The sequence below is a fragment of the Brienomyrus brachyistius genome, chromosome 4 (assembly GCF_023856365.1).
Source record: "Brienomyrus brachyistius isolate T26 chromosome 4, BBRACH_0.4, whole genome shotgun sequence".
In the NCBI taxonomy this organism is placed as follows: Eukaryota; Metazoa; Chordata; class Actinopteri; order Osteoglossiformes; family Mormyridae; genus Brienomyrus; species Brienomyrus brachyistius.
In genome coordinates, this window is record NC_064536.1 from 21257347 (window position 1) to 21401525 (window position 144179).

At 43.6% G+C, this 144179-nt stretch overlaps 3 protein-coding genes and 1 long non-coding RNA gene across 10 annotated transcripts; 3 read left to right on the forward strand and 1 right to left on the reverse strand.

Annotated features, from left to right (window-relative positions):
- Nucleotides 1-8537: 8537 nt before the first annotated feature.
- Nucleotides 8538-15224, forward strand: LOC125740060 (insulin-induced gene 1 protein-like). 2 transcript variants are annotated; one of them, XM_049010765.1, is made up of 6 exons: nucleotides 8538-8782; nucleotides 8869-9182; nucleotides 9848-9972; nucleotides 10382-10548; nucleotides 11125-11224; nucleotides 13683-15224. In XM_049010765.1, the coding sequence occupies exons 2-6, from the start codon at nucleotides 8891-8893 to the stop codon at nucleotides 13710-13712; spliced, it is 714 nt and encodes a 237-aa protein (XP_048866722.1). In that variant the 5' UTR covers nucleotides 8538-8782; nucleotides 8869-8890; the 3' UTR covers nucleotides 13713-15224. The 2 variants fall into 2 exon arrangements, with proteins under 2 accessions (XP_048866722.1, XP_048866721.1); XM_049010764.1 differs by having other exon boundaries at nucleotides 8539-8747.
- Nucleotides 15225-15326: 102 nt separating this feature from the next.
- LOC125740063 (uncharacterized) lies at nucleotides 15327-82077 on the reverse strand. 2 transcript variants are annotated; one of them, XR_007397433.1, is made up of 4 exons: nucleotides 81817-82077; nucleotides 79637-79713; nucleotides 59742-59838; nucleotides 15327-15462 (listed from the first exon to the last, which is right to left on the reverse strand). It is a non-coding gene; the product is annotated as an uncharacterized LOC125740063 (long non-coding RNA). The 2 variants fall into 2 exon arrangements; XR_007397434.1 differs by lacking the exon at nucleotides 15327-15462 and having other exon boundaries at nucleotides 59668-59838.
- Nucleotides 45906-51265, forward strand: LOC125740058 (homeobox protein engrailed-2b-like). Its single transcript, XM_049010762.1, has 2 exons — nucleotides 45906-46762; nucleotides 49065-51265. Exons 1-2 carry the CDS (start codon nucleotides 46291-46293, stop codon nucleotides 49379-49381), a joined length of 789 nt encoding a protein of 262 aa, XP_048866719.1. The 5' UTR covers nucleotides 45906-46290; the 3' UTR covers nucleotides 49382-51265.
- Nucleotides 82078-101117: 19040 nt separating the features above from the next.
- Nucleotides 101118-136152, forward strand: LOC125740050 (RNA-binding protein 33-like). Of its 5 annotated transcripts, none has more exons than XM_049010749.1 (19): nucleotides 101118-101304; nucleotides 102030-102105; nucleotides 102441-102489; nucleotides 106148-106221; nucleotides 109419-109731; nucleotides 111439-111549; nucleotides 111951-112119; nucleotides 113026-113252; nucleotides 113867-114185; nucleotides 115118-115176; nucleotides 120890-121010; nucleotides 124726-125102; nucleotides 126086-126334; nucleotides 127603-127890; nucleotides 128202-128864; nucleotides 130104-130307; nucleotides 130660-130842; nucleotides 130964-131052; nucleotides 131165-136152. In XM_049010749.1, exons 1-19 carry the CDS (start codon nucleotides 101286-101288, stop codon nucleotides 131211-131213), a joined length of 3639 nt encoding a protein of 1212 aa, XP_048866706.1. In that variant the 5' UTR covers nucleotides 101118-101285; the 3' UTR covers nucleotides 131214-136152. The 5 variants fall into 5 exon arrangements, with proteins under 5 accessions (XP_048866706.1, XP_048866707.1, XP_048866709.1 ...); XM_049010750.1 differs by having other exon boundaries at nucleotides 130671-130842; XM_049010752.1 differs by having other exon boundaries at nucleotides 127642-127890.
- Nucleotides 136153-144179: the final 8027 nt, after the last annotated feature.

Consider the following 144179-nt stretch of genomic DNA (forward strand, 5'->3'; position numbering starts at 1 on the left):
AATTACATCAGATCAGACCATTCCTCGATTAGGTCAGCAGTGTCCACATCTGTTTCTGATCAGGTTTGTCATTAAATACAGCTGTAACTCTCAGTAAAGGGATGATGTGAGTGTGGTTGTTGGTTGTGTGCTGCTAGTTAGAGATTTTGCTTTAGAATATGAGTGAGAGTATGATGTGTGGTTGGTCTCAGGCTTCACAGAAAGCACGGCTGTAATGGGAGTTTCAAATATTATACATGTCCACATAAACTGATTAGAAAAAAGGAGGGAACTGACATTAGCAGGGTCCTGTATCTGCTGACCTGAATGTAGGGTTCATATTAAAAGGTGGCCAAGCAAAGTGTTATATCTGGAAAGCCAGGGCAGATTTAGCACTGAGGCTAACAGCTGAACATTGCCCATGCTAGTGGCTGAACAGTGCCGAAACTGACCTGCTGTTGAGAAGGTAAAAATGCTATAGATGTGATATGCTGTGAGAATGAGAACCAATGGCAAAGTTTCTGACAGTAGGGGAAGGGACGTGGAATCCATGTCACTGGTTTGAGAAGAGTGGGGGACAGAGACAGAGGAAAGGGAGTCGGTGAGGATAAGAGCAAGATGTCGGGGTTATGAGAGTGTAGTTTGAGGTGACGTGGAGCTGTAGCGTTAGATGAACAAACAGGGGCATCGAAACTGCCCTGAGGGGCTTAGATGTGGCTTTTTGGGTAATAGGTGTCTCAGGGATGATCCTTCCACAGTCCTGCCAATGACAGCAGTGACTGAAACGTGTTTGAGGGCTGGAAGTTCTATATTGTGCTTTTCAGTGAAAGCCTGTGACCCATTTGTTTTCACAGACGTATCAAAATACTGGGCAAGCATTAACAAGACGGTGCATTAACAGGGGACGGAGCATTGACAGGGGGTGGTGCATTAACAGAGGACAGTGCATTAACAGGGGACGGTGCATTAACAGGGGACGGAGCATTAACAGGGGACGGTGCATTAACAGGGAACGGTGCATTAACAGGGGACGGAGCATTAACAGGGGACGGTGCATTAACAGGGGACGGAGCATTGACAGGGGATGGAGCATTGACAGGGGACGAAGCATTGACAGGGGATGGTGCATTAACAGAGGACAGTGCATTAACAGGGGACGGTGCATTAACAGGGGACGGTGCATTAACAGGGGATGGTGCATTGACAGGGGACGGTGCATTGACAGGGGACGGTGCATTAACAGGGGACGGTGCATTAACAGGGGACGGTGCATTAACAGGGGACGGAGCATTAACAGGGGACGGTGCATTAACAGGGGACGGTGCATTAACAGGGGACGGTGCATTAACAGAGGACGGTGCATTAACAGGGGACGGAGCATTAACAGAGGACGGTGCATTAACAGAGGACGGTGCATTAACAGGGGACGGTGCATTGACAGGGGACGGAGCATTGACAGAGGACGGTGCATTAACACCCTCCTGGAGCCGACACCTTATCGTGGTGGAGGGGTTTGCGTGTTACAATGATCCCAGGAGCTATGTTGTCTGGGGCTTTATGCCCCTGGTAGGGTCACCCAAGGCAAACAGGTCCTGGGTGAGGAACCAGACGAAGTACGGCTCAAAAACCCCTTTATGATGAGAAAAATCTTGGATTCACGGTTTCCCTTGCCCGGACGCGGGTCACCGGGGCCCCCCCCTGGAGCCAGGCCTGGGGGTGGGGCTCGATGGCGAACGCCTGGCGGCCAGGCCTACACCCATGGGGCCTGGTCAGGCGCAGCCCGAACAAGGCACGTGGGTCCCCCCTCCAATGGGCTCACCACCCATGGGAGGGGCCATAGGGGTCGGGTGCGAAGTGATCTGGGCGGCGGCCAAAGGCGGGGACCTTGGCGGTCTGATCCTCGGCTGCAGAAGCTAGCTCTAGGGACATGGAATGTCACCTCTCTGATGGGGAAAGAGCCTGAGCTGGTGCGCGAGGTTGTGAAGTTCCGGCTAGATATAGTCGGACTCACCTCGACGCACGGCTTGGGCTCTGGAACCAGTCTCCTTGAGGGGGGTTGGACCCTTTTCCACTCTGGAGTTGCCCGCGGGGAGAGGCGCCGAGCGGGCGTGGGCATACTTATTGCCCCCAGGCTGGGCGCCTTTACATTGGGGTTTACCGCAGTGGACGAGAGGGTAGCCTCCCTCCGCCTTCGGGTGGGGGGACGGGTCCTGACTGTTGTTTGCGCTTATGCGCCAAACAGCAGTTCGGAATACCCACCCTTTTTGGAGTCCTTGGAAGGGGTGTTGGAGAGCGCTCCTCCTGGGGACTCCCTTGTTCTGCTGGGTGACTTCAATGCTCACGTGGGCAGCGACAGTGAGACCTGGAGGGGCGTGATTGGGAGGAACGGCCCCCCCGATCTGAACCCGAGCGGTGTTTTGTTATTGGACTTCTGTGCTCGTCACGGACTGTCCATAATGAACACCATGTTCAAGCATAAGGGTGTCCATATGTGCACTTGGCACCAGGACACCCTAGGCCGCAGTTCGATGATCGACTTTGTAGTCGTGTCGTCGGACTTGCGGCCGCATGTTTTGGACACTCGGGTGAAGAGAGGGGCGGAGCTGTCAACCGATCACTACCTGGTGGTGGGTTGGCTCCGCTGGTGGGGGAGGAAGCCGGCCAGGCCTGGCAGGCCCAAGCGTATAGTGAGGGTCTGTTGGGAACGCCTGGCGGAATCCCCTGTCAGGGAGAGTTTCAACTCCCACCTCCGGCAGAACTTCTCCCATATCCCAGGGGAGGCGGGGGACATTGAGTCCGAATGGGCCATGTTCCGTGCCTCCATTGTGGAGGCGGCTGACCGGAGCTGCGGCCGCAAGGTGGTCGGTGCCTGTCGCGGCGGTAATCCCCGAACCCGCTGGTGGACACCGGTGGTAAGGGGTGCCGTCAAGCTGAAGAAGGAGTCTTATCGGGCCTTTCTGGCCTGTGGGACTCCAGATGCAGCTGACGGCTACCGGCAGGCCAAGCGGAATGCGGCTTTGGCGGTCGCTAAGGCAAAAACTCGGGTGTGGGAGGAGTTTGGTGAGGCCATGGAGAACGACTTCCGGACGGCTTCGAGGAGATTCTGGTCCACCATCCGGCGGCTCCGGGCGGGAAAGCGGTGCAGCATCAACACTATTTATGGTGGGGATGGTGCGCTGCTGACCTCAGCTCGGGACGTTTTGGGTCGGTGGAGGGAGTACTTCGAAGACCTCCTCAATCCCACCGACACGCCTTCCGATATGGAAGCAGAGTGTGGGGACTTGGGGGTGGACTCGCCTATCTCGGGGGTGGAGGTCGCTGAGGTGGTCAAAAAGCTCCTCGGTGGCCGGGCCCCGGGGGTGGACGAGATTCGCCCAGAGTTCCTCAAGGCTCTGGATGCTGCGGGGCTGTCCTAGTTGACACGCATCTGCAGCATCGCGTGGACATCGGGGGCAGTACCTCTGGACTGGCAGACCGGGGTGGTGGTCCCCCTCTTTAAGAAGGGGGACCGGAGGGTGTGCTTCAACTACAGGGGGATCACACTCCTCAGCCTCCCTGGTAAGGTCTATTCGGGGGTCCTGGAAAGGAGGGTCCGCCGGATTGTCGAACCTCGGATTCAGGAGGAGCAGTGTGGTTTTCGCCCTGGCCGTGGAACAGTGGACCAGCTCTATACTCTCAGCAGGGTTCTGGAGGGTTCATGGGAGTTTGCCCGACCAGTCTACATGTGTTTTGTGGACTTGGAAAAGGCATTCGACCATGTCCCTCGTGGAGTCCTGTGGGGAGTGCTCCGGGAGTATGGGGTACCGGGCTCCCTTTTAAGGGCAGTTCGGTCCCTGTATGACCGGTGCCAGAGTTTGGTCCGCATGGGCGGCAATAAGTCGGACTCGTTTCCGGTGAGGGTTGGACTCCGTCAGGGCTGCCCTTTGTCACCGATTCTGTTCATAGTTTTTATGGACAGAATTTCTAGGCGCAGCCAGGGCGTTGAGGGCGTCCGGTTCGGTGACCTCAGGATTAGGTCTCTGCTTTTTGCGGATGATGTGGTTCTGTTGGCCTCATCGGACCGTGACCTTCAGCTCTCACTGGGACAGTTCGCAGCCGAGTGCGAAGCGGCTGGGATGAGAATCAGCACCTCCAAATCCGAGACCATGGTTCTCAGCCGGAAAAGGGTAGAGTGCTCTCTCCGGGTTGGGGATGGGGTCCTCCCCCAAGTGGAGGAGTTTAAGTATCTCGGGATCTTGTTCACGAGTGGGGGAACGATGGAGCGGGAGATCGACAGGCGGATCGGTGCGGCGTCGGCAGTCATGCGGGCGCTGCATCGGTCTGTCATGGTGAAGAGAGAGCTGAGCCAAAAGGCGAAGCTCTCGATTTACCAGTCGATCTACGTTCCTACCCTCACCTATGGTCATGAGCTTTGGGTAGTGACCGAAAGAACGAGATCGCGGGTACAAGCGGCCGAAATGAGTTTCCTCCGCAGGGTGGCTGGGCTCTCCCTTAGAGATAGGGTGAGGAGCTCAGTCATTCGGGAGGGACTCAGAGTAGAGCCGCTGCTCCTCCGCATCGAGAGGAGCCAGATGAGGTGGCTCGGGCATCTGATCAGGATGCCTCCGGGACGCCTCCCTGGGGAGGTATTCCGGGCATGTCCCACTGGGAGGAGGCCCCGGGGAAGACCCAGGACACGCTGGAGAGACTATGTCTCTCGGCTGGCCTGGGAACGCCTCGGGGTCCCCCCAGAGGAGCTGGACGAAGTGGCCGGGGAGAGGGAAGTCTGGGTCTCCCTGCTGAGGCTGCTGCCCCCGCGACCCGACTCCGGATTAAGCGGGAGATGATGGATGGATGGATGGATGGTGCATTAACAGAGGACCCTGACACCAAACTTAAGTTGAGCTATGTTGTCCATAATGCTATGTACAGTGTTGGGGAAGTTACTCACAAAACTAATCCATTACAGTTGGAGGTGAATAGTTCAGCTCCAGAAAGTACAAATCCAGACCAAGGTTTTGTTTCAACCAACCAGTTGAGTATACAAAGTCACAGTCGCAGAGTAACTTCCCCCACACTGGTAATGTGTTATGTGAGAGGATGAGCAAATATCCTTCTGGAAGATAAAAGTCTCAAACCAAAGCTTATGTTAAGTGCATAGAGAACCCCTACAGGCATTTAAAAATGATGGGGACGGGGTAAGGGTGCTGCAGACACTTTTGTTAAAGCAGTTTTTTTTGTATATGCAGTGTGTCTGTATAAAATACTGCAGCTGTCACCCATATGATAAAAGTAAACGTCACACTCCCCTAATGGCTGTGCTAATTAATTTGGTTTTGCAGCTTCTGCCACAGATATAGTTCTTAAATTAAATTTCAAATATTTTTTGGGACTCAGTGTTAGAAACACTGTTTTTAAAGCTTAAAAACATTATTATGGGAATGAAGCAACAGTTGAATTCCCACATTTTCATGAACAATAAACTTCCATTTGGTTCAGTTTGTGGTTAATCTGCATAATTGGGGACCAAAATATAGCCAGAGAATTTGTGGTGGAAACAATGAGTTGTGGGAGAAAGGAAAGCAAATGAGAAGTTTGAGATCCGTTTGAAATGGTCATATTGTCTCTGAAAGGATATCCACCAGCAGACCTGAATTTGAAGGCTTTCTGAATGGCTGTCAACTTCCACATTTTAGGCACATAAACAGCTGGTAATCAATATCACATGTATTTCAAAACATTAAAAACTATTTTAACTAATGACACTTAAATCGCCATCGGGATTTTATTTACGGGCTTTACAGAACCTGAGGATGAGGAATGAAGAAAAGAGCTGATGTTTCAGTCTCAGCGTAGATCTTCAAATAGATCAGGACGGCCAACAATTAGGTCAGGTGTGTTGGTCCAAAGAGGCAAAACAGAATTCTGTTTAATATGACTGAAAATTACAAGCACTGAATAGTTCAGTGGTTTGTTACCTGACAGACAACGCACAGCGTGAAACTTGTAAGTAGGGCAGTTTTTCGGAGGACAGTGAGTGATCTGCTATGTGCTTCCACCCTATGATCGGTGTATCCTGCTGGTGTTGAAAAAGTGTCCTGAAAAATGGTCAAACAATGGCCTTGTTTGTGGACAGATGGTGAGATGTTTCTAGTTTGAATACAAATGTGTGATGATTCCACAGTATAGGTATTTGACTTTCCCGCAGAATCTTAGTTTGTGCGTTATGTAATCCACCAACGCCGTTGAACTGGATCAAGGACATAGCGTGTTTACGGGTGCATTGCACCACACGAAGTTGTGAAATACGCTCTGAAGAACATGGCAAACAGGTTACGATCGGATCACTGCCCCATCTTTCAAATATTTTACAAGAATCCACTGAACATTGCCAACTAGACCACTGGGTGTGTCACGGGTGGTCAGTATCTTACTTGTAGTTGGTTGGGTTAAAAGTCGTCTGACATGAGTGTCTCTACCAAGGCTATAGATGAGTGTATGAGGAGACTGCCTGGATATATGACGTCCTACATGAGCCAGCTAATCATTTGAACATCTGAGTAGGTGAATGTCTAATAATCTGACCAATGTCTTTGAAAATCCCCACAACATAAAACTGCCAAGTTTATACTGGAGAAATCTCACAATGTACCTCATGGCCTTTCCACCTAATGCTCTGGTTACTATGCAGGTGCTATAGTCCATTCGTTTTTCTTGGGGTTAACCATTATGTCAGCATAACCATAACTGTAACATGCTGTGACTGTGGAAGGAAAATTGGACATTGGTAGCCTGAGAGGGGAGGCATATTGGGTCTGTTATGTCTTAGGCCTTAGGCAAGAAGAGATTGTTTTGAATACTGTGTGACCTCGCTTCGTGATAGCTGCCTGCAGTAAGTTCCGCAGACCCTGAAGAAAGCTCGGACCTTGGAGAGGCAGACAGCGGATCAAAAGGGCGGGGGGGGGGGGGGACCATCTGCAGGAAGAGATTTGAAGCTGCCCCTACTGGTGCACAGCCAGTTATAGCTTTATAAAATAGTCGCAGTAGACAATATATAGTATGTTACGTGGTAGTGCAAATGTATAAGTAATCATGTTAATCATATCTTAACCATGTATATGCAGTGATTCAATGACAATACGTCAATGTATTAATCATTAATCAATAGAACACCCAAACATTAACAGTGATTCAATGCCATATGATCAATATCTATATAGATATCTTAAGTAGAGTCTAGAAGCCGAGACAGATTCTGGTAAATTGAGCAAGATGAGTGGATTTTATCTTGCTACCAAGGTGAACCAATAGAGCAGGAGAATTGTGTTTGTTATACGTTTGAGCCTGGTTTGTTGGTATTTTGTGACCAATCAGAACTTAGAAGTCCTTATTGGGAATTGGGGGTTATGGTTTATCAACTGGTTGATCTGTGTGCTGGGGGTGACTTGGTACCAAGTGCCAGAATGTGATGGGAGCGATTTGCTGGATTGCTGGAATAAAAGAGATTTTCTTTACTCACCAAACTGAGAGCTCCAGACTTTTATTCTAAATGACTCTCTGTGTTATCAGAGAGGTTGATTTATAATTTTTCTACCACATGACAGGTGAGCTGGGATTGAGCTATGATTTGTGTTAGATATATAACATCTAAAGTCAGGTCCAAACCCATGAAGTTGGGTACATCGAGTCAAACAGCTACAGGGACTTTGCTGTTTTTCTGGCAGAGTCAATATTTTTTTTTTTTACTAGTTTACTCTACTGTTTACTTTGGATAATTGACTACGTGGCTGTGGTCAGGACAGTGATGTAACGTCTTGACATGACTGATAGCAGCTCCGTTTTGTATGGAGAGCATTTTGCTTTGATGAAAGCGTCCTTGAGATAGATCTCTCCTCTAATATCCATCTGGTATATGACCGCCGTGCTGTCCAGTCAATAGGTGTGGCCTTTGTCGCAGACAATTAAAACAGTTAAATATCAGGAGGGGAGCAACTACTGTATTCTTGGGTAAATAAACCGGGTAATTCCAGGAAATATCCAGCAGTGAGTAAATAATAAGTGTTACACAAAGAAACTTGGTGTGTTTCATGTTATACACCTGTAGCAATGACGCTGCATGAAACACCTAAGTGCAATGATTATGAGGTGTGTTCCAATACTTTTGTTCATACATTGTATGTGGGATCGCTGTTATTTCAGCTTTGACCCCACAGGTGAATGCCCCATTAAACTGTTATAACCCTAACAAATAATACATAAAACTGTAAACAAAAATATTAATAAGCAAGAACACTACCCAAATAATAATAATAATGTGGGAGTATATAATAAGAAACAGTCAAATCTAAATAATAATAATAACAACAACAACAACCACACATGCGCTTTAGTCCTTTCTGATTTATGCCTCAGTGTGTGTTTTTTGACCCCTACGTTTAAAACGCCACATTCTTATTTACACGACGTCACCAGCGACCGGACACCGACTCCGCTCCGGCTTCGGGGGGCCGCTGGCTCCCGGGGAGGGAGGTGGTGTGTGGTGGCGTCATGTGGGCCGGCGCGCTGCCATTGGCCGCCGCCTCTCACCAGACCGAACGCCGGCGGCCGAGAACGCCGCCCGTGCTGCGGTAGGAAGCCGCGGCTGCCGTCCCCCAGCCGCCCCGCCTCTCCCTCCTCAAAAAGAGGATGTGACCCGGCGACGTGACAGCCGACGAGAGGCAGCGTCGGGGCTGCTGCTTCAGCTCAGCTCATTATCGGGGTGCGAGCCAAAGTTTATACCGAGAGACGAGGTAAGCGGACCGGCTACAGCCTGCCGCCGCAACAGGTACCTAAAGCGCGCCGCCCGACCGTGTTCGGCAGGCCCGGTTCGTCTCCGGCTTTGATTTCGCTCCGCTTTATTTTGCTCTCTAGCCTTTCCGGCGTTTAGTGCCAAATGCCGAGCCTGGTCGGAGGCTGGCGAAGCTGCCCCTGTTCCGCGGCTGTCAAGCCTGAGAGCGTGTGCAGAGCGGCCGGGATGGCAGCCGCCGTGCCGGGGGTCCTGGGTCAACTGCGGGCGACCGGCCTCGTGAGACGTGGACTTGTCCTCTTCGCTGTCGGCGTCGTCCTGGCGCTAGTGCTCAACCTGCTACAGATCCAGCGGAACGTCGCGCTCTTCCCGGAGGAGGTGGTCGCCACGATCTTCTCCTCTGCCTGGTGGATCCCGCCGTGCTGCGGGACAGCAGCTGGTAAGCGGGCGACCACGCGCCACCGGCGCTGAAAACGGTACACTTTTGGCTGGAATAGCGGAACGGCTTATCAGTACAAGGGATATATCTTTAAACTTCTGTCAAAACCAGATCCCATTTCCTAACTGCGATTGTGTGAATGAGTAGTAATGTTATGTGAAACTTTATTCAGATTTAATTTCATTTATTGTGCGATTTGCACTTATTCATCTATTTAGTATCACTTTCATTATTAAGCCAATTCGCAGAACTAGCGATTGGCTGTTGTGGTTGTATCTCAGTGTGATTCTAATAGCGCTGCCTTGGAAACAGCCAGTCACGGGGGGGGGGGGAAGTCATGTGTGCTGCGTCGTCTTTATTCATTGGCTGGCAACATAACTGGTGAGCGGCCAAAGTCGCGTCTGATTGGCTGCCATCTAGAACATGCCACTTGTATAAAAACAGAAACACGGAAGTTGTCCGAGTTAAACAAACAAACGCTCCCCCATAATCTATATATAGCCATAAACTGAAAGTAATATGGCTGTAAGAATCAGTCATTGTTAATGTTATATTGTACTAATTTTAATGCTCAATAACTATTTAGCATTCATGTCTATGCAGAGGAAGCATAAAAACATGTATTTGTATGTGAATCTCAGAAGCTTGTGACTTGTGTTTTGCAGCCATCGTGGGCTTGTTGTACCCATGCATCGACAGTCACCTCGGGGAGCCGCACAAATTCAAAAGAGAGTGGGCCAGCGTCATGCGCTGCATTGCCGTGTTCGTGGGCATCAACCATGCAAGTGCTGTATCCTTCTCTGTTATGGGGTTCCAGCTTGACATTGCGGCGTCTGGATCCCTTGATGAGGAGTGCTGTTGGACATTTGTACGATTTCTTTAGGAAGAGCAATATAATTGGGTAAAAGGAGGGATTAGACTGTTGGCCTCCAGACATATTTTAATGAATAAACTTCAGCATTGAGAATAAACTGTGACAGACTTGGCATCCCATCCAGGGTCTATTGTGCTGGCTCACCACACCTCTGTCCTGGATAAGCAGTAATGGTTGGATGGATGACAGAATTAGTTTTTAAACTATCCACTAATGTTCCTAACAGTGCTGCTTATGGTAACAGAAAAACAGCTTCATGCTTGTTTTTGTATCATTTTATTATAATACTCCAGAGCTACTTTTTTCCTTAACCCTGGGAGGGCAGAAACTAGACTTTGCCAACAATGTGCAGCTATCCCTGACCCTGGCCACCCTCTCTCTGGGTCTGTGGTGGACCTTCGACAGGTCCCGGAGCGGCTTTGGCCTTGGAATCACCGTCGCCTTCCTCGCCACACTCATCGCGCAGCTCCTGGTCTACAACGGTGTCTATCAGTGAGTCCACGGCTAAGTCGCTCATCATTAGGGAAGAGAAATGGGGGGTATTGATTCGTCGTCCCTTTCATGTGACGCGTGCAGAAGAATCATCGCAGTAAAACGTCATGCATGGATGCAGTAATGGGGGGGGGGGGGGTTAGGAGAATGAAAATAAATGTTATTATTTAGTGCCAGGTCCCACGCACCTGTGCCCAGCCAATTACTGGTTTCTGCAACTCAGAGTGGTGGGGCGTCTTCAGAAATGTGCAATGGCGATTGGGAGAGGCGGACTTTTCGGAAGGGACCAGCTTGGAGGCGGCATTCAAAAGTCTTTTTTTTTTTTTTTCTTTTTTTTTCGCTGAGCCGCATCCCTCCGAAGAGGCCTGATTATTTTGTTTTTCGCCATGAAAGTTTAATGCCCCGTTCCTCCCGAGGCAGCTCGCAGGGAAGCTGTTTAAGTTGTCATGAATTTCAAAGAAGTGCCTCTGACACGTGTTGGTTTTATTTTTGTTGAGTTCCTTCCTTCGTAGTGCCATCTTATTTAATCAACCCTCTGCCCCCCCCCCCTCCCCCACCCCACTTATTCTTTTCAAGGTACACCTCCCCCGACTTTCTTTACATCCGCTCCTGGTTGCCGTGTATATTCTTCTCGGGCGGAGTCACCGTCGGGAATATTGGACGGCAGCTGGCGATGGTAAGGCCCTTGTCTCTCAGTTCGCCCTCCAATGCTGCCAGATTTCTGCGTTAGAACAGAGCAAATGACGTCCGGCCACTCTGTACTGATGTGGCTGCATGTATGGTCTGTTTAGAGGTATTAATTTGCTTAAACATTTTAGTTGTTCCATTTTTCTAAGATACACTTTTTTGGTCACCTTTTACCAAATGGAAAACCCTAGAAACTTTCCGGGCATTTCCAGTGCTATTGTTCGTCGATAAGCAATGCTGATCCTTGATAATCGGCTCCTGTGCTGTGGTTTCAATTTATAACCCTCTCCGTCTGGGTGTAAAGTGAGCGATTAAGCTTGCCTGTTAGTCCGTGATACCAGGCAGAGTCTGAGCTCTCTCCGTCCAGACACTGCTGTTGTCATTGCCCAAAGCTGAGGGTCATGTGCTGGGATGAATTGACCTTCTTAATGATCCGTGCGCTGAAAATGCGATGCAAGGGGGTGAAGTACTTGTGACGCCACCACTTAAACGTCCGGCAGGAAACTTATGACAGGGCAACTTCTCGCATCATTGCTCCTAAATCTTATAATTACAGCCCTATACTCCCAACAGCTCCAATTACATGATAATGGAACAAACTTTAAACTTAATATGATGAGGTGGAAATTTTATCCAGCTTCTAATACTGTTGTATCTCTGTTTTACTTTATTGGCCTCTGACAGTGTCATTGATCGCTGATCAGCGTGAACAGCAGTTTTAACACTAACCTGTCTGCTGTCTGTCCGTCTTTATGGAGGTGGCGGACCTCTCCGCCATGTCGCTGAATGCTTGGGATATTTAAGCTGCAATAACATTACATAAACACCCCCCCACCCCCCCCAAGGGGTCCAGTCGAGCCTGCTGTCCAGAAAGTGCTGTGCTTCAACGGTGCAGATGCCGTCTTGCCTTTTACAGAAGCTTCGGTTCGGTCGCGATCTTCCTGATCTGGCCCCCGTTCTGTTAAGGAGGGTGATAGATCTGGGATGAATTGTGTCTAGGGCTGCACTCAGAGTCACTTCTCCTGCCCACCCCCTAGTTTATGACTGCTTGTGGCCAGCAGGGGGGGCCCAAACCTCAGGGGCCCGGCACAAATGCGTGGTTTGAGTGGTAAACACTGGCAGTGCCCACGAGGCAGGCATCATGAAACTCCCATCTGTTATCTGTCAGCGTGCACTTGTTTACACACGCAGCTCTCTAAACTGCCTGAGAACATAGAGCCGTTCTGAGTAAAGAGGCAGATTTTATTTTATTTTCTGTTTTTAATTCATCTTCAGCCTTTTCGTCTTTCTCTTTTGCCATCCTTTAGCCATGTGCTTCATGGGGAATAGGCTGTCCTGCGCAGTAGGGTTTGGGCCCCTGATCACTTCTCGGGTCGAAATGAAGCGGGGAAAAGGCTGATCTTGCGAAAGCAGCGAACGCGGATGTTTAATGTGGGTCTGTGTTTCTCCTCTCGTGGATTTTTACAGCGGTGGGGGGGGGGGGGAGCAGAGGCCTCCCTATGGGCCGAAGAAGCGCTTTTTGGGCCGAGAGTGCAGAAATGTTAAGTGGACCGTCAGAATTGCACATAATCCCGTCGTGTGAGAAAGCCCTTGCTTCCGTTAAAGGGTGCTTGATTATCAGATGTCAAACGGGTTGCCGCAGCAACCTTCCTGTATCTGCGTTTTTTTTGTATCAGCACTATAAAAGAGCTTTGGGGGGGGGGGGGGGGGGGAATTTGTGCATTCAGAAACCTGGTGCATTCTGGGATGGTGAACCAGTACAACAACACGAACACAAAATCGAGCCGGTGAGGTGTCTTACTGGTTTGGAAGGGATTTCATTGATTTTGCTGGGTCACAGATTCGTTTTTTTTTTTTTTCTTTTGAAAGCTTTTCTCGGGGTGGTGGGGTCCCAGGCTTTGTGTGGGTGGTTGAGCGGTTTCCCCGGCGTGTGTTCTGTGTTTGAGGGGCTAGAGAGCGGGGGCGGCACCACCCCAAACACGCAGGCCTTAAGCGGCAGGTGTAGAGTCGCTGCTGACTTCAGCTCGTCTCTTTTTATAGGCGTCGCTGTCCGTGTCGGCCTTCGCGGTGTCGTAGTGCGCAGGTCTGCCCTGCACCATATTTGCTTTTACCCCGACTGCATGTCTTAAATCGCTGTGAGAGTCTTGTGTAATTAATGCTTTTCACAGTTCTAAGTGGCCCGGTCCGTTGACGGGTTGGGGAGGTGGGTGATTTTTTTTTTTCCAGCCACGCACCAGTAGGCTGTTGGTTTATGTCCTGAAACAGAGCTGGGTTGATGGTGAATATCATGTGAAGAGCTTCATAAGCAAAAGTAAACTGCAATAATAATAATAATAATAATGGTGATGATGATGATGATGATGATAATAAGCAGCTGTATATCACCAGCTTTAACACTTTGAGACATGAGATGGTATTTCTAAAGCTCCCCCTCCCCCTTTCCACAGGGCGGAGCAGAGAAGCCTCATAATGACTAGAGAGGAAGAGGAGGAGGATGCAATGCCAATGTCACATGGACGAATAGCACCCTGGGATTCCCCCCACGCCCCAGGTGCACGACTCGGGGGACGCCAGCGTGACCTTCGTCGTCAGTCTCCTGCGGAAGTGCCGGACCTGTGGAGTTTCCATGCAGCGTGCCAGTCGTTAAGGGGCGGGCCTAGTCTGTGCTGGTGGCCAAATGACCCCCCCCCCACCCCCAAATCTAAGCCTTCGCCCTGGCTTTTAGTAAACCATGGTTTGCTTGAGAGGGGAAACTTCAGTTTTACCGTGTGAGGAATGTTTTTTTTTTGGTGAGAAAAGGTGTTTAAGACACAGGTGCTAAAAGGTATGCTTTTATTTATGGTATTTTATTCTTATCTCATGAGTAAGGAAGCTTTGGAAGGGAAATGCTCCAGGCATGTGCAAAAAATGTTGCTGAGGTCCATGCTTCTGTTGGGGAATTTTACCAACTGGCTTTATTTTAGTATCTTTAGCTTTGATCCAAATATCGTACGTGCAAGCACAGTTTCCCAGACCCTTACCAGCAGGGGTGTAAACCGAGGTGTTACCGGGATCCCATATATTAACTACCAGTCAGAATTCAGCTGACCCTACAGACTGTCTGCACGTGAATGGGGTATTTTGATGGATAAAATCAGATGCTTTTAAAGAAAAAAAAAATCAGCTTTTCTTGGTGTGAGGTTTTCGGTCTTAATGTGGAAGTGTCCTCGGCACTGAGCTTTACCGTATTACCCGGTGTGTGTGACACTGGAGTTTTTAAATTTTTTATTTTTTTTGGGCGTTTTTTTTTCTTTGCAGAGCCTTGGAAAACCTGCAATCTGTGATTGCTTCTGTAATATTATACCAACGGAAGTGCTTTTGTCACTGTTGAAGTTATATCATATGTAAATAATTAAAATTTCTTCACTTTAATTGCCATGCTTGTTACAAAGTTGGAGTAAGACCGTTGACATGCAATCAGTTATATGCCTGAGCCTCGTGTCTTATATTTATTATTATTGGTATTTTTGCTGTTACTCAAGAAAGGAATTTACGGAATCGTATGCAGTATAGATGCAAACCAAGCAATAACAATACCTGTCCGGAAACTTCTGTGCTATCAGAACCACTTCCCGCCGCTGGTGGACAGCCACCTCACTGGGGGAAATGCCCTCTGCCATGTTCAGCTCCGGCGTTTCTCCGAAGCAGGCAGTTGGGGGTGCGGGTTTCTGGTTTTCGTATCGGAGTTGTAGCGCAACCGACAGGAGCCAGAGCGATCTGATGGCTGTCCTGTCTGCTTCTCGAACTGTCTGAAGCTCACGCCACCTGTACACTGTGGCTGGAACGAAGGAAGCTTCGTCATGTGACTGAAGATGAAGCAGTGATTGTCTCTGTCGATTTGATTTTTTTTTTTTAAATTGGCAGTGTCAAAGTGAGTGTGCATGTGGCTGCCTCACTTTTATACTGCCTTCTGGATGACTGACGCAGAAAGAATAAAAGCAGAAAACTCACCCTTTTCGGTTGTTTTTATTGGTGCGGAAGATGCGTCTTACAACGTAAAACGTGAGGGAAGGATTGGAAAGTGAAGTAAACTGAATGAAAATGAAAACGGCCAGAGACCAGAGGCGGCCATGTGGACACCCCCCCCCCGACACACACACACACACATTCTGGAAACTGACATCTTGCCCATGTTTGGGGGTCCAGCCCCTGAGGTTGTACAGGGTCCTCAGGGATCAGAGGTGAATTCTGGGAAGGGAGAAAAATAAATAGTTACACGATGATTATGTGCTCACACGCGTGATGTTTATATATTTATATGCCTCTGTATTCTGAAATCCTACCAAGGAAAGTATTTTATACTGTCAAAATATGTGCATTGTTACACAACAGATAATCAATAATTTACGTCAGCAAAATATTGGCAAATGTTACAGTTTGCTCCATCATTCTGAGGATAATATGGGCGATTTTAACCGCAAATGGATGGATGGTTTGATGGATGGATGGATAGATGGATGGTGGCTATACTATCAATCCCAGGGGGGAATTCGGTTGCATAAGTAGTGGCCACAGTTCTGTCCGGGTTACTGTGTTTTTTTTTTTTTAAGCTTTTCCAACTCGCCAGTTAGGAAGACGCACATCTGTCCCCCAGGCCCCTGGCACGTCTGTGCTCCTTGGCCAATCGCGGGCGGCCGTGGTAGCGGGCTGAGCCTCTCCCGCCGGATCAGGGCCTCGCTGTACCTAGCGGGGGACTGACAGCTAACCTTTGGGCGCTGAGAGCGCCGGGCACCCTGCCAATTTGGGCCGGGCCTCAGCATTGTGTGGAGGGGGGCCCGGTGCCAACAGGCAGCTGTACAGAGGACTCCCCCCTTGCCCCCCCCCCCCAACCCTGCATATGAGCAGGATAATTGGCTCAGACAACCACCCCCCAAAAAAAAAAAACCTCTCGTTTCCACACCAACAGACCAGCGCCTTCCCCAAGATGGCCTTCCTGCCATTTTCCGTGAGGAAATAGAAATACATATATACAGTTTCTGAAGACTGAGGAGGCCTATCTTTTAATGGGGGTGGGGGGAGGTTCATGTTTTAATGAGGAGAGGGGAGCCCTCTTGACCAGCCTCCCACAATTCTGGTGCAGGTGTCTCTCACCGATCTGGGACCAGGCCCTTGCCCAGAAATAAATTTCAGTGCGGGACTGGCCACCCTACCGATATTTTGGCAGCTGGGGCGGGTTCCCCTTGACTGCTTTTGCAGGTCGGGGGGTACCCTCGGTAGATTGTGTGCAGGTAAAATGGTGTAATTTTAATACATAACTGTTTACATCAGCCCTGGTCAGGAGCAAACAGATTTTGGGGGGTGGGGGGTTTGGATCCGTAATTTTACAGCACGGCTATCTGCCTGCCTGGACTCAAATCAAATGACTTTGCCCTACAAACCCAGTTATTAAACCCCCCCCCTGCCCGGACAGCCATAAGCCCCGCCTCCCGACGCCTGCCTTAGCCACCCGCCCCTCCCAAGGACGCAGACGTAACATTAACGCGATGCAGCTGTCGCATCGGGCGGCTTCTGAAAGCCCACAAGTCGTCATCCGATCAGGAATATTCATGGGTGGGGAGGTAGTGGCAGTCGGGGGGGGGGGGGGGGGCGAGGGGGTGGGGGGGTTTGTAAGCTAAGACCAGCTGAAAGCAGCGATGAAAGAGGTATTTCAGAGCCTGGGAGGGGCCAGAATGCACCATGACCCCCCTCCACCCCCTTACCATATGGGCTTGACCTAAAACCCAGAGAGGTAACGCTATCCCACCCCCAGTGGAAAAAGGTTAGCGACACCCCTGCTCCAGCCGTACTCCCCTCCCTGGGTCCTGCCACCTGTCATTTTTAATAAAACAAATGAGCACAGCAGCAGAATCACAATCAAGATTTTATTATTGCAATTATTCTTCAGCTCCACCATTCAGCGGGTCTCAAAAATGCTGTTTTATTTCCGTATTTTATATGCCATGCCTACTGGCGATGGACGCCCACCTGGCGCCCATCGCTTCCGATGCCCCGGCGAGACCTTCCTCATTGTTCTGTTGAGGGGGGTGCTGAAGACCCCCAGCTGCGACACTTCTGAAAACCATCACAGGAACTTTTGATCTCCGCTGGCAGTCACTATCCTAGCTGATAACAACCCGCCTGGCCAGGGGAACAATAAGGCTGCACAGTGTCACTGCCCCCCCTCCCCCCCCAGCCCTCGGCCCCTCCCTGCCCCATATCCCCCCCAGTGTCATGGTGCGCCCCTGCACGTCTGGCTGCCTTGCTAATGCACCTCATGCATCTCAGCCCTGATGATGTGGCTCAGCAGGAGCAAAGCCTCATGGGTAAAGCAGTCCACAGACCCTGGCAGTCCCCTTTGAAGCCATGACAGAAAATGTAATTACTGTTCCTCCTTTATTTTCCACCAAGCACGGCATAAATACTGATTCCGGCACCCGGCTCCGGCCCCCCGCCCATCCTGGGTGGCTGCAGTGACGGGAGCGATGGGAGACCCCCCCCCCCTTACACACACCCCATCATTTGATCCCTTAAAATGAACCGCATCTATATTAATAGCGTGATTTATGAAGACATTTTTGTCGTAGACTCCGTCGGGGAAAGGCGGGTAGGGAGAGATCATGGGGACTCATTTGCACGCGTGAATATTTCAGGACGGCCGCCCGTCAGATCCACGGCCGTCCCGGGGTCCTCGTGGCGGCCAGGGTGTCTGATCGCTGTCGTCCGTGGCCCCGTTTCACGGGGAGCTGTGTCCGCTGTGTTCTCCTAGATACCTCCATCGACCCCCACCCACTTCGGAATAGGGGCTTTGCCACTACCTGTGCCTCTGGTTGCTGATATGACCTCATTGCATTTAATTGCCTTAATAAATAAGAACAGAAAAATTCAAAGCAAACAATGCTTTGCCCATTCTGAAGGCAAATGCCAATCCTACTTTTGCAAATGTTTTCCATTTTCCTCATCCTGAAAACACACGGATACGGCGTAGGGGGGAGTCACACCCAAGCCTGCGTATATAATATTGCGTAAGAAGCGTGAGATGCGTAATATGCGTAAATTCCCACACGTGCTTCTGTAGCTTGTCAGCCGCCGCCTAAAAAAAGCCCCGTATTTCTGCATGCAGAGGGGCAACCATCCTGAGTGATCGGCGTAGCGGGGGGCCTGCTTAATCAGCACAGAAATTAGATGGCGGTGGGGGGGATGAGATAACGAATGGTAGCAGCCCGGGGAGGGAGGGGGAATTAGCTTGGCTGATGTCCCAAAAAAAGACAAAAAAACGCTTTTTTTCTAGGCGGCCCAATTCAGATTCCTTAAAGCTGACCGGCGATAGTAAATATATATCTGATTAAATTAGGCAAAGGTCATTTTCAAGTTTAGGGGTTAAGGACGCATACCCACAGCCCAAAGGTTCCAGGTCCACGTTCCCGGAGGAGCCTCGTAATTTACTAGCTATTAAGCTTACTGTTTTTCACTTAACGTGACTCACCCCGGAAGAATAAACAGTCAATAAGTAATATATATATATAATATAGTATATATAATATATATATATTTTTTTACTTTTGTTTTCTGATAAAAGTCTCAGATGAGCAAATAAGTACTTACTAAATGCAAAGCCTTTCAACGACGGACGATATAACAATGTACTAATGCTTATGTAAAGTGCTAGAGAATAAAGCCCACTATGGGAATCGTCTGTCTCATCTTCTAGCCAAGAGCTATGAACTACCAGGTCAGATTTAAACAGGACTTCAGACCATTTTCGGATATAGAAGGCTGGGTGGATGGACTCCAGCAGCGCACAGCACGCTGTTCACGGCGCGCCCACGGATCCTGCCACCAGGTGGCGGTATCTATCCTTTCAGCTTCGTCCGAGCTTTGGTGGGGCGGCCCAGCTCACACACAATGGACGACATGATTGACGTGGACCCCTGCAGGACCATCATCCTCTTCTTTGGCACCCCTCGTAATACTCAAACCACCTACAGGATGGCCATTCAAGGAAACCCTGTTTGTGCAGCTGCGCCATTTAGACGACGCCACTCATGGTTTCGATTGACGAAATAAGATACGCCGAATACTTATTTATTTTTTATTTATTGTCCTGTTTTCCCATGCATATTTATTAAAAGCTCATATTCGTATATGATTAAACGTATTGTATGAGTTATGCCAGGGAGCTGTGCACATGCTCTATTGAATAAGACACTTAACTTGCAAGCGAAGTATGGCTGGTTTCAATTCTATGGTTTAATTTTAGAGTTAAATTCTAGGCTTTTTAAGCAATTAGGAACATAATTTCTATATCGACTATAGTAAATATAGGCCTACGTGTAGGTCTGCCAGTAGTAAGACAATGTTAAATCGAGCTGCTTTTCGAATAAGGTAAGCAAGGATATTGGGGCTTATCTAGCGAATTCTCACTGTCTTATGACGTTGCAGTATTTCAGTTTCTACTCTATATTTTGGTCAATTATGATACGCCAGATATTTTACAAGGCAATAAAGTTTTATGTTAAAGTCACTGACAATACCCGAGTCACAAACTATACCTGATAGTCGTTAAACTGTCAAGCAATTTAACTGGCGAAATGTGCAGACAAAACGGTGAGTATTTATTACGCGGTCATACTTTCATAATACCGCGTTACCCCCCCCCCCCCCCCCCACTCCCCACCACCAGAAAAAGAAATTCAAACCACGTTGTCCAGAGATGTTACGCAAAATTAGACCCATGCATCCATAAAATCCCCACTTAAATTCATTCTGCTCGCATTATGAGGGAATTTTGGATGAAAACCACGAGTCCATTCCTGCCCTCGGCTCCTGGTCCGGCCTGTGCCCTACAAAACATTCCTGAATAACGTATCCTCACTTTCGCTGCTTAACAAATACTATAAATAAATGCACCCTGACGTTTTGGTGCATTTAAACCCTTAATTGTTGTACTAATTGTCGCATTTATAAACCGAGACAGAATTTCAGCCAAGATGGAAATGCATATTAACATTTTATTCCAAATCCTGCAAAATATTAGCAAAGTAACTTAAAGATTATGCATTTGCTTTTAGAGTGTACGAAGCGTCATTTGCTTTGCATATTTTGCACCTGCTTAATAAAGCTAATAAACCAGTTGTGACGCATAATAATTTTCCCGAAAGATTAATAGGACCAATCTTTCTTTGGGGAAGTATGACTCACCACTATATACCGCGGAACAAATTACGTACATTTGCTGTTATGCAACACAGAATTGCGTTTAGTACCTTAAAACAACTGCGATAGATCTTACTGATGCATAATTAAAAACACAAACAGCAGCCAGTAATGAGATAACGGCCTCTCTTTGTAAGGAATCGTGATTGTGCAGCTCGGAGATGTGTTAACCATGTAATTACAACACATGTAGCCCAGGGCCTGCTGACTTAACCTCTGATCATCGTAATCTTTAAATGGACACAATGCATAGGATCTCTGATTGGCGCCATAAATATTTGAACATATAGATTTGTTTATTATTTTGCACTTTATTCAAATGTGCTACTGGCACGAAGCAAATTATACGAGGAACAGGTTAAGTAACAACAAGCAACTTGTGATTTTCGATATATGATAACGTTTTTTTTTTTGGTGTCCTTATAAACAATCACAAAACATGGCAAATGCTAAAAAAATGGATTCAGAGATAGCGCTTGCATTCATGTCTGAGGCGCACATAAAGACGTATTGATTGAGAACTTTACTTATATATGCGTGTTCATAGCATAGTAATAATGATAATCAATTTCAATATTTTTGATATTAGACATTGTAGAACGTGATTCTGTCTATGGCATTTTACTAACTTCAAGTCACTAAGGTGAAACGACCAAAATCATAGTCGGATTAATGCGAGATACATGTCACCTTATAAGCAACTATCCGCTGCTAAAAACCTTGTCAGGATCAACTTTAGTATCTAAAGTTTACATAAAACAAAGTTTTAAAATGAAAGTCAGAGAATTTGGTGGGATGCTAGTAGATTTATTTCTAAGCGCAACAGCCCTGAAGTGTGTAAAAGGAATGTTTGCACTACCAAACATATATCAAACATTATTTTTCTTACTATTAAGAGCTTCAGGCTGCAAACGGTCCCAAGAGTAAATATACGGCACTTGCGCAAATAAAAACGTCTACTAAACTTAACTGGACGTCAGCAGGTGGTGAGCGGGACGGGGCATCGGAAACATCCCGATCGGCGGCACGATCTGACTTTTTATGACTATACTTTATCTTTGAGAGAAGCACTAGACTGCTAGTCGCAGAATTGGTAGAGCTATTATTTTTTCAGAAGTTGTTATTGGTTAACAGCTCAACACAAACGCGTATTTTGTATTTTATTTTTTATGTCTTCAGTGAGACCTAGAAAAACAAAACGATTTCCTTAATGGCCATCAATGCTTTAATTGCACCCCTTTCTCCGTGTTTAGGCGGTCGGCTTTGTATAAAGTCAATGAATTGTCAGATTAAGCGCAAGTCAATTTACTTGCACTAACTTCGTTTCAATGCCTTTTTCTGTGTCAAATCAACTAAGGAGGCTTGTGTGTGCGAAATTTAAAGAGGCTGGAGGTGGTAAACAGCCATTTTTAGGAATTAAGTGTTTTCTTTTTTGTTATTTCTTTCCTTATGATCTTCAGTTCTGAAGGGTCTTCTCCAGAATATCAAAAAGAACGCTCTTTAAGGTTCAGTGAAGCTTTCTTAATTATGAATTTGTATTTGTCGCTAATTATTTACTTCAAATAGGCAAATCCATACTTCGCTAACGCCACCAAGGATGGCGACACCGATTACTGAACATTTAGTTGACTTGTTGAATTATACGCCTATTGATATCAATGACGGCTGTACTGTCTATATTGAAGATAAAACCTCTTGACAGATATAAAACGTCCGTTGATCTATACACTGACCCAGAACTAGATATGGATGGATGGATGGATGGATAGATGGATCCGAAGGGTTGCATCCATTCATTTCAAAGTTTTGTGATGGAGATATACGTGTTCACTGTTTAACTGCGTTGACAGATACAGGGATAATACGGATCGAAATAGAAATAAATATGATCATATAGTCTAGGCAGCAAAGACTGTGTGACAGCGCCTTGTAAAGTCGTCCAGTCAGTTCATAAGACGGTACTACATCAATTACAATTTAACATACTACAGTGAACAAAATTATGTAGGCCTACACGAATACCTTAAATATTAAGTAATGCACGCGCATTTGAATTGCCGCATGCTAAACAACACCAGACGGATTTAGTAACTAAATATACTGTTTACGCCGATTTTTACTCAAGTCAGACTCATTTTCTTTGCAAATGTTTTGCAAACAAAAGCCTTCTGTGGGTGTGTACTTCGCGCTACTTCAAATTATGGCCTCTGACATTTCAAAGCACTCAATGGCAACAGGAAATATCTGGGAAAAAAGGCACGCAGGAAGGATTAGATATTGGCCGGCTATTCTCCGATGGCACACGCCAGCTCTGCCCGGGTACACCGGGACTCATCTGCTAGTCAGAGCAGAACATGTCAGTATGGATGATAATTACTGAGCCGATAAACCCGTTTGACTGCGATCTCTGGCGAGCGCCATGCTATCACCAGTACGGTTTGTCACCATTACACAGAAAGTCCCTATGTCTTTCTGGCCTGACCTCAGTAATAAATACGCTACCGTGATACACATACGATTCATTCTGCGCCAGCTGCAAATCTATGTACATAAACATACGAATAAATTCATAATAATAAACGAATGTTTTGGTTCCTCATGTTTGCCCAATAATATTTCAAGATCTAAGTCTGACACACGACCACCTTATCTCATCTAGACTGCCTTGTGCCCAAAGCTCCCAGAGATTGACTGGCGGGTTACCGCGCCCCCTGTAGACTATTAGATAAGCGTGATGAATAGATGGATGGATGGAGTCAGATATTCCAAAGGAGGTTTCCAGGTAATAATAAAGGAAGTGGTTAAAGCATTTTATGTTTTTTGTTTCCATGTATACAAGTAAAAATCATTAATACCTGCGCTACGTTTAAACTGTGCACAGGAATTTAATGTTATCTATCTGTAGTAAGAAAAAAACATCCGATGTTTACTGCCGAAAGAGACCTAAGAGACGTGCAAGGGAACAAGTTTGCACTTTAAAAGGACGTGGATATCAGACAGGCAATTATCCAAGAAGGACGGTAGATGGGGGATTGACGTGTGTCTGATCCATGCTTTAAAACCTGCGATTGCATACCTCGCTTCAGGATGCTGACAGCTCTGTTTCCGACCTCGACTTCGTGTGTTACATCTTAGTATACAACAATGAAGAGTATCCGGTCCGAAAATTACGTTACAACACAGGAAATAGCAGCCCGCAAGTAATATTATCACCATGGGCGTAGATTATGGGGGGATTGGGGGTTTCTAACCTCCCCCAATAATCAAAACCAGCCAATACAACTCCCTGAAAATGGGTGAAGACCTCAACCCCTCAATGCTCATTCCACAGATATGCAGCTATGCCTTTGATTATCTCGCTTATACCCGTTTCCAGACTTATTCGAAGATATGCTCATGTAAGAACCAATTTAGTTTCACAACATATGTGCGAATTGCAGGGATGCTCAGTCCTATACGCGACACAGGCGACCGTCTAGGACGCCTACTTCTGAGGGGGGGGGGGGGGGGGCAACTTGACAGCTAACTTCACTTTGCCTCGGACGGGGGCGCGGCCGGTGATGCTCGCCTAGGGCGCCACGTCGGTTAGGGCAGTTACTGAGGAGCTGCTTTTGTTTTCCACCACGTTCTTCAATAACAACGACAAGAAAATATTTACAGATCAAACAGATTAGATTTACATTTACAGCATTTAGCAGACGCTCTTCTCCAGAGCGACTTACAACAGTGCTTTGTAGTCCATGACTGTTCTTCGATCGATAAGCTAGACCTAAAATAAACAACTGTCATTAAAACCAAAGCTACCGCTAAGTACGTTGTATATAAAAACTTTGTTAAGAAAAAACAGTGAACAGACAAACATTGTTAGTGGGATTTTTTTTTTGATGGATGGAGAGGACAGTAAGGGGGTATTAGTCTCCTAGGTAGCCCTTGAAGAGGTCTTCAGATGACGTTTGAAGACAGCAAGGAACTCGGCCGTTCTTATGGCAAGAGGAAGTTCGTTCCACTACCATTGAGCCAACATTGCAAAAAGTCTTGATGCATGTCGTCCTCTTTGTGTTGTGTTGGCGGATTCCAGAAATACTTTAAATTCGGTAGGCCTAAATGGATATGGTGAGTAACGTGACTGGCAAAACCAAAACAAATATGGAAGGTCTGTCTATTTTATATCTGTATATGGTTATCTTACGTTTGATATAGGCCTTATTAATACTTTTATTATTTATTGGTGTTATTTTTTTGGAGATCTCTACACATGTTCAACTTGGAGTTTAACACAAAGAAGTTTTCAAATATGTAACACAAATTGATTCACGAAAGCCAAGGCATTTGAACTGAAATTAGACCCCCGCCCCTTAAAAACGAACTGCCAGTGACACGGACTGACTGACCATGGTCTCACGAAGCTTACCAGCTAACCCCACGACTCCCAATTACCTGGCCTCTGTTGTCTTCAGCCGACTCCCTCAGACGCGCAGTGCAAATGCCAGGAATGAGTTGTAAATCCAAGAAGAGCAACAGATGCGAACCGCCAGTAAATCACTGGGTTTCTGGTAACTTACAGCTCACAGTGATCCGATATTGTGTATAATCCCCCCATATTTTTGTGCAGAAGTGCCATGTTACCTAAATGCGATTTCGCACTATATATTAGCTTTATAATAACTATTACTTAATAAGCAAGAAATCAGCGGCAATATGCAACAGGGGATTGTATTTATTTTTGTTTTGTGTTCTGTTTTTAATGGAGCAGTACATTAAATCAACAATATGTAGTTTTAATGTCGTACTTATTTCTGTTTTAGCTGCTATTTAGCAATTATTCTAAACACGGCAAACAAAGCGTCCAATATGATCGTGGGCGAATTAACCATTCAGTTATGAGAACCTCGTGTTTTATTTAACATGGGAATCCCAGTGTTGCTTGTTGCTATAGTACCACACATCAAGAATCCCGTAACAAACTTCCCCGGTATTTTCCCACCCAAACTTATTACCTATTGCAGACTATTTGCAACTTCCTGGAAAATCGGTTAAAAAGTAAATAATAGACTCTAACGACTTTAGCTATAAATTCGAGAAGAATATATGTATGTATATTATATATTATATGAAAAAAGTCACTTAATTGAAAAAAACTTTGGTAGCCTTACGTAGGCCTATAGTTCATACATATGGTACTGCTGTAACTACTTTTTCAGTAGTTTCACAAAAAAGTTCTTCATTTTATTTATCATTATGCTATACCAAATTTTCATGCACTCGGAAAGCGGGTTCATATTCATTGAAACACCGACATTTTATTATTAATCACTCCATTATATTCGGAGTCAATATAGTACAACCTATGATTGGTCAATTTTTAAATGTGCATCACGTATTAAAAAAACAACAATGAAGACCTGAAACCGGCAAAATAGGCCAACATGCCTAACGAAGAATAATCGCAATTGCGGTGTCAAGACTGTACAGAAACAGTCGTTACTCTGGATTGAATGTATAGGAATGCTCTAGGTTAAAACTTTGACCAGCGTTATAATCCCGTATATGTAAATACACTGTCAGAAAAAAGTACCAATTTGTACATTTTTGGGTACAATCACACGTCACTGGGGCTGTATAACCCTCAAGGGTGACAAGGTTGTACCCTAGCTGTAGGTAAGTGTACCTTATAAGATACAAAAATGGATTCCAAGGAACATTTTGTTCCATCGTGCATGGTACAATAATGTTATTTGTACCTTTAGAAACCAACCTGTACCAGGGCTGTACCATTTTTTTCTGGCAGGGTGTTAGCTTTCAACAGCAGATAGGCTGCAGAATGACTTCAGCTGTGTCAACATAAGCAGGTCTAATGTGGAACTTAACTTGCTGTGCATTTTACATAAAGTATCTAAGAATAATAACAAATTTGCAATCAGGGTGGACAATTAAGTAATTGTAATTTCTACATATGTATGCGTGGGTGAGCTTAAATTTTGGACAAAATATATTTTTAAATTAATGAAGTATCCATTGTCATTACTGGTTTGCCGGTTTCCCATATTCTTGTAAAAAATCTAATGCAGTACAACCTCACACCAAGCAGAGTATTGTATCAGAAACTATTCCATTAAACATATTCACATTATCAGTGAATTACTAACTCTGATTCTGTACGTTAACAGTTCAGGGGTCAAAATTTTAGACTGCATTAAATCAGACCCCCGCCACCACCACCCCCACCCACCCCTCCCACACACACACACACACACACACACACACACACACACACACACACACACACACACACACACACACACACACACACACACCGAAATTCGCGCATGCGAACCAGGACAACCTGCAGGACAGGGTTTAGCGGCGCCGGCTCCAGGTCCAGCCAATCATTACCCGTTTACCTTAACATTAAATCATAGCCCAAGTTAAATACAGTTTCTGCAGATTTATACGCCTTTCTGAATATATATATTTTTTTATTTTCTGTCTGGATGTGGACGCCACATAACTGGCATATGGATAGATTTTAACGTTTGCAATACGTCGTCGTCGTAATCCATTCAAGTCTGATTTGATATTTTAAGGAGAAATCACCGTATGACAACAATTGGTCTGCTATTAGGCTAACACGCGGTGTACGACTTGGAGTTTGTTTCAGTGCATAGTTGAGATAGAATTCTCCATAGCATGAAATCCCGAATACTTGATAAACATTAAACGCAGGTCGCAAGTAACATTTTTATGAATTCGTTACAAAACCACGTTTGTGGTTTTTGTCTGGGAGGGGCGTTTGGGAGGGGCAAGGACTGTCGACAATGAGAGAGAATCCTTTAACCCCACCGGGACAGTGGGCTCCACCTAACACAGAAAACAGCGATCATGCAAATTTCATATTTCAGTCATTACGCCCGATCGCCAAAATTTAAATATTTTAGTATAAATTCAAACGAGAAGGTCAGATATAAAAAAAACGAACAAAACCACTATTCGGTTTTTCTGTTTACAAAACCGTTATCTGATCAAGGAGACGACAGTCTATCTCTCACTCTACCGTTTGGGTCAAAGGTGTATTTTACATGCCAATATATAACCACAACTAAATCATTTCACATGTATCTGCCAATCCTCACCAATTAGCTGCAGGAGCACGAGCACGTTTGACAAAGGAATGTAGTCCAGAATCCTTCATATATGGAGTCCTACGAATAATTGGTGGTATTATTGACTATACTAAAGGTCATAGAGACTATAGATCTAGGCTGTTCATGAAGAGCACTTTTAACTTTTTTTTTTTTTTACTATAAACGTTCTTTGGGTATGAATATTTACGTTCCACAAAAGCTTACTGGCGAATTTAATGGAAATAGCTATTATTTGTTGCTGGGAAGTAAGTTACGCCATTCTTCTTTTGCTGCCAAAAGGATGATTTGGGGAGTTTTATACATAACATACGTTGGAATTCTGGTAGTGAGGTCTTACGAAGCCAATGACAAAATGACCTTTGCTTCTGAGCCAGGAAGCGGATACCGGCCAGGTCTGACGACAAAATAAATATTATTTAAACTGAACAAATGTACGCCTGTGTGAAGCCTATTTCTTATGTACACACGCGCGACACGGTTAAATTGCAAATTTAACTACTTTTATATGCAAAAATTCAATGCTAGCCTTGGTTATTTATTAGTATTTAAAAATCCCACCAATTCAATATCCCTGGAATGTCTCGGTAAGATGGTAAAGGCGAAGACACGAATCACATAAAACTCAAACCATGTCATAAAGAAAGACTCATCACCCCAGGTGACACGAAAACTAATTAAAACCAGTAATAAATCCGAAAATTAATAATAAAGATTTAAAATGGGAGGGGTCCCGCTGCAGAAAACACCTTCATAAATTAAAATGTGTAGAGCGAACTGGTTGTTGGTAAAACTGTTGGCCCACGTGCAGAGCAAAAAAAAATGTAATAATAAGCAAGCATGAACACATCTAGCGAACATTTCTTCTCGCGCGCTTTAAAACTACTGCAGTTCAATATTGTCCTCCTTGGACATTTTTAAAAGACGGGGCATATTTAAGTACTATGATGTGTATTTGCGGTTCATTGGCCTATTGATAAATCACTGTATATCCGGAGAAGGAACCAGGTGAATTTCTCGGATTTTGTTCCTAGTGAACATGCAACTAATTAATCCGTACAATGTTGGTAGTTAGAGATCAAGTGGGAAACAGCGACTTCTCCTGCAGGTTTACAATTAAGAAACCAATCGACTTATCAGAGTCGTCCAGTTTCAAGCCCCCCTCAAAGAACAATCGCATGACGTTTCTCCACTATCTATCTATCTATCTATCTATCTATCTATCTATCTATCTATCTATCTATCTGTCTGTCTGTCTGTCTGTCTGTCTGTCTGTCTGTCTGTCTGTCTGTCTGTCTATCTCACGGTGCTATACATCTGCAAGTTCTCAGTTCGCCAGGCGGCAGTATTGAGTTTACCTTCCGGGCGCTGAAAATGTCCACGGGGACAACACCTACGAAATTTGGAATTTTGGTTTAAAAAAAAAAAACTGTACTACAATTCGCGTACATGATACCACTCAGCAACCACAGGCGTCCGATGCATTTCTGCCTTGTTTAAGCAAACATATAGCTGCTTTCCTGATAGCAAGTTAACTTGTCCAATCAGATCAGACGCTTCAACAACATTTAAATGCCTTCTCTGTGTTTAATAATTAAACGTTACAAATTCATAAAAGGAAACCAAATATTTTATTCCCTAGACTTACCCAGTTCACAAAAGTTCCTATTCCTCCAGGTATTAAATGTCGGTCCATTATAAGATTCGTTTGTTTATTTTATTTATATATTTTTTAATTTCTGTACATGGTTTAGATACAAAACCCAACACAGCCGCTCTGGCGCTTCTGCTGAGTAAAAAACTGGCAACACTGGCTTTTTATAATGACCAGCTAAGTTACATATGCTGAAAGTCTAGACGGGGACAAAACGAATTCACTCAAGGGAAACTTTAGGGAAAATGCCTGAGGGAGTAAAAGCACCCACCCCTCCCGTCTGCACGTGAATACTGATTCATGAGAGAAAAGGAAATAATTAATCCAAATAGTAAATTCCAAAGTGAAAATTTATTTGGGGAAAACTGATCAGATACCTATAAGATGGACCCTATGGAAGGACCAATATGTGTTTTTGTGCAACAAAAACTGCGTTAGGAAGTTGTAGGATTTGAGGCAAATGGCGTAAACTGGATTTGATTTTTTTCAAATTAAATTCATGCGGATGTCTTGCTATCTTTTATATGGGACACGCTATTGGAGTTATCAAATTGCTATATTTATTATTTAATTATTAGATTTGAGAAGTGGAAAAAAACATAGAAAATACACGTGGGAACTTGTTAGCTGAATGATAAAATAGCAGCCGTATAAATTACTGAACTCTCCATTGCTTTAAACTTGAACGTGCCTGAACAGGAAGCAAAGGACGAGAAAGAAACTTTGAATGGCAAGTCGCTACGCTTTTTTCGCTGTTCAGAAAAGCGTTACGGCCGTTGTTGGGGAGAAAAGGTGTTCTGGCTGACCTCATACACACAATGGGGCGACTTTAAGTTTAAGCATGACGGAAAAGCGGAAAGAGATGCCCCTACCGTACTTTTAAACGTATTTAAGTCTATGTCACTAATAACGGTTTAAGGCGCGTTTATCAGTTGTGTTTTCCCCCTGCTTTACTACAAAGCCGATTTCGAAGCATTGTTTATCATACAAATCTACAGATGTGCTTTGTTATTCATGATGGTTACAAGATGCATTTATTGCTGATGCTCAGTTCCTTGCCTTAATAAAACGTTGTTCTTTTAAAATGTGATAATTGTCCGAATCTTGCTGCATCTGAGACGCGTGTTTGTGTCCAGGTGTCCTACCTTTAAACTTTGTACTGACAGTTAAGTGTAACCTTTAACGCTGTGCGACATGCAAAATTAGGGTTTTGACTGAAATTACTCTGGACGCGCTTATGACATAAATCAATGGATCCAGCCGGCTGGGTCCGTCTTGTCAGAGCGCATTTCAGTCACTCAGGACAGAGGTAATGACAGAGACCGTCCCGCACAAGAATTTGCTGCTAAGATGAGCATGTGCATTCACCAAATTAAACTGCTTTAAACTTAACTGCAGCTGTCCCCCAGGACGAGCTTAGAAAGACGACCGACAACCGCAATAATAACTCATATAATAAAACACAGATTGTCACAACTTCACAGAATAACATCATAACAATATGAACTGTTAATACAGCATAAGAATTGTATGGGGCGTCCTGTCATATTTTTATGTTTCGCAGTTACAGAGTAAGCAGTTTTGCCAAATACAGATGACTAGACAAAATCCAGACGATCACTTTTAAATAAGGGGAACCCCGGACTGGAAACTTTAGTAAGTTTATACAAATGACCAGTGATGAATTCAACATTTAGAGAATAGCGTATTTCATATTAAATTGCCGATGAATTTCAGCCGACAGGTGAATTACTGTGTTCATTTGAGTTTAGCACCTGCTCGTGTTTCCACTTGTTGCGGTTCTGGGAAACAGGAGTTCAAGTGTTTGACAGATGCTAGTGGTATCTGAAGTATCCTAAAAACGTGAGACAATTAGGATAGCCAGGGATAAGAAGAGACGAGGTCACGCGAATCCTTAACTGGCATCAAACGCCAAAGGTTACCTAAGTAATATATATAGGCTACTTATTCACATTTAAATGGGAGGTTATAATGCGCATTTTGCGGTGTTTACGGAATAATTGGGATGCATCCTTTGGTTTGGCCAGATTTTGTCATTCGGATGTTTGATTTATTCTGCTACTCTCATTGTTAATTAACATTTATAAAATGCATCGTTCGAAGTCCATTAACACAACTGTTAATTTAAAATATAGAAATTACCTTCTTTCTTTGCGGAGAGGCACAAGTACAAACGTGTGAAAAACCTTTGCTGACATAGTTCAACGTAGTCGTATTTTGGGGAATCACTAACTTGCTAAACTTAGTAACTCCAAAGTTACTAAGTTACTGAAAAGAGCATCTCTACCGATAAAACATTATCAATACAGGTAAACAGATCGATCCTGTATCTGCAACGTCACTTGAAAATCGCTATCCGTTCAATAGACTACTTTTTGTATTAATCGCGTGCACAATGCGTAGACATTTGCTTTTTACATTTCTAATGATGTCATTAAAAGCCAACCACCCACTGAATTGAATTGTAATCATTTAAATTTATGAAGTAAGAAAGATTTCCTTGTTGGTTGATATTTTAAGGTTTACGGTAGACAGATTTCTGTAGCTCCACCTAAAGTCTATGTCTTTAAAATTGTCATTAAGAACATTTGAGAATGCAAATACTGCACCACAGTTGATTCCAGAACAATTACTAGTCCAAGTCTTTCTGCAATTCAATTCAATTATTAACTATGAATCGATAATATAGTGCTACTAATTGGGAGCAAAATTATAGTATAGAAAAATGACACAGAAAAACAAGCCACTGAGAAACATTACGGTAATAATAACGCAGAGAATCAGTGTCCACAGATCCAGTTGATCATAACCGGGAGAATGACAGGTCCCCTGATTTAGAATCTCCTGTACGACCAAACACATTAAAAAGCCGCCATTTCTCAACTTGGGGATAAAATGTCCATGGAACTTCAAACATATTCACACCCGAATTAAAATGGCATGAACATTAGGAACGATCCCGATTCCAGGGTCTTTAGAACAGAACATAAATCCTTCATAGTTTCCACTGTATTCAGACTGAAGGGAATGGATAGTTGCCTGGAACAACAGCAAGGAGTCAAATGGTTATATTAGTAAATTTGTCACCAGCTTCTCAGTGCAACTATGACATCTGTTTTGAACAAGATGCAGGCATCGATTAATGACCTAGATGGTTAAACCGGTGAACTATAAACTATACAAATGCAGAAGGTGCCCCGCACAAAACTTATTGCTGTATGATCATAGAAATACCATAACAGATCTGTGCTTCCGCACAGCAGCAACCCTTTAACATTAAACAGCAAATTCTCGCGATACTTACAGCGCTTAACAAAATGAGTTTGTCCACTATAGAAATGAAACAATAGCTAAAGAACAGGTGCAGATTGGCTTATTCTTCGCAGTGCCTAGTGTTAATTGTATAATTTATTTATTGTAACGGTCAAATAATGTTTAAATGTTTGTTTTGCCGTGTAAATTTGTGTTTGTTGTTTTGCTGTACACCTGGAATTTCTTTCATAATGATTGAAGTGTCAGCATCTATCTATCTATCTATCTATCTATCTATCTATCTATCTATCTATCTATCTATCTGCAGTCCTGCCTGCTTGTCAGTCTGTCTATCCTTCCGTTACTTGTTCCTTAGTGTTTTGTTCACAGCCACTGGATGGAACCAGGATGATAAATATTTTTAGAAAATAATAAGACTTGGGACTTGTAACACCTGCATCAGGCTTTGTAGTAAGTGAAAGGAGAGGTACCTGAAAACCGGTAGACCTATTTGATTACTTTTAAAAGATGAACACTCGAAAGAGTGTGTCTTATCAGGACGTTCCCCCCAGGGTCCTGAACCAAAGACCCACAAAACGGACCCCACAGGTGGGCTTTAGTGTGCTGCAGGATTATTATTTTCTGTTATCCTGCAATTCATTTGTTTTCACCCCCCTGGTCTATGTTTCCCGGTGTACACGACGACAGCGCGATTTGAAAAAGGACACGTATCACGCCGTGCCAAGGCCAGAAAAAGCACAGGGCGCCTTCACCTGCCTTCAATCCTTTAACCTTTCACGTCACATGGGCAAGAATCCGCGGATCTCGGCACCCGGATCTTGACAGCGAAAACCGCCGTTCTCCCGACTGTCACGTCGCAGCCTGTGGCTGGGACACGGCCTCCGATAGGGGGACAGGCAGCCTCAGCTTCCCAGATTTAGGTCCCGGGGGAGTTTGAATCCTTGTCACTGTTTGATGTGGGATCCGGCGTTGCTGCTCCACAGGCACTCTCGGCAAACAGAGTATCGTTTTAATTTATCTGCCGCTATCCCGAAGTCGTCTTTGAGCCGCCCCTCCTGCTGCACGTATGTTTGTTTTCCGACGAGTGGAGACACACGGGGGAGGGGGGGCAGAACAGGAACTGCCAGAGTGCGCGGCAAGGCCTTCCTAACCACCCGGTTGCTTAGTGATGGTCAAACAGCACCCGGAATCGCCGGGCTTCTCTAACGGAACTTTGAAAGAAACGGTCACATTCTTTACTTGGGTGAATTTAATTGCACGTCGGCTCTGTTATTTTCACCAATGAAAGCAATGTCTTTTTCTGTTACTTTCATTACCCATGGGCAGGGCCTGAGCACTCCCTGTTGTCTGCCTGACTTGTAGTGGGGCGGACACTGAAATGAAAGACAATTTAAGGAAACTAGCCACCCTTTTAAAAATTAAAACGGGCTCTCTTCTTAAGATGTGGTGGGTGGTATGTTGCCCTGCAGATTAGGACTCGGTGCCCTGTGATCGGAAGGTCGCAGGTTCAGATCCCAGGGTTCGCGGTGATTCCGGAGTCAGGGTCTTGAACGTGGCCATTAACCCCCGATTGCTCCAGGGATTGGCTAACCCTGTGATCTCAAATGTACATATGATATAAAAGCAACTGCTAAATAAATGTAACGAAATAGCAGAGTATCCTTCGTCAAATGAGTTTTTTTGGTAGACAAGAAATAGGTTTATTTGGCCCCGTAGCACATGGCACAAGTCTCAGTAATGGCAGCCATATTGTGAGTCAATGGCTACATCAGCACCTCAAAGCTCCTCAGAAGTGAAACTCCGTGGCTGTATTAATCATTAAATAAAGCTACTCTACAATAGGCAGCACCTGCCAATACATTGACAGCTTCAGTTCCATCCAGCAGAACATCACAGGTTGTAGGCTGGACCTGCTATTCATCAACAGTACATGTGACGTTAGATGGTTGAATCATTAGCAGTGATGGTGTATATATTTTTTAAAACGGAACCCCTAACTATTGACGTGATCCATCGTCTTTCCTGAATCAATCCTCGATTTTTATCCCCTATAAGAGTATTTTTGACCAATATGAATTGAATTGTTGCCTTTGGTTCTATGAGATTTGAAGTTAATTTGCCACAACTACAGCGACAATCTATAATAGCCGCCCTGTTTCTTTTCGGTTTCAAACATTTTATCAAACGAAAACGTCACTTATACGTTAAAAATTGCTTGTTCTGACTAACCTTCGAAATAAGATAATGCAGGGTCATCCGTCAACCAACATCAAAAATGGCGCGAATCCAAACTTCTCTAACAACCAAGAAACTGAGAAAAAACAAAGTAGTAGTAGTAATACTTTTGATTCTCTATATTACGGAAAAGACTAAAGCGATTCCAATTTCTATTAAAAATGGGCTTTCTATAGAAACAGTCATAGAAAGGCGAATGCCCAGACGGAACCCACTGTTCTAGAGGACAATTAGCAGTACAAGCAGGTTATCATTTATGTGACAAGTGATTGACAGCTACGCACGCGCACATCAATTAAAGAAAAAATGCGTTTAATGCGGGCTTCAAATGAAACGCAATTAAACGCGTCGTGGCCGAGACACAAACTAAACGTAATATTTCATGGTCGGAGATGACTGGAATTTGAATCAGCTGTGCTAATACACCCATTTTAATGAAAAGCGTGACATTTGGCATTTTGAACTGATCTTACATTTTCGAATTCGCAGAGAGCTGTAGCCGATAGGAAATGGGTAGTTCTAAGTTATTACATACATTTAAAATTTTATGCTTATCTTTTTCAATAATAGCATCTATTAAATGACTAAGTTAACCGGGGGCCTTACAAAAACCAAAATACCTTTTCAGGGATGGGGGACCCGGCGATGATTGACTTTTCTTAAGAAAGACAGAACTTTTCAACTTCTATATCTTCATACATTATTTGCCCTTTTATTACCGTATTAACATGAATTGTGTCTTTCTAATTGTAAAGCCATTCAGACTGCACGATTACTCGTCGAAACAACAGTGCTAGCGGTAATAAAGCTTAGGCTACAAAATTAAACTTTACAGAAGCTCCCTTGCTTTAATGAAATATATTAACGGTTTCCACCCACAATACGCTGTAGATGACTTCGCTCAACCTCGTTAACCTACCAGAAATCCAAAGAGATGTCTGAGCTAAAAATAAGAAACTAATAATGTCATATCGTTTTGTTTAAATATCTACAAATTGTTTCTTATCTGATTGTAGCCCATGGGGACTAAAAAACGAGTGCGATAAATGACCAAGATTTTACTGTCAATAACGGCGTTTTGCGAACCCTCGTGAAGGAAGACAGGGACAGCAATCAATTAAGTTTTATCTTAAGAGCCTTAATTGCTTTCCTATACAACAGCGTGTAAAACAGGGTTGCAAAAATGCACGATTAGACATTCTGTGGTGGTAGTCCCTGAGAACCTGCCCATTCTGTTGGGGTTTATTTACGCCAGGACGATCAGAAGGATTAAACAGTAATTAAAACCTATGAATTACACTCCGCCTACACTTAGCTCCATAAACTTCCACGCCCAACATTTCTCTAGCCTGGAAAACAAGATCCACGCGCTTAGACAAAAATCTTAAGTTAAAGATATGGCGCGTGGTTGCTTAAACTAACAGCCGAGTGCGTCTACTTTTGTTACAGTGTATACATTTATAAAGACAATTGCGCCATTGTACGATGTTGCCTTGGGGCATCTTCCAATCTAGCCAGTTGTTTTAATTTGGCATGATTTGCAGAGTTTCATTGTAATTTAAAGGTAGCAGACTTGCTTCAGGGAACTACGGAAAAACACGAAATAAATATGTATGAAATAAACGCATTAACATGACTGGTACACCCGGCTGTGTTTGTCCTTCGGCGATATTTGACCAAAGAGATGAACCTACTTAAACTTTTTCCTCGTTACCTTATACATGGGCGTTAATTTCAATGATCTTGCCAAACCCACAACCGAAACGAGCACCAAGCCTATCGCACAAAGCCGTAAAGCGATTGAACTGAACTGAATGGAAAAGTCCGCTACAGGTCCTTGCGTCACAAATTACATTTGAATGGGCGTCATTTATTAATCTAGACACCGCACAAAACCATCCTGGTTTCTGGACTTCACTACATTCCACCTTTTGCGGGGGGCAAAGACTGGGAGCTGGTCTATTTCCGGCATCAACAAAAAAAAGCCCACACTACTACTGTTCAGCGGGGCACATCTGTAGTGATCTCCAAACTCTATGATCTGTGAACTGGCAAAAGCTACGGCGTTCATTCACAAATCCTCTTCAGCGCGTAGCCCTTTGTTGCGAAACCTCTACACCCGGAGCGCTGAGTGATTGTGACGTTTGGAAAGATCCGTGCACGGCCCGGGAAGGGCTGAGAGGAGTCGGATCCTGCGCGTTCACGCCGATCCATTAAGCTTCCATATTGTTTTAATCATCTCACGGTATATTTCCCTACGAGGTCTGCGTTTTTTTTCTTTAGTCACTCCGATCTTATATTGAACAATAAGATATCACAATGAAACGTGTACAGGAAACGGATAGCGACCTGTTCTCTATTTCTAGAAAGATTGGCAAACTATTTAAAAACACTTCACAATAGATTGCCTTGTCAAATCAAGTGATCAATATACACTGTTCATACTGATCAGCTTCAATAAGAACTTCGGGACCAGACGGGCTTCCGTGAAAAATTGAAAAGCTAACTTTGGAAATGAACTAAATTTGGTGGAATATTCCACCAACTGATTAGAAAAACAAGCAGTTTATTTTTAGTTGATTCACATTTTTAAACGTAGCATTGCCATCTGATTCATTTCCCACGCATACTTTAAATACATACAGGGAGGGTTTGTGAGAAGGATTTTAGAAAAAGAAGCATGGTCGGACGGTAGACTTTTATCGGGTTTATAACTCACAGTAGAGAAGGTAAGCTATAAATTTGTCCATGTTCTTACCAGAAGTCGTATTTCACCTGCTGGTAGCCGGAATACACAAAGTAAACCTTGCCAGAATAATTATCGACTGTTTAAAACATATCATGCACATTAATAAAATTAGACTTTAGTATTTTAACCGAGATAGAATTACCAGTTAAAATGGAAATAATGGTATCAGATAGGCCCAATACTGGAACGTTCTTAAATGTACGTGTATAACACCGTATATAGTTTTATGGATAGAACCTAAATCCAGCCTAAAGACAAGTAAACGAATTATTTTCAATAACCTGTTACCAACAATTTGCGGTACAAGTGACGTTTAAAACGTTTTCAATAAAGAGGAACAGCCCATCCGTTTATTACTGATTAACTACTCTAACTTTGTTATGATAGTTTAACGTGTACATAGCTTGTCTTTTAGGGCCAATATGAGAAAGTATGGTATCGCCGCTTGGATTTGAACAGAATTTTCATTAGTTCACGAGTTAATTGGATTGATAGTATTCGTCTGATTAATTTTCATTTTAAAAGTGAAACTGCTACAAATTATGTGAAAGAGGACTACCACAGAGCTAGTCACGAAGAAGTCCTAATTGTTCTAAAAGTATCCTCCGTGTTTCGCATTACGGAAACAACAGGTCTGTAGGGCATTAGGCATAATTAAAACTGCCGATGTTGCGTTACCTAACTCTTCAGAGTTCATTAAAGTGCTTAGCTTTGACTTGTCCAAGATAGAGTGATTTAAAGGTGTAAATCCCTTGGTATTCCTTGGAAAAATATCTTATTTCCTACGCCAAGCCGGTGTCCATGCCGGTGGAGGTGTAGGATTCCGGTCATTTGGCACGTTGTTTTGTCTGAAGGGATAAAAAGTTCGGAAGTTCGAAAAACACTATTTTTGTAAGTGAAGTTACGAAAAATACCGCAGGTGGCAAACCAACACCAGACACCCTGCTTACAGGGTACCTCCAGTTAGCACCACTCACTACCGCCAGCAACACTGTAAGTTTGAACTTAATAACCACATACACGCAAGGATGGTATAACCAAGAAGTGCGGAGATGATGAATTATTCAGATCTTATTGCTCATGTGGCTGGTTTGCACATCGCTAAGGTTACGGATTTTATTGCTGGCAGTGCCTTTATGGGGGAGGGGTTACTTCGTATCTATAAATAGGACAAGGTTTGTTGAATAAACCGTCTATCTCAAAATTTAGGAAGGTCGTAGAAGCTGGTATAGGTTGAAGCATATAAGATACAACCCAGTTTTGATACAACAACGTACTCTTTGCGGAATCACAGAAAAAAACCAACGCGCTGGATATTTTCACACTTTTGTAGTGTGTATCAGGCGAACACACGCCTTTATTACCCAGGAACGAGGTCTATAAAGCTGTGCATTCACGTAGCTTTAAGGCAAATTACGAAGACCGTTCAGCTGTTAGTTTCGACGTTGAGTTGTGTGTTGCGAAGAATGCTACATAAAGACCTGTATATTTGAAAAAATTCTGCGACGCTAATGAGGTGGACAAACACAAAATATTTCGCCCGTAGCATATATTCATTTAAATTGTAAAATGCTACGCTTTGTCATGTTATGTCGGACTCGGATTTTGGGAGAAGACTGGTGCAGCATTTCTGGCCAAATTTTTGGCTGAATTGTTAATAGGCCTATTCTCATACGTAGGCCAGACTGGTTCTGATTTAACCCTTTACAGTATCAAGCTTTCAGAACTATGTCCTTGACCATTTCAATGTATTATATTCAAGGACAAAGTCAACCAGAAACCAATTTCTAATTAAAACAACGGTATTTTGCACTATATATAATATCCATTTACGCATTATTTAATTGACATTTCAATGGCCCAGAAACATGTAATTTGTTTTTAAGATAACGAATAGTGGACTGGAAGTAAAAAAATGTACATTCAGACAGTCTGACCAATCAAAATTACTGGAGAACAAAGAGCCACGAAAGGACGAAATACAAACGTAATAGCCACAGGTCTGCATTGAAAATTGGTATTAGAACTTGGCCATTACACTAATTCTAACAAAATGCATTTGTAACCAACTGCACCTACAATGTAGTTGATTTTTGACAAGGCATGCAGCCCTCGTGTGATACAGGCGGTTCCTGTCTATAACGTCGGATGTGTTAGATCGGGGCGGAGGGCAGGCCTCGGTAGTAGCTGTTTATCTTGCCTCCCATTGTTTTCGAGGGATTTGATATTGAAGATTATCATAGCATCAACCGGCAGGTCCGTAATTATCAGAGCATGAGGATTGCCTATTGAATTACTTTCGTTATTCTCACTGCCGGTAGGGCAGCAAGGCTAAGGTTCACATTTTCTATATTTCTTTCATGTACCGGCCAGGAATTTTAGCTTAAGTTAATAGCAGGGTGGCCACCTAGGAAACTTGTTATGAAAATTATACAGTTTTAAATAATTCTTTATAACATACTAATTGCTAAACGATACCTTAAACAGAAAAGACAAAAAAAAACTAAATTAGAACGACAAAAAACATACCCGCTATATAAATCTCCTAGTGTTCCAGTTTATTTATTTAAATAATAAATGGCACGTAGTCGTATAAATGGAAAAGGAATATGGGGTCATTTTTAATATTATTAATTGAACTGACCAATACGATACGCTTACGGATAGCTGACGTTATTGTGGTAACAATGACATGGTGTTTTAATCTAAAATGTATGGTAGCCTGCATCTGTTTTCCCGAATGCATCAATACACAGCTGGCTTGCAATATCCCTTAAGGAAAACTTTTGAATATGTGTTTAATGGAGGGTTTCACAGCAACTTAAGGAGGCTTAATTACAGTTTCCTGAGCGCCATTGGGCAGTTGTGTTTCCTAGAAGATGACATTTGGGAGTCACCTTAACAGTTCTTTCCTGTCTTTGAGTGGCAGCTACATTGCAGCTACACTGCTAAACATCTACATAAGTCATTCAAACTTTTGCAGGAGGATAGTTTCAAAACAGATGGCAGGAGCGCCGGCACGTTAACAAGCTCGTGCATCGTTTTCCACAGTACAATGCGTGTATCGCGCTACAGTATTCGTATACCCTTAATCTACAATGCCATTTGTCTACATTGTGTTTGATGAAAGATAAAACCGTAATATGTACAAACGTTAAATAACGAAGCTCTTGGATGTTTCAAAAACAGTTCATAATACTTATGGAGGTGTAGATTTATAGACTCCTGACATTTTAACAAGGGAAACACATCCTCTCCTACCAATCATTAATGTAAATGCTGTGCTGTAGCCATCATCAAATCCCCTTTACTTTTTGTGATCTCAACTGGAAGCAATTTTACATCACAATTGACAAATAACATGAATTAATGCGTGCACACATATAAAATTTGGTTATGCGCCTTGATAATTTCAAACGGCATGCTCAAGAATTTATTCATCATATGTTTTATGCGCCATTATCATTATCTGAAGGCAGATAAACGCTGGCGCTCAAACTCAAGTCCCCGTGTACTAGTTGCTGTTTGTTTTGTCTTTGGCGCTGCTCGGTACCATGTGTATCCGTAACACAACAGTTTGTTTGCATCACTGATTTCTTTTAAAGCGGCACCGGCCTCCTTTTTCCACGCCGACCCCCTCCTCACTATTAGATCAAGCAGCCCGAAGATTCCCCCTGCATTTGGGGAATGTCCTTCGCACTGCAAGGTGGCAGAGGAGAGAGAGACCACAGTCTGCCGAGTCGGAATTTGCTTATCCAACAATAGGTGAACTAAACGAGCATAGCTGAAGAAGCTTCAGCAATAGTCCATTAGATCGGCAGAAGACAGTTACGCTTTGCCTTATTATCTATATCCATATATACTAGGCGTGCCCCTTGCTAGCGTTGTTTGATAAAAAAAAAAGACTTGGGAGTAATCGGCTCCCCCGCAACGCTTCTGAAGCGTAGTATTTAAAACGTATAAATCTAGAATATTTTTTTCAGTGAATGAATTACCGAAGAACTGTGTCCAGCATATTCTGTCGTATCACAGTTTTCCCACAAACCTCCGCTCATGGCTTTCAACGGCCGCACGTTGCTGGAAATTTACGTAATTCGGGCGTACCTCTTGCCAGAAAACTCTGTGTACACTCTTGCGAAAATGCTGTATTTGGCTTTGAAAGAGCACATCAGAGCCAGCATTTTTTTACGCAAACGCGCCTGAGTGTCCTCACTCTCGTTCGGTTTCGCAAGGTGCTCCTCGCAATAAGCATTTCAGGGGTACGAAGTGATTTTTTTGGATATACAATACTTGTTTTTATTATCAAGTAGACCGATCAACATTTTGCAACTGGTATAAATATACCTGAAATACATTCCATGGCTCAGTTTCATAAACAAGCGCACACCACGCTTAAACGCCCGCTCCGTATCAAAAGAGCTCTGTCACTTTAACACTAGAACTGCCAAATCTACGCAAATTTGCGTAAATTCCCTGGGCCTAACACCTACTAGCATCCCTGCTGAGAGTTTCTTGGGCCATTGTCCTCCTGCTTTTGTTGTGCAAACACACCCATTACCTGTGAGGCCTGGCACATTTGCATTTTTTTACTCAGAGCAGCTAAAATCCAAGGCAGGCTAAACCTCTGTGTGTGACATGGAAACCTTCACAAAAGTCTGCCATATCTATACCAAATATCCCACACGCTGACTGACCTGCAAATATGAAAGACACACATTCACAAAATATATGGAAGCACAAGTCTGTTTTATTTATAAAAAAAATTGAGTGTTTCAAACTTTGCAGTGTTTGCAGACCCAGTGACCATAATCCCTGCATTTGGCGCAAGTGAATTTGTAACACTTTGCACTGGTAAACCTGCTGCGGTTTCTGTTGCAGTTCTCCTGTACCTGACACTGAGTTGTCCATACAAGTCCTGGCACAGCAGCAGCCTTCCTCTGTCCCCATAGCCTTTTGTGGCATAAATTGGCAATGGAGTTCCTTGGCTAGATGACTCAAAAATAATCTTCTTTTGCCTTCCCACCCTGTACATGCCTTGTACAGAACGTAGGAATTTGCCACCACCAGGTCCAGCATGTTGTAAAATACAGCTACTGGCTACCTGCATGTTGCTGCTCTTACGGAATACATGCGCGCCATTTGGTCCAACACATTTACACCACACTATAACAGCAGAGAGAGAGAGAGTCATGAGTGTATTTGCTTTTTTTCTACCTTCTTTCTATATAGGCCTGTATAGTACATATCAGAAAACATTGTAGCACTGATGTAAAATTATACACACATTCACATACCTTCATGTGGTTATAGTCTGTTATCGTGTTGGGTTTCCTCTTTCTGCCTTCACAGATCGCCACATCTTGGTCCAAGGAACTCAGAACACACACAATCTTGTTTTTTTAGGTGCATAAATTGTCAAGGAGACACTGCCACTTCTAAGCACTGACGCGGAGAATTCCTCTTGCTGTGCAGTGTCCTTTGAAATTGGAGGAAGTTCATACCAAACTTTATTCCTTGTGCTCAGTAGTGTTGTTTTGCGCTGAAGCAGTCTGTGTGACAGTGCCAGTGAGGTGAAGAAATTGTCCGTTGTGACATTTCTCCCGTCATCCAGAAATGGCTCCATCAGACTCATGACCATGTTCTCTGCCAGCCTCTCCCTTTTCTGGTGACTGGGGTCCTTTCCCAAGTTAGGGGACACGTTGCAGACGTATTTGGTCTCCAAATCCGTGGCCATCCAGAACTTGATCCCAAATTTGTCCGGCTTGGATGCGATATACCAAGTGACATGGAATGGATCCACATCTACTCCACGTTGTCTTTCCACCGGTGTCCCTCAGGGCTCGGTTCTTGGCCCTCTCCTATTCTCCCTCTACACTAAATCTCTTGGCGAAGTTATATCCTCACATGGCTTCTCCTACCACTGCTATGCCGATGACACTCAACTCATCCTCTCCTTCCCTCCCTCAGACACTCATGTCTCCACTAAGATCTCTACATGCTTGGCAGACATCTCATCTTGGATGACCACTCACCAGCTAAAACTCAACACTAGTAAAACTGAGTTGCTTTACATCCCGGCTGACTCATCCCCCCTCCAGGACCTTGCGATCTCCTTTGACAACTCCCTGATCCGTCCTTCGGTTTCTGCTAGAAACCTTGGAGTTACCATAGATGATCGGTTGTCATTTTCCTCACATATCGCCAGTCTTTCTCGCTCTTGTCGGTTTCTCCTCTTTAACATCAGGAGGATACGTCCATTTCTTTCCACCCAGGCTACCCAGATACTCGTCCAGTCCCTCGTCATCTCACGCCTTGACTACTGCAACTCGCTTCTAGCGGGTTTACCACTGAGCGCCATCCGTCCCCTCCAACTGATTCAGAATGCAGCTGCTCGTCTTGTTTTCAACCTTCCCAAGTTCTCCCACACCTCTCCTTTGCTGCGCTCCCTCCACTGGCTTCCTGTAGCTGCACGCATCAGATTCAAAACACTGATGCTCGCATACAAAGCCAAAAATTCTCTGGCACCATCCTACCTAAAGGACCTCATCACACCCCGCTCTGCACCACGATCTCTCCGATCCTCCAGCACTGCTCGACTGGTCCCACCTCCCCTCAAGGCACAAGGAAGACACGCATCTCGGCTCTTCTCTGTCCTGGCACCTAATTGGTGGAATGAACTCCCCCTAGATGTCCGAACAGCTGAATCCTTGAATGTCTTCAAGCGACGACTCAAAACTTTTCTTTTTCAGAAATACCTGACGTAGAACTTCTATATTCTTACTCGACTCTTTTTCTGGTGTGTGTTTTAAAAAAATAAAATAAAATAAAAATTCTGCACTACTCAATGGCGTTCTCAGAGATAGGATTCGTAGCTGGGGTCCTTATTGAGCTAGCATCGGAAATTCATTGCAGAGTCTCAAAGCACTTATGTAAGTCGCTCTGGCTAAGGGCGTCTGCCAAATCCTGTAAATGTAAATGTAAATATACTGCATGGACAATGAACCTTGGTCGAGAACAGCTGTACATCTATGTTCATGTGTTCTCCTGGAGTGAAACTTTCAGCACAGTTCTTGGTGAAGGCTGGCAGAGAACGTGGTCATGAGTCTGATGGAGTCATTTCTGGATGACGGGAGAAATGTCACAATGGACAATTTCTTCACCTCACTGTCACTGTCACACAGACTGCTTCACTTTACTGGGCATGGTGAATAACGTTTGCCGTGAACTTCCTCCATTGGCAAAGGACACTGCACAGGGAGAGGAATTCTCCACGTCAGTGTTTAGAATGGCGTGCATGTATTCAGTACGAGCAGCAACAAGCAAGTGGCCAGTAGCTGTGTTTTACAACATGCTGGACTTGGTGGCCGTGAATGCCTACGTTCTGTACAAAGCATCTACAGGGTGGAAAGGAAAAAGAAGATTGTTTCCGATTCTTCTAGCCAAGGAACTCCATTGCCAAATACAGGGATGATGGTCACTGGGTTTTCAAACGCTGCAAACACAGACTTTGAAAGATAGACAGACTGTGTGGGACAGTAACCACTGAGACAAAAGGCAGAAAGATGACAAAGAGATGAACCTGGAACTGAGGCACGGATACATCAATTTTTACATGAACAGCCAAACATGCAAAGCTGGAGAGATCACACAAAAACAAAATTCACTTTTGGTGTTATAATTCAGTGATGGCCAATGAAAATGAAATGACATTTTATTCTGTATGTGTATGAGCATGTCAAAAACCATGGACCATGACTTCACTCAGCTTATGACATTTATATACAAACATGCATTGGAGACTGAAGTGTTAGCATGTTTTCATTTTATTCATTTCATTCTATTAGCAACTTTTCATTCTATTTTCACTCAATTTGTTTTATAAATAACACAGACTTGTGTTTCCATATATTTTGTGAATGTGCGTCTTTCATATTTGCAGGTCAGTCAGCGTGTGGGATATTTGGTATAGATATGGCAGACTTTTGTGAAGGTTTCCATGTCACACACAGAGGTTTAGCCTGCCTTGGATTTGAGCTACTCTGAGTAAAAAATGCAAATGCGCCAGGCCTCACAGGTAATGGGTGTGTTTGCACAACAAAAGCAGGAGGAGGATGGGGCTGAAGACCTGCGAAAATCACAGCAGGGGTGACAAACACCTTGGGACTCTCAGCAGAGAATAAAAACTCGGTAAATCTAGTGTTAAAAGAGTAGTACAGGCGAGGCTGAGTGCTGTCATTTACTCGCGAGCTAGTGTCATGTGGTAAAAACCCTCCCTTCCCATTGGTCAAAGGCACGTGTCTAGGATACCGGACTGCAACGTCACCCGAGGGACTCGTATTAAAAATAAGAACAAAAATCCAGAGTGAAAGTATTTCAGGATCACTTAGCGCGTCTTTATTTATCCTTAGTCTAGTAATTGAAGCACCACTGGTGGACTGACTCCGAAACGGATCATGCTAAATTGGCTCCCCAAATGGTATTTATAAAGCAGAAAAATAGAGGATAGCCCAGCTGGAATTGATGAACAAAACTATGATTTTTCTTTGTGAACACAAGAAAGGGGCACCCGGTGTTTAAAAGCGTTCAGAATTTGAAGGATACTTCTCCCCTTTAAATTTCATTATACTGTTTTACGGAAGCAAGAAAAAATAAAAATAAAACTTAACGGAGGCACCATAAATTTGGAATTTGAACACTTTGGTCTGGAAAAGCAATAAAGGGGTTAAAGAAAGAAAATTGGAAAGTGTATCAGTATGGAAGAAAATGATCATAGCAACAGAGAAGAGGAGCGTCAAGAGTCGGGTGATGAGTCCAACAGAGCTATTATCCCCCTTTTACAGGCACCGGGGAACCTGCAGCTGCCGCACCGAATCACAAACTTTTTCATTGATAACATTTTACGGCCGGACTTCGGGCGCAGAAAAGAAGGCGCGTTGGACGAGAGCAATGTTTCGCGAAGAGAGGATAACAGCCCCTCGGCCCCCGGAACGGGCCAGGTAGGAGGGACTATAGCGGGAGAAGGGACCTCCAACTCTCCTCCGGTTGGAGGGGCAAAGAAGGCTGACATTGCCGTCGACCAGAACGCGAAACCTCGCGTAGGTAGTGGGGACCAGTGCCTAAGCTCGGACTCGGATAGTTCCCAAGCCAGCTCCACACCTTCCAGCCAGCCCATGCTGTGGCCAGCCTGGGTGTACTGTACTAGATATTCCGACAGGCCTTCGTCAGGTAAGATTTTCTTTAAAACTAGTACAAAAACCGTTACTGACCTTAAACGCCTTTTTTGAAGAATGAAGGCAAAATTTGTATTAACGTGAATCAATGATTACCAGTGATTACCTGGGAAGTTACGTTGATTTCTTTTTCAACTCTACTTCGATATAGATATTGTGGTTGGCTGACGTAGGGAGCTGAATGAAACAACCTTAACATAGGAACTCGGTTACATTAAAACAGAGAAGTATGATCAGAACGCGTCGATTTCCTTCCAAGCCGACCCACACGCCCACCTCCTAAAATCTACACTGCTAAATGATACCAACAATTATGACAATAATGCCAGTAAGAAAAAAGAATAAACAGAAAGTTCGTGGTAATATAGTGAGCACGTTTGATGAAATAATAATTAACCTTAAAATCAGTTCATAGAGTGTTGTACCGTAAAATGCCAACATTATGAAATCAAAGCAGTTAAATACAATCGAATAGATTAAAAGTCATTCAAACAAATTTTATTTTTCAACCGACATATGAAGCCCACAAATCTTCTTAAAAAGATTTTTTAAATATTTAAATTTTAATTTGACAGCCACTTCCTATCGATTTTTTTGTAACGAACGGTTATTTTATTTTAATATATTTGTCCTTATAATAAATAATTAACTCCATGGAGTATGATAATAATATCTGTTAACCCTTCGTATAAGTACGGTGTAAGGTTGAGTAGCACATTGCTACGAAGGGGTGCAAGTCGTAAATATTTAGACGACTGTACTTTCCAATAGCCTATTGTAAAATGGTAAGAAGATTCCCCATAGCTATAAGCTAGTTTCGTGTTCTGATTACACGTTCAGCATTTTAACAACAGTGTTAACTATCCGCATTAGTTACTTAAAATATATTATATGGGTGGGAAAATCTAGTTTGCGCACAATGCAAGGAAATAAAATTCTTTCGGTGCTAGGACACGAAAAGGTAGATTTGCGCCATTGTTACGCCGTCTTTGTTAATATATAATTTGCATATTTTTGAAAATGTGGTAGGCCCCGGATAGCACATATTTTCGTATACATGAAAATGCAGCCAATAAAACACTTTAGTGTGCCGTTTTGTAATATATAAATAAATTGTACATTATGTTAAATGCATAGATATCTTACGTAGCGAACGGATCCGTACGCAGAGGATATTTTCTTGCGGCGGTATTGTAAACATGGTTCTTCTTCGTAATTTTCAGTGTTGGCAAATTAATTATTTATTTACACTTCGTTTGCCTTAAAGTTAGACGATACACCAGCTCACGTCTCTCCAAATTCCAGTTTCGTCCCACTGTCTAAACTCCGTGCCATGACTCCACGGCGATATTAACTGTGACGCTTTCCATGAAAACATACGACAGCAAAAATGGAAAAGACCGATGTGCAGGTTCCTATTCTAACACGTAAAAACACCTAAAAGAATTCACTGTCTTGGATGAAACCCGTCTCATCTAGTTTACATTGGTTATTCTTTCTTGAAGCCCTTTCTGCAAATATGGTCTGTTATTTTGTCCAAGTGTAATGACTAATTGTATCCAGAACCAGAACAGAGTACGATGCTGCCCGGTATGTCGATGTGAATTTGAGTATAATATATATTCAGCGGTTCCCTAGAACAGTCAGCACTCAACGTGCCCCGCGATTTCCCGTTCATTTATGTATCTTATGTCTGGATTTAGCAGTAAATCAAGCATTCCGGATAAGACGATTAATCAATTTCTTCGTAATGATTTGTCTAGACATATTTTACTCTGTACTTTTTTTCGGTGCAGTCTCTTAAAAACAGTTAGAAGCTGTTGTTTCAGAGATGCAGTGTTTAGTAGATATTGGTGAATCGACTATATTGGATTAATCGAATAAATAACCCCGAAATCCGTAAGAAGTTTCATATGGAACGAACGCTTATGAATTCTGTTCCTATGGTTACAGAATGAGAAAAGGAGCGCCTCAACCCCTCCCCCCAAACGTACTCATACATACCACCCTCCCTTGCTGGAACACATGACCTCTCTGGAAATAACTCCTCATCTCCATGTGTTTATTACTATATTACTACAACAACTTCATATCGCCGTGATTCTCAAAGTGAAACTGGAAATCGCGACATTGTATTTAAAATAAACACAGAGACGTAAACGACATTACTACCTTTTAGTTTATTCATTAATATCTGTTTATTTATGGTGTTTAGTTATAGCATGACTGTGTGGAGGGCTATCCGTTTTTCCCCCTCCGGCAACTAATCAATCCGTTTGTTCGTTATCATACTACAGGACCCCGGTCTCGTAAACCAAAGAAGAAAGGCACCAGCAAGGAAGACAAACGACCGAGAACAGCCTTTACAGCAGAGCAGCTCCAGCGGCTCAAGGCTGAGTTCCAGACCAACCGATACCTGACCGAGCAGAGGAGGCAGAGTCTGGCGCAGGAACTGAATCTTAACGAATCTCAAATCAAAATCTGGTTTCAGAACAAAAGGGCCAAAATTAAGAAAGCGACCGGGGGCAAAAACTCGCTGGCTTTGCACTTGATGGCGCAGGGACTGTACAATCACTCCACAACATCAAAAGGGGACAAATCAGACAGCGATTGACATTTGAAGAGTACAGAGTATATAAAATGCAATAATTTCACAAGGGCCAGTGTATAAATATACCAGCAGTAATGGTTTTAAATATATGTATTATTAAATATACGTCTGCAATATCATGTATATATAATTTACGCAAACAGTGTTGTACAAAGCTCGGTTTTAAATATATTATCGATCTTGTTATTTTCTTCTTGAAAAAAAATTAGATGCTTCTTCTAAAGAAAAGAAAAAAAACAATTAAGTTCCTGTCCTTTTCTAACGAAACACCAAGCGCTTTTGATTGGCACTTGATACACAGACACATCTGACTATGAAGAAAGAAACGTCTTGCTGAAGCCCAAAGATTTTTTGATGCATTCAGGCAACTGTGAATCGAAATAAATTTGATTGCTAAGCTATATTTTATTTCTATGTTTGTTTGTTTGATTTACTAGGATCGTTTTTTTTATCGTTTTATGTAATTATATCACTAAACCGGACATACGCAAGCGTTGGGTAATCATATGGAGGTCAGGCTGCGTGTATCCATGAAATATATCATCATTTTGTAAAGATCGTACACGCTAATATAGTCATACTGATAACTTAAAAGTATATTAAACTATATAAATGCATATATATATCAAAGAAACTAGAAACACCGGAGTGCCAGACCTCCGATCGCAGGTTGTCTTTAGCTACCAAATTTGGTTAGCTTCGAGGTGGCTATATTTATCAGGTTAAGCTCACAGACTAGAAGACTAACTTAAAGGAGAAAAGATAGATAATACGGTTGCAAAATTAGCATTTTTATGTAATTCAAATGTACTAAGGCCTCTAAATGAAAATGATATAGTTTTTATGAAAGAGCAATATAATATTCTTTTTTGTTTTGTAGCACGAGTTTAATTTCATATGATGATGCCTGTGAACCAGAGGTAGACAACTTTGTAGCATAGAAACAATGTTTAAATACTCTTCAGCACACCATTTTGGACAATAGCAGTAAATCAGTGCCGGCATAAAAGATGATGATATGCGTCATTTATAAATAAATATATACAGAGATACATAGAAGTATACATTCAGACACATATACATAAATATGGTTGAAACAAATCGAATGCGTTGATCTCTAATGTATAACAACGATTTAAAATACTGTTTTATTGTTGTTTGCAAAGACCTTAATATTTGTCGAATTTTGTATTTATATAGATTATATTGAAAATCTATCCAATGACTCATGTTGCTTTTGAGAATAGATTCTGGGTTGTTTACACGCTTATTTATCTTGCAATAACTTTTTGTGAATGAAGCATTTTCGGGGAGGGGGGCTTTGCATGACAGCTGCAATTTGTTACTTATGGACAGATAAAGGTGTTTATGAACTTGGATCTTAGGTTATGAACGTAAGCTGAAGATTTAAGTTGTAGATTGTATCCATACCAAATTGTGGACATTTTTATTTGACTCGTGTGAATTGTGTTTAATTGTGTATATCTGAAAAGTGTGTATGAATTTAAACCCACCAAACTGAACACACTTTGCCTTAAAAGTTCGAAAACGAACTTTTTATGAAAAAGAACTGTGCTCTGAAACAAAAGTATTAGGATAATGCATACTAGTTAATTCAGGAAGGAGTACTGCCTTTATTTCAACAGTTGGTATGACATAATGAATTTATTCATCAGCAAGTTATATGAATGAATATGTTATAGAAAATACGAAAAATGGGATTGCGTTGTACTAATCAATGCAATTTTTTTATTTTATGTTGTTTTGAAATATACTTGGTTTAAAAAATACATGTAAATAATTTGTATCACTTATGTTTAATTATGTAATTAACTGTCACCTTAAAACTGGAAAAAGCAAGCAAATAAACCTCGACGACAACACTAATCGAAGTATACCATGCATGCTTTCTGAAAGCTCAAGCAAAGAAGCCCGATGAAAGGGCACTGGCTTCTACGAAGTCTAGTGTAGAGAACATGGGACATCGGGAATCATCTTAATGAGAGCTTAGAAACGCTCTGAAAGTGAGAACTCAATTTGCATCTCCCATGAATTATTAAATCGCATGCGAGCGTGCGGAAGTGACGTCACAGTGGCCGACTCAGAGCCTTGTGGATTCACTGGGCTATAAAACTGCAAGCATGTACATAACGACGAGTCTCTTTAAATCGTCGGATCTGTACAGCAGAAAGACGTTCGGGGCCTTTTTTCAAGGAAGGACAAAATACTTTTTACTGATAAGTTGCTCTTGAACATTTCATGTTTAATATGGAGTAAGATTCCACTTCATATTTTATGAGGGACCTCCCAAAATTACTGATACGAAACCCTCAGACTTCAAGCATGTAGACGGTTCGCATTTTACAGTCTATTTTTATGTGCAAAAGTTGTACAAATAAGCTATGAAATCTGTTCATCCGCAAGCTTACAATTACATTGCATAGTGTACATGCGAGCTTGTAAACAAAGCATTACACAATGCTTATTTAGATGTTTAAAAGTGTTATGCAGGGGTGCAATTAAAAATACGAATGCTAAAATACGAATGCTGCATTTATGTATTTTGACAGCAACTGGATATGAAGCATTCCGTTAATGTACTTGTATTCGAAACGACAGACTTGCGATGACTATGTTTTATAAAAACAGCTGAGCTTGAAAATGTCAAATTTTGAAAATAAATCAACTCTGATAAAATAGTCATCCATATAATTATTGCCCTACGGTGGACTGGCAACCTCAGCTTTGTGCCCTGTGCTGGATAGACTCTACCCCCCCCTACCCTCCCCCCCCCGGCCCTGACCAGAATAAGCGCGACTAGAAGATCGTTGGATTTATAATAACGACAAACTGATCCCCATCAATATTTTCTGATATACATTAAATTACACAAATCCCGAAAACTAACCTTTCAAATGATTTTTTATACATACAATATATATATATATATATATATATATATATATATATATATATATATATAAATGAATTTGTGGTTACCGAAGCTCCACAGATATCTAGTTTTTATCTTCTTGTAACTCAAAATAACTTATACAATAAAAGTAACTTTAAAAAAAAAAAAATTTTGTTCAAATAGGAAATTTCTGTTGTTTTCGCGTATGCACTTCATGTATCGTTAAAAAGAAAATACATTGAATATACGATAAAACTAATGGACTGCACTATAAATATTAAAATATATAGCCTAACTTCAAAGTTAATTTCTGTATACTGTACATTTAATATATCTAATACTAATATTTGTAGGCATACAGCTTTAACAGGTAATATATGCAGGCCTGATAGTCATAACTGAAATTATCACTACATGCTACTCGTACTTCTGTAGTTTTTCTTTAACCATAATTAAATATCGCAACTTGCATCAGCCGATCATCCAGGCCAGCTTACGGTGACCCGCAGTACTTTCCGAGAAGCTTACAAACAAAAACTCTATAGACAAGTCAGTAGCTAACAAAAGCATCAACCAAAATATGAAGAAACAATGTAAATGAAGAAGACATCCAACATATCCGCTGAGGGAACCTTCACCTGAGGAAGTTATACAGTCATTTAATCTGTGACATTTGACTCGATTTTGCCATGAACTAAACTTCACCTGTTCCAAACATAGAGAGTAGCATATATTTACAGTGAAGTGTTTAGATCTCGTTCACGTTGCTTGAAATGGTCCGTTTTTAACAATAAAATCAAACTAACATCACATATAAATAAACGCGTGTATTATACATATGCGCAAATGGTTATTATACCTAAACAGGACTTTTGAGATGTATGACTAGATATTGTGGAATATTTTGCAAGTGTACAATGACTTTATGTAAGACACGTCATGGCAATTGTCCAAAAACTAAACCCTGAAACGGGCAAAGCGGGTCGACTAATTAAACTTAACAACTTAATATCAAAATAGTCAAGATATCAAGTGATGTGACTGAGAGATAAACAAAGAAGCAAACAAACAAAAACTTATGTTCCGTTCATCGTAGGACTATTTAGCTGTCTCTGCCTTTGCGGTCATAAATAGTTAAAATATAAAAATATTTATATATTGGCTCCAGAAAACATGGCTACATCAATAAAAATTAGACTGTGCAAACATATCCGGGTTTTATTACATATATTGTACAAAAAGTGTCTCAGACTGATTATTTGAAAACCATCTTTAACTATTAGCAAACTTTTATAGCGATGCGGCTAGTGTAACCATCACTCGCAAAAAAAACAAACGAATGACTGGCACAAGCAATTAAACTTAAAAGTTACCTATATCGGATGTCTATTTATTATAAACAGCATCAAAAAGTTTTCTGGTTACATTACGTTTTTCAAAGTACTCCTAATACTTAAAATAAGTCAAACCAAATTTTATAAACAATTCACACCGTCTGTAAACTTAAACAATGACGCAAAAAAGAAAATTTCAGAAACGCACTGATTCAATTATAAATAGTTCTATGCTGAGCATCTCGCTGTCAAAAAAAGGAACCAGGAAAACTTTGAGCTAATGTGATTAATCGATAAACATCCTGCGGGCCTTTTCGTAATAATTTACACAAGCCAATTTGTATTAAGGAAATGTGCGCCTGCGCGTGTCACGCACAAGCACTAATACATGCGCCTAAGAGCAGCCGGGACCTGTATTTGACGGGCTACCGGGGTCGCGATGGCTGCCTTTTCGCAAAATACCGGAGGGAAAAAAAAAAAAAAAACCACACGCACACAACAATGGCTGAAATAGCGCGAGTATTCAGCCTACTGTGTCAATCAGGCCTACCTGATGCTTCTAAATAATTTCTAAAAAGTTTCTGAAAGCGAGGAAGCAGCTGCTGCTGGAGGCTGTTACCCAGCATTGACCTGCTCTTCAGGGCTCAGGCTTCATCTGCATATCTTTTGCACCCTGTCTTGTATTGGGAAGTAACGCCCAGCAGTCACTGATTTTTGATGAGAAAGGCGGATGGCTCAGACACTCCATGCTGCCCCTGAAAGGGCACTCTAACTGGGGATGAAGGTCAAAGCCTCGTCTCCTAGCTGCAGGTGGCTCCTTCCTCTCCCTCATCGCTCATGTGCCTCTAAATTCAAATCACCCCTTAAAGGAATCTGATTAAAATTGACTTTTTTGTGTTGTGTCGCCAGAATTTCCAGTTCTCTTATACAGCTCTCCATCGTCGTGTATCGACAAAACATTTGGGATGATTTTTTTTGTTGTTGTTTTTGAAGGCATTTAAATGTATACAAGTCTTCCAGCAAGCCTGATACATCTCACAGATGGTCTAAGCACCACTTTGCTGTTTTTTTTTCTAGCAATTCATCTCACATTCTCACCAAGAAAAGTGAGGATCATACATTAAAAGGACAACACAGTAACACCAAGAGCTCGGTCGGACGTCTGAGCAGAAAGCGTAGAAGATGCTGACAATTAAGTTCACGGTTTGCTCTAAGAAAACCGAGTAATCGAACTCCTCTCATACGTCACGTTTAAACAAAAATAACAACATTAAGGAAGTTTGCTCAATAAAGAAAAAACACAACTGCAGAAGGGACATCCCTCACAGTTTCACCATTTTTCAGAAGTTTTAAGATGGAGACTCTTAATGTTATATCAGAAAAATTTATCGATACGCATCTACCTCCCGCACAAAAATGCAGTGGCGACCCCCTCCCCCACCTCCACCAGTTATTTATCTGTGGTTTCAAAATGCTTCCTAGCTAAACGTGAATATGCAATGAAGCGGCCGAGCTTTGTGGCGGAAATATTATTAAACTGCTGAAAGATGTAAGAGGTGAAGAATGGGGATGACATCAGGCTAATTTCACACTTGGCACTTGGATGGCCGGGCCCAAGCCACCGCCTTGCCACGCAACACAGATCAAAGCCCACTGCCACCACCATAAAGGCAAGGAGCACTCAAGTATGCTAATCCCCAGGACAAATATATTTTAATCTTGTTAGAATACAAGTTAATGCTGTAGCTCAGTGGTTGAACTTTGTTACAAGTAGAGGGATCCACTCTCCTGTGCACCTCTCAGTCCCGTCAAGTAGTCTCACAAAACGGTCGGCCACGGATACCAAAATTCAATTCATGTAAAATATTAAAAAAAAAAAAAATCACACAGTCAGGTCAGCATCCCGAGTGGAAATCCCCCTACTGAAGCACCTAAATATGCATAGGAAATGAGGTTTTAGCAGGTCGGTCTGTCCTGTCACAGTGAGTCCTTTCCCAGCAGCGCCTTGGTAACCCTTGATCTCTCATGTATGCCGTCAGGCCTGGGGAAGCCTGCCCACAAAGACAGACAGGCACCAAGTTAAACCGCGGTCAGCCGTCGCTCCCCTCGACCTGACAACGGATGACAAAACAGGGAAGCCCACAAACTTGAGCGTTCTGCCGACCAGGTGACTACTTAAAACCTCCAAACGATGCCAACTTCACTTTCCTGTATCACCTTTGCACAAAGGCACAGGAGGGATTTCCAGCCAGCTCTGTGATCAAACTGGTCCTGTCGCCGGGAAAGTGGGAACACCACGCCTGGCCCAGATGGACGCTTCCATCGCCCCTCGACCTCAGGCCCGCTAGACTGACAACTGCTTTCAGCACCTGAATTCTGGATCTCAAAAACGAGGACACTCTTGGGCGTTCTGAGGAGTCACGAGCGGACATACTAACGTTCGAGAGTGAAGAATGTCACGAAAAAGACACTGCAAACCCCTCCGTTGACTAATATATATGATAACGTCAGTCACCAAGATGACACGTTACTAAAGAAGCATCGCAAGTTAAAAGCTTTAATCCTTACTATATTACCACAGCCCTGACCAGGAAAAGCAATCTGAAGATCAAGAGATAGCTGGGTGAACATTTTATTTATTATTTGTGTACTAATGAAATGAGTCGACTCTGGGATGGCATAACATTCAGGGTGAATTCTACTGTTCAAAATGTAATCCAGACCCTGTAGCGGATGGATGAAACTAGACCTGTATCATATGCCAAAATGCTGTAGCTCATGGACATGTATAACACCCATCCTGACAAGCCTTAGCTATCCAGTATACATGTGCAGGCAGTGTTAACACTGGGTGGCGGATCTCACTGTCCTCAAACTTTAACCTGATGCTCCTCACTTGCTCTTGGGGCATTTGATGTTCAAATGACTCACCCAGGGCTAACGGCAAATAGTCCGGGGTTAAAGGTCACTGCGGCGACTGAGCTGTCTCCCTCTAACATCTGCTCGTCTAAAACAACTTGGTCGTCGAGCACTTGGCACTCAAATTTTAGAGAGGCAGCCAAAATCACTGCCATGATAACAGGCTTCAGCAGGCAAAACCAACCTTTAAAAGGTTCACCTTTCTTAGACACACACAGAAGCTCCACAAGGATGAAGCAGCCGTGATTCGGGTTTTAACCCCACTACATACCGGCTCCACACATCCCTGCCTAACCACTCCATAGTCCTATCCCTTGATTTCAATGGAATATTTTACAGAAATTTTGAAGTCAAGTACCTTGCTGGGGGCTGAGGCAGTGGGGCTTCTGCCTTTTGGTCCAAAGTCTGGTCCCTAAATGCTCCTCTACCTGCTGGACATAACCATTGGTTATCATCTGCCTTCTGCACTGTTTCTAACCAGACCTTCTATGTAAACAAGCCTGAGGAACTTTCCAAAACATGGTTTCAGAGCCATGGGACCATGTGAAGCAGAACAAACGATAACATCTTGAATGAGACGGTGACATCACATAGCCATGACGACACCGACACGATATTCTGGCCAGGAAGAATGAAACGCTAACATTTCTGCTCGTGAATCGGATGTATTATGATTTGAAAAGACCTGAAAGCAAGGGATACAAATCAAGATTCATGAGAAGGTCTGTTCAAACTAGGTATTCACTTGCTTTCAAACTCAGTTGATAATCTAAGCAAACTCTGAGAAAATATGTGAAAAGGTGAAATGGCCCCAGGTGAAGGTAATGTGTGTAACAGACTACCACATGAAGTTTACGCTCAGTAGCTACAGCGCTCAGGTCACATTCATATTATTCAAAACTCGATTCAAAAAGGCCTGTATATTTAACTTGCTATTTTCCTCCACTTATATCTATACTGCTTGTCATTCGACATTTTTCTGAAGTGTCCTTGACAGGCCAATTTTTTTTTGTTAACTTTTAGACTATTAAAGAAGGATAAGCTTCAAAAATAACTGACCCAGAACACATCCAAAGTCAAATATCAATTATAGTGTGCAGGCCCCTTAAAATTCAGAGCGACCGTTAGACCAGGAATTTAGCTATTCGGATGAATGCTCCGATTTGAACAGATTTGCTCTAAGCTAATTCCAAACCATCTAAAGTTCATCAAGCCCATACGATAACCCCAGAACAAAAACAGAACAAAATAGGCGAAACTTGCAGACGAAAATCACTCGCATCATTGTTCTGAAGCCACGACACCGCGAGTCTAGCCTCACGGCAGTAGCAACTGTGAATCACAGGCTTCTCGTATCGCTAATCCGTCGGCAAGCTGCCCTGAATGAGGTCCACGCGTTCCCGATGTGCGAAGCCTTTGTGTCTAGAGGTGCACTCATTTACACCTACTCAAGGACCTCACTCAAGGGTACCATAGTGTGCCAGGACGACTGCATGCATTTCTTTGCATATGTGTATATGAGCATCGCATTTTATCATTTGAGTTGCGAATTAAGAATAACTGAGAATAAGACCCACCCATGCATTTTTTTTTTTTTTTACAGATTTTTAGATAATGCAATTAAAGCAGCAAATAAATATAATACGAAACGTTTAAAGAAGTTTCTTTCTAAACGTATATTCGGCATATATATACAATTTTGTTAGCATCCTCTCCCAAATGTAAACCGTGTTATCAAACATCAGAGTAGATTTAAAGTCATTAGATGCGATTGATCTGATTTGGAAGAATCGATCGCTGCGTATCAAATAAAATTTAACACTGTCTCATGCCACATTTGCCTCTCTCACTGAACTAAACACCCAGGAGCTGACCTTTGCGTTGTAATTATTTTGCACCCCTTTGATGCTGACCTTTTGTTCTTCAGCCTGACCTTCTAAGAACACACTTCCTCAAGTAATGCGATGATTATGGGGGGGGAAGGGGGTCAAAACATTCTCACCCTCGTCAAAAACAGTTACCGCTGTTTATTATTAATTTTTTTGCTGCGTAAGAGAAAATTATGCAACGCTTAAAAAAACCATCAGGTTTATTTCAGGGCTGGGGGGGGGGGGGGGGGTGGGGGTGGTTAGGTACGAGGAATTCATTGAAATTTAGGCGTAAGACATACACCCAGGCACAGCACACGGGCACTCTCACACGTCTGAGCGCCCCGCGGGCCCCACCCAGCAGACACACGGCGCGTGAGAAAGCCAACGGCTGCACAGATGTCGCGCGCCAGGGAGCTCGCTGTCGCATGACTGTGCTGGGCTTCGCTTCGAAATGCCTCTTCGCCGCTAAACTCCACCGTGATGGTAAAACAAGCAGCCAATTCCACAAGTGATCATGAGCAATGATGGCCGGGGACATTTCGTCCTGTTTGCGTGTGACTTCTGCTGCTATTCGAGTTTAGCAGAGGTTGGCCAGGTTTATCTTAGCGAGTGTCCTGGCTACGTAGTAAGCATGCTGATTTTCTCCTATAAGGGTGTCTCCGATACAACTAAACACAGAGTACTGACTGAACTGAACACTGGCACAGACGTAACATTATTTATACAATAAATGCTAATTCACAACGATGGAGGCTTTGCAGGATTGCAGTGGAGGGAACAAACAAAAAAAAACAAACGACAAGGAATCTGATAAATAAGCTCTGAATGTGCTGCCATGTAATGAGAAATAAATCGCGATGAGGTAAACATTTCACCACCAAGTCCATTCTCATCCCATCGATTTAGCAACTGTTTTGATCAAGGGACACCAAAATAAATCCCAAAAATAGATCGCATGACTGCTAATCGATAAAAAAAAACATAATAAACCATTAATGTCTTACAAAACAAACTTTATTAATTCATTATTATAATGTAAAACATTTTTCCTCCTAGCTTATTGTAGCCAATTATACATACACAAAAATGAAGACTGACAAAAAAAAAAGAAATCGTCGGGTTCCACTGTTATTTGGCCATTCTTTGGTTAAACGTTTTACGGGGAAATTTCTGTGCTGGAAAAAGAACCTTGGATTGCCAGAGGTGACCCCCCCCCCCCCCACGTACACCCCCCCCCCCCCGCCCCCCACTGCCAGTCATGGCGACATGGAGGCCGAGCAACTTTCCTGGTGCGAGAGCAGCTTCTCCGTCTGCAGCAACAGTACCTGGTTCACCACCGCGTCTCCCGTTGACCGAAACGTTCTGCTTCTGTGGGGGTGGGGGGTTGGCGAGGAGTCATCGGAGTCCCGCTTCTTTGGTGCCCTGTGTGGAGAGAACAAGGATAGGCAGAGGGAGGGAGAGAGGGAGGTGCGCAGCATTAACAGCCGGATGGGTGCTTACAGTTCCCAGAGGGGGTAGGCTGGGGTACACCATGGCTCGCAATGCGGACGTTAAAAATTAAAATCACGCTATTAAATTGTGAAATCGTCATTAAAACCCCTGGCCGAACGTAAAGCCTGGTTGCGTAACCCGAAATGGGTTACCCCCAGGAAGGCTGCCTGTAACATGGAGACGCCGCGGTAACGTCTCCATGATGATGCCACAGAATTGCAGTAATGTTGTGGAGGCGCTGGGAGGGTTATAACGTTACATGAGCGTCACATGATCAGTCATCCTAATTTTAGATTCCACTGTTTGCTTTGAAAAGCATTGATGCTGGTGTTATATTAAAAAATGGCCGCGATCGCAATGCGTCTTCAATGCAGACACATAGCCAGGTCGTAAAAAGATAAGTTTGAACTCCTCCTGAAATCTGTCTGCTACCAAACAGGCATGTTACCAGGTAGAAAAATTTGAACCCCCCTCAAAATTCCTCCTGCCCCCCTCCCCCCGGTCGGTGAGAGCAGAACTGAGCAGAACCTATTGGTATGGTTGTTCAACACCCCCCCCTCCCCAATTTATTTCTGACTACGAGCCTGATTCAGTGCATTTTGGTATATGGAGGCAGGGCAAAAGCGCAAACATATGCCGCCGTAACAGGCAGGTTGCTGGGCAGCTCTCCTGAAACTTCATCGATGTTACCAGCGGGCCCATAAGCGCATGCACACGTCTATGTGACATTTCACACTACTATAATAATTATCCGCCATTCATAGATACTTATCCAGTACAGAACTGATGAATACCTGAAGCCTAGTCCAGAAAGTATAACAATAATAATAATAATAACTCAAAGTACGCATATTTCAGTTGCATTTTCATTGAAAGTTGTTAAATTGCCGCATTGAACCCGTTTCTCATTGAAAAATAAGGCTAACTTGGAATATCCCACAATCCCAAGCGGGTAGATCTGGGCGATCACGTGCATCACTCAACGGACAGGTGGAAATGGGAGCCGGTACACGTGGGATGCTGGCGGCCGCATGGTTAACGCGCCGATCACATGCACACCATTTCCGTGGAGAGGGCTGGGCTATCCGTCAAGAGAATCTCCGTCTCAGAGCGCCCCTTTAATTGAGTACCTTATAAGGACAATCCAATGTCAAAACAACGAGAGTGAATGCTCCCCCACCTCCCCCACCCCAAAAAAAGACCCAGCCCTCTCTGCTGCAAGTTATTCATTCGGCAACATGGAGGTCGGCGAGGAATTGCAGAGAGGTACCTGATATGACACTACACCGCCCATTGAGCTGGGGGGTGGGGGTGGGGTGGGGGGGGGTTTGGTGGGGGGTGGGGTCCAATTGGGAAGGTGATGCTGTCCCCCAGTTCCTCACTGTGTTCAAACTGCAAGAGGAGATCGAGAGTAGGGTGCGTGTGAGAGAGAGAGAGAGAGAGAGAGAGAGAGAGAGAGAGAGAGAGAGAGAGAGAGGGAGGGAGAGAGAGAGGGAGGGTGTTCTTGGCGAGGGGTGGGAAGGACGTGAGACTGAAGTATGGCTTGGCATGAAGTGCCGACTGCCATTTTACGCCTCCTGCAGCCCAGTCACCGACGTGGACACGCCATGCGGAAACCGTGGCGAACGCCAGCGTCCCATTTACCACCGCCGCTCCCCGCATGCAAAGGTGCATGCTACGTACTTCCAAAGACCAATTACAGCTCCTCTTACAGGCATTCACCCCCCCCCCCCCCACCTTCCTGCCCCCCTCACATGTCATTGTGTAGCTGCCCCCCCTATCTCTCTTGTGTGGCACATGCCCCCAACTGGGGGACATATTAGAAAATGGGCAAAACTAAAAAACAAACAAACAAACAACCATATATTTTTATGAATGCAGCCACACAAATGCAGAGTCGGAGGCTTCCGGAAACATTATTGTCATTATTTGTATAAGTGTATTCTACTGTTCTAAATTAATGTTTTAAAATCAAAATACATAGTCTGTCACTACAGCGCCGATATTTGGATTTACTGGATATGTATAAAATTATTACATTTGAGATTTTCCTTTTTTATGGTGGACATTGTTAACCAGTGAATCGATTTTTTTTATTCATACATTTAAAACATTGTTGTAATGAAACCTTTCCTAAAAAATACAATGAATGTTTTTTTATGGCAAAAAAATTAAAAATATAAAATAGCAGAAAATGAACTTAAGTGTAGTTTTTAATCCACAGAATGCCGATGTTACAAAATAAAATTAAATCGTACTTTTGAATGATTCTTTTAAACTTTGAGTTAAATCTTAGTATGCATAACTACGAGACTAAGATGCATTACAGTTTTTACAACTACAAGTTTTGCCGAGTAAGTTAAAATTTCAAAGTGTACAAATACAGGAGTTTGTACATATACATTACAATGTGCAGTTAAAAAGTGATCCCTAATTCTGCGATATTTCTGTGGCAGAATACTTATTATACACAAATAAAATGAAAATTACTTACATCAAATTTCAAGGTTTGTGGTGCCTTAGGACAGTCAAAGTGAAAACAGCTAAAACTCGGGCAGCACTTCCACCACTGGTCCGTGGACAGGACCTTTGCAAAGGGTCATCTTGCTTTTGTTTTTGAAGTCAGTGTGAAGAACTTCATTGAAAACTTCCCCACTTTCATTCAGAGGACGCGCTTGCTTAGGTGTGAGTCCTGAACTGAAACTAATTTCACAGATACGGGAGGGGAAAAAAAAAAAACAGCCGTGTGGTTTTCCTCTTCTTCCCCTAAACTGTGAAAAGTTTAAACGAAAAGCAGACAAAACATAAAAAGGCATAAGGTCTCCACAGAAAACGAGCAAAACAAAACAAAACAATACAAAACAAACAACCTCTGCTACTGAAGAGTGGCTGGGGTGGTTTGAAAACGATGATGAAAAGTTTTGGTATATTTCATTACAGTTGGTCTTGCGCAAGGTCTGCTGGGGCTGGGGTATTGAGCACTTTGGTCTCAATGGCACCCCCGCCTTTCCTCCTCCAACAATACCTCCCCCCCTACCATGCAACCCACCCCACCATGGATCCCCTCAACAATAATTGTGTCTGTAGCCCAACTACAATAAAGACCAAGGGGCTTGTCTTCTCTTTGGTAACAGCAATGCCAAAATATATATGAAAATAAAAAATAAAAACAAGCAAATGATCTACAGTAAACGTGCTGCCGTCTAGACAGGTCAAGGTACGTTTTAGACCTTATGTACACCCCCCTCTTCGCCCCCCCCCCCCCTCCCCATTTCCCCGAATGCCTTCCGGAAGACAGAGCCAGCAGGAGCCAAGTGCAGGGTGAGCAGCCTGTGGACTTATCCCCTGGCCTCTGAGGGCTCTTTGCCCCCTCCACCCTCCGCTGATCAAAGTAGGAAGTCTCCGTGTCAACCGTGGTCAAAAAGGCTCGAAGGAGAAAGGGAGAGGCTTGTGTGGCAGACGCATCCACATTTCTGCAATGTAGATGTATCCAGACCCCATTGTCTCCTTGAAGACCCCAGCGCAGACCCCTTCCGGTCTCGCTGATTACTTTGGGGTGGGGGGGGGGCATCGTCTTTTTCACACACGGGCCGTCTTGACACAAAGAGGACCTTCCAGCCATCTGGTTCCACGGCAGATAAAAGGTTCCAGGAACAAAATGAATCCCAGCAAACTGTTTTTTTTTTTTTTCAATTAAAGGATGCAGGAGGACGGATACAGGCCAGCCGGCTCAACACACACACGCAGCGGCGTTTGTTCACTTTCACGCAAATAACTGCCGGCCGTCGCACCAGTAAGAGGCGCTCATAATGGCTCCCCATTTCTGTGGGGATTTATACGGCAGTTGCTGCTACTAACGTAGTTAATTACAATTTCAAAGTAAATAACTTTTTAGAGCCACTCTCAAAATATGATTTGAAAATGCTATAGTGAAAAAAAATGGAAACAGAATTATATTATATTTAAAAGAAATGCTATTTATGGACTAAAAGTTGAATGTAAAATCTCTCCGCTGGGGTTTTCATCTGGGCAAAAGCAATGGTGTGCCCCCTCCTCCTCCCTCCCCCCCCCCCCACCCCCCCCGGCCCCCCCGGCCTGGAATCCTTATCATGCGATCCCGAAAATCGCGGGGAATTTAATTCCCTTCCTTAACAGTCTGGGGGTTTTCAATGGGAGCTGTCAATAAAGAATTTCCTGAGGAATAAAGAAGGGCTGGGCCGTCATCCTGCAGAAAAGACTTCCCAAGCCTGCTGTCCGGCACTGAGCTCCCGCTCGCACCGCCATTGTGATTCCATCGAAAAGGCTTCCAAGTTACTGTTCATATAAGGGGCTTCTAGAACTTTTTTTTTCTTACCGGATGCCATATCTGGGCGGGGTGGATCGATGATTAACTGAGTAAATAATCGGACGAACTCTGGAATGGGACGTGATCGTGGAAGTTATACTTTGTAAGACACACTGTTACTCTGCCTTAGGCGAAACGCTGTTATTACAAATGAGGGAATATTTTATGAACACCACTGAGAGACTCCAGCCAAAACAGATGGCCTTACAATGAGTACAATCTTTACAATTAGTTTGTCCTGGGGCTTTCCAATGCATAGCACTTCATGAATCATATTTAACTTGCCCTGATACTTTTTCCTGTCCTTACCTGACCTCTGTTTTCACTCTTCCTGATGAGACTTACAGATGCCAATGAGATTTATATATATTAAAAAAATGTAAAAAAAACAAAACAAAACAAAACAAACAGCTCAAACAAAATTCTAGGGATTTGGCCGATTAATCCCCCCGATACCAGCTGGATAAACGAAATGAGTGCAGGGAGCTGAGCTAAGTGAGCTTGTTCCACAGAACAAGTACAAACAAACAAGTTGGGTGAGTGAGCCGAATACGACAACAGGATGAACAAAAGCACGGAATTAGAACTACAACGCAACTGCAAAATTCTCAAAAAAAAAAAAAACAAACACAAAAAACACAAAGTGAAAGAAGTAGTGCGACTAAGGTCAGTCTGTGAGACGAACAGGAACCGTCACAATACCTGGTCACAGAGCCCAGCTGAGCCTCAGCCCCAAAACAGTTTCAGTTTGAACAGGGTTTAGAAGTTTGTGATCAGTCATCGATGGCCCGGTCCCTTTAGAGTCAGGCCGGCACTTAGCAGGGCTGACACACCAAAACGAAACCTGGTGTTCCAGGTCTGCCTGGTGGCCAGAAGACCCCCTTTTAACTAAGGCTTCAAGAGCCATTGACAAGTGTGAGAACGGCAGCATCTCAGTGGAAAGCTCCAAAAAATCCTTATTGGTGACAAGAACAAGATGCACAGGCAACTGCCAAGAATGAACCGTTTATTAGTATTATCGTTAGCGTTGGTATGATTGTTATTGTAACATCGTTATTACATTTGCAAATGAGCTACAATAAACACGAGTGAGCAATTTCATCTTGTCTCTGGAAAAGGTCAAACCTACATTAAGTGTAGCAAAAAAAAAAATCCCGTCGTCATCTTTAGTTTAACAGAATTATTTTCAGTTCCTATTAAACATCTGGCAAAACAAGACAGAAAGACAGAACAGGATATAAAATGTGTCCACGTATCTTGTTATCCTTGTTATCCAGAGTCGAGCCAAGGCAAAAATAATAATCATAATAATTATCATCAACATCCTCGCAAATAATTACATGTTTCAGAGTAACCCGTGAAATGATCCTCATGGATGGTCACTCCATCAACGCCACTCAAAACCTGTTTGTTGTGACACAAACAGCTCGAACAATGGGATTTTAATTGGCTTACGGCAGTCATGTGACATCCGCTGACAACTTTCACAGGCAAACTCAATGAACAAGTTAAGCTTCGTGTCAGAGGATGAGACAGACAGGAGTGAAATCGGTCATAGCATGTGATGATCTCCACTTTTTACCAGTAGTGAGTTCGACGGGGTTTGAAATTTATCAGCAAAAGTTACTTAATCCTTGAACTCTGAGAAGCAAAATAATCAAAGGTTTTGTTTAGTGTTCCTTAGTGCTGTGGGGATACTCAAACTGAGCTGCCCTTCTGTCTCTGGAAGCCCCCAAATTTATACCTGTGCAGCAATTTGACTGCTTCTCCTTTTGATACAAAATTTATTCATATTTCTTGTCATATGGTGTATTATTTACTTTTCTGGGTGTTTTTAAAGGTAGTCTAATGATCTTTACTTGGTTGCAACCAAATTTCCACCTTTAAAACTCATCCCTGTGTGTATGTGTATATATATATATACACACACACACACACACACACACACACATATATAGGTATATATACGTATATATGTATATGTGTGTGTGTGGGCATGTATGTATACGTATATAGAATAGCCATTCTTCGAATTAGTTAATAACTCAAAAAAAAATTTTTAAATAAGATGTTATAGAATCAGAATAAATGTTTCTAGATTTGGGTACAGCAGTTTTAGAGGCCTGGGGAAGTGGCCATTGAGATCTTGTAGTAAATTCATTCCAAGGTGTCCTGAAACACTTTGAGTGAAGACAAAGTAAACCTTCTCCTAGACCCTGCAGGGATCTATTTTGTAGATTCACACAGGTTTCTCTGACTTTCTCAAAGATGTTTCCTCATGAGACAAAAATCTGAGAAACGTGAATCTTGTTTTTACCTAGGAGATACGGAACAAAAATAAAAAAAAAGATCTCACTCCAGTGTTTCCTGTCCTCTGGGTCCTGCCTTCTTATATTAAACTTAATAGAATAGAATACAAGAAAAGGATATGTGCACCCAAAAAGGTATATTGCAGCTCCAAATGCGAATGTGGAAACTATCATATTAAAAATGTTATAAAAATTTGCATGTAACACTACATTGCAATGCAAACCAATGTTTTTCCACCCAATAACCTTACGGTTTAAGAAAAAAAACATATGGCGGAAATGGTGTACTGTCACGTAATGGTTAACAGTATACTGTCATTATATTTATAATGAAATATACCAATAAGCAAAAGAGTAGACAAACAGTTCTTCAGGAAAAGTAACGATCAGATTTGGATACAGAACTCATGATTTAGAATTTAGAAATAAAATTGGAGTATAAGGCATCATATATATTTTACGATTTCTTTTCCATTTTTAATTGTGTGTACGTAAAAATCCCCGCAAAATGAATACTTAAATGATGCCATGGGGTTCTGTGTGGCACGGCGAGTTGGTGGGTAATGCTGCCGCCTTATACTTCCAGGGTTGGGGGCTTGTGGGGAGTTTGCATGTCCTCCTTATGTCCAGGATGGTAAGGATTCCTCCCACCATTTAAAGACTTACAGTTAGGCTAATCGGTATTTGTAAACTGCCCATAGTGTGCCTTGCAATGGACTGGCATCCCCACCAGGGTATACCCCAGCCTTATGCCCTATGCTTACTGCGGCAGGCTACTGTCCCCCCATGATATCGTGCCTAGGAAGAGTGGCTGGACGATGGAGAGATAATTGTATGAACCAAAATAATACAATTATCAGAAATTACGACAAGTAAATATATCAATTATACTTCCCCTCTTTGGCATGAAGAAAAACAAAAAGCACGATGAAATAACAAAAAGATCCAATGTGTGACCCAATTTGCACGTACTTGACCAGCGATATCATTTACAACTTCGGCTGAAGCTGCACAATAGAACTGTTATTGTAAATCATAATGAATTACCTGATTTTTAGAGTCAGTCACCTTTAGAATGATTCTTATTAGCTCTGGAATAAGCATGAAAAAGCAAACATCGTCGGTGCCGGTCTATAGAGTAACATATAATACGCACTTCGTGACTCTTTGGAAACATGGTTTTGAGTAAATATTTTTTGATTTTCCGTGTAACGACGTCGGCATGAACTAGCAAAAATGCTACTAATACAAAAATAGAACTAAAAAGGACATGGAGGGTCGCAGACTATATCCATGATCCGGATAACTGGTAATAAGACAGACGGCTGGACGGATGGATTGATGGACGGATGGATGGACGGATGGAAAAAAAATATGATAAAAATCATTTGCAGAGATTGGGCAGCTGAATGTAAAAATTCCGGCACCGGTAACGCAGCCGGACAGAGTGCCAGCGCCGTCGGCCCGCGACCCGGCCCGAGGTAAATGTGGAGGTGCCAGGGATGTGGTGTTGGCTTCTGGAGTCTGGTGAGAGGTCCAAAAATTTCAGAAGTCAGGCTCATCAAGTAATTCAAAGCCGGAACAATCCAAAAATGTATAAAAATATATAGCTTAATAATATATGAACGATAACTTCAATTAGTTAATAGTGTCCTGTTTAGCCCTATGACCCCCTTCAACCTTAGAAATGACTCTATAATGTCTCGACTCTTGTCTGTTATAACAATACATGACAAGTGTATTTTCACTCTCCACTCAATTTAAAATGATCCTTATTTAAACTGACTCTTTCTACCAAAATTTCCCAATTTTTGACTGGCTGCTCTTTGGTTGCTATGAGATAAGGTCACATGCTAGCCTTGCCGTATAAAATCCTATGTGGTTCCGAGAGCTTCATTCCGGAATAGACATACCAGAAAATTGGTAGTACATATGAAACTGGCTTAGGCACAAGTAGTTGCACCAGGAAACATTTTGTAAATACTTTACAAAACTTTTATAGAAGAAGCTATGAAAGTACTTTTATTAAAAAACTGATTAGATAATATTTCAAACAATGCCTAGGCTACACATTATAAAAAGCATGCTGCATGTGCTATAATTTCCAAAAGAAAAAATATTAAGGATTCATTAAGTATATTGCCTTAAAATACATGCCTGGAAATTAAGATTTCAAATTAGAATAATATATAATAATACATAATCCAGTTTAGTTATTAACTAATATTTATAATCAGAAAAAAAGTATAAATCGCCAAAGTGCTGTACTTCAAAAAAAATGTAATTGAATGGGCAAGAACTTGTTCAGCTCTAGTGGTCATAAAATAGCATGAGTTCAGGCTGTATTTGCTCAAGAAAACATGCATTATTTTCATTACTTCAGATGACTACTCGAATTAATCCAGTAGTTTATGAACTACTAATGGCCTAAAAAATGAATAACGCCGGCAACTAAAAAGTACGTATCATTTCAGAGGGCCATGAAAAATTTCTCATACAAATCTTCCTCAAGAGAGCAACTTGTTCTGATCTGTAAAAGTGCAAAACTTACACACTCAGGATATGGAAACTTATTAAACCACCAAACACCCTTTCATTTAGCAGAAACAGAAATAAACAATCATTCAAATGTCTAGCATCCTAGGTGAAGGCTTCGTTGTCTCATGTCGTTGAAAGACGTCTATGTTATGTCTCATTAGATTATATGGTTTCTAAGGTTTTTGTTTAAATGCTGCACATCATCTCGCCTGTCATTCACTAAACAACATCTTCTGCATGGATACAGACGCTGATGATAAATCAAGTAAGAACTTATAATGTTTCTATGCCGCAGGAGCTCAAAATCATTGCAGGAATTGCGACAACACAACTTCCGTTTCATTGTAGCTCATTTTTTTGAGAGTTGACCCGAATAAAAAGTTGTATAATACAGATAAAAAGTCATGAACATTAATGAGCATCAGTAAAAATCAGCGAAGACTGAACTGTATTACGTTGTAAGGTATTTGATTTTAATAATTGTATATATATATATATATATATATAAATATAGTTAGTAAGCCTAGTAGCTTAAGTAGCTAATTTTGGCAGTTTGTTAGACTTCCACCTGATGCCATTAAAGGAAGTCCTCAGAGATGGGCAACACTGCTGTTCCTTGGCTAATTGGAAATAGCAATGCAGAGACACCCTTTGTTAAAAACCTGGACACTGTGTTACTACCAGGACTTAACCGCAAGCTAACTGATGGGTGACTGTCTGAAAAACCGGAGAAGACTGATAGGAAAAGCAGAGCGGCTACCAGGCAATGAATGAGGACAAACAGGCGCAGGAAAAAGTGAGGAGAAAAGTCGGGGCACAAGAGCGAAACCGCTAAAGGGACACTCGGCAGTGGGGAGATGACGGTGGTTCCAGGGCGCTGTAACAGGAATACCGAAAGTGCAGACAAATACTAAGTTTATCGAGATGGAAATTTGAAGGCTGAGCACAGAACCAGATTTCCTAGCTGCCTAAATAGAGCTTGGAAGTCTGGACGTGCCTCCTCTGGAGAGTATCAAAGCCGAGAGGTATGCCCTCTAGCGGATGGGTGGACACCTAAGCAATTCCATCAAAAACAGCGTATTATTCTTCCTTCAGTTTCTTCATTTATCCTTCCAATCATTTAGTGACTTTGAACCTGAGGGTCTCCCTCTCCTATGAGTCTAGCATGAAGCCGGAATTCCACCACTGGAATCCCTCAAAGTACTGCCAACTTGAGTGGTATCCATAGAGTCTCATTAACTGGTCCGTCTTACTGTCCTGCTGGTCATATGCGGATCTTTGGGGTGGCTAAGAGGGGGGTTGTCACCTTCGAGTTGTGCTGCCCCTGCCACCTACTGCAGAGGTTACAGTCAAAACTGCAATTTGGAACAAGATGTGGAACGTTTGTCAATGCCGGCTGGCAGAACATCACAACCAGAAAGACATACCGGTTGTCAGTGGTCTGCTACCTGAAGACAGAGTGGTCCTAGAATGGCCAGTCTTCAACTAACCACCAGTCCCTCATTATGACCACCAGACTCCCAGCACTCCATTACCCAGAATTCCAGCGAAACAACTCACCCAATCAATTAATACACTTTTCAAGTAACAGTACAACAGCCAAGAAGCAGGAGATCTAATGGGATAAGCCTCTGCGCACTATACTAAGACATGCTTTTTGATAGTTATCAGGTTTAACACCAGATATGCCATCAACTCATTAGCATTTCCCTTTAAAAATTCCAGAAAAAAACACAATAGAGCCAAAAGACATGTTGATCTTTCTCTCTTTCACGTCCATATATCTTCTAGAGGGACATATAAGAATTGTAAGTATAAAGAAGGATATCGTCCTGAGCATAGACATTAAAGACAAACAACTTCCACTGGTATCAAAAGGGAGGAAGCTCATGTTTAAGGATGCTCCTTCTGCGGATCAATTACTATCAAAAGAGGATTAACCTTGAGGTTGACAGGGAAGGCCCCTGCCTCAGTATTGCCTCGGAGCAGGGCCATAAGAAGTGCTCCTGACTTCATTGACCCTGACCTTTTGGGACCGTTACGTTGTACGATTAAGAAGCCACAATAGTTTATGTCCGTCACTCACATCTCGCGTTCGCATTTACATTCGAATTTACGAAGATGAAGAAATGGGAAACCTTGGAATCAAAGAGCCTGACATCATTCTTAAAAGCCAGAGTACGAAGCTAATTTTCGCCCATTTACGCAATACTGATGTACTGTGCCGTAGCTGTTTGTAGACATAGCTACTCTTGATACTTTCGAGGGTGAAGGACACCTTTAACCCTTACACGATAAACTTTAGCAACAAAATTTTCTCATGTTTCCTCATCAAGCAAAGAAAACCCTGATTTTTTCTTAGGAGTACAAGAAACATAAATTAATAAATAAAAGAAATAGAAGTGAAAGCTTAATGTTTGCTTGCAGCTAAATATCTCATTTTGTATTTTATAATGGCTGCTCACAAATAATGATGAATGTAATAAATAATTTGCAAAGCACTGCGTTTTCATAAAATGAAATAATACTAACACAAAGTATAAGCAAAATATAGCTACTATACGACTGGTTTCACAGAACAAATCGGTAACTCAAAAACTGCTACGAAATTACATGCATGGTTGCGTGGACTTAAAGCCCTGTGCCATTCAAGCTCCCAACCAGATTGGGTCACAAGATGCTTTCCCGTGTGGACCAGATGGGACCAGATACTGGTTTGGCGTCAAATTGACTTTGTACTCCAGGGAGTCAACTTCAGCTGCAAGGTAAACGCGTGAATCACATGGAAACGCAACGGGGTTGTCAGCCATGGGTTTGCTAAGGCATTGTTACTTTAACCCACTGTTACCAGTAGCAAAAAACACACGGTAGTGGGTCGTGGTGGTTCCCAGGTTCCAGAATTGCTCTCGAAAATACAATTGCAAATACAAGTACAAATACAACAGATTCTTCTAACTGATCGTGCCAATTGCTAAGTATAAAGGGCTTTCCAAGGGTGTATGATTTTAGGTAAACCATGGACCCATATGATTTAGACAGAAAATGCTATATGGGACTCAAAATAAACGCAATAATAGAAATTGAAGTTCGTACACCTCGGAACAGACGGCGGCTAGTCTTCTTATAATGCTATAATAAAACTAAAGTGAAATGTATACACACGATCAGCAGTGTATTACATAGCAGTCAAAGCAGATGTCCATAAGGTCACACTGTATATCTTCGTTAAAAGATACTATGTCTTAAAAATATAATATCCAAAGCATAGTTAATAGGTTAAATGAAGTAAAAAAGAATAAGAGTAAAACTTATCAGCGACTGGCGGCATTGCGTATTTCACTTACGAATAAACAGCGCAAATGACCAGAGATGCAAAAATACTATATGTTCTGAATATCAAAACACAAATCAGTACTACAGGTTAACGATGGACACATTAATGGACACGTTACTACCTCATGCAACATAATGAACATTTTAGATGTTCAATCATCATTTTCTTTCCAAAATATTAAATATAAATACAAAAAAGCACACAGAAACACAAATACAGTATAATGTAAAATGTATATTGTTATCGTACACATACGTTTGTCGATTTTTTATATGTTAGGGCATATTCATTCTGCATGTTAGCAAATATGGACTGCAGACTATTTAAAGTTATGCTATATACTTATTTTATATAATATACATATGTGAACAACATTACCTAAATATAAAGTAAACTTAAATCTCCAGTACGGAGCCATTAAATATCAAATGAAAGTATTGTATGTCTGTTGTATAGTGTTATATGTCAATATAAAATGGCCCGTCGCAGTAAAACCGACTGTATATAAAGTAATGTCTTAAATGTACATTTATGTCAAACTATACTATATTCAATGGATATCTGTTACACAGAATATGTTACACAGAACAAAATATTCTGTTACACTCCATTATGTAATCATTTTTAATGTACATTCATTTTATATAGGTGTATATATGTACGCACACGCATTGCACATACACTGTAAATATTACATATCGATTTTAAGTATTGTGCTATATGCCCATTTCATCAAACATGCTCTGTTTCATAGTAATATAAAGTAGTCCATTAGATAACGATTGTATATTGGATATATTCTGATTTAACGTAGTCTGTTATATTTCAGATATATGTTAATACAGACTATTAAATGCTCACTATATGATAACTGTTCATTTAATGTAGTCTGGTACATCTAAGCTATATGCCAAAAAAGCCCTTTGTATATTCGTCGTTATATATGTGTCGTATACTCATGATATTTATGTGTTGTAATGTTTCTGGCTGTTGTATATTCTTTAAAAATTCCAGTGTTCCCAGTATTTTATATTATCAACAAAGTAAAAACAATAAATGTCAGTTATCAGGTACAATGGTCTAGCTTTCAATATTTGAACAATCGCGTGTAATTAACGCTAAATGATCTAAATACATATTTTGCAGAAGGCCCAAAAATTACTACTCACATAATAATTCGTTTAAAATTTGGAAATCCCTGTGCACAATTATCTTGCGTGTAAAACTATAGTACAAAAATATTGTTTAAAAAATCTTGGTCTTACACAAACGTCCAATATATCCAAGGGATCACAAGTCAGGAAACAAGTAATCAACAAGTCAAACTGCAAGCGCAACTGAGGGTCAACCAGTCATACATTTATGTATTACCCTCTCATCTACAATCGACGTCCTTTTTGACCCGATAACGTCAGTGCAGAAACAATTCAGTGAACAAAAAAAAAAAGAAAAGTAACTCAAACTCCATCGCGTCCAAACAGCTTGACAAGGTCAAGCCGGAAGGGTCCTTAACAACAGTACACTGGTACACGTCCATAGCTGCCTTTCATGTACCACTGTGCTTAGCTATTAATCCTCTGCAGTCCTGGGCGTGAGACTGAACCACACCTAATTCACACTAATGCAGACGTCTGATGTTTCTCAGAAGGGCTCATTCACACTGCAGTAAGTTTCCCAAACTTTCCCGAGACCTCAGGATAGGCTGGGCAACCGAAAAATAAATTCATTTTATAGGCCACGGAGCCAAAAGGAATCTCGTGAAAGTTAACTCCGCTTATTATAATCTATTAATTTTTTTAAATGAAAGACGACTATTCCAGTAACAACAAACACAATGCCGCAGTACAGTTTAAGTTAGATGGCTGAAATCAAGTTAATCAGCACAGAAAACAATCAAATATACATCAGCATTTTTCCTATCCCAATAATAATACTCAGTCCCAAATAATAGGTACGACGAAATTGAGTTGAGGCTGTTTTAAATTAGGAGATCTAATCCTAAAACGCAAAACTGCAAAAGACTTCAGCATCAACCAAAGCACAATAAAGGGACAAGTCATTTAAATTAGACAGTCTAGAAAAATCTCCTGCTCCCCAGTAAGAGGTGGTCACTGAAGGTCATTTTTGGTAAACATGATTGGCGTACGGGACAAACGGCTCACTCGGATCCTGTCGCCGACTCCGGTTCTGTGCCAAAAATGAAGTGGAGCTACTGGTACCGGTGGTGCCACGACTGAACTGGGCAGCAGTGGTCGGTCGGCGGTCCTGATCGCAGAAAGTACGCCCGTATTTTGGAGAGGCCAGCTCCGTCCCTGGCGCCCAGTTAGAGGCTTCCGACGTTCCCGCTGCCATAAAAAGCTATTTAGTAAAAGAAAATGACAAAGCTTAATTTAAAAAACCGTAAGCAGTGGTAGCTATAAAAATACAACTGCATAAATTTTCAACAAAACTCCCAATTAGATCAGACAATGTACCCATGGCTTCATCTATGAGGAGATGATGCATCTCTCATCTTATATATGCGTAAATAGAGGATAAACATTACACATGTATGGTACTGTGATAACACCCCAGATACCCGTTGCTGGACATGCTTTCTACATTGTGCATTTCCTTTTAACAAGGCCTCCTCTTTGCTGTCCACTGGCTCCGTGGTAATAGCACTGAAATGTCAGGTCTTCATTGCACCGCCATATCTAGGAGGCCACCATTGGGGTGAACTTCGCTGAACTTTGCAAGGCCACGGATCCTGCTCTCAGTGGGCGAACTGAAATACCTCATAGCTGCCGAGGCACAGATTACAGGGCGTTAAGCCAGGGCTTGATCCAACCGCGCACCTTTGTGGCGACCGAGCGGACAGGCGGATTAGAACAGTGCTCCTCGCCGTCCTTGTGTAGGCAAGGGCAGGGGCCGGTAGGCTGAGCACTGCTCTTGGGGACAGGAGAGATCTTCCTCTTCCTCAGAGGACTGGGGATCATGAGCTGAAGTGCTCAATCTGTTGAGCGAAGGTTTACAAACAGTGGTTTCTCCCGAAAAGCTTTTTCCGTATTTTTTTTAGTCGCTTTCGATTGACTAGAAGCTAAAAATAATAAAAACAATAGCTAAAATACGGACATTTTTATAAACATTTCTCAATCATCGTACTTACCTCGTTAACTGTGTTGCTAAAATTATAACGATGTAGTCAAAAGTGTGTGTGTGTATGTGTGTGTAAACATATATGACAAACATTAAATCACATCATAAATGCAAGTATTAGTTTATCTACGGTAGAAAAATTGTAGAAAAATTATTACAAATGTTTTTTTTTAATTTGCTGTACTAAGTTGGTTTCTTTTCAGATTAATAATTTAGTCATTTACTTGAATTATGACAGTAAGGTTCACAATGGGAATTAAGCTATAAAACTATAAGTGGAACTTGCCTCCTTTGCTACATGCATTGAGTAAAAAATAAATATACAAGAAGCAGACACAAGAGTAAATTAGCAAATCTGCAAATAGCAAGCATTTATTTCATGGAATCTCAGTTAATTCTGATAATTTTTCTAAAAATTCACTCAGAAAATCGGGCGCAAAATATCTTCAAATGAAAACTCAATATTTACTTGCAGTATATATAACCTACGATAACTGAAAATTTGTCAACGATTAAGCACGGGAAACAGCGTAATACCTACATTATTTTTTACAACGTTTGAAGAATGGTAAGAAAAATTTAAGTGCAAAAAGTAAGCTGATAAATGTTACTACATTACTATGATATTACTATAGCATTTGCTACACAACAGAATCACAATTCAATGATCCTTTGCAGCAGGGACACATGCAACAGAAATATAATTATCTTAAAGCGAAAAAAACATTTTTCCAGTTACCGTATTTTCCTAAAAATTACAAGCACCAGCTAATGGTAATGAGTAAATAAAATACAAATTTTGGATGTAGTCTGTAACCTGTATTGGCTAATTTATTTTCTGGTATAAAATGATCGTACAAAAACCGAATTAAAAATATATAATGATTTACAATAATCACCATTAATTCGACGGTATAATTTTGTAAACTAATATACAAGTAAGTTATTGCTTAAAAAATAGATTTAAAAATATCATAATGTGCGTAAAAGCAATGTTTGTTCTAAAGTACGTTTTTGATCTTATATGAAAATAACTGACACGCAAAAATAAAAACACCACAAAAAATAAAAATCAACGGTGAAACTGAGATACCCAGAATTGCGTTTTGTCAATTTAATTTAATTTGCCGTAAAAAAAAAAAAAAAAACGGAAGCTTGGTTTAAACCTGAAAAATTAAGGAAATATACACCCGATATATATCGATCATTTTTCCCATCTAGGATTATTATGTGTGTTCCATCGACTGTTTCATTTCAAAATGTTAAGCCATAAACATTTGGTTTGTTTTCTTCTAAATAAAATAAATGAACGTAATTAGTAAATTAGCATACTGATCATGGAGAAACCGCAGCGTTTCCAAGAAAATCTAAAGTAGAAAAAAATATTACATTACGTTTATCTGCAGCTACTGACCAACAAGGGACAGATTCAGGCTACTCTAGATCGGCAGCTAAAGCACGCCGAGTGGTTTTTTTTACTAAAAAATATTGCTTGTTTTTCATCATATCACTCCATTATCACCTTGGCATTACTGTCCCTAGGAAGTACAGAAGCTTCATAATGCCACCATATTCCCCCCACGATTATTATTATTAGTAATTTTTATTATTATTATTATTTGTAGGGTTATTGAGGGTAACAATGCACCAAGTTGGTCTGATCTGGATCACATCCGTTAGAAAATAAAACGTTCTTTGTAACTAAGGCTCCTGTTTCAAAAATGACGCCTGATAGCGATTCTCGGAGTGCGTAGCATTAGCCGACTTTGTTACGCCTCCTAAATCGTGGGTCTACTAGCAAAAAACACACAGCACCCACACACACACACTCACACAAACACAACCTCTCTGGGACAGAGATCTGTGGCAGGTCGAGGTTGTCTCTCTGTCACATCACAGGGCAATAAGGGATAGGCATTCCTTCGCCGGAGTAGACAGCGGCTCCTGTACCACAAAATGGAGGCCGATCCACCCCAGACCCCTGCAGTGGGTACAGCTGTATGCAGAATTGTGAGCAATCACAATGCCAAAAGGGGATACTGGCCGGATACTCTTGGACGTCTGCCAGAAACTCCCTGAAAATGTCTCTGCGGCCACCGGACGCAGCGGACCACATCAGTTTTAGAAGGAGACTCTTTTAGAAGGACAACGTTTGAAAAAAGGATTTTCAGGAAAGGAAGGGAGGGAGAAAAAAAAATGACTGAGCGGTGCAGATCTTTTAGATGTCACATGACCTGTCACATGACTCAGGATGCACTGGGAGCAGCAATGGCTGAGTCGCGGATTTGCTCATAGTCGTGATCTGCCACAGTTTGCAAGTCATTATGTGGCTGCTGGGTCTGTGTCGTTGTGTACAAACAGTGGGCGTGGCATGACAGAGCACACACCTTAGCTATTCACAGCACAACAATAAAACCAAAAAGCACAATGCTACCAAATGAAGACTCCCCTATTCCCCAGATCAGCTTAAAGAGCGACATGTCAAATCGGGTTGTCTGTTAGCCAGAGCGGGTACTGTAAACCAGCACGAAAAATACTCATCAAGCTAAAAACAGCGACTGCCAGGTAGCAAATTCTGCATACGCTAAGGGCAACAGTCGCTTGATCTTTTTTCAGATTCACCGCGATCAAGGGATGAAATTAGACTGTTTGGCCAAAACTGTGTAGCAAAAAATCATCACACACGGAATGGTCATGCTAACTCCCACATGCAATAGCTATGAGACAGCACAGTGAAGCCCAGTTTTCACACCACGAGGTATCTATGCTAAAAGAGTGCTGCTGGTGTGCTGTAGCTCTGCAATTTATTTATTTATCTACCTGCAGAGAGCTCCTAACGGGAAGCTGAGTCATTAAACTTCCTTCTTCAGCAAAACCAGTAGCTACGTTGAAACGTCAGGCGCGAGAGTGTAAAACAGATACGATAACAGGTTCTGCTCTCGCCATCCTGCCCCACACTGGCTCGATAATGGTCAAACTAAAAATTTGTCCAGTCACTTACACTTCAGCTAATTAGCAAAAATCTTCCACGTCATATCAGGGGAAACCCCACAACAGCTGCCACCATTGCAAAGTAGACGGTCTTATTCATTGATTATTTGACAAAAAAACAACAAAAAAAAAACTATATATATATTTTTTTATTTAAATTTAAGATTAGTAGTTCAAGCACAATATCCCGGGACAGCCCTTTGTAGAAGTCACAAAGAGAATTTCACCGACTTCCAAAAAAAGATTCAACAAAATATGCACATAATTTTCAAAAATCCAAATTATATAATCATAGCAGTGCAATATTAAACATTCAAATATATAAACAAACTGGAGTCCTTCATAAAAGCTACAAAAAACAAGGCAAAACCACTTCAATCCACTGAATAACAGCAAAAATATAAACCAACATGCTGTAAATCGCCAGTGAAATTCAGGCATGCACAAATCAGAACCACTCATCATTTTTACAGTCTTGACTTGACGTTTAAGATAAATTAAGGACAAGAGTGAAGAAGTATGAAAAAAACAGCAACACTGAAATAAACAGTCATCAACAAACTCAGCTACAAACACTAGCAAAGTTTTAATGAATGGAACAACAAGGCGGACGGGCAGTAATTCTGAAGCCTTAAATATCACTTACAGCCCCATCATGCATGACTGCATGCATAACTCATGATCATGCATGAAAATTACAGATGACAGGAGTTTTTCCACCGCTTTTTAAAATCTTTATCAAAAGATATCTCCTGAATATCAGTTTTTTTTAAAAAAAAGAGAGAGAGAGAGAGAGACAGTTTGAGGGCTGGAAGAGAACAGTGCTGTCAGGGTTGTGCAGGAGCCATTCTCAGCCTCTGGCCCCCTGGGGCGCCGGGTCGACCACCACTAACCCCCTCCCCTCCCACACACACACATACACCCACAACCCGAGGCTCTTATGTTCAACCTCCTGGCTTCTGTGAGCATTCTTTACATTTACCAGCATGTACCCCCCCTCACCCCCCGCCCCGACAATCTCCCTTCACCATACCTCCCATGTTTCTCCACTGACAGATAAGCGTGTTGATTTACCTGTATGACACATCACCTCCCCTTCCTTTCAGCTGTCTTTGAAGAGGTAGTACAATCCCTTTGCCCCTATTAGCTCACTGTGAACAAAAGCGGGAAAAAAAAGTTATTAAAAGGGGAAAATATAATGACCCGTCTATTTAACAGCCATGAAGCTTATCCAGATGACTTCCATGATCAAACATCACAAACCAATAAGAAGCGAATGAAATTTAACGCAAGTTCAATGTTTTCCACCCATCTATCCCCCGGGCAATTTTTTGCCCAGTAAGCTTTTACTGTCCTGCGAAATTTCCCTGGATATTTCGTCCATTCCGCTGTGGTAAGAAATCACCTGACAGGTGAGCGACTTAAGCGAACTGCCCAGAGATGGTGTAAATTTATCTGGAAGACGAAACTGTACTTCAGCCGTGTGCAACCGGGAAAATGTCTGACAGAAAAGCCACCACATGCAGACTTAATTTTCGCAGTTTATTCCCTACAATTAGTTCACCAAAAACATAATAGCGGCTATGTTGTTTTTGTAACAATTAGACTATTATTAGCAGAGTAAATGAGAATTTCTAATACTTTTGCCCCACAAAAAAGTATTTAAATATTACGTATAAACTGAAACATTTTTTATTGTAAAAATATTGGCTCAAGCAACACGTATGATTGGCCTAATTGTTCCCAAAAATCTTATACAACTAATCTTGTGTTTTTTAAGCCTTCATTATTGAAACAGGCCGGACTTTACTGTTTATTAGACTATAACGCCAAAGCCGAAAAGCCCATTAAATACATATTGTACACAAAAACGTATTTCTTATGATCAATTCGTCCAGATTAGTGTGAACTTATGAACAAACGCGCCATGAATCCCGCATCAGTACCATACACCTATTAACTGCCAAACCTAAGAAACTCCTATGAGCTATATAGTTGTAGTTTTCAACCTTACCTAACAATACGTTTATTAAAAAGTGAACGACGATGACATAAAATGTCTTCAGGCGGAATGCCATTTGACAGTCTAGACATCATGTAGTGCTCTGTCGCTAACGGCCACTTCCGTTTATTTCTGTGGCACTGATATTATCATATAAGTAACCTTGAGATAAGGTCCGAATTCGATATATCACATATTTGATATCCAAACCATTGTTACTGCGAGTCAAGAGAAATCGGTTGAGTCACGATCAATACACCTAAAAAGATATTCACTTTCTGCAACCAAATAATTAGGAAAACACATCGAGAAACTAGTCGACAAAAAATTCCCAACTCCTTCCAAATAATCTGCAAATTCACTATCGGCTGGTTGAGGCAAGGCGTGATAAGTGATCAATTTTGTCCTGAATAGTAATACTGTCAAAGTGAGGTACGTCTCAGGGCGGTGGATACGAAAGCCCTATTACTGGCATACTTGACTTTGCAGGCTCCATATCCACAGGTAGTAAAATGGCACACCAGTTTCAGGATGGATTGGCGCCACCGTTTGAGCGATCCAGTGCACGTTGCTTGCCTGTTCAGTGCGAGAACGGCTCCCCTTTTCTTTTCATAATTTACAAACGTGCAACTCCCCCTAGTACAGGATTACTGCCAGGACCAATCACTGAAAGACCTTGAAGGTATGCATTTGCATGTGCACGCTGCATTGAAGTAAAACAAGAGCCCAACTTTATGCATTGTTTGCAAGCCCAAGTATAGCAATGACGTATGTCACAATTCTCAAAACACATTAAAATACACATACATCTGCCGTTGCTCTTTACCGCAAATTTGCTCTACAAAAAGGTATAATATGTACAGTGGGCTCTTTCTTTACATCACACCTTGGGATGCAAAAGAGGGATCGCTACGCAACTTGTTCACGTGAGCGAAGGTGCGTCACCTGCGCATCTGGTTCACGGTATAAATGAAGGTTCGCGGGCTCCCTGATCAAAAACGCCGCGTCTCCTGCTCGTTGCTTTTGTATTTATCTGACAAAGCAACACATTTTAGATATGCGACTTACCGTTACAACCACTTAGTAAGAAATAGCCACGGCACCTGGTTGCTAAAATTACTACAAACAATGTAATCGTCAGCTTTTTATTTCTATTATTTTTAATAACGTATTGTCGCATTTATATAAGCAAGCCACAAATGCATTCGGGTTATTGGCTCAGATAAAAGCTTCTAAATCGTAGTTGCCTTACCTGTGTATTTATGAACAGCTGTCTGCTGACACAGACACAGACATAAAAAAAAACTTTTCAGCGGAGAAAACCATTGTATTACGTGATTTGTTTAAAATAAATACAAATATTTAGACGCACGCTCGGTAATGGTAATGTCTCCTTTCAGTCCCCGTCGTTTTAACATATTTGGAACAAGACTCTAACTCTTACATCACTTGAATTACTTACAGACAGACACAGACCATGGACGTGCTTGTCTGTGGCGCTGCCACAGTCTGCAAGCGAGCCGCAAAAAGTCAGACGGACAGCTTATGAACCAATGACATTGTAAACCCCAACCCCGTTAACCAATGACAAGAGAGAAACGATAACCCCCAACACCCGGATGTGTGGGGAAACAGACACTCAATCGATGCTTTGCGATACAGCTTGAAATCTGAGCAGTCTGGAGGTGAATAAAGGACTGTTTCCGAGTCTCTAACGGAGAGGCGACGAACGCGAGTTCAAGAGCCCAGCTGTAATTTACGGATAACTAATTTATTTTTCATTAAAGTAAATTCACTTAAATAAGTCCAGATATTATTCGTTTATAAAATGTTCAAAAATAAAATACTCCTTGAGCAAGCTATTGATGAAAAAGAATATTTATGCATATTCTACTATCAAAATCAAAATAGTCATTTAGTGCAAAATGTGTCATAAAAAACTAAAACAAGTTTAAAATATTAGGTTAACAATGAAAAGGATGTAGAAAATAAAGGTTTCTTTTTGTTCATGTGCAGCAGAATGGTTTATCACTGATAATTTTGCGCCTTCACCTAATCTGGTAGCCACCATTCATTGTTTTTTGATGTTTTGCCCAAATCAAATGCATTACAGCTGTTGCCCTTTCGCACTGCGGGGTGTGTTTTGTAAAGTAGATCAGATTAGATACCTTAATTCTTCCGGCATACAACAACAGAGCTGCTTCTAACTTTAACACTGCAACCCAGTGCTTGAAAGTCTAAATCAATACATACGAAGATACCTGGTGCTCCGTTTAAGAAGTTCCGTCTACAAACGTGAATATGAAACCAGGGCTGACACAGTAATTAGATTTGAATGGAGTATGCAGTTCCAGACCTCGCCAACAGAGGGAATATTATGTAGATGATAGAAGGACTCACACGTAATTTAGAAAAGTAATACAATATTTACAATATTACTTTGTATATTATTCTGCGACTGTACTGTAAACATGAATTTAATTGACTTACCTATTAGTTTCAATATAATATTTTTTCTTTGAAGAAGAACTACTATGAGTTATTTGATACTGGACTTCAAATATTCCTTCGTTTGTTGTTATTTGGAGTGGGGTGGAGAACAGTTCAATTATAACGAAAATGTAAGTATTTAAGTATACAAGTAACTGGACTGTTTTGTAGCTAATATAAGTGGAATAATCAGTTATCGATTAAACAAACGATCTGGTCCATTCTTCCCCGTACCGATCTCAGAAACCCGGATTCATTCACGAACGCACCTGGTGCACAGACCCGTTCACGACTGACTGAACTGTGCCCCCGAGGCGTTGTTGTGAGTTGCAGGTGAAACACTAGGACGGACGCAGCATCATTAAGGCCACCTTAATTGGACGTGACAGCTATCTTCTGCTCTGGTTCTTGGAAATAAGACGAATGAATTCATAAGTGGAAAACCTGCCTTTCAGCGGCATGTATAAGAGTCTACTAAAGAAACAGCTGTCAAGTTCTTAATATTTCATAACCATTCTATTATATTATCTTTTCCCTGAATGAATATTCATGAAAATTATGTAAATACAACAGAAAGGCAGAATGCCTTAGTATAGATGATTCGGTCGACTAATAACAAAATTAAATGGTGCATGCATCATACTGTGATATTTAGCTGTGGATAAATATTTGGTTAAAGAATATGTTACATATATGTTTGTGCCATATCAGATTTTTTTTCTTTCCAGAACTATCTAATTATCATTGTGCCGACGGTATAGTTGTAAATTTTAAGTTTATGTTTTATATGATCTGTTCTGCTGTGATTATTAACACTCAGTGTTGGACCCAATGCACAGGGTCACTGATGTATGAAGCTGGCGATACGTTAACGAGTTTTTAGCCTGAAATCACTTGAGTTTTGTGGGCGGAAATGGGTATTGAGCTTATTTTCAGTTTGCGTTAACAGTATGTGTGGGTATGGGTGTAACAGTACGGGTGCAGTGTTTTAAGTGTGATTTGTTAAGTGCCGTTGCGTCCCTGAGCATCATATGGAACCCCAATAGTTTCATGAATACATAAATAACTTTTTTCATATATTTTCTATTAAGACAAGTACAGAACTTTCATGAACTTTAGAACAAGAGTACAATCCAGAAAGGGACCGATTTATATTTAAGATAAATAACTGCTTTTGCAAACTTGACAGCAGTACCTCCCGTGCCAAAGTAAATATATAACAACTGGAAATTGCACAACGTTTAATTTAGATGAAGGTATTCCCTGAGCAAATAGATGTCATTTTCATGACTTAAGAAGCATTCTTATGCAAACAGTACGGGAGAGCTATCTCTGCCTTGTGTCATAGACACTGAGCAGTGTATGACAGTGATGGTCGGTCTGCAGTTTCGAATGCTGCAACTTCTGTTTGGAAGCAATTAAAACCTAGAAACTGCATTGTGACAGAGCTGTTCCGAAAGGTACGAAAGCAGAAGAGAGTGTGATGTGATGTAATAGTTTTTATAAAGAACAAAAACATGTTGCTCTATATTTTGATTTTTGTGATTTAGATGATGATGATGATGATGATGATTATTAATATTATTATTATTAGTATTAGTACATGCAATCTTCTTGGATGAAATACAAGTACTATGTTCGTCAAATCACTTGCCCTGAGTAATGTTTAGGATCATACACTCATACGCTCACATTTAATTTAGAAAAGGATGCTCTGCGGTGACACTTTAAGCTTGATGCCGGCTAGTCGCGGATTATGTAGTTATGACACTAAAGCATAATTACATTTCCATAATAGAATAGAGGTAATATCTCCTCCACCTTAAACTGTATTGTGTCTACATGCCGTCACTATTGTCAGTTGTGTCTGATGAACAAAATCAACTCTTGAACAGCTGTCAGTGTCTGTGTTTTTGCAGCAATGATAGCACACAGATAATGGAAGGATCGGTTTAGAATAGAGCCACTCATGGTCTTAATTCCTGTATTAAAGCTTAGGTGGGGCTAATTCCCAGGTCAAGTACTGGGGGGCGGGGCAGCTACATGAAGGGAACAAAGCCTTTAATTGGCCAGGCACTGTTATTATCAGGGAACTGGTCAGCACGTGGCGTAGTAGCTAAGAAACCAAACTTGCAAGCAAGGTCACCTGCTTCGCCCCCTTAGGAGGAATCACTGCTACCCCCCTTTAAGCTTCTTAACCTCAGTGTTTGAAAAGGCTCACTTAGCTCTCTGTACTTAAGATAAAAGCTTCTAATAAGCAGCTAATTAATTACATTAGTGAACCTGTGGATTAAAATAACAACAATGGGATTGCTTTTATGTGGCATTTCTCGGTTCTATTAATGGTTTACATTAAGTTTGGGGAGTATTTCCTTTCAGTCTCCATCCTTGGCTACAGACATTTGTAAACCATGTTAATTACACTTTCTTCTATAAATGCATATGTCAAATTAAAGAGTGTTTAGTAACATTTTACTTAAAGCATGCATAAATGCATTATAGATACCTTCATAATGCATTATAATGCATCCATAAAGTATTGTAAAGATAACTATTTATAAAAAGACTTAACATGTTATAACCATGCTTAATATGCATCATAGATGCTTTGTAAAGCTCTAATCTATAATTCACTATAAATACCTTCATAACGGATTATAATTCCTTAATTCTTATACTGACCATTATAATGCAGTATGAAAGTATCTATAGGTGAAGGCGTCTATAATAAACATGCCTGTAATGTGTTATGCCTTTTTATAAATAGTCATACCCGTGTTTATAATACTTTATGAATACAGTATAATACATTATGAAGGTATCTATGATGCATTATAATGACTTTAAGTAAAGTGTTACTGAGTGTTTCTTTCAACTATGATACTTGTTCTCTTTGTTAACTCTCTGATACATCCGTTCTGGGAGTTCAGTGTCATGAAGCACCACAGAATCACCCAAACATTCCATCCATCCATCCAACCAACCATCCATCCACCCACCCTTTCCTAATCATTTATCTCAGGGCACATAGACCATAAGGCAGAGGACACCCAGGATTACAAGCCAGTCCAAAGCAGGGCATATAATCTGATGCACGTCATCCCACATCTTAGAGGTACGAATTTGCCAGGACAATGTGGCCCAAATTCCGTCAGTCACATAAAGCCATAGTACGTTGGGGTGGGGGGACTGGGTAGCCTCCTTTCATAAATTTTGCTGACCGCTGGGGGGGTCACATTATGTCCACCATTTCTGTACGCAAGTTCTATCAGAATAAACGAGCTCCTGGACCCACACTGATTAATCCTGTATTTAGAATAGGCCTTCCAGAACAGTGACCATGTGACAGTGTTCAATCAGCACACCAATGTAAGCCGATCCCCTGACCATCAAGGCCTCATTAGGTATGCTAATCTTATACAATATGAACACAAAGGTTTATATAACGTTCGGAAATTGGTATATTGGCATATTCATGTACACGATTGCAAGGACATTCAGCCCAAACTAAGCAGTCAGCATTATCTAATGAAAGCTTCAATGCACCAAATATATGGTCCCTGGGGATGTATTCAGCACAGGTATTATTTTTGCAAGGGAAAGTGGAACAGAGTAATTCAGCTGCACTTTTCCCATATTTGTAGCACTAGTAATTTTAAGCAATGCTGTCTGCTAATAAGCTGCGTCTATGTAAGGACCAATGAGATGGTTGCATGGAAGCGTGGGGGTGTGGCCCCACTGGCCAGCACTCAGACAGAGTAAGAGATGAAAGCAGATGAGATTGTACATTGGTTAACAACTCTAGTTCCCCGGTTCAGATGTTACATTGGGTAACAGCTCTAGGTCATTGGCTGAGATATTACATTGGTTAACAGCTCTAGTTCATTGGCTGAAATATTGCATTGGGTAACAGCTCTAGTTTACTAGTTGTCCTTTTGCTTAGAAAATACTTTGTTGTTTTGTAAAAATTGTCCTGTATGGTATTGGTTGCACAGTTGCCTTTACCGCTCTCCAATGACACTTCAAGCTATGCGTTGACTAGTCTCTGATTACGTGATTATGACACTTACAACGTGGATGCTTCAGAAAATACTAGTTATACAGACATGCAGGGAAAAGAGATACAAGTAGTGGAGCTAAAATTGATCAGGTAGAATTATTAAATGAATGAATATGTTTTGACTTGCATCTCCATAATTTCTGCCTTGGAAAATTCGATTAATAACTGATATCCTTTTGGCTAATGTCATTGATGCTGGCGGTTGCCAGTACTTATTAGTGGAATAACGTTATATCGTTTTTTCTTCTGTAGAAAAGGAAAGATTGATCAGCTGTCCAATCATGAATCACAAATAAACATGTTGTCGGTAATATGAATAAAAGGCTGTTTTGACCATGATCGATCCCCCAATAACTAACAAATAATTAACTAAATGACTTGTTTATCTGCCATTGTTTTGGGGTGGCTGAGTAGTTTCACATGAAATTATGTATTTATTTAGTATAAAGATCACAGTTCTTGTTGTGTGGTGGGAAACTACTATATAAAAGTGCCCAAGAGCTACAAAAGTTCCCGTCGAGATGGCCCAGGAACTAGGCTCATGAACTTCGGTGCGAAAGCGCCTTAGAATAGCGACTGTGTCCTAATTCAGGGGCTGCGTCCTTCAAAGGTCACGGTCTACGAATCGGTTGTGTCCTAATTCAGGGGCTGCGTCCTTCAAAGGGCACGGTCTACGAATTGGCAGTATTCTAATTCAGGGGTTGCATCCTTCAAAGGGTATGGTCTATGAATTGGCAGTGTCTGAATTCAGGGTTTTGTTTCCTTCAAAGGGCACGGTCTACGAATCGGCTGTGTCTGAATTCAGAATTCAGGGGCTGCGTCCTTCACAGGGCACGGTCTACGAATCGACTGTGCCTGAATTCAGGGGCTGCATCCCTCAAAGGGCACGGTCTACGAATCGGCTCTGTCTGAATTCAGAATTCAGGGGCTGCGTCCTTCACAGGGCACGGTCTACGAATCGGCTCTGTCTGAATTCAGGGGCTGCGTCCTTCTTAGCCTGCACCTAAAGACCAAGCAGTGTGAGAAGGCTGTCCCATATGGAAGGTCCCTTCAAATGCGGTTTAGAAATGCATCCTTCTTTTGCTGAGTAGTGAAGAATGCACCCGATGGATCTTTTGCAGCCCAACATATCCCAAGTGAACAGATGTGTAATGGGTGTGTCCCAGCAAGACGACAGGAGCAGCGCTTCGTGACTGAAGGGTGAGGATGGGCGGGAACAGCTGGTGACACATAGGAAGTTATCCGTAAGTCAGTCCCATGTGACAATGCTTTCTGTTCGACCTTCGAAAAATACAGTCTACAAAGGCAATACCTTAGTAGACCACGTCGTTCAAAGGATGCAGCCCCTGAATTCGGACAAATCCCTTAGCCTTTATTGGCTGCGTCCCTTGAAGATCTGTGCAATGAATCTTGGGGTATGTTGGGCTGTGAAGGGATCCATCTGTTGGATGATTTGCAGCCCAATGTACCTCAAGATTAATTAAAGTTAGAGCTTCATTGTACTTCGTACACGATACTTCTTTCTTAGAGACTTAAACTGCCAGTAAATTTTAAAGACGCTGTACACAGAGAGACACAATGGTGCCGATATAGAGGTATTTTCGCGATATTTCCTCTCATGCCTCTGAAAATATATAGTTCTTCCGGCCACTCATTCTTAACAAAACAGATAAGTTTAATCCATCCATCCATCCATTTTCCAAACCGCTTATCCTATTGGGTCGCGGGGGGTCCGGAGCCTATCCCGGAAGCAATGGGCATAAGGCAGGGAACAACCCAGGATGGGGGGCCAGCCCATCGCAGGGCACACTCACACACCAGTCACTCACACATGCACACCTATGGGCAATTTAGTAACTCCAATTAGCCTCAGCATGTTTTTGGACTGTGGAGGGAAACCGGAGTACCCGGAGGAAACCCCACGACGACATGGGGAGAACATGCAAACTCCACACACATGTGACCCAGGCGGAGACTCGAACCCGGGTCCCAGAGGTGTGAGGCAACAGTGCTCACCACTGCACCACCATGCCGCCCCATAATATTAATTATTAATAATATATAATAACATATTAGTTTACTATACCCGCTGCCCCAATAAATAATAAGAAACGCACGGTCCTGTATGTCTGGATACATTTCCCACAAAAGCAGAAATGCTAACTATGTAACATAGTTTTAACATAACTTACATAGTTGGAACCATGTAAATGAATGCAAACAGGAAGTTTTGGGAAACGTGGCCACAAATAATGTAGTAGCAGACTCTTACGTAATGCAGTAACCAGTAAAGTAAGTGTTAGTTACACACTGATCCCATGTTTGTTCATCATTAATCAATCATGACGGCTCATGTATGTCATGCAGGAACTATTTAAGTTAGTAATCTTTTCTTAGTAACAGTTACTAGTTATTTAATGTTAGCAAATCTTTATTAGATGTTATTATGAGATAGATATCATGTATGATACAAATACATAATTGTCATGCCCAGCTCGTACGATCCTCGTGTGTGCCACGCCCCCCTGATTATCCACGTGTGCTTCCCTGATTGTACCCAGCTGTACCCTGTTGTTTGGTCTATTTCAGTCCGTGTCTTACCTCAGTTCCTCGTCTGTCATTGATGTTAGTTATCGTCCGATGTTTCCTGCTCCCCGTATTATTATTAAAACCCCGTCCCCATGCGCGTTCGCCCCAGCTTCCATCTCAGCCAGTGAGCCAGAGGACTCCCCGGCCGTTCCTGAGGTCACCAGGGCTGCGAAGCTGCCTTCGCGGGCAACTTCCCCCGTCCGGGGAAAGCGCCGGGCCACCGCTGACATACCGCCGTCCCTCGAGTGGTATTTCTCCTGGCCCGAGACCCTCCCTCCGCTTCTGCCTGCGGCTCCTGCGCAGTCCGAGACGCTCCCTCCACTTCTGCCTGCGGCTCCAGAGCCCAAGCAGCCACCTCCGCTGCCTGTGCATCCTGAGCAGCCGCTCCTGCTGCTCGCAGCTGCCTGGCCTGAGGAGCTCCCTCCGCTCCTGCCGCCTGCGGCTCCAGCACCCGAGCAGCCGCTGCCCGCTGTCCCTGCGCATCCAGAGCAGCTGCCTGCGGCTCCAGCGCCCGAGCAGCTGCCCCTGCCTGCGGCTCCAGAGCAGCCGCTCCCTCTGCCTGCAGTTCCTGAGCAGACGCTCCCTCTGCCTGCAGCTCCCGTGCCCATGCCCGAGGCGCTCCCTCTGCCTCAAGTAACTGTGTCCCCAGTGACTTCTGTTCCTTGCCCTACTCCAGTCCCTTCTTCCCCAGTCCCCGAGGAGGTCCCGGAGGACCCCACCGTCGCTCCTCCCTCCTCGGAGGTGGAGGAGCTTGAGTGGGACCCCTCGGGGACCCTTCTAATGACTCCTCTGCCCTCACCCTGGCGAGCTGGACCCTGACCAAAGACCCCCATGTCTGTGTCCCGCAGTGGGAGAGGACACAGATGCAGGGCTGGGGTCTCTCCCACCCGGCCCCCTGGCTCACCCTCCCTCATCGGTGCTGGGGCTCGGTCGGCGCCTGTGGGTCCTGGCCCTCCAGGTTGGCTGTCACCTGCGGGTCCCCCTCCACAGCCTCGTCGCCCTGCCTCACTCCCTCCGCCGGCTCCTCGTCAGTCGCCTGCGGGCTCCCCTGAGGCGGCTCCTCAGTCACCTGCGGGTCCTCCCGCTCCTGCGCATCGGAGGACGTCGCCGCCTGCTGCGGCTCCCCCCCTCTCCTTGCCCTAGCCTAGGTCCCCTCCAGCTCCCTCGTCCCCTTCCCTGGTCCTTCCTCCACCTCCCTCCTCGGCCCCTCCATCAGTCCCTCGCCCTGCCTCCTCTGCCACTCCAAGGTCCCCTTCTGCTCTGGCCTCCCGGCCACCTGCGGCCCCTCCGACGGCCACCCGTCGCCCGCTGGGGCTCCCTCGGGCTCCCCTTTATTCCCCCTCCTTCTCTCCCTACTCCCCTGCCTATCTCCCTCCTTCCTTTGCTCCTCCTCCCAGCTTTGTCCCTCCTGTCTCCGTTCCTCGTCCCTTTGTTCCTCCTCCGTTCACCCCTCGCCCTTTTGTCCCACCTGTTCCCACGGTGTCTCCTTTCCTGGTCTGTCTGTCTGCCTTCCCTGTCCTTGTTATGTCAAGTTATGTCAAGTTTTGTCTTACTTCCTGTCTCTGTGCCTGTTCTGTATCTTGGTGCTGTTTCCTGTGTCTCGTTAATGGTTTTGTTCTTCTGTTCCAGGTCCCTTCTCCCTAGTCTCATCCGTTGCCTCCTTTGGGGGGGGGGGGTTCTGTCACGCCCAGCTCGTACGATCCTTGTGTGTGCCACGCCCCCCTGATTATTCACGTGTGCTTCCCTGATCGTACCCAGCTGTACCCTGTTTGGTCTATTTCAGTCCGTGTTTTACCTCAGTTCCTCGTCTGTCATTGATGTTCGTTATTGTCCGATGTTTCCTGCTCCCCGTATTATTAAATCCCCGTTTTCCCCGTACCTTGCCTGCTTCCTAGCCTGCCTGCCTGTCCGTGCGCCTTATCCACGATCGTGACAATAATGATTCAGAAAACCAATTTTAATTCATGCACTTTCATGTTTCAGCAAACTAGCTATGACAATAGTCACCGGCCACTGGATCCTGATGAAAAACAAGGTTGACATTAGTGTCATTTTAATTTAGGTTTATATCAGAAATTTATCGGAAACCAACCTAAAACAATTCACATGTTGCTTAGCGCTAAGATGAACCAAAGAAGGAGCAGCTCATGCTCTGAATGACACTGTGGTGAAACTGCTGCCGTATAACTGCAGCTCTGTAGACAGACATTATTGTTCTGCTCCGAATAAAAGATACATGCATTAGGTTGCTTGCTGTCAGCATATGCAGTAAGTTTGGCGAATACAGACTGTCTGTTGCAAAGCATTCCCTTTTCCTGTCGTTTTATTAATAGGCACTTTCACATTGCCGGAACGTTTTTCTGGAACCAGGAACTTTTGTCATGTTCACACTGCAGGAACATATGGTGCTAAATCAGGGCCAATAGTTTTAATTTCCATCCATCAATTTGAATAAAGAATTGAAACTGAACGTTTAAGTTTTGATGTTGAACTTTAAAAAACACAATCTTTAATTCATGTTTCTCATTATTCCAAGGCCCTCTCAGCTGATGCCACGCCGCTCTATGCTGATGCCACACCCATACACCAAATCTGTGCCAATTAAAGTAACAAAACTAATTGGCCCTGATTTAGCACCATATTCCCAGTTCCTGTTGTTTGGTGTGAAAGTGACACACAAAAGTGGCCAGAAGCTACAAAGGTTACATACCAAGAGTCAGTGAACCAGGAGCAGGTTCTGGAATTTCAGTGTGAAAGTGCCTAATGACGTGGTCAGCATTTAGTCAACATCGACTCAGTTTTATTAATGTAACTGTCGACTTAAATCGCGCAGCCTGTCCTGCTTGGCCACAGTACACATCACTGCCAGACTTCACCCTACGACTCCAAGTTACCACCATTGTTGGAAGATGAACCTAACCCTAAGTCTAACCCTGTGATCACTCTTCCTCTCCTTGCATACATCTGGTGATCCTTTCCATTCCTGTATTAAAAGGGACATTATCAGCCCCAGCCTGAACTTTAATTTCAACCCTAGAAAGAATAAGTTAAGCATGATTTCAAATTTCCCAGGCGAACTACGTCAGAGGTAAAAATACATCTTCACAACATCAAGTCCCTCAGTTTTCTTGGCGGTTCACCACCCAACATACATATCTCTTCTTTGTGGAGTAATACTGAGTGAAAAAAAAATCTATTTTTTAAAACAAACACAGAAAAGCCGAGCCCAACATCAGGCTCTGACTGTCAGTAGTCCTGGGAATTTGCTCGCTGTCTTCTTTTCAATGGTGTCCCTGTATACTTTCTTGGATTAAAAAGTCTCCTAGCTGATCCTTTTTTATCACCCGAGCTTTCAGGCATCGATCCTGTCGAGCTGTGGGGATGCAGCCTTCCTTCTGAACAGGCCACCTAACGAGCCACCTTAACAAGCTAGTGCTATACCGCTCACCCATATTTTTTTTAATGCTGATGTTTGTCAAGCCCAAAGGTTACACTCCAGCTCTGTCATGCTTGCTGAATCTGCAGCAGTTGGAGGACTTTAACTCATTGCGTCGCACGCTTCCCAGCACCTGTGAAGTCTTGCCACACAGGCTTTGACACGTATGAACAGGACAGCGGCACTGAGTGTGAATTTTCAGAGCTCCTTCTCCTCAAACTTGAAGACAAAATGATTTAATCCCTTTTCAGACAGAATCAGTTTTAGCTGGGGGTTTAATGTAAATGAAGGAATTGACGATGAAGTCCGTAATTTTAGTCCCGTCTGAATCTGCCATATCTGCAATTGCTAGATGCCTTCACAGTAAAAAAATCTGAGGCGAATTCCCTTCTGTACCAAACAGGAATGTCTTTCGGTAAATAGTAGTCTGGTCCAAACCGTCATCTCGGTAATAATGTCTTATCTGTAAAGACATGCTTCTCTTTTGTAAAGTGGAAACGGCGGAAGTGGCATTTATCAACCAAAAATGGAGTTTGAATTGGGTATTGAGTTCTCCACATAAACATCTGGCAACCTGCACCTACTTCCTTTTCTGCATTAAGGATTTTACCAATTTATAAGTGACTATATGATTGGGAGGAAAAAGTTCTGTTTTTCATGCTGGATTAGCATGTAAAGGGACAAATAAAAATTCTGCTGTCATTTGCTGCCTAAACATGCTAACTCTGACATTAACACCAACTGATGGAATTTGTCGTATCTTTGGTAATTTGGAGAAGACACACACATTTCTTAAACTATACACTGAAAGTGGCTCAGTGTGCCATCCCTTCTCTCAGAAGGTTGCCAGTTTGAGCTGCAACCTCAGCAGAATAATCACATGTGTGTGGGCCCTTATTCAAGGCCCTTAGCCCTGAGCTCCTGGGGTGCTGCATGTTGGTCGAGTCTGCGCTGTTACTCCCAAGCTTTCTCTCCCCTGTGTACGTGTCTGTGTCCCATGGTGAGAGAGATGGTATAGGCAAAGAGAAGCATTCCAACGTACTTGTATTCATACTTGTATTCATGAAAATGACAAGTAAAGGATCATTTCATTTCACCTCTCCATGTAAAACTGCTCCCATCCAAATAGGACTTTAGTGACGCAAGAATGTGAGAAAGATATGATGCAGCTTTGACCATCAGACTTGCTTCTCTAGTAATGGGTGGAGCTTAAGAATGACAAAGACCTTCTGGTAGGATGTCCGAGGCAATGGCTGCCCCCACCCTGGTGATGGTGATTCCCTGACAACCAGGGTAAATTCAGATAAGATGCAGGGTAAGGGGACAACTCTCACCTTGAGCCACTGTCTGGAAAACAGTTTTAAAAAGAATAATCCAGTAACTCAGGAATGATTGTTGGTGCTGGTTAGTGTCTTAGCTCCTTTTGATCGATGAAATATAAAAAAAATTGCCTAAGAATTGTGCAGTTGACAGGATTTGAGGTCTCCTCTGGAACAGTGAACCCCTCTGAGGGGGGGGGGTCCACTGGGTCCTTCAAGTTAGCTGAGGACAACTGAGAGTATTCTCACACTAGGCGATCCGTACCATGCCCAGGCATGTTTCACCCCAAAGTCCAGTTCCTTTGACTAGTGTGATCATTCTGAACCGAGTCCTGGCCCACTTTAAGAGGTGGACCCTTGTATGGTTAGTTGGACTTGGGCACGGTGCGCATCTAGTGTGATCCCCAACCGTGCATGGTTATGGAACACAGCCTTAGTGATGACTGACACACGCATGTGCACATGTACACTATACATGAACCGGACACGGAGGGAATGAGATTGCATTGTTTTTTTTTCGCAAAACTGCATTGTGAAACGAAACGACGTGTTTAGATCGAGTGGTGACAGACAAGGAAGGCAACAAAAGATCACTTTGGTCTAAGGCAGAGGTGCAGTGTTTTCTGGAAATCGCGGCTGTCAAGAATATCCAGGAGCAACTGGATGCAACACAGAAAAAGTATTTGGTAAAATATAGCTTATTATACACGCAGCACGAATAAATTAAAATCACTGCCTTGCGTATTAGATGCATTTATTTATGCCATCATGCCCAAAACCAATCCAAAAGAGACACAGAATAAGGACTTTGATTATGAATTGCATTCTGCTGTGTGATTGCGCTTTCCTTCCTATGTTTTCTTCAAAACAAAAAAGTCGCACTGTGATGACAAAAGCATGCTTGGGCTCGAACCATTAAAGGGCAATGTGAGCACAGACCAGCGGGGGACTGGGGAGGCAAGACAATCATGCTTGGGCACGGTATAAGGCAATAGGGCAGAGTGCAAGCACGCCCTGAGACAGGTAGAGCTAGTCAAGCCAAAGTCAAAACATTGACTGCCTGGACAATCTCCCAAGGACTCAGGCTGACTCAAGTGAACCAAAGAGGGAACCGGTGTTATACAAAGGGACAGGTTTCTGGGGTCACACTTAAAAAGTCACCCCCTCGATGCAGTGACTGTTTGTGGCCAATAGAGGGCTTCTATTGCAAATGCATTGTTAGAGTGGTGCTAAAGTTATGGGAACCAGGGAAGTGCAAAGTTCTACGGTGTGGGATTAATCGGAGTGTTAGTGCGCATGCAGATACTTGCGACTGTGTGTGGGAATGTCAGTGCTGTGGGTGGCCATTGCATTCGGGCACTTATTATAGAGACAGTGTGGAACTGTACACCTGACACAGGCGATCCATCTGACATGAGGCAGAACCTGGCCCTCATTCTTCACTCAGCAATAACTATAATGTAGGTGTTTTGGTATGATGGCTCAGCGGGTAACACCTTCTGGGTTGTGGGTTTGATTATTTCCCCATATCCAGCGGGGAAAGTAAGTATTGAACGCGTCAACATTTTTCTCAGTAAATATATTTCCAATGGGGCTATTGACATGAAATTTACACCAGATGTCGGTAACAACCCAAGTAATCCACAAATACAAAAACATCAAAACAAATAAACCTATAAATTACGTTATGTGTAATAAAGTGAAATGACACTGGGAATGAGTATTGAATATCCATCCATCCATTTTCCAAACCGCTTATCCTACTGGGTCGCGGGGGGTCCTGAGCCTATTGAGTATTGAACATGCTTACTGAAATTAATTTAATACTTAGTAGAAAAGCCTTTGTCGGTAATGTCAGCTTCAAGACACCTCCTGTATAGAGAAACTAGTCGCATACATTGCTCAGGTGTGATGTTGGCCCATTCTTCCACACAGATTGTCTTCAGATCTGGAAGGTTCTGGGGGGCCTCTCCTATGAACTCTGATCTTCAGTTCATTCCATAGATTTTCAATTTGGATTCAAGTCGGGTGATTGACTGGGTCATTCTAGCAGCTTTATTTTCTTTCTCTGAAACCAATTGAGAGCTTCCTCAGCTGTGTGTTTCGGATCATTGTCTTGCTGAGATGTCCACCCTCGTTTCATCTTCAGCGCCCGGGTAAACGGCAGCAGATTCTTATCAAGAATGTCTCTGTACATTTCTCCATTCATCCTTCCTTCAATTATATGAAGTCTGCCAGTACCATATGCTGAAAAAGAGCCCCACACCATGATCCCACCCCCCAACGTCACTGTTGGTGTGGTGTTTTTGGGGTGATGTGCAGTGCCGTTTCTCCTCCAAACATGGTATGTGCTATGAAAGTTCAGATTTGGTCTCATCTGACCAAACTTTATCTCTCAGTGTTTCATTGGCTTGTCTAAAAGTTGTGCAGCAAACCTTAAACAAGCCTCAACCTGCTTTTTCTTCAGCAGTGAAGTCTTGGGCAAGGAGCGTGCATAGATGCCATGGCGGTTGAGTGCATTACCTTTTTATAGGCCATCAATTATAACTAAACCAGCTGATATTTATTTGATTGCTTTCTAAATAGTGCCAGATTTCAGCTGGTTTCTTGGCTTTCCATGCCCTTTCGCACCTGCTTTACTTCATGTGTTCAATATTCCCTGTGTCATTTCACTTTATTATGCATAATTTACGGACTTGGGCCTATTCGTTTTGATGTCGTATTTGTCGATTACTTGGGTTGCCGCCGACGACTGGTGTAAATTTCATGTCAATAGCCCCATAAGAAATATATTTACTGAAAAAAATGTTGACGCATTCAATGCTTATTATACCCTGCTGTACGTGACGTTTAACACCCCCCCCCCCATGTGGGATTCCAGATTGTTCTTATCGTCTATGCGTGAATGCACTAGTTTTCTACACATGTATCAGCTAAACCGTCTTGGATTCTGAAACTGAAACTTAACACACGTGTGTCTGTGCTGCTGTTGTGTTATTGTCTTGTTCTAACAGCTGATCTCAGTATAATGTTACAGTTTCCACTTATGGGTTTCATACTTATTAAAATATAACCCCCCCTCCCCCCCCCCCACCTTTGTCTATCGTGATATTACCCACGACTTTATGGGATTTCCATTAATAATAGTATTACAAAAAATAAAATGGAATATGTGTTATAAGTTTCCTAATCCTTCTCATTTCCCTCCCATGCCCTCTTTTAAAGAGGAATGAAAAGTATTTAAAAGCGGCCCCGCTGCTTGTCATTAGATGCTCTTACACTCGGCGCTTTTTCTTTAGAAAAATGATGCGTTCGCGTATCAATCCGCATAATCCGGGATAAAGGCTGAAAATAAGTACGATTCCTCTGACACCTGTAAATTAAGCGGTTCTGCCTCTCCTCCACGCGGCGGTTTCAGCCTATGGCTGGAGGGTGAGAATATTAATCCCCGGAGGGACGGACGTGTCACTTTGCAAACCCTTGATATGTAAGGCTATAAGATACACTGGGAGGTGAACTTCAGGCTCAAACATCCCAGTTGCTTTTCTAATAATAGAATAACGGCAGGAGACATTAAATGTGATGTTTAGTTATTTATTATTTTTGTGATTAACTCCATGAAAAACATCTCTTATTTATTTTGTGGATCAATAAACTGAGACCAAGATTTATGAAGAAATGTGTAATTTCTGCTGTCAGCCAGGAAACAAATACTGTCAGTGTCTGATATGAGAAGGAACATGTCAGAACAGAACTACAGCTAATTAAAGTTTAATTAAGGCTATGCTAAGCCTACATCTTAAATGTAATTAAAGTTTGCTGAAACATCCAATTTGCTGCCGTAACACAGACCAGTCATTGTTTAGGCTTATTTTCTATAAGCATTTGAAAACGGGAACCCACAATTTACTCCAAATTGCTATTGACTGACTTACATAAAGAAAACGCTTTGCACTACATCAATCTAAATTCTACCAGTTAATTAATATCAGTAGCATGTCTAGCATAAATACCAGTTTTCTCCTGCTCTTGCATATATTGTGTATATATTATCTATGATTCTGTCTGCAATCATTTTGCTGGGTTTTTGCCCTTTTCAAGAGCATTCAAAGCTGTGTTTGACCCTGCTGTGAACAATGACAGTCTGGGCTCCGGATGAACAAGAGGAAAGTTTCTTTGTTGTGTCTATTTTTAGATGCTGCTTCCTCAGACATGACCAGTCGATTCCCTGTCCACTTCATAAAGCCTGACCTGTTGGCCTACAAATGAATCTTGTCTTCACTACAATGCACACCTTGCCTTCTCGATGTTGCCGACTGTGAAGGGGGGAAATTTTCGAGGGCCGCCCGGTGTCTATTCAAGGGCAAGTCTCTGTCAACTCGAAGGGGCGCAGTTGCTAAGAAGTTGCTAGGCAGGATGACCTTGTAACCTGGCAACAGAAGGGTCTGATAAAGGCTTCAGGTCTGTGGCAGCATTCCGGAGCTACTGGATCTGCAAGTTCCTGAAAGGAGGATATGCTGGTCTGAAGGAAAACCGAAAATGAAGTGTTTCTTTATAATATAACCATCTAAAATCGGCCCAAATTATCAACAGAAGCTGGATAAACAATAATATTTATTGAGGAGGTTGTCTGTGCTATGTGATAACGAATTTACATTTCCATTATTTTTGCTTGAATTTGAAATTGTCAGCTAAGAGAATTCTAGAAAAGGGGCGTCCTTGAACATCGCACATGAAAAGGTAATAAGGAATTGATTCTGAGTATCCCGTTCCAAGGATAATGAATCGACCCCTTTGCTTGATGTACCACAAGCTCCACGATGTAGGTGATGTATACATTGCTGGTTGTGTAAATTTACTGAGTTGGGAAAGATGCAAGGGCACAAAGTTGCAAAAGAAGAAGCTATCTGTGAGGGAGTGTGGCTTGCTTGCAAAATTATATTGAAGCCATGTGTTTGAAACTGTAGAGAATTAGTTCATGATAGGTGATTAAAATTATGCTATATCCTATAGGGCAAGTATTGTGAAAATGGGACAGTTAAACTGTTAATATATGTAAACAGTTAATATATGTGTTTAGTAATACTTTATTGACTCTACTATATTGTGTAAACGGAGCATTCGTGTATTTGGAATAGTATCAAGTTAGCATTCAAGACCCCGGAAAGCAAATTTTCCGAAAGTGTCCCATTTTAACAACACTCACCCTACAGTATTTATATAAGGCTACTATATCCTATATTTGCCTTGCATCAGAAGCATGTTTATGACAATAATTACAACAAAGGATAAGGAAGTGAAACAATGACCTTGCAAAAATATTTCTGATTCTGGCTAGACAGGAGATTAAAGGAGAAATGAAATTGTACACAAGTATACTAAGGGGCAGCCCCTTCACTGTCGGCTCTGTACATCTCTCCCGTGGATTGTAGTGAAGATCTCAAGCCTCAACCTGTTCTAGTAAGAGCCTTATTATTGTCTCAGGACAGTACAGGACAGGACTAGCATTGTTTCGCTTAGATGCCAGGGGAATACTTCACAAGGAGAGAGATGTCGATGCAGTGACAAATATTTTCCCTTGGTGCATTCAAGAGAAGACCTGACTAATCACAGTTGAAAAACTAAAGGCCTGCTATGTAATTGCTTGGAAAAGCACAAACCACAGTCTCAAACTCAAAGTTAGTTCCACTGAAGTACAAAGATGGTGTGATTCTGGTAAGACAGTGGCAGTTTTTCATCACCTTTAAAAGATTATATTAACTGTGGCAAATGCTTGAAAATTGCAATAAATATGTTTCAGTTACTGTATTAGTTCTTTAATTGTCCTATAGGTCTACTGAATTAATATATTGCAATAGAACTAGCTGTATATAATACATACTAACCTGAAACAGACAGTACAAAGGAATAATATAACGTATTGGTCGATATATCTGGTTTATGAATGTATAATTGCCAGGAAACGATTCCCCCAACATTTACCTTTTAACAAATGCTAGTCACAGTGATACCGCCCATGTAGTTTCCCATACTTTTTCGTTATGCGTGTGAAAACCTGACTCTCAGCGTGTTCAAGCAAGATGGGGCTGAAATCTATGAAGGGATAAAAAAAATATTAAACGTCATTTATCGCTTAAAATTGTTTGAATGACAAAGAACACCAGCAATCTTTGGCTTGACGTAAAAAGAAAAAAAAATGCCGTTTACCCTGCAAATGTACAAATAGTACCGTGCCTGTAAACGGGTTGGAAAATGGATGGATGGATACCGTGCCTGTCTCTATAAATAGGCCTAAGTGCTAAAACGTAACGGATCTGAAATAACCATGTGTTATTTATATTTATATCTAAAACTTTTATACCTATAATGATACAAATAACCCACTCATACAACTCTTCTTTCTAAATAAAGTTCTTTTATTTTGGCAACACCTGGATATGAAACCAAAGCAACGGATTAAAGAAAATAAAAAACAAGCTTCTGATTTTTGGTGCAGTGCAGTAACTAAACGTAAAATGTAAAAGTTTTCACATCTGTATGATTCAGTACAAAAAAATACACGGAGGGAAAGCCGTTATAAGTCACCCGGCGAATGCCAGCGCTTTAAAGGAATTGCCGTTTAGTGCGCACGCTCAGCACCGCTAGCCCTCCCGCGTCCCAAAATGCACTGCGGCGGCTGCCGTCCGCCATATTGCGATAATGTTGAGAAAGCGCAGATTGGTTACGGGGTACACCGAAAACCGTATCCTAGACTAAATAAACCAACTTGTTCAATGCACTCCGCAGCCGGTTAAGGAACTCCGCGCAGCGCCCTGAAGCCGTCCGCCATGGCCGCCAGCGCACGGGGTACGAGGTCGCCTCTCCGCAGTACAGATTTAATCGCAACGGACGGTCTGGAGGCTTTAAACAAAACGAGGCCTGGCCGAGCAACCCCGTAGCCGGACTGTGTGCCCCGTGCCGTCCGTTCGGAGGGGTCACTGAAATGTACCCTTTGAGGGATTTTAACGTGGCTAAAAGACCCCTAAAATTCTCCAGGGTCCAGGAGGTTGTCCAGAAAGACAGAAAAATTAAAATGTTGAGGGTCGCCATCGCGTCCGACTTTCCGCTGGGGTTAACTAGCAATGCGTGTAGCCTCTTATTTACACGAAGGCCCTCTTTCGGTTACAGTAAACAGCGTTTCACGGTTATCCGACGAGAATGGTGCAATAACCCCGAATTATCTCGGAAATTTAGTATTGTTATTGTAACTAGGTGTTGGTATGGTAGTAATCCGGGGCTGAATAAAACAGGCGGTGGTTTTCGTCTCAGTACCCGTACGTACAGCTTCAGATCGCCTCCTTATATATCCTGGAGATGATCTGGCTTGTAAGTGAAGGGCCGTATGCAGTACCGGGCATTGTCTTCTATGTACACATTTGTTGATGCAACATGCTGTGGCGCCAGGCTGGCTCCTTGTCCCGTGTATTATAAACCGGTCTGAAAGGCCGTGCATTGTTTCCAGAATTTGACGATGGTCTGTCGATGGCTGAAATGTGCCATTGTGATCGCGTGGCCTCCTTTTTCCCCCTCAGATGACGACTTCGACGAATACGACAAGCCAGGAGCTGAGAGATCACGAAGGAGAAGGGGAGATGAAGATTTTGACAGGTAATCATTGCCTTGTTTTCGTTTCTAAGGTGGCACCGTGCGGTCGACGGTAGTCTGTGGGATCTACAACTACACATGAATGTCTTTTTGTCATTCAGATGATAAAGCATCTGATTTGAATTTCCAGTATCTAGTCAAATCACAAACCTAAGCAGCACCTACCCTGACCATTTCTATACGATAAACATAAATTATCTCCCTCTAAATTGTGATTTGATGGTGCTGATTCTTGTAGCGAATGCTCTGTTGTCTTTGTCCCAGTAATTATGCCAATATATTTGCAAACATGAATCCATCTGAAGAAGTTTGTGTGTGTTCTCCCTCCCGCCCAAAAGTGACCTGGAAGGGGAATTGCTTGAGGAGGACTGGCTGACGTCTCGGAAGGTAAGCTTATTGGGCACAGGCAAGGGAGTGGTGGATGTGTCATGAAAGAACTTAAAACACCTGCCCTCTGGAGGTGTAGCCGTTACATGTCATTAAATTTTAAATGTGCGTTCTGTTTATTTATCCTGTTTTGAGACTGATCTAAAAGATGCTTTAAGTACAACTGTACAGAAGCTGAAAAGCGACAGAATCGCTGTCACACTTAGTAACACATTCCCTGTTCCACTGGTGCAGTTTTTTTTGGAATGCCTGGTGGTGTGCGTCTCCTGTGCCTTTCTGTTTGTGATGAAATGCAGATGGACCAGGTGACAGTTCAGCTATTCCCAAAAAAATGATGATGATCAGGGGGACACTGTAAGGGGCGTGAGCTGCATTTTAGATAGAATAAATATCCTGCTAAGCTTGAGTCATTTTTGGCAGGAGTGGCTTCACTCTGCCCTGATTTTGGGTTTGGAGGTAGTGTGAAGCTGTGCACAGAACTTTGTTCCTGTGATCGGAATTAAAGGTGATCCTATCAATTGTTAACTGATTTTAAATTAGCCAGCATTCAGTCTAACTCGATCGGCAACTTTTAATTTGACTGATCTGAAATGTCAGTTTTGCTGATAACGTAATATCTGTGCGTTGACGATTATGCACGTGTAGTTTCAAACATGGAAATGGCACTGTGTCGTCTGTTTTCTCAGTTTTGCCACATATCTGTTAAAGATGAAGAATTTGCATCATATGTGCAACTGAAGTTGGTCGTGGAGCATGATCTGCTAAAGAATTCGATACCAGGAACCTCGTTTGACATTTGTGCCATTACTGAGAGGAGTACTAGAAATATGAGAGCCCAAGTGCCTTTGGACGCTTTTCCACTGCACTAGATGCCATTCTTTTGGTACATGGGCATATAAACTGGTATAGCCACTGAATGACATCACAATGCGAGGCAGGGTATTTCTTAGCGAAAAATGGTTATAGTATATTATAGGGCTGGGTGATGTGTGATGTTATGCATGTGTAATTCTCATTCTCAAGGACCACACTATCTAGGTTGAGGCTTGTCATGACTTCATACTATCCAGACTTTATAATGTGGGAGGTTTAGGTTTCACTAAAACATTATTACTTTTTCATAGGAAACAAGACTTTGCTAGCATTACAATTTTAATAATTATTCCTTTTGAAGGTTGTCTTGTATGTGTTTAAAAAATTAGGTCAAAGTTTTCTGCCGCTGCTTTTGCATGAACGCTGCAACCTTTCTCCGAGTCAATCATAGTCATTTTCATACTTGCTGTTTATGAAACACATAGTTTCATAAAAAGTACATTTATGTTTATGAAAGTACATAGTAAGCAATGGTGCCAGTTTGTTTTGATCCCAGATATCTGATCACCAAAGTCTTGGCTACATGAAGATGACTAAATGGTGTAGTTGCAACATTCAGTTTGATAAATAAATAGGAAAAACCTATTTCATGTCAGTGACTTTATCTTCCACCATCTTCTGTGTTTCATAAGTAGGGACTGGGAGATAATGTTGGGTAAATATGTCACGTTAATGTGTTTTCGGAAGACAATATGCCATTTGTTTTCCACGTAGTGATTGGCTATTTAAAGTGATGTCGATGACTAGAGGACGGGCCTCAAAAGTGATCAATACCATACATATTTTTCTTTATTTTAAGTCCTGTATTTACATTTATCAGACACATTTGTTGAATTGCCTTGTAACTGAGAAATCGGGATCAGCCAGTCCCTGGAGCAATTGGCGGTTAAGGGCCTTGTTCAAGGGCCCAATGGTGATGTCCCTCTACCGACTCTCGGATTTGATCCGGCAGCCTTCTGACATGATGTCCAGATCCGATGAGCCACACAACACCCCCATACAGCTCTCTAGAACTGTGTTTTGTTCCTCTCTGATGGTCCATGTTTTTGCCCTAAACGTGAAGACCCTGGGGATCCTTGGGACTAGTTTGAGAAGCACTACTCTAGAACATGCTGAAGTCGTCTGCATCAGGCACCCATCACCAGGAAGTCGAACCACTGCAAATAAACACATGATCAAAGCCTCAAAGATCATACTTTACAAGAGGTAGAACTAGTGCTGGGTGGTTTACGGGTTTTAATTTGCTGTATGAATTTTTCATATCCGCCATACCTTTGCATAGCTTATGCAACAGCTGTAATACTGGGCAGCAAATTATGTAACATTGTTCGCTGCTAGAAGCGTTGTGGATCTCTGTGTAGAGTGGGAAGCCCTGTTAACTGTGCGTAGCCATCTTACTAACTGTTACAGCTTTTATAACACAAGAGCTCTTCATGTATAACTGTTCAGCATTATAGTGTTTAGCTACTGTTTGTGTGTAAGAATTTTGGTTATGTGTTAATATAATTAGGTCTGTAGCTAAATGTGTATCCCTAAAGCAGTATCTCTATCGATTTATCACAGAAATAATTTAAATCATGCCAGTTGAGCAAATGTCAAGCTAAATATACTGTTATAATCAATAAAACATCTTCATGGTGGTGCAGTGGTTAGCACTGTTGCCTCACACCTCTGGGACCTGGGTTCGACTCTCCGCCTGGGTCATGTGTGCGGAGTTTGCATGTTCTCCCCGTGTCGTCGTGGGGTTTCCTCCGGGTACTCCGGTTTCCCCCCACAGTCCAAAAACATGCTGAGGCTAATTGGAGTTATGAAATTGCCCGTAGGTATGCATGCGTGAGTGACTGGTATGTGAATGTGCCCTGCGATGGGCTGGCCCCCCATCCTGGGTTGTTCCCTGCCTCGTGCCCATTGATTCCGGGATAGGCTCTGGACCCCCCGCGACCCAGTAGGATAAGCGGTTTGGAAAATGGATGGATGGATGGCTGAACATGTAACAATTGGGGTAATAATATAGTCAATTATTTTTATGATTTAATACATTTATGTTGACGCTATCCCAGGACCCAGGGATGTTTCTCACCATCTCTTATGCTGGATATTAAACGAGGACAATGTTTCAGCTACATAATGTCACCCAAAATAATTTCCTGGCCTTCTCTGAAAGCTGTCCTATAGCCACACCTCTGCTAACACAGGCGTGCATGATCATTCATGTGTGAGGGAGGGGATGGTTTGGCCATCACTTTTAAGTAATTCTTTACACATTTTGCGCCTTTTCTCCCTCACTTGTATTTGGTGAGCTCCACACCTTGTGACCTTTGACATGGGCTGAGAAGTTGTTTTTAATATGGAGTTATCAAATCTGTTAGGTCTTCTGTTGGTGTCTTCTGGTAAATCACTGTGTCGTATCCTTGACTTTAGAGGCTAAGATCGCCTTCTTTGTGGAAGGCCCCAGACTGGCTGAAACGCTGAAATGAACTTACACATTTTTCACAGATCCACAAATGTTTTTGTTTCATATTGAATAAAATTTTACATTAAATTTACTTCACTATGGAACTCTACGGTCTCCAGAGTTGGTCGTTTTCAACGGCCATTTCAGCAAAAATTCAGTGGTGTCCTTTTTCTTTATTGCAGTCTAGCAGTTTAGGCTTTAGACAAAGGGAAGGTTACTGGAGCTTTCCCCCCCCCCTGTTTTCCCGTACATTGTGTGTGTTTTGCCCACTGGGGCTGCGGTGTCCTCCTGCCATGCCATGAACGCCATCTCTGTGATCCCTATTCCCAGAATCCTTCAGAAGGCTCAGATGAAGAGCTAAACGATGACCTTTTGCAGAGTGATGAGGAAGACCAGAACATGAGGTGAGGTGACGCCGTCGGCCTGCGTCCAGCCGTAAAGGTTACCTGCACCTGAAAGGTTGATATTTTTCGTGCATCGTTCTGTAGCTTTTCGGCCGGGTCGCGTCACGTCCCTAACAGAAAGCCCAAATGCCTGCTTTCGACCCTCGATGGAATTATCACTCCGGTGAAATGTTGTTCTCCTCATCTGTGCGGATAAAGCAGGAAAATGCTCATTCCCATTGTGTGGCTGACATTTAATATGCTGGTGTTGGCAGGGCGCTAGCTTAGCAGGCCTTGGGGATTAACTGTCATGCATTCCACATATTCTGAAATGGAATATTATTTTTAATTGGTTTTGAGCCCCATTTCTGTTATTCTTAGCAGCTGTAATAGAAAATTATAGCAATCTCATGTATTTGTAGCAAGCAACTAAACTAATCCTGTCTCTTAGTCCTCTGAGTGTTTTAGGAAAGCATGCTAGTGATTTCTCCTAGAGAGTTTTCAAGTAATGCAGCAGCAATGGATCAGTTTTGGTGAAAAGTGAAATTGTTTAACCCTCTGGGGTCTAGGGGTAGGGAACATACTTTCACTGACTGGCGCATGGTCACACATTTCATTCAGTATCATAAATTTAATTCATGGCAAATAAATTATTTCTAATGTTGGGTTCAGCTTAGGTGTTGAACCCCTGCTGGGTGACCAGTCTCTGGATACAAAGCAAGACGCCACACCGGTGTTTTCTTTATCTCGATGCGAGGGAAGCCCAGTCCGGTCACAGAGACTTGTCTCTCGACTTCGGAGGAGGACTTCTCTCGCAGTTCCTTTTATTAAGCACTTCCATTTGCATAGCAGTAGAGGTGTCACATGATACAGTAATACCATATATTGTCGATAACACATGAGCGTTTATAATAATGCCTAATGTTGCTAAGTGGAACAAAACGATTAGATGTACAAGCATATGCGATTTCACAACATCTATTTCAAAATTGAGTTTCCGTTCAGTTAAAACTGCGGTTAGCATCTATCAGCAAGAAAACATGTTTTGTGCACTTTGACCTGCACTCTTTCCTGAGCGACCTAAGTGTCACTCTGTAAACTTACAGGCGATACATAAATGGCAACAAGCATAATTTCCAACATCTTATATATTTGTTTAGGCATTAAACTCATCTTAATCTTAGTGTACTTTGTAAATATGTCAGATTTATGTTAAGTTTGTAATTTGACACAAAAGTATAGACATTGCAAACTGCAGTTTGGAACACTTGCAGAAACATTATGAAAGTACATAGTAAGCAATGGTGCCAGTTTGTTTTGATCCCAGATATCTGATCACCAAAGTCTTGGCTACATGAAGATGACTAAATAAATGGTGTAGTTGCAACATTCAGTTTGATAAATAAATAGGAAAAACCTATTTCATGTCAGTATTTCTGGTCTCCTTCCATTCAGCTCTCGTGTACGCATGAGCCATTCACACCGGTGGCCTGTATTACGAAGTGGGGTTACTGGCTTATCGGGGTAACTTGTCGGATTTAAGGTACCACAGTTTAAATGGACTTCATATTCGTTCACTTACATTTTGCTGAGACTACCTTATAGTTACCCCAATAAGCCAGTAACCCCGCTTCATAGTGCTGGCCACTGGCCACATCCCTAACCCTAACCCCCCCCCCCCCCCCCCATGGTGCTGATGGGGATGTATTTGGATCGCATTTCACCGTTGTGTTGTTCATCAAATTACCATGCAAATGTGATTTGAATACGCAGTAATGCAGCTATTTAGAATGCGAATAGCGATCTTCTTGTGAGGGCGATACCACACACCCCTGATGCAGGTAAAACAAAGAAAGGTGACATGGTTTAACCATTTTGTCTGTTTAACCTAATTTTTAAAACTTTAATGCTTCCGACAATGGATGTTGTGAAAAGAAGACAGATTAGGGATTTAGCCAGCGGTTTTTCATATTTCTACGTTAAGATTCCAGCGAGTTATTTAACTGAAATACACAAGAATGATACGCGGCATCATCGTCGACCCCAGAGGGTTAAAATCTGTTCAGACTCTAGATTCCAGTTAACCAGGTTAAGAGTCTGTGCTTTTGTAATTTATGGTTAAAATGGTGCAACTGTTAGCAGATTTAATTTGCAATTGTGACAAATGTTTTTGTTTCATTGTGACAACTGTTTTTGTTTTGTTACATCTACAAATTATAAATTTTATACCTGTTTACCTGCTGTCTGAAGAGTTCAAATTTGTTTGACACAGAGATGGCATGTTTTTCCTTGTTCCGAACACAATATTCACAGATTTATCACTGTCTGTTATAAATGTTTTACCCCAAAAGACTCTGGCTTATGCACAAACTAAAATGCCCCTTAAAAGTCAATCACTTTTGTTTTACACTATGGTAGATACGTATTTATTTATTGTAAGTAAATAAGTATATTATTGTGCTGTACCTTACGGAGAATTCAAGTTCCAGATTTTGGTTATTTTGCTGGAAATCCCTCGATTATCACTGTGACTTTTGTGCTTGAAAATAATGGACATTGTGCATGTTATTTGGATATAGCTTGTAGTCTTCAAACTACGTGTACTTCCCTCTGAAGTAACAACAACAAATTTATTTTTATATAGCGCATTATCACAACATTACTTTGTCACATAGCGCTTCACAGCATCCTCACCCAAAGCCCCCAGTGAGTAAGTCATAGGCGACAGTGGCAAGGAAAAACTCCCAAGAAAGAAGAAACCTTGGGAGGGACCAGACTCAAAGGGGGAGCCCATCCTCCAGGGGCCGGCAGGGATAGTCAAATAAGTAGTGTTTCTCTACTCAGTCTTGGGGCCCCTATGACAGTCCTAATTTTTTTGTCCTTGTACCAGGTAGTCAGTGTTTTTGATTGGCTGGTTCAGGAGCTGGCAAGGAGTGGACTGTCTGGGGATCCCCGAGAACTGGGTAGCAGAACACTGCGTTAAAGGAAAGAGTAACTTAAACAGTTCATTGGCCACACAGTGCCATCACTTTGAATGCAGCATGTTCAGGAAGATCAGTTTCGACTTGATTTTGAAGTCTCTCCGTCTATCCATGCTGCATACCTGCCTGTCGTATGCAGGGTTGTGGGGTTCCATATGAGCAATGGGCACCAGGCAGGGAATAACCCAGGATGAGGCCCATTTTGTTTAGTATGGATCTTTCCCTCTCACTGTGCAGTGGCCAAGCGATGGTTATAAGCCTAAATGCCACAGCCGGCTTGGACGTGACCTTTGACCTCCAAGAGCAGTCACAGGAGGAGACGGACTACGTGGGTGATGACGCCGATGGCATGGGCGTAGAAGAATACGAGGGCGGAGACGTGGCAGCGGAGGGATATACGCATGGGGACTACGCGGACACCTATGGGGCGGACGGCTCGGAGCTGCCCGAGGACCAGCTGGAGTATGCTGATGAGCCAGCCGAGGAGCAGGCCTACCAGGACGAGGTCCTCGACCTAGAGATCAGTGAACCCCTGGACGACGAGTTTCAAGTGAGCTCTGCCTTCCGTGGGTCCTCGGGGTGGAGGGGGTGACATACACGTTCCTCAATGCTGATCCATTATCAGTCTCTACCAGTTTATTCATCTGCTGTCTGACAGAGTTGCTGTTGACAGCTTGTTTGCTGGACGGTGATGCCGCTCCACCAGATCATAGCCGTCATGGGATTGTGATCTTGGGTGCGGGGCATGGGGAGGGGGAGGGAGGAGGCGGGCGGGCTTTGTGTCCTGCCGGTTTGCAGCTGATTGTCAGAGATGGTTAATGCCGCAGTCTTTTATCTGGGCTTGAGACACAATCTTATGGTTCCTCACAGGTGAAAAGATTATTGACCTTTTAAAGATGCGGGTACAGTTCTGTGGGGCATGAGGGGGGGGCACGGTGACATGATTGATGCTCCTCTCTATTTAGGCTGCTTATATCCCTGTAACAAGCTTAAAGCATGGATCTGGGCTGCTGTCCGTCTGCGGCGGCCCATTTATCATCACGTGAAAGAGACGTGTTACTCTGCTTATCTGAAGATAAGCTCACCATTTCTTTGAAATTGGTTTTATGTGGAAAGCCTGAATGGCTGTGTGCAAGGTCGGCTCCACCCCTTTGGGGTCAGCGTCGGCATTCACGGGTATTTAGATGTGACGTTTCGGTGTAAGGGGTTAACCTCCCTTGGCTGGCTCAGGGCGATGGTGTTTCCTGCTGTGGCCAGGTCTTTGTGGGTTTGCATCGGTAATAATAGACAGTTTCTTGGGTAATTACCTATGTCAGGGACTGTGTGCTGCTTCTGTGCCCAGCATGTGGGATCAGAGTCGCTTCTGTAGGCAGTCCTTTGTGACTACGCAGATTGGAGCACGTAAATTGGGTTGCTTGTGGCCCTGTACCTCTGATGTACACTCAGGGTCGCTGATCGGAAAGTGCTCAGGGTTTCTGTCTGTTCCCCGGTGATGTGCCTTCAGGAATCCTGCCTGCCGTGCGTGAGGATCTGCGTAGGCTTGGATGATTTATTATGACCCTTAGAGGAATGAAAGCCAGGGTTATGATGGTTGAGCGAACCCTTTTTATTATATCTGAAACCCGAGTCATTTTTTAAAAATGTAACTGTGTGTAAAACGTGTCACTTACAAAAATAAAGAAGAAAGCGGTATATCTCTTGTTTGTAGATTAGGAGGAGGAAAAAAGATTAGGAGGAAAAAGGGAGCAGGATCCTTAAAAAAATATCTCTCTAGGTAATAATAAATAAAATATGTTGCTATCGGGCTAAATATAGGCTCCGTTATTAATGTAATAAAACGTCAAAGAAACAGTTCTCATCAAGCTGAATATATGCTTATAATCCATAAAAGATGTTACTATTGAACTAAATATACATTAACAATCTAGTAAAACATGTCATTATACTATGAAGCTGAATGAATGATTTTTAAATAATAAAATAACGTTTTTAAAAACATTCGTAAACATATTTGAAATGCTCCGTGAAAATTTTTTTTTTTCCTTGATGCTACTGATTTGGAATGATATAAATATGGTCAGAATGAACCAAAGTATGCCAAAACACCATATTGCTAGATGGTAGTAATTTCAACTGATGGAAATATGCACTAATTTAAGTTATGGGATATTTAGGTGGTAGTGTTGATCCAGTAGCAGGAAATAGATGACCGGAGTGAGTTCTCAAATGAAAGCCCACCTTCTACCTCGGCTTCCAGGTTGAGGACTACGCTGACGATGCAAGCCAGGAGATGGGGCTGCCTGTGGATGTGCCGGATGTCCCCGACGGTGCAGAAGCCCAGGTCTCTCAGGTCCTGGAGGCTGAAGAGGTGGGGGACCCGGTCCGTCTGTGGGTTCACGTCAGGCTGTGTTGCGTGCAGTTAGCTTCCAGGGTCACTGTGGAGCTTATCTCCCTGTGGATTTACCGTAACTAAGCTATAGATGCAGGGTTGAGATTGATGGGTTTCAGGTTAAAACAACTCAGCCTCAACCAAACCAACTTAACTGTCCCATTAACCGCTGGAAGTCCCCTTTGAACTTAGCCGGCTGTTTAGCTCAAATCCAGTTACTTAATCATACGGCCCCCTTCTGTTGGTTGTGTCACATGACATGAGTCATTTGTTGGTCGAGCTCTACACCTTTTGGTCACTGGTCACTTCTGTGAGTCCTTGTCCCCTGGTACTGACAGCCATCATCACTGATCCCCCCCCCCCCCCCCCCCCCACAACAGTTGGAGAATGAGAGAGAGCGCGAAGAGGACCTGAGGGAGGAGTCAGATGAGGAGGATGACGAAGATGAGCAGTCTGGCCGACTGCGCTTCAAGACGGAGAGGAAGGACGCCACTGTCATCCGGCTGTCCGATGCCTCCAGTAAAAGACGGGACATCCCCGAAACTCTGGGTAAGAGCAGGATCCGCTGTGTCTCCGCCCTGTGGGGGGCAGTGGGGTGGCTCTCTCCCCTGCTGACGTTGGTAGATGAAGCATGTGTCCCGATGACCTTATAAGGTGGATTACCACCGTTTGAGGGAAAACCGCCTTCATTTGCCAAGTAAAATCATCACCTTAAGCGGACACTCAAATTAACAGTGACATTTACTCCCCCCCCCCCCCCCCAACATTAATCACTGATTATCGGGGGCAGTAACATTTATGGGCCATGAGTCCAGATGAGAAGCGAGTATGTACCCTGCGTCTGCGGTTCTTGGGCCTGTGTGTATTTAGGGGTTTGATAAGACTGCGTCCATGTTCAGCAAGCACACCGTTCAGATTAATGCCCTTTCTGTATGTGGATCTTAAATATTACAGTCGCCCCTCAGTATCCACTGGGGATTGGTTCCAGGACCCCCCCATGGATACCGAAATCCACAGATACTCAAGAATGGCATTGAATTTGCTTAGAACCTATGTATATCATTCATGCATACTTAAAATCATCTTTACATTGCTTATAATACCTAATGCAGTGTAAATGCTCTGTAGATAGCTATTTTGTATTTTTTGGATACATTCATTCTTTCTCTCTCTCTACGTGTCACTGCATCCGTGTGGATTGTGCGTAGTGCTTGGCGTGGGGCAAGTTCAAATTTTGCTCTCTGGATCATTCTCAAATTTTTTTCTCCCCAAAATATTTTCGATCCAGTGTTGGTTGAATCCTTGGGTGTGGATCCTGCGCCTACAGCATACCATCTATGCTCATGTAATTTATTTTGATGGTTGCTGTATGCAGCTTGATCATTAAAGAATGGCATTAAGAGGCATGCTGATTTTGACATTTTGGGATTTTCCCATCTATCATTTCTTTTGCAGAGCTGTCAGAGGAGGCCAAAGCGGACCTCCTGGAGTTCGAGGAGAAGGAGAGGCTCAGGAAGCAGGGGCGCTTCGGAGGTCGCGGCCGTGGGAGGGGAGGAGGAAGAGGACGCGGCGGACGGGGCGGGTTCCCCTTGTTCGGGCTGGGAGACTTCAGGGGGGACATCAGGGGACGCATGAATGACCAGAGGATGGCGCCGCTGCTCACCATGCCCATGGGGGTGCAGGTAAATTGCGGGGGAGCGGGTTTTAATGATGGGGGTCTTAAAGTCGCCATTTGTAGCAACATGCCAGTGTCTGTGGTAACGGGTCGGTGTCCTGACCGTAATGCCGGAGGCGTCCGTGCTTCGGCTGAAAATGTTACACTTGATTTGCTCATCCTCATTCTCTCCCCCACGGTCTTCCCAGAGTAAACCTCACCCTTATGATAATATTAGCCGGGGTTGCAGCTGGCGAATGTGATATTTGCCTTTAATTTGCTCCCCCTCCCCCCTGTTATGACCTGTTGGATCAGCCCGGGTTTGCTTTTGCACAAAGTCAATTATCCGCAGCACCCGTGTTGATATATGGATTATACCAAATGACTTGGCTCGGGTGGGCCTGCAAAGCATCATGTAAAATTTAATTTGCGACCCTGGCCTGGATTTTAGCCCCTGTGGGTTTTTTTCTCTTTTTTTATTTTTTATTTTTTATAAATGATTATTCAGTGTGTACCGAAGCGTGTAATCTGCCCGTTTAGACAGTCGGTGCAGCGGACCGGTTACTGTAAACTGACAGCAAAGTCGTTGTCCTGCTGGTGGTCACATGACACATTTGTCTGTGTGTCCGTGTGTGTCCGCAGTCACCCCCTCGGATGTCGCCGCTCCACCCGCATCACCAGCTCCACCCGCCACCCCGTGGGCCCTTCCAGGAGCACGGCCCCCCCAGGCAGCCCCCGCAGCCGCTGATCCCGCCACACCTGGGCCACCGCTCGGCGCCGGTGCCACCCCCCCACGGTCCGCTGGGCCGTCCCCCTGCCGACGCGGCACAGATGCTGAGCCCCCAGCCAGTGCGTTCCCCCCAGCAGCAGCATCAGCAGCAGCAGCAACATCAGCAACAACCCAAGAACATCCATATCAACCCCCACTTCAGGGGCCTGGCTGCCAACTCCCCCATGCAAGGTCAGCAGCTCCTGGAGACTGGAGGGGAGAGAGATGTCACTCCTGGCACGTGGCATCTCTGACCACGTCGGCCACACCAGTCTCACGACATTTTGCATCCAAGCATTGCTTCCTGGCCACTGATTTGCAGCTCTCTGATTACTGGCCTTGCCTCCTGCCCACCAACACGGAGCACTGCAATCAGCGGTCCTGCCTCCTGGCCCCGTCCCGTTAGTCTGGCCCCGTCTCCTTCCTCTTGACATGGGGCTCTCCAATCACTAGCCCTGCCTCTGGATGTGTTCAGGTCTTATGACATCCAGGAGATTGTTTTTTTTTGGTTGATGAGTTGACAATCTGCATTGTTCCTGACCTCCCACAACTGGATGTGGGCTTTAGATTCGTGCATCCTTTCTAAATCTGAATTGGGCCAGTGAATATCCAGGTGTATGAATGGGGGCAAAACATGGATGCATAGGATTCTGGGGATGAGTGTACCTCCCCTGGTGGAGGGGGGGGGGGTTGCAGTGCGGTGTGTCCTGTGCTTCAGATTATGGAATGAAAATGTGTACTGATGGGTTAGGGATGCCCCACGGGGAGGATACAGGGACACTGTCGCATCAGGGCGCTGTCCAGATTCTGCCTCCAGACATTATTAATGCTTGGGGCGGGGAGGGGGGCAGGGGGGTAGGGGGTTGTGACTGACACTCAGAAACAATGACGTGTGTGTGTCTCTGTGTGTGTGTGTCGGCACACGCTCCCCAGACATGAATGCCATGAGATGCATATTTCAGTGTGAATTGAGCCTGTATCAGCTGACCTGAGCTGATGCTGTGATTGGCTGACTTGTCCCAGCATCCTGCTGCACATGCCATGGCTTGTCATAAGGGCAGATGTGAGTCTCACCTGGCCAGGGCCCTGTGGGGTTGCTGACTGCTATCACCTTTTCCTCGCAGTGCCCCTGATGCCCGCCCAGAACCAACCCCGGCCCACTGTGGTTCCCCCAAGGTTTCCGGTAAGAACTGGACATGTGAGGAGTGGGTCATTTGTGCTGGTAAAGTTTGGGACAGCTGGTAACTTCTGGTACTTGGTTTGAAGTAGTAGTTTAACGGTTAGAGAATTGGGTTACCTTGGAAACGAGGCTTTAGGGGTAGGGGTGTGTGTTTCGGATAATTTGGGATGAAACAGAAGCTTATTTGATGTTACTCATTATAATTGCCAGCTTTAGGAAATGCTACTTTAATGAAGTGTCACTTTCACACAGCACAAATAGGCTATGGTGGACATGCAGGGACAAAAAGCACCCAAATGCCTCAATACAAATGAAAAGCCTAATCAGCTGCAACAAAAACACTGGAATATTATTGATAAAAATAAACGTGTTTAACAGTTAGTTGCTAATTCTGATTGGGAGTCTCGGGGATGTTCTTGGAGCTTCTCGTTCTTGCCGGAGCAGTGTGTCGTGACCGTCTGTGAATAAGCAGCTGTGTGTTGCCCGCTGCTGTACCCGCTTGCCGTTTGCTGGCTCGGATACGGATCGCCGAGTGTGCCCCGGGTCCTCTTCCCGGATAATGCCTCTGGGCAGCAGGTGCTGCCGATTGACACATCCCAGGAAAGGGTGTTTGTTGGGAGTATTTATGCAGATTGGGCCAAGTGGGAAGGCGTCTGGGCCCTGGGGGGGGGCATCTCCCAGAGCCCCCTGCGTTTTCCGCTCATTTCAGGATGTCATCCAGCACTTTATAACGCCCCCCCCCCCCATTCTGTTTACCGCGCATGTGTTTACCTAACTCATTCGGAACCCCGGGATTGCTGTCTGCCTTTGCCATATCCCTGATGGCTACCCCCCCTCACACACACACACACACACACACACACACACACACACACACATGCATACATGGCCGCAGGACTGTCAGGCGGTGAGGGGGAGGGGAATTTTAAAACGCCAGTTACAAAACAGCCAGCGACATCCATTTACTGGTGGGCATCTGATTAATGCCGATTATCATACATTATCATACTTCCTGATTTAACGATAGCTGGCCGCCTGTCTGCAGAGGGGCTGAGCTTCGGCGTTAATCCCTCCCAGCATTTAAAAACTCAATTTGGGGATCTGTGTTAAAGGCCGCAGGGCTCTGACATGCTGCAGGGGTTGGTGGGCGGGGTTATGTGGGCCAGTCGCAGGCCCCCTGGTGATGGCAGGGGAGTGGTTAAGGTCATGTGACAGTGGTTGTGTCCAATTATATAATTCTGAATGTAGCTTCATTTAACTGCCTGGGATTATAGTTTTAAACTTGGAAGTGTACAGGATTCTTCTCTTTGTGGTGGGGGTATCAATGGACAAGTTGAGAGTAATGGGTATACAGTTCCAAACAAAGCCTAATAAATCTTTCCATTGAATGTGAAAACTCGGCCCTCCTGTTGCTCGAATCCCCAAAAGGCCCATGTCACTTACCTGGGCCGATGGATCACGTGACGAGTTGTGTGATTCTCATTCCCAGGAGTGGGGGGGCCTTGCGTGCCCCTGTTTGGCTCTTGTTATGCCTCTGTTGTCGGTCGTCACGTATCCGTGCTGAAGTAGCTTGTCTGGGTATTTTAGATCCCGAATTACGGTTCTGCCAGGTTATCGAGCTGTTGGGTCATCATTTCGATTGGGGTGGGAGGTGAAGAGAAGAGGTTTATATGGCCTTTTGTATGCAGGGTAGAGCACTGATTACGCTTTTCCCGGGGTGGGGGGAGATGAGGATTAGGAACGATAGCGTCAAGCCATTTACAATGCGCCTAATTCGGGTTAATCGCCGCATGCAGCCGAAAGGTTAATTTCTTAAGCGAAAGAGGGTTTTGGAAGAATAAAGGAGGAATGGAAAGTGTTTCTTTTTCGGCGCACGGATTACGGGATTTTTATCTGACTTTCATGGGAGGGTGGTAGGTGTTGCTTATTGAACCTCATTTGCGAAATCTGGTGACAATAAATTCCGAGACGGGTTCCGTCTTAAAAGCCTGCTGGCTGCCCTTTCGGGTTGTGCCAGGATTTTCCAGTGATGTCACAAGAACGTTTTGCCAAGAAAAATCAGGAATGGATGTAGGTTATAGTTATGGGAATGTGGATATGAAGAATATGTATGAAAGTGAGCATAATGCTAATTTAAAGTCCATCTTTATCTGTAGATAAGTTCTGTTTTGTGATCCTTTTACCCCCTGGGGCTCATAAAATATACCAACCACCTACATTTATGAATGGGAGGGATATTTAAAATGAATGAATGAATATTTAACGTGCCACATTTTGGTGGATGTGTCCTTAAATTCTACTTCTGTAAAACTGATACTGGACGTTAGTGCTGGGCAGTATACTGGTTCATACCGAAAAACGTTTTTTATTATTTTCCTTTTATGAATATTTCTTGTACAGCAATGCCGGTTTATACCTACACAACGTTCGGAAAGTGGCGCAGCTATAAATTGTTTAACCCTCTGGGGTCTAGGGGTAGGGAACACACACACACACACACACACACACACACACACACACACACACTGACTGGGGCATGGTCACACATTTCATTCAATATCATAAACTTAATTCATGGCAAGTAAGTTTAATGCTAAAACAAATATATAAGAAATAAATTATCTTAGTGTACTTTGTAAATATATCAGATTTATGTTAAGTTTGTAATTTGACATCAGAGTATAGACATTGCAAAATGCAGTTTGGAACACTTGCAGAAACATTATGAAAAGTACAGAGTAAGCAATGGTGGAAGTTTGTTTGGATCCCAGATATCTGATCACCAAAGTCTTGGCTACATGAAGATGACTAAATGGTGTAGTTGCAACATTTAGTTTGATAAATAAGAAAAACCTAACTCATGTCACTATGTCTGGGATGCTTTCAATGGCGCTGATGGGGATGTATCTGAATCGCATTTCACCATTGCGTTGTTCATCTAATTACCCTGCGAATGCGATTTTAATACGTGGAAATATGGCTATTTATAATGCGAATGGCGATCTTCAGGTGAGGGCGGCACTACACGTCCCCGATGCAGGTTAAATCGGCAAAAAAAGTTTTACCTAATTTTAAAAACTTTCAACAATTGACGTTTTGAAAAGAAGACAGATTATGGATTTAGCCAGCGTTTTTTTTCATGATTCTACATGAAGATTTCAGCAAGACATAAACTGAAATAGATGCGAAAAGTACGCTGCATCGCCAACGACGCACTCGACCCCAGAAGGTTAAGGGGTGACCTTTTTCACTGCTGCACCGCTAAAAATGTACTGCGAAAGATCAGAAATGAAAGATATAGCTGACGCTGGCGTTGAAAATAATGAGACACTGGAGTTGTCAGAAATCGATTCTCAGATACTAATTGTTAATATCGATTAGTATCTGATTAGATACTTATTTTCACCATTATTGATACCAACAGTGCGGTTTTCGCCTCATTCGCCACACTCCACCACTACGATGCAGATGCGTGTGCACGCACAAACTCCCGCAGCCCCTCCCGTCCACTCAATAGTCGCTGAAAGCATTTGCACTGGTTAACACACACATACCGAGTTGGCCGAACATGGCATATGCTGCAGTTGAAGGCACTTCGCAAGCTGCTTTAGTTAAAATAAATAAATTAAATAAATAAATGCCCCGAAAGTGTTGTTTGGAAGTATTTTGCAGACGAGCACGGAAAGGCTAAGGATGTCAATAAGCCTCTATGCAAACAGTGCTACAAGGTTGTGGCGACGAAGTCAAGTAGCACGTCAAACCTGGCAAAGCATCTTAAAGACCGACATCCCAGTCTTTATGAGAAATTTTTTGAGGTCAGTAAAGCTCACATTCCAGCAACACTGAACTATTAAACATTTATCAAAAATGTTACCTTGGCCGTCGCGCACCTTAACGTTAGCCGTTTATCTATAAACAGTTAGCCAACAAACATGTTAGCCGGATGTTGTTATTAAGGTAGCGGATAGGCGCAATGGCTAGTAATAAATAACATAATGTGGGTACGATGCAAAAATGTGTTATGTAAAATCCTGTAAAATGTGGTAAACGCCCAGTCATACTTTAAAAAAAATACTGTGGTATACCGTGAAACCGATATAACTTTAAAAATACCATGATATAAATTTTTTGTCATACTGCCCAGCTCTACTGGATGCTAGCAGGGAATAGAAGCGCACGTGCACTCTTTATCATTGGATTATTTTATGTCAGCAGTGTAATAATATAATGATTATTAATATGTATATTACAGCTGTTAAGGGATGTTAGGATGTTAAGGTGTACTTGCATGCTGCTTATGAATGTTCTATGAATGCATTATGAAGGTGCACTTAATACAATTTGTTTGTTGTCTTGTCTGTGCTTTTCTCACCGTTTTCGTTTGTGATTACCGGAAAGCTAAAATGCTGCCACACCGCCGATTTAAGATCTGGGGTGTGTCCTCAATTTCAAATTCACTCGTCATCTTCTTTTCTGTCAAAACCAAAAACTGTACGATGTCGACGTGAATACGCAGTGACATCTGACGTAGAACTGACGTCGTGAAATCAAATGTAATATGACACCAGTTTTTCTGTTAAGTAAAGTACTGTGAAGTACTCCTAAAGTAGCGATTCATTTTCCCCATCAGCCGGTTGAAATCGCCATACATTTACATCAATTTTTAACCAATTCGTGATTGATCATTACATGCCTAGTCAGCAGTGTTAAATTTGCTGCAATCATTAGTCTCTTAACTATTAGTGAATTCAGCTCACTCACATGCACACTTTTTATGTATTTATGTTTAATGGCCCTTTTCCACTAGCATACAGCAACTTTGCAGTACAGACTTACTTCAAAAAGAGACTAGTTACAGTACGGTTCCAGCTTGCTTCGCTTTTCCACTGCAGAAGGGTCGGCTCGGTAAAGGCGTTCCCGGGTTTGGAGAGTGACTGATGTAAAACCAGAGAGAGACTTATTTACTGTTCCCACAGTGTACATCATGTTTTACTATGTGCTAATTTCCACTAGCAAGTCTGTGAGAATCGCCATTTTATGGTGGAATAAAACGCTAGCGGGATTAGCATTCGCGTAAATTCGCATTATGAATCAATTCTGCTCTGCCGTTTCATAGTTCTTTAAGTAGGAGGCTGGAAATTTTAAGTTCCAAGTTATCAGGAATGCATCAATACATCATGATGTGCAATATTACTAATAATGAATAATATATAAAATATACCCTTTATTCCTTCAGATAATCCATGCATAAAACACTGGTATCTGGTAAATAGTGATTGAGGTCTGTTAGCAATGACACACTTCCCGTTACTTTTATTGGTTTGACAGTTTATTCTTAGATTTGTCCCAGCTTTTGGCACCAGGGGGCGGTAGCTGCTGTCTTCACACCAGGTGCCTCCGCTCCAATTTTTTGCCTTGGAGTTCAAGCTATTTGCAGATTCCCCACCCCGCCCCCCCTACCAGAGTTGACCAGTCTGAGGGTTAGTGGGGATGGTTTTCTGTGTAATGTAATGTAGAATATCTGTAAAGTAGAGATCGGTAAGAATTGGAGACTGGATGACGGCCTATTTGCCCATTTTGTGGAGATCAGCTGTTATACCATCAACTTCACCAAATAGGCGCCAGCTGTGGTTGGGAATGTCTGCTTTTCCCCGAAAAGCAGGGCACCGTCACCCCGCCCCCTTTTAATCTCACCCCCTCCTCCTGTCTCCTCTAGGGACCAGCGGATTTTCAGCAACACATTCCTCGTAACTTCACCCCCCCACACAGACCCCACCCACCGGAGCCCTGGAGGGCCCCCCTGCTCCCCCAGGAGAGAGAGCCTTTCTTCATTGGCGGTGAGACAAAGGAACCCCCCCCCTCCCCCCAATCCCCATTTTCATCCCTCCCCCCACCCCTTCTAGAAAGCTCCGTAGCACCTGTGCCCGCAGATTGAGCGCAGGCAGGCTCTCCCTCGTCATGTCCCCTGTTGTGTCTCTCCCTCGTCATGTCCCCTGTACCCAGCTTGAGATTTAAAAAGGTCACATTGTCGCTGTCCCGTGCCCCCCCCGGTATACCTGGCGAGACGCCCTCGTTATCTACAACCCCTGATCCAGCCAGTCGCTTGGACACCCTGCACGTTTCCCACCCCAGGATGCCGTTCTTATATAAACGCTGGTACTTGGGGGTTACATACTGGATGTGCCGCACTGGGGGTGATTACTAGTAATTTAATCTGCCCTGTTTTCTGGTCCAGTTATCTAGATGGCGGGTTTGTTTTGCAACAAATATATGTATTTTTAAGGTTGCTGTATGTTTTAGATGAGACAAACAATGTATTATGTATATATACATAATACAGTGGGCAGTGGTGGCTTAATGGTTAGGGAAGCGCACTCGTAATTGAAAAATTGCAGGTTTGAATCCCTGACCAGCATGACACTGCTGAGATACCCTGAGCAAGGTACTGCCCCCAAGCACTGCTCCCCGGGCGCTGAATTAGCTGCCCCCTGCTATGTCACAACATCAGATATGGGTTAAATGCGGAGGACACATTTCGTTGTGTGCTGTGGTGTGTCATCAATGACAACTAATCAGTAAAATAAAATACCCTTGTGTATGTACACTATGGACATAAGTGTTGGGGCACCTGGCCATTACATCCATAGGAACTTTTATGACATCCCATTCTAAATACATAGGCATCAATATGGTCCCCCCTTTGCAGCTATAAGAGCTGGCACACTGGGAAGGCTTTCCACAAGATTTTGGAGTGTGTCTGTTGGAATAGAATTGTCCAAAATGCCATGGTATGCTAAAGCATTAAGAGTTTGCTTCACTGTAACTACGAGTAAGAGGCCTAGCCAAGCCCCTGAAAAACAATCCCATGCCATTATCCCTCCTCCACCAAACTTTATAGTTGGCGCAATGCAGTAGAGCAGGTAATGTTCTATTGGCATCTGCCAAACCCAGATTTATCCAGCAGTCCACCAGACAGAAGCGTGATTCGTCTCTCCACAGAACGTTTCCACTGCTCCAGAGTCTGGAAGCGGCATGCTTTACACCACTCCATGCTACACTTAGCATCGTGATTGGTGATGTGAGGTTTGCATGCAGCTCCTCGACCATGAAGACCCATTCCATGAAGCTCACAGTGTTTGTGCTGGGGTTAATGCCAGAGAAAGTTTGGAACTCTGCAGCTATTGAGTCAACGGAGCGTTGGTGACTTGCGCACTACGTGCCTCAGCACTCTGTGAACCCGCTTATCACTTACATGGTCTGCCTCTTCATGGCTGAGTTTGTTCTTCCTAAATTCTTCCACTTTGCAATAATACCACTTACCGTCGACTCTCAAATATCTAACAGAGAAGAAATTTCACAAACTGACTTATTGTAAAGGTGGCATCTTATGACAGCACCACGCTTGAATTCACTGAGCTCATCAGGATGACACATTCTTTCACAAATGTTTGTAACCCTGATTGCATAGTTAGGTCATGATTTCATATACCTGAGGCCTGAATGAGTAGGTCTGAATGAAACTGGATTCAGTGATTCAGAGGTGTATCCCAGTACTTTTGTTCATATAACGTGCATAAACCAGCTCCCGTATTTCACACTGTCCTGTGATTTGCACCATAATTGCTGTCTGTATGTCGCATTGTGGCCTTGAGAGCGACATTTTATGCCTCTGTATACATGTTTATGGATGGTACGGCTGTAAGGCCTACTTGCGTGTCTAAGTGGGCTTCTTGACTGGTAAGAGATGCTGGGTAGCGGCGTTACTCTTTGGTGGTTGAAATGTGACCGTCGCCTCCTCTTGATCCTGATTCCTGTGTTATGGGCTTAAACTGTGTTAATCCTTATGTTTCATAGCGTTAGTGATTGACTGTCCCCCGTGCGACGGGGCAGATTAGCGCCAGGCCAGCACCAAATGGAGCCCGGCTGTTCACAGGTCCTTTGAGGGCCTGATCCGGTTTCATCAGTACCCCCTGGTGGCCTGTTGAGTTACCCCGGGCACCCCTGGCCCGCCCCTCTGTTAACAAGCTGGTTAGCCCTTACCTCACTGCTCTCATATGTCAACGATTTTCGGGGGGTGAGATGTCCTGAACTGCTGTGACAATTAGTTAACCCTTTGGGGTCGATGGCATCGTTGACGATGCCACGTGTCTTTCTTGTGTATTTCAGTTCATAACTCGCTAAAATCTTATTGTAGAAATATGAAAAAAAATGCTGACTAAAACTATAATCTGTTGTCTTTTCAAAACTTCCATTGTTGGAAGTATTAAAGTTTTTAAATTTAGGTTAAATCAGCATAAAACTAAACCATGTCACCTTTCTTTGTTTTACCTGCATCAGGGGTGTGTGGTATCGCCCTCACAAGAAGATCGCTGTTCACATTATAAATAGCATCGCATTCGCATGGTAATTTGATGAACAACGCAATAGTGACATGAGTTAGGTTTTTCTTATTTATCAAACTGAATGTTGCAACTACACCATTTAGTCATCTTCATTTAGCAAGACTTTGGTGATCAGATATCTGGGATCAAACCAAACTGGCACCATTGCTTACTATGTACTTTCATAATGTTTCTGCAAGTGTTCCAAACTGCATTTTGCAATGTCTATACTTTGATGTCAAATTACAAACTTAACATAAATCTGACATATTTACAAAATACATTAAGATGAGTGTAATGCCAAAACAAATATATAAGAAATAAATTATTTGCCATGAATTAAGTTTATGATATTGAATGAAATGTGTGACCATGCCCCAGTCAGTGTGTGTGTGTGTGTGTGTGTGTGTGTGTGTGTGTGTGTGTGTGTGTGTGTGTGTGTGTGTGTGTGTGTGTGTGTGTGTGTGTGTGTGTGTGTGTGTGTGTGTGTGTGTGTGTGTGTGTGTGTGTGTGTGTGTGTGTGTGTGTGTTCCCTACCCATAGACCCCAGAGGGTTAGGGTTACTGTTTTGTCCATTAAGGCCACGTGTGCCTTTTGTCCTTTAATGACAGGGTGATTTCTAGCTTCCCTGCTCTGATTTCGTCTGCTGTCCACAGAGACAGAGCTCATATTCATGTCTGAGATAAATTGAACCTTGAGCCCTGCCCATTTATGGTGTGTCGACCATTGCAGAGAACCTTGCGTCTGCAGTCACTTGTTGAAATGATGTGTGGTGTTATTTAATTTTTGGATACCTTCAGTCGGTTTCAGAACTTCTTCATTGTGAAAAATTACCCCAGAATAAGTATGTGGACTTAAACTGTCCCCATCACCCCCACCCCCCATCACTATCCACGTCTGTCCTCTCTCTCCCACCCTCCCATCCGCATCTGTATTTCTCCGTAGTTTTTGCTTGATCTTTGTGCCATTTAACTATTAGCATATTCCGTTGATACCACCTGTGCATTGAAATCCCTGATTGTTAAATTCCAATATCAATTTGCTAGCAGTCCAGTTGGACCAGGTGTTATGATGATTTTAAAGGGTGTGTGTGTGTCCTGCGCGCTCCCCCCCCCACGACCACCAATGAGCCACCATGTGCTGATATCTTCCCGCCTCCCCGGTCCCTCAGAGCCCCGCTTCCCCGGCCACCACATGCTGGATCAGCAGAATGCCCCAGCTCCCTTGATGAGCCACGGTCACCCCCTTCCTGGCCCCGGCCCAGGGCCCCTGACCTTCAGCCAGGGTCAGCAACAGCCTCCACCGCCTCCACAGCCCCCGCTGGCCCAGCAGCAGCCCCCACCCATCTTCCAGAGGGAGCCGGTCCGGCCCGGCCTTCCGCCACAGGGGCCCCTGGGCATGCAGGGCCTGGGCCAGCATGGGCCCCCCAACCCCAGACAGCATTTCATGGCACCCCGACAGCAGCAGCAGCAGCAGTTCCCCGGGCACCAGCCGGGGCCCCCCTTCCCTCCGCAGCACTTGCAGTTTGGCATGCAGGTACGACAGAGAGTAAGTTGTAGCGCCCTCTGCTGGTGGCACCCGGTGCGGCATGACATGCTTCGTCGAAAATGTTTATCAGTGTCTAATTATCGCTGATTTAAATGAGGAAGTGGTCCTGGCCCCTAATATAAGCTCTCCCTTTCAAGGGATAAATCTGTATAAAGAACACAAAACCCATACACAGTGTTAAAATACCCTGCACGCAGAGCTTAGAATACTGCACACTTGACAAATGCCAAGTCTACTTTTAACAAAGGGTGTGGGCAGCAGCGGTGGTGTCCCCCTACTCCTGTGCCTTTGTGGTTATAGATGGGCTCCACATCCAGCTGCAGACTGGAGCGCCCTCTAGTGTCAGCATTTGATAATGACCCCCTTTTCCTCTCCCTGACCTTAGGTGGGGTCAGTGCTTGCATAAAAGGCACGGGGAATGGACCTGGTTAGTCACTGTTTTTGGGGTAGGGCTTAGGGGTGAAGATGGCACCCCCCCATAAGGCTTCTTTTCGACATGGCACCACACGTTACTAGAATACAGTCCCAGATTACGAACAACAGGTCTTTGTTTGGCGATGTAGAACGCCACTTTGGATGGGCAGCTTGCCTGGTGTTTCTCTGGCCACGCCGTTCCAGAGCGTCGCCTGTCAGTCCTGATTACTTTTATATTTATGCAGCAAATTCTCAAATAGTTTCAGTTTTTTAATTTTATCATTATCATGTAAATGAGGACGTTCGTCTTGGGGCTGGGTCGCCCTGAGCTCTTATATATCGTTAGTATATGTTAATGCTTTCATATTCCCTGCTGGGATCCCCGCGTTCCGAGCCAAAATTGAAATGGACCCCCCCCCCCAAAAAAAAAAGGTTATTTGGTGAAAGGACGGATTCGCTGGGTTGTGGTGTCTCGAGATCTTGAGATTCTGGAGGCCATTGTGGTACTGATTTGGTTCAGGTTCCAGGCCCCTCCGGTGTTTTCATGTGGTTGTTTATTCCTGTTTCAGGGTCTGCCCCCCCCACCGCATGGCCAGCCCCAGCACCACGACATGCAGCAGCAGCAGCCCCCCTTGCCGCCACCCCAGCACCACCATGGCCAGCACCCCCACCACCCAGGGGGCCATGCACAGCCACAAGCCCCCTTTCGGCACCCCCCGCCGCCCCATGGCATCCAGCCACAGCTGCACCACCACCTGCAGCACCCGCCACGCACGCTGCGCCCCCAGCCTCGACTTGTTCCTATCAAGCCCCGCATGGTGAGGACACCCCCACCCCCCCGTCATATGCCAAGATTCTGTCTGTTGGTCTTTCTCTCTCGTCCGCTCTGTCTCTCGCTGCCTGTCTGCCTGCCCGTCGCAATCTCTCTAGCTGTCTCGCAGTCTTGTCTGTTGCTCTGTCTGTCACATGCTATTGCTTTCTGTCGCTCTCATTTGAACACTGTCGCTCTCTTGCTCTGTCTACCACTCTATCAGTCTGTCTGTCGCTCACTCGTCCTCTGTGTCTGTCACACTGTCTGTCTCTGTCTCTCTCACCTGCTCTGTCTCTTTCTGTCTGCCTACCTATCATTCTCTCTCTAGCTGTCTCACTGTCTTCTGTTGCTCTGTCTCTGTCTGCCACAGTTTATTGCTTTGTCACTCTCTCACTTGGTCACTGTATCTGTCGCTCTCTCGCTCTAACAGACAGAGGGAGTCTGTCTGTCTTGCTTATTTGCCTTCTCTGTCTCTCTCTCTCTGTCTGCCTGCCTGCCGCAGTCGTTCTGTTGCTCTCTCTCCCGCTCCCTTGTCTATTGGCTCTCTCTCTGTCTACCTCTGTTTGCTTGCTCACTATCTGTCGCTCTCTTGCTCACTCTGTGTCTGTCGCTCTACCTGTTGCTCTCTCTGCCTGTCTGTCATGCTCTCTCCGTCGCTCTGTCACTCGCTACACTTACACACTTCAGGTAATCTAAAGACTGCGTTTTATCATGTTCTGATTTTATATTTGGGGATTGGGAATCTAGATCAATATTTCCCAACCCAGTCGTCGGGGATCCCCGGACAGTCAACATTTTTGCTCCATCCCAGCTCCCAGCCAATCAGGAACACCGAATACCTGGTACAGGTGCGCTGGGAGCTGAGCGGAAGCAAAAACGTGAAGTTCCCCGAGGACTGGGTTGGGGAACACCGATCTAGAGTACCCAGGCAAAACGAAGGGAGTTCCACACACATACAGGTGGGGAGGGAATCGAACCTGCAGCCCTGGAGTTGATACTGCACTGCTGTCATTAGTGTTTATAACGTGGTCTGTATCTGAAGCCAGGGGTATGACGTGACTGCCTGACCCATGGTTAACCAGCACAGCCTGGAAGAAGCAGCTTCCAGTGCATCTTCAATGATCCAAGTGTGTTGGATTCTGCTGTTTGTGCCCAGGGTGTCCTCTTCTGGCCACAAGTGTAACTGCACTCTCTGTGGTTCAGATTGCGTTAAAGCTGCTTTTCCTGTTTGCTCAAGTGCAGCATGTGGGTGACCTTTCTGGATCTTCCCACCAGAACCCACCGGCCCCCAATGTGATGAAACCCCCCATCCAGCAGGTGCAGGCCCTCCAGCGCAACAGCAACCTGCGCGAGCTCCCCGTGGCCCCCGCCAGTGTGAGTGCCGCTGCTGCCTCTCCCCTGCCCACCTCCATGCCCGCCGCGCAGATTCGGCCCACTGCCCGTCGGCTGCCTCCCCCTGGTAAGATGGAGGTGCCCAGGACCCCCGACCGGACGGTGCTTCAGAAGGTCAAGCCGGAGCCCCCAGTTGTGCAGCCTGGACCCAGTCAGATGGTTCAGCCGGAGGTCGGTTGCTCTGCTTTGGTGTCGTTACATCTTGCCAGCAGGGCTATAAATGCACCACCATGCATTGTTCATATGATATGGGCCTGTGTCATTTGGAAATGTCACAGCTGTCCAGCCGCCAAGGTGGCAAAATGCAGCTGTAAATGTTATGCGATATCAGTCACCCTCAAGGCTTCAGTTTAAACGCTGCCTGAGATGTTGCTCCACATCACCCTCTTGTGGGTGCATTCATACTACGCCGAGTGTGTCGCGCTGCCGCCCGCTCACGCTGCCGCCCGCTCACGCTGCCCTTTATTCTGCTGGTGCCCCAGGACCCGGATGAGGATGAGGAGACCCGCCTGTACCGGCTGAAGATCGAAGAGCAGAAGCGTCTGCGCGAGGAGATCCTGAAACGCAAGGAGCTGCGCAGGCAGCTGCAAGCTGGCATGAGGAAGAAGGAGCTGATGGAGAGACTCGCCAGTCAGCAGCAGGGTCAGCAGCCCCCCCCCATGCAGCCACCGCCACAGTCACCCCTGCCCCAGCCACCTGCGCAGACCCCTGCCTCTAATGGAGCGGCCCAAGCCCTGCCTCCACCCGGTCCTGCCCCCTCACCCCGGCCCAACGTCAAGGCCCGCCTCCTCCTGAACAAGCCCCCCACTCAGGGATGGCCGGGCCCTCCCCAGCAGAACATCCAGCCCCAGCAGGGTCCTGAGTTCGCACCCCCGCAACCCAGGAGCCCCACCCGGCCGGGCCCCCAGTTCCAGAGTCCCCAAGCCCCCAGCAGGCAGCATGTGACCCCCGTCCCCATGTTGGGGCCACAGTCTCTGCAGCAGCACCCACCCCCTCCCCAACAGGCAATCGGCAGGGACGCCCAAAGCCGGCCACAGGACCTCAAGCCCGGGGTGAAGCGCACTGTCATGCAGAGGGCCAATTCCGGAGGGCGGGACGGACACATGCTGCCTCAGAAAGTCCGCGTGGTCAAGCTTCTCGGGGGGGTAAGTGCTCAATCTGCTGAGAACACCTGGTCATATTAAACTTCACTGTTGCTAGGATGGACTGTGGCTGCTTATCCCCTTGGCGCTCACTCCATTCCTGCTGCTCGCTGCCGATCGATCGGTGCCACTTTCGTCGAGACATTGGGGGAGGGATTCTCGCTCGGCATGGGTGGGTGTTAAATTGGCAGGTGGGGTGGTGACATTTATCTAAAGAGCGAAATGGCACATTGGGAAGCTGAGATGGATGGCATCTTTGAAACAGATGTCTGTCTCTCTCCCTCGCTCACTTACTCTCTCTCTCTCTATCTGTCTCTGTTACTTTTCTCTTTTGAAGGGGACTTACGGTGGGGGCTGTAGATAGGTATGAAATTAGCCGTTTTTCCCCTTCTGCAACCTAACGCACCGTCTCGTGTCGCTGATGAAGATAGCACTGTCTGTAGTAATAAAAACTCGCATCTCAACGCTTGGAGGCCGGGTGGGGGAGGGGGGGGGTCAGATAGGAGCTCAGCTTTGCTCAGGACCTCCTGCCTGCCGTCTTTCTCCTGCCTGCCGACACTGTTATCTCTCTCAGCTTCCGGAAGCATCCGATATCTTTCAGGTGCGCCGGAACCGATGTCACTGCAAGACATGCAATTAATCTTCCACAGCGTGGCTCGTGCGGCATGGGCGGGGGCAGGGGGAGGGGGTAGAGGGACAGCTATAATACCTAAGAAGAAAGAATTGCCAGTTTGGCAGATTCGGATTTCAGGAGCTTAACGGCTGATAAGGGAAATTAATTTTTCAGAAGGAATAATGCAGGATAAGAGAGACAGGAAGCCTGGGGGCGGGCGCATGGGGTGGGGGGCTGCAGAGAGTCGTCACCCTGAGCGAGTCGCTGCTTTAGCGTCGGACGGCTGCGATTTCCAAGGAGTGAGGATTATCCTGTCTGTGCACATGGAAATGGGGGCCCTGCGCTGCTCCCCGACTGAGCCGTCAGATTCCGATCTTACAGCTTTTTAAGGAACGTCATGAGAGGATCCCCCGCCCCCCCTTACCGCCGAGCGCCTTGTGCAAGCTTAATGGAAATGTCGTCCTGACAAGTCCATCCCGTAATGAAAGGCAAATGGCAGCTCTCGTCATAGAAAAGGCGCATGCCGCCCCCTTGTGGTGTGTGGTCATTATGTATAAGTGCCGGAGACTTCATGTTTAATGAGAAGGGGGGAAAGTTAATTTCGGCGTCTCCTAACCATCCGCTTCTAGGGAGGTGAGCTCTCCGACGGCGCCAACGCCTCACCGCACCTGCTGAGGGCACGGCCCCCCCCCCAGCTGCGGCAGGTGCCTGTGAGGAAGGTCACTGTGGGCAACATGGGCCAGAACCCCCAGATGCAGGCTCATCCACAGAACCTGCAGCAACTGACGCCGCACATGGGCCGGGGAGCCCCCGTCAACCCGTTGCAGGCCCGGGTGAGTCTCACACCCCCTCTCGGGCATGGGGATGGAGTTTGGGAGCAGGTTTGACGATCCTGGTCCTTAAGGGGGTCTGCAGTCATCACATATTTCATTTTATATTGTCAGTTTGAGAGTGGCTATTATGGTGCTCCGATGGCTATGTGCCCCCCCCCCATTCTGCCTGAGAATCCATTTCCATTCAAGCTTCAACCTTGAGACTTTACCTCCTGCTGTCTCTGACATTTTGACATTTAAATTTTAGGCTTTTGCCTTAAGCGGTCATATAACTTTAAGGGGGGTTGTGTGTCTGTCTCCCTCAGTATGAAACCATTTCAGGTGTGAATTGGTGATTTGCTCATCCTTGCAGGGGCGTGGCAGGGGCGGAGCCATGGGGGGCATGGGGGGGCGTGGCAGAGGCAGGGCCATGCCGACCAGACAGGGCATGCGTGCCCCCGACAACCAGCTGTGCGGGGTGTCCATCGAGGGCCTGTCGTCGTCCACCACCGACATGCAGCTGAAGAACCTGCTGATGTCCATTGGTCCCATCCAGGTAAGCCCCCCCCCCCCCCAAGCCAGGAGGCCTATAGGGACAAGCCTTTCATGAATCTCCTGTGGTGGGTGGCCACCGTTACTAATGCCTCCTCATCCCCCCCCCCCCGACATGTCCATAGATGTTCAAGATGATTCCCCACCAACGGAAGGCCATTGCGAAGTTCACCAACCCTCAGCACGCGTACAGCTTCCAGCAGAGTTTTCACAGGTAAGTTGTGGTGTCCTGTACCTCCCCTTGTGGCCAGAGGGTGCCGTGAGGCGTAACACTAATCCCCCCTCACCACCGATAAATAAAACACACTGTACGTTGTCCCACGCAGGCACATGATAGATCTGTCGCATATCGATGTTTCGCTGATCGATGGCTGAAATGAGGCAGGCGAGGGTTGGGGGAGGAACGGACGGCGGAGGGCGATCTGGCCTTTGTGGATGCAACGGCAGCAACGACGGCGGTGACCGTGGACACCTTCTCGGCGCGGATTGCTAGACTCCAGTGGCTCTCTGTCCTTGGGTGTCATCCTGCAGACTCCAAAAAGAAATTGCTCATTTCGGCCCTGCGGCCGTCAGATGTTCAGTTGGGGGTACAAAAAGGGAGGGGCCTCTGTGCAGACCTCCTGCTCCCGGCAGTGAAGACTGGGACCTGGTGGCAAGGTCCTTCCCACATCTGGCGGCGAGATTGATCAAGGCCTGGAACTGGAAATAATGGTTGTTCCCATCTTGCGGAATTTCTGTACATCGTCTATCCTTGAGATGGAAAGCTGTGGCTCCATCTGTTGTACCACAGGACAACTTTATAAACTTACATTCGGGTCGTCTTTTTTCAGTTCTTGAGAATACTGTCTAGAGCCTCTGGGTAGCACTCAGTCAGGTTATCTGACAATACATGACTTCTGGAATACTTAGTAGTTTTCTATAGCACCACCTAATGGACGAAATGTGTATTTGTAAGCCATTATCTTCCTTTTTCTCCGTGGATGAATGTAACACTACTGTCTAGTAGTTTAAATTTGCAGATCGTCTGTTTTGAAATGGGTCTGAGACTCCGGCTTTGATAAGACAGTGTGCCCTTACCAAAATGTGCATGTTTCTCTAGAGTATAAACTGCATAACAGGATTTGCTGGGCTGACTTTATGGTCCCTTCACACGATGCGAGGAACACCGAAGAATCTTGCAAGCATTTATCTTGCATGCAGATTTGGGCTGATGTGATGTAGCACAGGGAAGTAGCACCCGTACAGATACGCTTAGGATGCTGTGTAGCTTGTGCAGCTAACTTGATTGGCTCTTCACTCGACACAACATGACCTTAGAGGACTTGCAGAACACTCCCGATTTTGTCCCTGCCCTCTAATGACCGCGCATGGATTTGTTGCCCTCTAGTGACAATCTTTCAAGTCCCTGTGTCTGTCTCCATCAGGGATCCTTAAATGCCCGAGGAACCTGATTTGTCTCCTCGCTGACCGTGATTTTGCTCCATTGTAGAGTAGATTTTTTTTTTTAATTGTTGCTGCGGTCAGAGTACCTGAGAACTGTGGCTAAATGTATATATATTTTTTACATTTAGAGAGTAGTTTTAATTTTCCTCCGCACGTCTGGTATAGGTGAGACAGACAGACGGGGGTTTCTGTGCCTGGTTGTGTTGCTTAGCCGGGTACCTAAATTGCTTTGTGCGCGATGACAGTGTTAACCACCCCCCTCTGGAGGGTAAGCCAGACAGTGTAACCTGCTGTGGCTGTGCAGAGTTCAGGCTCCCTGCCTTTTAGCGGGATGTAAAGCTCTGTCACAATGCCTGGTTATTCAGGGCCACGTTGGCGTGCCTTGTTTAGGGCTCACTGTGTTCTCTCGCCTCAAATATTAGTTTTTTTTTTTAGCAGTGTTCTTTGAAGGTAGACTGCGAGGTCGCACCTGTTGCGTACAGGGCTTAGCAAGTTCAGAACCTGTAACTTACTACTGTAGATTGACCGTGTGTCTCCGTAGGTGCAGGCTGAACACAGCGTGAGCAGGTGTAGATCTCTCTACCTTTAGCAGGCACCGGACACGGAGGCGTTTAGATATATATTGAGCTGTAAGACCTGGTGTTGTGGGGTCTGTTCCTTCAGATGTTCTGGGGTCTGTTCTGTTCAGATGCTATCGTCAGCACTTGAATAATGCCCCCCCTGCTCAAGTCTTTCACCAGATCGTTTTTTTATGTGGCATTTATTCCACAAACGTGGTTTTAATCTCCAGCTTCTTCCTCTTCCTTTAACCTTAATCGTGCCAGTTTCAGAGCAAGATGCGTTAACCTCTGAGCCCTTTTAGTCACGGAGGCTGTTTTTTTTTCACCACGTTATGGTGCCAGACGTGTTTATGCCAGTGAAGGAGATGCTGAAGGTAGTTGAGGTTGTAAATTCTTCTGTCTACTGATATGGTTTCATTTTCTCAACTAATCACACTACGACCCATTATTCTAACTAAGGACCATGAGGGTAACTGGAATATACCCGTGTTGGGTGGTTGTGTAGGATTAAAGCAAGTAGAATCCCATTCTGCAGGTTATCTCCATTTCAAGCAGCCCACCACAGCATACTGTCTTATCAAAAATAATGCCTTTTCATTTTATTGAACAAATTTTTTTTTTGCCTGTATCTTCAGATGTAACAGGAAAGGGGGATTTGAACAGTTTTGTGGAAACATCTCCCGATGACTTAGATATGATCCATGTGGGGTTCTGATAACCGGGAGAGATTGTTCTTTGGTAAGATGTGGGACAACCATTATCGATTTCACCGGCTGTGTACATTTTAGGCCGAGAGGTTCGGTCAGGATTCTGTTGAGCACTGTTTATAGATCTTGTTTGAGTTCGTGTGCGTAATTTTTCTCCCCCAGGTTCCTTAAAGAGTAACTCCTGTTGCATGTATTAAGTAAACCTTTTTTATGACGATGTTGACATTGGTCTTTTATTTATCATTTCAGTTGATGCTGGTTTTATGAGTCTTGGGTTCAGTTTAGAAGCTTTCGAAAAGAGACCATTTTGGAAACCAAAAGTGTCAAAGAAAAAAATGCTTTTCTGTATTTAATTGTATGTCAGGGTCAAAGTGCTTCACCTTTGTGACCCTGCGGTTTGTCTGACTCATCCGTTTACCCTTTTTCTGTTCTCCTGTCCTGCGGCCCCACAAATCGAAGAGGTTTGCGTTTCCATCAAACGGATGTTTTACAAGGTTTCCTGAGGGGGGCAGCACTGAGCGCTTGTGTGCTGGCATATCAGCTGGAAAACGGGCAACGTTTCTGCTTGTTTTGTCTCTGAAGGTTTCAGTTCTCATGTTGGTTTCATATTGGAAGTTCTTATGCAGAGTTTTGGGAAAGTATGAAATATCTTAATCTGCCTTTAATGTTCTTAACAGTTAAATTTATCATTAAGGACTCCTCAGTTTCAGCTCAATGGAAGCCGATACTGAAGTGTGCGTGTGTGTGTGTGTGTGTGCGCGTGCGTCTCAGAGTGTGTATGCTGTGTCTGCACTGTAAGTCCGTGGTAAGCTACCATTGTTTTATATAAATTTGCAAAAGCAATGGGTGCATATTTTATTTATTTATTTATTTTTTTAAGTACTTTTTTCATTTCTATTTCATGGTCAGAGGTCATGACCTTATGGGTTGAGCACCTATGGTGCTTGTATGTGCTATTGTTTCTCTTTTGTTTTTGTCCCCCCCCCCTCCCATTAGGGGCATTTTAATCTGACCAGTATTTTAAAATGCATTTTAAGAAGGTTCTTAATTCTGATGGTTTGCTTGTTTGTGGTGGGTGTACAAACTTTAATGTAAATCCTATGGATTTGGAGAGTTTGTTACACCAATTCCTACGCTAGTTTTAAGCATTTGCTTGTGCAGAAATCCAGGTCCATATTGGACCTCTTTGTATCTTTTATAAGACTTAGTTTGGCTAGAAACAGCCTCTGTTATCCTGTACCAGGGTGGCTGACACCTTCCGTTTAACTTGTAGCTTTGTGGTTCCAAGTTAATTGGTTGCTTTACTTTTTATAAACTTGTACGGAGGCTTATTTCTAGAAAACTGCCATTAATTGCTGCTAAGCAGCTGTAATACTGTTTTACATAGTTAAGTAGTCTCTGTTTAATACCTTGAACAGCTAAGGCATCCCAGTCAAAATAACTGCAGGTAAAATGTAGTTCATATTTGCATTACTGTTGTCATTGATATAAAATGGGTTGGGGTAGTGGTGTGGGGTGGATTTTGAGGTATGTGACTGTCATTTTGTCTCTGTGTTTTTCTGGTGTGATGTGGAAACACTGAAAGTTGACCAAATATTTGCTTTGTCTGGGAGAAGAAATGCTCTGTTTCTTGTGGGAAGGGCAGTCTGGTATCTTCCCATTTTCCAGTGACTTCTAACCTTTTCCTCCTACAGGGACCCCCTGGATATATGCAGATCTCTCAACTTCTTTGTTTATCTATAGGATTGCTATTCTCCTCCCCCCCCCCCCGTTTGGTACCTGAGGATGTGGTGTGCCCCCTGCATCCCCCCCTCTCCAATGCTGCTTGGTCTCTTCCAGTTAATGTGACTCTCTTTTTTACAGGTCATTGCCTCCTGGGTCGCCCTGAACACTGCCAGCCGTGCTAACCAGTCTGTCTGTTTTCAGATGCCCCCTTGAAGGACTCTGGATCCGTCCCATGTTGTTCATTCTCTTTTTTTAATGACCTTTAACCTCACACTCTCTACACACACACACAAAAAAACGGGCTTCTATTTTCCTGGGTCTTCCTGGGGTGGGAGGGCGGGTTTGCTGTGTTATTAAATGAACTGAACCATTGTGTGTTGAATAGGTCCTGGAACAGCCATTGTTTTGTTAGCCCAGGGGACGGAGGTTCTGGACATCGACCAGGCTGACACTTTCATAGTCGGATACTTGCCCCCACTCTCTCCATATCAGCCCCCCACCTCACCCTGTGACCTTGCCACTCGGGGGCTTGGTTTCTGTGAGGTACCAATGGCTTCTGTATTGCACTGTACGCTTAAAGGAAGCAGCCTGTTCTTTTTGTTTCCCGAGTCTGGTCGATATAAACCTGTCGTCTGAATTGTTGCAAAGACAAACCCTGTGTGGTGCATCTTCTGTATGACTATGATTGGCATCGCGTGTAAAACGAAAGCCTCCTGTACAAACAAATGGAGCAGTTTAAATCAGCCGAGCATTCATACTATGCGTTGTATTTAAAGTGTCTGACAGCAAATGTTTGCAGTCAGATATTCTCCATTGTTACAAAAGCATTGCTTATGTCCTAGAAGAACAAACGAATAATAAATTTTATATTTCATCAAACCAACTTGTTTGTGTTTGCATCTGTCTCCAGGCTTAATATGTTTTGTCTTTGTGGGTTAAATATATGCACATCCATCGCCCGACTCTGCTATAACACTGTGTGAGTGAGTTAATGGCAGAAGACTCCGGTCATTTATTTAATTTTTTTTACCCGTTCTTCTTGAAGGAATATGTTGTATGAAGCTGTCAGGTTAAGTACATATGATGGATGATGTATACATAGTGACACAGCATCTTTGCACATCGGTGATGAAAGATAGCAGTGATATACTGATACAGATCATGGCAAAGGCATGTAGAGACAGTGAATGGCAAATCCACAAAAGTGAAATGAAAAGCCGATCTGATTAGTTTCGTTTTGCCTCACTTTCGTTTGCAATGCCTTTGGCGGGGCTCCTGTGCGTTTCCTAGCAGCTTTGTGTCCTGTCGTCCGACTGCCTGCCCCTTTAGGAACATGTGCGACAGCAGTGTTTTTACTCATTTATTAGGGTATTGCATTCTAATGATCTTCCTTTAGGGAATTCCTGTTGCCCAAGGCTAATTTCATGGCTTGAAGTTGTAGTCAAATCCATACGGCTGAGTGTTTCCAGCTAGGAATATATATATTTTTTTTTCTGGGGGGGGGGGGGGGCTTGAGTGTTGAGCTACATTCGAATCTGCAAATTAGTCTCTCAACTACTTGTTTGGGTTTTGATAATTGGGTGAACCAATAGGAGACGGTTTTCTGAGTGTCGCTCCTCCTCCCCTTCCTGATTGGTTGATTGCTAATGTTTGTTTCCTAACTGGCTCAGCAGTTTAAATGAGGGGAAAATCAGACCCTACATCCTTCTTCATGTTGACACCTGGGTTTCTGTTCTGCTTCTGTCCATCTTGCTTCTGGGTGTCCATCTCAGCCATTGACCTCCTACGTCACCAGGTGTAGGTGTCAAGGATCAAGGATGCCTTTCTTCTCCCTGATGGGCAATTTGTCGTACAGTCAGCAGTATCCAGACAAACATCAGACAAGCAGTAATAAATAGGTGATGATAAACAAAAAGTACAACATAAAAATCGATCCGAGTTAAAAAATAAAAAGTCGTCGGACAATAGTTACAATATACAAATCAAACTGAGTCAATTAAGAGTCCAGTGGCCCCTGGGACAAATGAGTGTCAGTACAGTTTAAAAACGACCACACCCTCCAGAACTGCTGCCTGTCGCCATTAGCGGCACCAACTGGTTTCTGGGAGAATGTTGTCTGATTCCTCCTGAGAATGTGGGTTTGACTCTAGCCATTTGAATGACATTAATATGCGCACGTGAAAGTAAGATCATTTAAGATTTTTGCTCAGGTCCTCTCAGGGGTTCCGTATGGCCCTGAGGCTGTAGCCTGCTTTACACTTCTGCACCGAACATAAACTGTAGCCTACGGAAGTGGCCAAGGCTGCTGCCACCATTTATACTTGTGCATTGGTGTATGTGGCTGAGCGTAGTGGGCTTTGCAGTTTCCTAAAACTTCGTTTCTTTGATATATACGGAGCCCCTGAAGGGACCTGTGCAAGAAAATGAAACACTTTTACTTACTTTCACATGCGCACACGAATGTAACGTTTACATTTTTTGTACAGGTTCCTTCAGGGGCTCCGTACTACGATAATTTTGCACGTGCATGAAATACTGTCGCCTAGGCATGACTTGCTTTCACGTGTGCATGTGAATGTAAGATCATTAAAAAAAAAAATTCACAGGTACACAACCCACTATACATAGAGCAATTAGAAAAATATACCAGAATACTTATAAAGGACTTTACAGAAAGCCTACATAAAAATGGTCATGTGTGCCTGGTCACACACCAGGGAGAAATGCATTTATAAATGTGCACAAATACAACCTGTGTGATCGTCATACTAGGTAACAGAGAGAGAAATATCTTAAAACTACTGAGAAGGAGAAAAGTCCACCTCTTCATTAAGGCCTGGGAATGCGGTGGCCTTTAATTTAATAACCCCCCCAGATCTCCCTTTGAAGAAGACACTTGAGTCTATCCCTTCCCCTTATAGCCTTTGGGATGAGCTCAACATCCATCACTCTTAACGAATTAGGGTTAAGGCGGTTTTCCATTGTTATGGCATTTTTGTTTGTTTTTCCAAACGTAGCGACGTTTGCAATTGTACTGATTGTTCCTTTTCAAGATTATCTGGTATATGTATAAAAATGAGTTTAAAGTCTACTGCTGCCACGTTTGCATGATAATTTTAATCCCTGCTATTTAAATCACACACAGACGGGTTTGTGAGATATTCTTTTATTTTGAAGTCCCTTTTTGCTTTAGAAATGTGCCAATATTTATTGCAAAAAAAAAAATCACATTGTGATATCTGAATATCATCTAATATCATGCAGCCCTTACCGTGAACGGCTGCAACCATATTTTTTAAACAGCGTATCTCAAACAAATTAAATTGAATTATTTTAATTAATGGCATAGTTTTGTTCAGATCAAGTACAGCAACATAGCAAAAATAGCAGGCAAGCAACAGCCTAAATTTGTCTCACACTAAAATACCCCCAGCTGGAAGCAAACGGCAAAAAAATGTGAGATTCTACCAAGTGGACCAATCACAATTGTTGCCGTGTATGTCATTACATTTCTGGTGAGCTGCGTGTCAAGCTACAGGATAGGGTATGTGACAATGCCATACCTACGGTGTTAAATCCACACAGAAGTATAAATCAGCCTTTACTGTGAGTTTGCTGTTTCTGTGCTCTTCCTGTTTTTTGTGCCAGTTTCCTTGCACATTCCATACAGGTGTGGATCAGGTGAACTGGTGATTGTCGATTAGCCTGTATTGTGTGAATGAATCCATGTGGATGAAGCCAGCTTTGTGTTTGATGTCTCCTGAATCACATTGATGCTCAATGCTTGTTCCAGCACTTGCAAGCCTTATGGGGGATTCAATAATTTTCCCTTTATTAGTGAGATCTGATGTGTGCACAATGAACCTGTATGGAAAAGGCTAGAATATGCCTGGCAGAGTACAGATTGGGTCAGTTGAACACCAGTGTTTCTCAACCCAATCCATGTTTTTGGTCAGTATTGGGAGCTGGGAGGGAGCAAAAATGTGACCGGTTTGAGAAACACATTCTTACACCATCATGGTTGAAAAATTGTTTTGGTCGCATGAGGGCGCTGTTCTGTGGATTCAATACCACACCAGGAAAGATCAGTCTTTGAGGTTTTTTGAGGATTTTGAACGAAGACTCTTCAGCTGGATGGATTTCTTTTAAAAAGCTGAAGCTGTCACGATTCCCGGAAACGGGTAAGGCCTACGGGCAGGCAAGCGGGCAGAAAGCAGGCGAGCAAGCCAGGTACGGAGAAAATACTGGGGTTTATTTAAGGACGGGACGAAGGGGAGCAAAAGGCAGGCACTGACATCGACGAACATAAATGACAGATGAAGGACTTCGGCAAGACTTGGACTTAAAAAGACAGGACTGGTTGAAAATAATCGGACACAGCTGGGTACGATCAGGGAAGCACACGTGGATAATCGGGGGCGTGGCAACCATGAGGATCGGACGAGCTGGGTTTGACAGAAGCAAACCAAGGTAGTTCATGATGAAGGAATGTCTTCAGTGCATGTCTGTGTAATAGGGTGAAATGTCAGGTTTGATGGACAGAGACCTACTAGTGATTGAATCTACGCTCAGTGGCTGATTTACCAGCTAGGCAGTGAGTGGCTCAGTGGGTCTGGGCCCCTGGTCAGAAGAATGCTGGTTCAAGCCCTGACCCTTTAGCTCCTGGGGGGCCACATATTGGTTGGTCCTGGCAAAAATTATGGAATGACCAACTTAGAGGATATTCACCCAGCTTTTTAACTTCATAGCAAATCACAGATATGACACAAAATTGTATTTAATAGTTGAACTTTCTAGCTTCATGAAAGATATCTTAAATGAAAATATTTTAATTAACGGTGCAGTAGAGGGAAAATGATGGAATCGCTCAATGTCGAGGAAAAAATGATCAGCTAAAAAATTCGCAGCGAGTGCTTTGTTGCTCTTCCTCATGCTTTCACGATGGCCTAAATTCTTTAAGACATGGACTTCAGTAATGAAACACAATATTTTGCATCAAGCCAGTTCCACCTTTCTTGAATAGCAGTTGACAGGTCAGCTTTGCATGATGGAGACTTGTCATGGACCAAATTTCTTAATTTCCTCCATAAAAGATACGGACTGATTGCTGGCCATGTGATTGAGCTGACACGCCTTTTCTGAAGACAAGCTTTAGCACTTTATGCTCTGTGGCAAGATGCATTATCATCCTGAAAAACGACTTTGACACCAAACCAATTTTCTATTGATGAAATGAGAAAAGTGTCCAGAATTTCAATGTACACCTGTGCATTGATTGTTGAGGCAATGAATACCATCTGGCCTGGTCCTTTACCTGACATGCAACTTCATATTGTAAATGACTGGGAAAACTTGCTTGTTTTCTTCAGCCAATCATCTTTATATGTTTCATTAGACACCAGACAAAAGTTCCAGCATCATCTCCTTCACCAAGGATTATAACTGAGCATCACTTTCATCCAACCATCCTCACTCCATGATTGCTTCTCTTTAACCCTCTGACATCTTGTTTTCTACTATTGAGGTACTAGTGCTGGTTTTTGGGTGGCTTTTCTATATGTTAATCCCGTTTCATTCAGCCGATTTCTTATAGTTACTTCACAAACATTGACTCCTGTTTCCGCTCATTTGCTTCTCATTTGTTTTGTCGTCCATTTTCTGTTTTCAAGCCCCATACTGCTTTGAGTTTTCTATCTTGACGCTTTGACATCTTTCTTGGACTGCCTGTATGTTTTCCTTTCACATCCTTCCCCACATTTTAGACACAGGTGACTGGGAACAACCAACATCTTTTGCCACATTCCATGTTGCGTTTGCCTCTTGCATGAGTTTTATAATCAGTCCTATTGTTTCAATTGACAACACTCTTATTGGGGGCATTTTTCCTTTCAATTAGCCAAGTTCACTAGCTAACACAAGATCTGTAAGCACTCTCCTTTAACTGCAGACTAATTAGCATTTTTACACTCATGCCAATATTTGTTTTAGAAATGCAAATTTGAAATGCAAAGGTGATTCCATAATATTTTCTCTACTTCATCTGAACAAAACTCTGCCATTAATTAAAATAATTCTGCTTAATTTGTTTGAGATACATTTCACATTGGGAAAATGTTCAGCTATCAAACAAAAATAGTTTCATGTCATATGTGTAATTTGCTTATTTGCCGTGAAGTTAAAAAGCTGGGTGAACATCCTCTAAGTTGGTGATTCCATAATTTTTGCCAAGGGTTGTATGACCCCCCCCCCCCCCTACAAGCTATAGACAGCAAGGTGGGGTAGGTGAAGAGAAGAATTCCAGTGTACTTGTGCAAATGGCAAATAAAGGATATATAATTCCTTAGGTAAACCTACAGTACTCCTCCAAACAGATAGCACATATTAATGGCTCATGGGTCTGTATGTCGTGATTTACCATGGAGACTCTGTTGACAGATTGAAGCAGATATCTGGAGGTTAATGATGGAAGACTGGGTTCAAAGCAAAACATTTTCATATTGCAAACCAGAATTCCTATCTGCCTGTGAAGCATTTTCAGATACATGTCCACAAGATGGCACTCCTATACTGTACTTCTGGCAAGTATGACGGTGTCCTGTTCCCCAGAATTATAGCTAGGCATGCATTACGATATTCATCAAATCTTTGCTTCTATAAATCAATTTCGTGGGACCGGTATTGCTGCGGGGGCGGCATGGTGGTGCAGTGGTTAGCACTGTTGCCTCACACCTCTGGGACCGGGGTTCGAGTCTCCGCCTGGGTCACATGTGTGTGGAGTTTGCATGTTCTCCCCATGTCGTCGTGGGGTTTCCTCCGGGTACTCCGGTTTCCCCCCACAGCCCAAAAACATGCTGAGGCTAATTGGTTGCTAAATTGCCCGTAGGTATGCATGTGTGAGTGGATGGTGTGTGAGTGTGCCCTGTGATGGGCAGGCCCCCCATCCTGGGTTGTTCCCTGCCTCGTGCCCATTGCTTCCGGGATAGGCTCCGGACCCCCCGCGACCCAGTAGGATAAGCAGTTTGGAAAATGGATGGATGGATGGAGGTACTGCTGCAGCAGATTTCACTCTCAGTTTCACATTTGTTCAAGTGGAATAGTGTGAAGATGTGCCTGTGATTAAGTGTCTTAAGGCAAAGTGACTTAACCAAGCCCTCTGCAAAACCCCAGCATTCCTCAGCCCAGTGGAATACTGGCCTCAAATCCTGGTTCATGTACCGGGGTTGGGAACCCCAACTATAACGGGTACTCCTATTTCTAAGTGGTGAGAAAACGTGAAGTGCCCAAAAAGGTGCTCCTCCAGGGGGGCAAAATGTACTGGTGTGTTGTATAGGATGTCCATTCATGTATAAGAATATGGGGAATTGTCCTAATGGATGCCCTTTCAGTGGAGAAAATGCAATTTTGCACCTTTTTCATTTTTTGACCACTGCCTTGAGATGTTTCAGGGAGATAGATAGGATCATCTCCCTGCTGATGGGAAAAGTCTGTGAGTGGGAGACAGTGCTCTGGATCGATAAGAGCCTGGTCCTGACTTTATCGGACACGTTCCAGGGTCCCTTCAGGACATCTTTGACCACCCTGCTGTTAGACAGAGCTTGGAGTTCACAGTCCCATAAATATATTCTAAAATTGACCAGTTACATTGTATGAATATCAATCATAATAAATTCATGATGAAAAGTCACATACATACCTTAATACAAATTCAAACTTTCCCCCTCTGTCAAAATGTCATATGGAGATGGAGTTGATGGAGACATACATCTGGGAAGCGCTGGCTTAAGGCATCATCTACCTCTCGACCTTTCCCGTCATTCCCCAGCTTCTTCTTTGTGAAGAAGGATGAGGGTCTGCTCCCCTGCATTGATTATTAGGCCCTGTATGCAATCAACAACAAACACCAGGAGCTGCTGCCCCTCACTGATTAAGTTTTCCCCATTCCATTCATGAATTGGAATTTGAATTGAATTGACAACACCCCACAGGATGTTGAATTGGAATTTGAATTGAATTGAATTGGCAACATCCCACAGGATGTTGAATTGGAATTTGAATTGAATTGGCAACACCCAAGAGGATGTTGAATTGGAATTTGAATTGAATTGGCAACACCCCACAGGACGTTGAATTGGAATGACCGGGAGAAGAATTTAATTCATGTCAATTGAAAGAAACTCAACACAAACTAGGGGTTGCAGGACTTAAGATTTTTTAAGTTTGACAGTTATGAAAATTGAGTCAACATCAACTAATCGCTGATCACGTGATTAATAAAACAATAGGAGAAGGGAATGTTTTGCAACATCTGACAGTTTGTATTTGCTGAACTTAATGTATATGCTGATGACAAACAGCTCAGACATATATTTAAATTTCCTGGGCCATCTCCACCAGGAACTTTTGTAGCTCTTGGCCACTTTTGTGTGTTACTTCCCACCGCACAACAGGAACTGTGTACTTTATGCTAAATAGATGCATAATTTCATACAAAGCAACACCGCCACCCCAAAACAATGGAGGGTAAACAAGTGATTTTGTTAGTAATTTGTTATTGTGGGGATTGATCTTGATCAAAATGGCCTTTCATTTATATTTTATGGCCTGCAAAATGTTTGTTATTCATTATTAAATCTGGCTAGCAGATCTTTTGTTTTCCACAGAATAAAAAAATTATATAACATTATTCTACTAATATTAGCAACTGCTGGCACTGGTAATATTAGACAAACTTTCGAATTTTCCAAGGCAGAAATATGGAGATGCAAATAAAAAGATATTATTTAATGTATTAAATGTAACTGAGGCACAAAAACAGAATTTAGTGAATAATTGTCGTTGACACACCATAGCACACAGTGCACAACAACGAAATGTGTTCTATGCATATAACCCATATGTGACATAAC

Bases quoted from the DNA above. Each gene is read 5' to 3' on its own strand.
- LOC125740050 (XM_049010749.1), top strand. The intron at 102,490-106,147 runs GTAAGCTTATTG...CCCTATTCCCAG, and splicing joins ACTGGCTGACGTCTCGGAAG to AATCCTTCAGAAGGCTCAGA. The intron at 131,053-131,164 runs GTAAGTTGTGGT...TGTCCCACGCAG, and splicing joins TTCCAGCAGAGTTTTCACAG to GCACATGATAGATCTGTCGC.
- LOC125740058 (XM_049010762.1), top strand. From the start codon at position 46,291: ATGGAAGAAAATGATCATAGCAACAGAGAAGAGGAGCGTCAAGAGTCG. The intron at 46,763-49,064 runs GTAAGATTTTCT...ATCATACTACAG, and splicing joins TTCCGACAGGCCTTCGTCAG to GACCCCGGTCTCGTAAACCA.
- LOC125740060 (XM_049010765.1), top strand. From the start codon at position 8,891: ATGCCGAGCCTGGTCGGAGGCTGGCGAAGCTGCCCCTGTTCCGCGGCT. The intron at 10,549-11,124 runs GTGAGTCCACGG...ATTCTTTTCAAG, and splicing joins GTCTACAACGGTGTCTATCA to GTACACCTCCCCCGACTTTC. The intron at 11,225-13,682 runs GTAAGGCCCTTG...CCCTTTCCACAG, and splicing joins TTGGACGGCAGCTGGCGATG to GGCGGAGCAGAGAAGCCTCA.